Genomic DNA, 144,179 nt, shown 5'->3' with positions numbered 1-144,179 from the left:
TTTTATCTTAATTGATTGAAATGCAAGTTCTTCAAATTAGTATTTCATCTCTGTCTAACGCTGCATGTCTTCTTATTGTCAAATAAATTTCTAAATAGCCTCCTGATAACGATTAAAAATGATTCAAAAACAGCTTTCTGAATAGTTATTGATTGAAATTTATCATGATGTTGTAAAAATTTATTCTACAGAAAAAATATTCAGATAGCATAATCATCAAAGTTATAAAGCCTCTATATTGTAATCTGTACACGGAAGTGAAATGAATTATAAAGTGTTATATATTTTTTTGTTATATAAACAAATCGAATTGAAATAAATTGAGTTTGTCTAAATTCAATTGAAAAATATACAAGGTATCACAAAATTTTGTGAACACATCTGCTCCTTCATTAAAAGAAAAGAACGTGTGGAAAATGTCCACTTTAGTTCGTTGAACTTCCCAACCAACTAGACAGTTTCGTCCGAATCATTCGTAAAGCTTATCGGAAAATTTTATATTTACAATTTATAAACAATTTGACTAATAAAAAGGTTTAATGAAATTATAAACAAAACGGAAAACCTTTTGATCATCAACCACTGTTCGATCTGATTTAATTCCAAAAGGAAGCGATATTTGCATGTGATATATTTACATGTTGGTTTGAATAGTAAACGTATGGAAACTCACACTGCTTTAGTTCATTGAACTTAATATACCTAAATGGATAATTTAGTCTGAATCGTTCATAAAAGCTCGTCACCACTAGATTATTCAGTTATCACCAGTAGGTTATTCAGTACTGAAGTTGTAGTAAGAGAATTAATGAATGTTTCCTGGCGGTTTTAAAATATATACTAAAACATTCCTGTCTACAAGTAATTACACCGATTCCGGCACGCAGTATTGATAGATTACTTGTAAAAATATGTGGTTTAGGCCGCCTTCGACTACAACTTTTTGTAAACTTTTTACTAACTCAATTTCCCGATGGACAATGAAAGCACGTTATTAATATATTACCTAGTTTGAATGTAGATAAAAACCCTTTCCCAGGTGCCCAAAACTAATACAAAACTATTGAATACAAACAATTGGCTGAGTTAATTATTGAAATACCATGTATAGACAGTGTTGATAGGCAATCGTTTGTTTTTTCGTCATGTAAGGAAAAAAAAGATATCCACTCTTACAAACAAAGTAATAAGAGTATCTTTCTTCTCACTTCCTCAGTGAACAAATTATATGCTAAAAACAAACACATTTATAGATACAATAAATGTATGCTTGATACAATACAATACATACATACTACATAATTCCCAATTTGCGACCTCACAGGTAAACAGTGATGTTTACGAAAAAATGTTTCCAACAAAAGTTGTTTATTTTCTATAAGGTACATTTATGACATTTAAAATTATGTTCTATCTCTAATAGTTTATTTAATTGGTCTCAATGTTGTAAAATGCTCATTTATGAACTCGACCTCACTTTTGACGTCCTAAGCACGTTATGAAAATTTCCGCTTGATATATCTTTTCGTTTTTGAGTTATCGTGTCCACAGATGGACAGACAGAAAACCAGAAATTGACTGATTAATCGATTTTATGAACACCTATACCAAAATTTTGTTCGTACCATCACTATTTTTTATATGCATAACAAACTTAGGACTTAACTTCTAGTCAAAAGCTGTTCTCCTTAACCTGAGATACCGGCTCACTATTCGACATATATTCGACACATTCGACATACTATCAAAGTTTTTCTGCCGTTGCCCGCCGTACCCTTTCAAAGGCCGCGTGCTTTTCTATACCTAAAGTCCGTTGGTATACATTAATGAATACTTCTTATCACAGCTCCGGTACTATAAAGAATATTATTTAAAAACTTTATCTAAAAAAAAAAACTTTTTATTATTATAAACAAAACAGAAAAACCTTTTGACCATTGGCCACTGTTCGGTAGGTTTAAATTTCAAAAGGAAATGGTTTTAGACTGTGTGTGATATATACATATATGAGTAGTAATAACGCTTAATTAAATTCTAAACATTTTATTTGTTGTAAAAATATAAATAACATTTTCCAGAACAATAAATTCATGCAAAACATGAATAATAATTAATCAATCATGTGTATTCAAAGTGTATGTGTGCAATACCTATACTTTACGATACTGCGATAGGAGTATGCATGTGATGTAACGAGAGTTAAATCAAATGGTATTATAATCTTTCTAGCACGATTATTAAATGCATAATATTCTAAATCAAAATAGTTTAAACACATTTTATTACAGTTAGGGATAATAATGATAATTACTAAATTTTTTTTTTATCATTTGAGATGATGAATTCTTCTTACTGCGCGAACAGAAAAGTTATTTTTGAAATATTAAGAAAAACGCAAAATATGAACATAGATCTACTGGATCTTGGGTACCCATCATGTAAACCGAAAGAGGTAGAGGCAAATGTAAAAAATGTACCGTATAAAAAAATAAACTGCTTTTATTTGAATTATTTTTTCGTAATCATTATTGTTTTACCGTGAAGCAGCAAATTAAGTCAAAATTTTTGTGTCCATTTTCTCCAAAACTACAAAAGATAGAGAGATGAAAACTTGTAGGAAGGTTCAACTAGTAAACTTTATGAAAAATTTTTTAAAACAAAAAAAAAGTTATTTAGAAACCACCATAGCCACCATAAATTCTTCGGGTTTTTCAACTTTTCTAATTTATTCAAAATAATGCACTAAAATTTGGCATTGTCTGCACGGAGTATTTCAACAATTAGATCAGTAAGTTGTTTGCTTATTTTTTCACTTGTATTATTTGTATTCCATGATCAAAATTTTTTATTTACGATATTCGTCCGTAATTAGGTAGCTATTTGCATTATATATCAGACTAGCAGACATCCACCCTCTTTGCTGGGCAATTCCTCCTTTAAAAACAAAGAATATCACGTTATAGCCCTCACTTATCCTCCCTTTTGTTCACAATTTTATGGATTTTAATTTTTTGCCCATGATACTCGCTGACACTGTCACTTTCTACAGGTCCAATCATTAAATTATCCTGATTTTTATACTTTTTGTATCAAAATTATCCATTCCACTGAGTTTCGTTACATTCAAAACCAAATTTTTTTTTGCTATTTTAATAATTTGAGATAAAACTCAGTATATAAGGTAATTTTGACCCAAAAAGTACAAAAATCAGACATTTGACGACTGGTCGAATAGTTTTTGAGATACGAATTTAAATCGATCCAAATATTGCGATAACTCAGAAACTTTTTGGGTCAAAATTACCCCATCCACCGAGTTTCACACAAGCGGAAAAATTAAAATTCTCTGTAAATATATATAAGCCATATGAAGTTAAAAAAAAAACTATAGTAACATGACAAACATGCATACGTTGATCTATATTTGTCTATAAAATTATTAACATGGGTTTTTCATTTACAAAATTCGCATCCCTTTTTTACCCTCTTAGGGGTAGAATTTTGGGAAATCCTTTCTTATCGGATGCCTGCGTCATACATAGAACACGCTCTCCAAGTTTCAAGTCTCTACGATCAGTGGTTTAGGCTGTGCAATGATCCATCAGTCAATCATTCAGAACAAAGCATTTTATATATATAGATGTGAATAGCTTCTTCGTACACTAGATTCGCCGAAAAACGTTGAAACAAATAGACAAAACCGTATTTTCTTCACCCTCATAACCATAAGGAAAATAAAAAATTCGAGAAATTCAGAATATTCCTAACAAATTGCTACTATTTTCTTGATTTTTTTAAATAGTCCTAAAAATTGTGATCATTATACCTAGAGATTTTTTTAGTTTATTGATTTATCTTAATTGGCAATAGCCGAAGAAAATCAACGATGGAATTCTTGCAAAGTAAGTAATATTATAATATTACTAGTCGAATCATAATACAACTTATTATATATAATTCTCGTTACGGACATATTATGCAACCCGATTACCATATGTTATTTGTAAATATGTTATAGGTACCTACGTATATTGTAGATATAAGAGGTAAATAAAATACGTCATTCAATCTGTGTAGTTAACAACGTCATAAATATTTGGGAATGAGTAATAAAATTAACACACAGGAATAAAATAGGTATAAGTAAGTTAAGGTCTATACCTGTATAAGGTGTAGGTTATACCTATATGAATAGTTTGGTTTGGTTTTAAATATATATATTTTATGACACGCACATAATATATCTTACATCACGGAATACGAAATGCGTCCGCCTTCGATTCGAACAATTTAAAAATAACAAAAACCATACGATGGAGACAAATGTCTCATTTTCGGCGCACTGAAAATCTTTGATCACTTGCAATCTTTATGCCTAAAATTATCCAATGCTAGACTTGTTTTCTGGACATGTTTTCTGCCGACCAAACCGTACATGTTTCAAATTCACCCCAATGTATATTGAGAGATGTTGCATGGGAAATTTTATCATAATTAACTGCCCAAGTTGTAAGCCAAAAATAAATTTATCTGCGTGGCAAGTTTATGGCTCTTCATATATCATAAAATTATGTCCTCCCAAAGAATATTTGCACTGAATTTTCAATATTTTTATGATTTTGGGACGCATATCACAAAAATTCGTCTTAAATGTAGTGTCTTCATAAAATACTATGTTATATACAATGAGTTTCAGAATATGAAATCATTTCTCACAATGTATAATTTAAACCGACCTTTGAATCATGAAAAAACACCACGCAAGAACTGTGTAATATAATTTCAGCGATTAATTTGTATATATACAAACATATTTTAAGACGTGAATCGTTTTAATTATTAATGTAGCATAGCTTGTAGAGTGAGTTAGATGAACTCGAATTCTAACTCGTAGCTACCAAGGGAAAAAGTTTTTTCTTTAATAAAAAATATTTTCCATTTTCCATTCGAAGCAAAATAAAGTCAAACTAACAGAATATTCCAAAAATGAAAAAACAAGCCGTCTTTTCGAATCATTTTGCCGTTAATACACTTCGATCGACACCTCAACGAAGTCGATATCACTTTTTTCGCGCGATATCGATGATTTCCTACACAGGGAAGTTAAAAAACTAAGACTTTACTAGATCTTTATTACTCTTATACATGCTACAAAGATGCAGTTTTTTGTATTCGACGGAAATTTATTTCAACTTTAAGAAACAGTTTTTTAAATAGGGAATTATACGTTTGCATTATCTAGAATTCACCTAATATTCATTTTTCAGGAGTCACCATGCAATTTCAGCGAGTGTATTATCTGTAATTTTTAATTACAAAAATTTGAGCAAAGAATAATAACTATTCATTTTTTATAAATAACTTGTGTCCAACTAAAAATTGTTAGTTTGAATGTTAACTTTTAAAGAGAGGTAAAAATCAAACTTGAATCATTCTGTATAATATATTTAACAAAATAATTTACGTGTTACATTCTTATACTATGGCAAACGGTGGCAAAAGGGATGGGAATAGTTTTTATATACACATTTAACCCTTAACAACTCTCTTATCTATAAAGTTAGTGGTTATTATTATACCTATATAATAATATAATATAAATCAATGTTTTGTCACCCTCTTCACAACCCTTAAATAATAAAATTAAATGTAAGTAGAAAATTATTTTTCCACCCCTCTTTTTTGTGTAAGTAACAAATGTTATTTTCTATAGCATATAATATAATAATTTTTATGCAATCACTCGTATTGTTTTTTCACGACAATTTTCCATTAAATTGTAATTATTTGTAGGCTGTGATTTAGAAAAAAAAAACAAACTCCTTGATTGTGTTAACCCCCAAAAAATACTTATTGTTTTTATACCATGTATATGAAATATATACCAAGGTATACTAACTTTAGTCCCAAGTTTGTAACGCTTAAAAATATTGATGCTATGAACAAAATTTTGGTTTAGGTGTTCATAAAATCACCTAATTAGTCCATTTCCGGTTGTCTGTCTGTCTGTCGTCTGTACGTCTGTCATGACGATTACTAAAAAACGAAAAGAGATATAAAGCTCAAACAACGTGCTGAGGACGTAAAAGTGAGGTCGAGTTCGTAAATGAGCAACATAGCTCAATTAGGTCTTGGGTCTGTAGGACCCATCTTGTAAACCGTTAGAGATACAACAAAAGTTTAAATGTAAAAAATCTTCCTTATATATTAAAAAAATAAACAACTTTTGCTTGAAACATTTTTCCGTAAACATCACTGTTTACCCGTGAGAGCGCATATTATGTGCAAATTGTAGTATTATATGGGTATATCAGTTATATGTGTGTGACATGTATGTATGTGTAATGTGACAGAGTAATAAACACTGTCTATACATGGTACTCAACAATTAACTCAGTCAATTGTTTGTTTTCACTTGTTTTATATTATAATTTTATATAATCAAAAAAATAATTTTAATGTTTGGATAATTTTAATATACCTACGATCCATAGGTAGAAGATTTAGTTATATTGCTACGATCTATACCTAAGATCTATGGCTATTTATTCAAATTGAAGCTATTTTTATAAAAATTTCTAGATATTAAAAAATGCAACTCATTTGCACAAAGATAATTCCGCGTTATGCTGGCAAAAACAAGAAAATTTTAATCTATAACAGCATTTAAAGAAATAAATAACCGAAATTCTCATCCAGGGCCGAATTTAGGACGAGGCCACCGGGGTCATGGCCCCAGGATCCCCACCAATTGAGGGCTCCTGCCAATTCGGATAAAATAGAAAATTATTGGTATGTTTTTCAATTGATCTCAAATTTAATAGAAAATAAGAAAAGTTTTCTAGTGTGGTTGTTAGCAAAGATTAGTCTAGACTATGGATTATTAAATCGTTCCTTCCTGTCATTGACCAACTGATCGTATCGTTAAATGAACGAATTTCAGCGTACGATGACCACAGTTGAACCTTCTCAGTTGGAAGTAAAGGTCAAAAATCTTACACTTTATTACCCTGATGATTTGACTTGAATTTAGCTAATGAATTGATCTCATTGCTTTTGCAAAACAGTACGAAAAGAAAAAGGATGAATCGAATGAAATTTTTCTCTTAAATTTTTCAAAATAATGAGCAATCTACTTTTTGTAATGCATATCGGCTCAAGGCCCTAGCCAACAATAATGAGCACCAAGACCAAAACAGGACGAATTTGACTCTTCTCAAGTACTTAGATTTGTACTTCTCTTTTTTTTACACTTGGACTTGGATTCTCACATAATTAACTGCCTCTATCTTGAAATCTTGGTGTAGTACTTCGATCGTTCCTTTACACATACATAAGACCAAGTGTATTAAATGAAGATGATAGTCAAATATTCCTGGTTCTCATCTTACTCTTCGTTAACAACCAGAATCCTCAAAAGGTCAAACCCACCATAAAATTCTGCAAATTCCAAATTTCCCTATAGAAAAACACATTACAAATAATGTCTTGAAGAGATGTCAATCGACAATTGACATGCTTTTTTCTGTACCGTCTACCTCCCGAGCCAAACATCTGAGTACGACTCTGTCTAGACTAAAATACTAAAAAATGACTTAAGGCTTAAATGCATACGCTCTTTTGAAGGGTGTAGTTACATTTTCAATACATCATAAAGAGAATTGAAAATAATTTGATCGTGAAAACAATAAATTAGGAGTTAGTTGAAAAATTTATTGAATTTTGATTTCAAATACTTAGATACATAGGTAATTATGTATTGTTTTTTATTATAGGTGTCCAGTTCTTGACCTATCAGAGGTAAGAAATCCAACAGTTATTATATTGATTTAAATTGACAATAATGTGAATTTAATAGTATGAATAAGAAAGTGAAATTACAAGTGCCGCGCACGTGCGCTAAAAAATGAAAGAACACATCAAATACTGAATAACAACATTAAGAAACAAAAAACAAAACAAAAAAACATAATAATAGTTACAGAACATGCAACCATTGAAACAGGTGATTTTTCAAATATATCATTTAGAATTAATACTTCTGAAAGTATAGTAAAAAAGTTCATTATTTGGAAAATATTATTTGTAAGTACTCGAATTGTTATCACAAGTCTTTTATTGTCTTCGAAAAAAGTTTTAATTTCGAAATTAAATCTCTATAAAAAAAAGTTTATAATAAAAATTTTGTTCATGTATTTTTAAAACAATCTATGCATTTTCTGACATGAAAACTATATTCCAAAATATAAAATTATTACCAAGTGTGAATTTGATTTATGCACGGAAGATTTTCAACATATTTCCCAAAATTTTGAAAAATATTATTACACAACAACCTCAAACCGTAGATATTCAAAATTTTGTATAAATCAGCCATAATATACTTCTTTGTGTCTAGTTAGTTTAGGTATATTCAGATGAATGGTGGAAGCGCAGGTCAGTGATATGAACATAATTATAAAATATCTGTCACAAGAGTTATTATACCTAACTCTTTGATAAATATACGTCTTTGCAATAATATATCCCTGTCTTTGGCATCGTAACTCGCAAACAGATTAAGGTAGTAATTTTAATGCGTTGCTTTCACATTAAGGAATTAATCGAAATGAATTTTAGCTATAATACAAATCAATTCAAAAGTTTAAACATCTTCAAATTTCATCCTAAAAAGACTTTAAATATTATTTAAGTAAAACATACTTATAAACAAAAACATTCATCAATATTTGTGCACTGTATGGCATCGTAATGATTCTAAATTTTTCTTGAATTCTTGCCTTTTAATTATTTCCCTCTTTTATTTAAAAATTTTATTCTTAGAAGAATTTTTCCATTCTAACTTAATTTACGGAATCCTAAATTTAATGTATCAAAACAAAAATATATATTTGTATGTCTTATAGTTGAAAATGGATAGAAAATTTACTGCATTAAAATAGAAATATAGAAAATGTTTTCCTTGGGATAAATATTGTATACCGAGCCATGCTTGTCATTTTAATAAAATTTAAATTCAAACCCAATATAGCAATAATACCGAAATATGAAAAGCTTGAAGGTAGATTCTAGATTAGGCAAAGATTGGGCCAACACTGTAATTGGGCAAACAAATCTAATGAATTAAGCCATCACAGAAAATATGGTTTTCTTAGCTTTAGAATGTTAAAAGTAAAACGGAAATTTGCTAGAGATAAGAAAAAAATTTCTTTGTATAATACTTGCTTGAAGCAAGTTATGCTTCTTCCTTTCCGATTCAAGGAAATGTTTTTTGAGCTTTTCTGTGATTGCCAGTTTTTGCCTATAAGACTTATAAATCAATTCAAAATTGAATTTAATATGATTAACGAAGACTAATCTCTTTAATTGAATTGAAAAACTATCTAAGGATACTTCTATCTGAAATTAATTTCTTGATGATAATTGGGAAAATTAACAAGATTATCCAGAGATACATAGAATATGAGTACCTATAACATATACAAATCGATAGAGTAAGGGGTTTAATCCCAGTGCTTGAATTCAATTGTTACTTTAACCATTCTTATCTGAAAAACCGCTTTTCTTTATAAACATTTTTTTTAACCAAAGAATATTTAAGAGGAGTCTAAAAAAAATATAAAGTTTCACGCCAATAAAATAATGATTTTACGCCATTGAAAAATGTGTATAGAACCGTCTTAATAAGGTTATTTTTGAATTGTTATTATTGATTTTTTGTATAGTTGGATTTCTTTGTGGTTTACCATAACTCCAAAATTAACACCATAAAATCTAATAGGACTATTATAAATTACCCAGAATTGATAGTCTAAAATAAATCTTCCAAATATTAAATCAACATCCAATTCAACCTTTTTACCCAAAGGAAAAATATTTATTACCTGAGAATTTAAATTGCGTCAACGAGAATGTTTGATGATGGGTTATGTTATGATGAGAGGGAATTTGTTATACACCTTTATGGATAGATGCAAGGACTCCCTGTTGAGTTTTTTAAACATCTTATTTCATAAAAACAGATAAATAAAATAAAATATTACGAGTCTAAGAATTTTAATTAACTTTTAAAAATAACTAAAAAAGGCTAATCAACTTTTTATTTTTAAATATAAAATTTTAAATAAGTTTAAAAAAAAATACTTTAATAAGGGTTTGTTTTAAGGATTTGAATATCAACACTCATTTTATTTTCTTAAATAAATATTATTTAATTAAAAAATATATTAATTATTAAAAAATATATTATCATATAAATTATTTTTTATTTTAATTATGCTGATGTCCATCATTAAATAATATAAAATTTATGAATTTTTATTTAAAAAAAAAATAAAAATATTTCCTTAGGTTAGGATAAAATTAGGTTAACATAATCAAAAAAAAAAATTTTAATCCTTATATTCTTGCATCTTTACACATCTATTGAAATTAAGTAGTTTTAATATATTTTATATCAAAGCTTGATATTATAATGTCTAGCTGAACTAATATTAAGTCCATCCATATGTGGGGATCGAGCCCACGTATGGATGAACTGAATAAATTACTATACCCACTTATTATTACATTATCAGAAAATTTACTTTGCTTACTTAGTCCAATGCACTTACGGGCTGACCCAAAAGGTTTGACACTAGTTTTTTTATTCATTCATCCGATAGGGGGTTGATTGGAGACCTTGAATCTGATTTTGCGTATTCGGGAAATTAGCCCTTTCACCGCCATCTTGGAAAATGACTTACGTTTTGGCCCATATCTTGCGTTCTATTTATTCAAATTTGATGATTTTGATGTTGTTGGACTTGCCTGCATTTTTTCTTCAAACTCATTTATATCAAACTGTATGCTACGATTGATAGAAAAAATTTATTCGCGTACTTCCTGCACCGAAGTAACCGGATTCATTTTTGTATTGCATTTATGTAAACGCCGTTATTCATATTCTCGATCATCTGAACCGCGCAAAACTGACGCCATGGTGCTTAAACTTACTTTTACTTATAGGAGCATTTTACTTATATTTCGCTTTTGAAAAAACGAAAAAGCAAACAGAAAAATCGTTTGGTTTGACAAATTTATATCCTTGCGAATGTGATGAAAGTTTTTGACCTGATACAAAAAATATAACTGGAACATATTTACAACTTAAGTATAGTCTGCAACTGGTAAAATAGCTTTGATCATAATTGACAGCAGGATTAGGAAAAAAATAACAATTAAGAATTGACAGTGTTGATCATATTAAAAATGAAAAATAACTTTACAAGATACTTTTTTCTAAAATTTAATTAAATGCACATTTTAAAATATTCACATGACACATCCGTTTCTATTTAACAATTCAATGAATAATAAAATATTTTATTATTATTAAAAATCAATTGAAATCAGATACATTCAATTATTGAATTACATATCTGATAAATATATAAACATAAGCATATATATATATATATATATATATATATAGGCTGCTACATTTTAAACGACAGAAGTTATCTTACCAGGCGTACAAATATGAAATAAAAATTTGAGCACGAAAATATTACCGATATCAGTTTTTCATCAAATTAATTCTTGCAGGGTTTCAAAATCAAGAAAGATACAACTTCAGAATTATAAATGGAAATTCAAGTTTTAATATTTTGCACACAGATATTACCCAAAATATGAAAATTAAGTTAAATATAATATGCTACAAGATCTGACATTGTTTTCGATGGTTAATTTTTATACGACTGAATTTAGGGTATTGTTATCCTTATTGAACGTACGAATGAAAAACATCTTAAATTTGCAAATGGTTGCGTCACTTAACGCGGGATGTGCGCTAATAACGCAATAAATCTACCTATCAAATTAAAAACTTACATTCTTTACTTATACAAACCAAATCATATTAAAACTACATTAATATAATTAAAGAGAATTGAAAAAAATACACTCGAACCAGGACTCGAACCCGGACTTCTTGGATTCATGTATATTTTTTTCAATTCTCTTTAATTAAGATTACTAGACAAAGAATTTGTCAATAATTAGTTTACGATTGAATGTAACATATTATATATCAAAATTAGTCGAACAGACCATGATGTAAATATTGTGTGCATAATTAAAATGTGAACAACAATAATAAGTAATAATAATAAATAAAGTGGATAAACAAAGTAAAAAAAAAATCATTGAGTTGAAAAAATTGCATTCGTGTCTAGAACTCGAATAGCCTAATTGGTAGGGCGCTTGACATGAATCCAAGAAGTCCGGGTTCGAGTCCTGGTTCGAGTGTATTTTTTTCAATTCTCTTTAATTAAGATTACTAGACAAAGAATTTGTCAATAATTAGTTTACGATTGAATGTAACATATTATATATCAAAATTAGTCGAACAGACCATGATGTAAATATTGTGTGCATAATTAAAATGTGAACAACAATAATAAGTAATACATTAATATACCTTTTTGAATTATTAGGACAATAGACAAAGGGTCTGATAATTACAATTTACATGGTTAAAAGGAGTGAAAAAGATTTTAAAAAAACTGTCTGCTCTCAGATGCCAGACATGCTTCTTCTCGGCCTAACTTCAATAGGAAAAAAACAATTGAAAATCCACTCGTCTTAAAATCAACTTTTTCATGATTTCAATAATTTTATCTCTAAACTGATCTCTAGAAAGATTATGCCGATGCATAATGTTGATGATAAACAATTTTATTGTAAAATTTTTCGAGGTACTTACACAAAAAGTATGCAAATTTGAGTCAAAAAACTTACGACGTATTCACTGATTATTAAGAGTTCGATTTTTTGTTTATTTTTTATCTACACATTACAATTGGTATATAATGTAAAAGATACCACCGCAGCTATCTTTGTTACATTTTAGAATCAGCCTATAAACAAATAAATAAATAAATAATTATTTTTTTTATTAAAAAAAAATATCAAATGTTATTATTGAGAAATAAAATATTAAATAATAATAAGAATAATAATCTAAAAAATGTAAATAAATAAATAAAAATATTAAATAAATATTTAGAAATTAAATAACAAATATTTTTCAATTTCAAAGTATCAAATGTTTGCATATCAGGAATTATTTTATTTTATTTATCAAATATTATGTACCTATGTATATTTTATTTAGAAGTAATACTTATTTGTTGTATTGGTTTTTATTGAATGTCGTACCGATTGTTAATGCTCTGGCAACTTTATTTTTTATTAATGAACAGGGCAAGGCGAAAGTAGAGAGAGCTTAACAAGTGAAAACAAACAATTGACTTGAGATATTTGTTGAAATACCCTTTATAGAAAGTGTTGAAATTTTAGTGCTTGCATAATTTTTTTTATAAATTAGAAAGGCTTAAAAACAAACACAATTATGTCGACATTTCGGATGCCATTTATTTGGTTTTCAAAAGTATTTTCAAGAATTTTTTTTTTGGTTTTTTTTTTTGGTTTTTCGAGAATGTTTCACAAGACCACTGGTTGCGGGATCGAATCCAGGCGGCGGCAGTGTGAACAATTTACAATTAATGGGGGCGGTAGAATTTTTTCACTTTCGTCGTCGCTTGAATAAGAACGAAGTAACCGTTTCCATCCACATCATAAAATTTAATTGTATATATACGGATGTAGTTAAATAAATAAAGATTAACAAATAATGATGTGGGTGGCCTCTGTTATAGGCATATGTCAGAGAAACGGAGGTTAAACTCCATTATTATTAATAGATTCAAATTCAGCGACTCCAAAAGCCCCCAGAATTGTATTTTCTTTTTCATTAACTTCTCGGGAACTCTAAGGGCATAAAAATCGTATTCCCGAAAAAGGAGGTAGGAAAGGGTCGCAAACTTATTTAAAGAGATTTTACTAAATGCATTTATGATAGAAATGATCTGTGCTAGATCAAAATCGGTTCATTTAAAAAAAAAATAGTTAGTCGACTCTGATTTTACATTCGTTTCCATTTACTATATATTCCTATCGCAAAGAGAGGATAAAAGTATAAAAGAAACTTCTTAATCTAAAGAGATTTTAATCTTTAATTAAAAATTGGCCACTTTACTTTTCTGCCATTATTATTTTACAAGTAAAATTAAACGGTGATACAAGTTTTTAAGTTTTCAAATGATGATCTTATGGGAGAAATTCTTTTTATTTATTTATCATTAAAGCGAAACCGGTCAATTTTAATGAGCATAATAATATTTTTGTGATGTAATTAAGAAAAAAGATAACGATATAACACTTCCTTAACGAATTGTAAGTACCAACATGAGTTTCATGACCATATTTGTACATTTTTAACACATTAGATTTTATATTTAATTGAAGTGTCAAAGTACTGCGTCTGTGGTTTGTTCGACTTAGTGGAAATAATTTTAATAAGTTTACACTAAATATGCTTTAAAAAATAGAGTTTTATTTAGAAATATACCGGAGATTCTCTAAAATTCATACATTCAGTTATTATTATCGCTGGTTTTATATTGTTCTTAAATTTGAAATATAATTTTAAGAAACTAAGAAAATACAAAATAATTTATTATAATTATGGAGTGCTCGATATCTGTCAAGTAGATTAATTATTACTGTAAGAATGCGAAAGACACCATTTTTAATATTGAATTTTAAGTTACTAAATTAATTATTTTGTACTTTTTAGCCCACCTAATAAAAGCAGTCAAACAATGTGCTATAGAAGACATAAAGTTTATGTACAAAATTCTGAAAAAATTTGCTTAATACTTATATTATACTTATATTTTAACGAATACAATGTCACTTTTAAAGTTATTTTTCCCTAAATGGGCAAAAATATTAAAAAGGGAAGTCAACAATTATTATTTTCGAGTCGAAAAAACAATATTTAAAATTTTTGGCCGTATGCCTACTTGGGAATGTAAAAATTTCGTGCGGATTTGCTTTTTATAAAAAACTAGATTAAAGAGAATTGAAAAAAATACACTCGAACCAGGACTCGAACCCGGACTTCTTGGATTCATGTCAAGCGCCCTACCAATTAGGCTATTCGAGTTCTAGACACGAATGCAATTTTTTCAACTCAATGAATTTTTTACTTTGTTTATCCACCTTATTTATTATTATTACTTTATTATTGTTGTTCACAAACTAGATGCTTTCAGCTAACGAAATTCTAAAATACAAATGCTGTTTTTATGAAAATCTCAAATACTCGGAAATAATTATAATGGAGACTAAACAGGAACGTAGTTGGTTGTAGGTTAAACTAACATTATGTAGTACATTTTTCTGAATCATCAACGCTACACAATTCCTTCCTGGACCTGTACTGACCATACATTTAGCTGGTTAAGTATGTATTTATAAATACCTAATGTTTTTTTTTTTGTTGAAATTTTTAGAACACAAATTCCAGATTTCCACCCATCTAAGACAAAGAATCTCGATTTACCACTTTGGACCAAAAGCTGAATAAGCCCATGGATATTATGGCATTTTGTTTTTCGTGATTATTTTAAAGTGAACATTTGGTATATTTATATAGTTAATTAAAGTACTATAAACAGACAAACAGATGTAGACAGACATATCTACATAGATTCGGTTGGTTAGACTTACTCTATTAATAAAGTTCAGTGATATTATCTACGTTGAATAATTAACACCTACAACAAAAAAACACTAATAATAAACGTATCATTACTGATTTAACCAATTGGGAATAATTGGATTACGGTTTTGTTATAAAAAACTAAACTAAACTAAAAAACAAACTGTAGGTATTATAATTATTAAACAAACACGATTAATATTATAATGCAGGGGATGTAGGAGCTAGTTGGTTGTGAGTATGTACCAACCGCTGAGCATCTATAGAATAACTAGACGTTATCTGCTCGCTTAGTTAGACAATTATTCATTATTAGCTTTGCTCACTTAACACTCATGACCAATCAAATCAACTACTCTCTCTGTTTCCCTGGAGTAAGTTTTCCTTCTCGAGAAACTTGATGAAACATTACAGATTTATAACAATTTATAACTGAGGCTAGGGATGAGCATCAAGATCAAAACAAGGCTAACTTGACTGCCTTTATCTTACACGCTTAGGCTTGAACTTTGCCCTGTGTCATACACATACTTGATTATTTTTTAACTAACTACTTTTTTCTAACATTTTTGGTGTTGTACTTTGATCTTGCTCTTACACATATGCAAGACCAAACAAGACTTGCAAGACCAAAATCAATGAGAAAAACAAAGATGCTAAACCAATTACATTTAATTCGTTAAACAAAGAAAGTTAAATGCAGACTTGGTTTTGGCCTGAGTCTTGGTCTCGCTCATCACTAACAGGGATGAATGCCGTAAGTTATAACTACTCAGCAGATTCGTGAGTTCTTATTTTCAACCACTAATTTACAATTTCATATACTCCGCAATCAAGCTCCGAAAGAAAAAATTGCTCGCCAGGTTTTTCTTACTCAAAATGAGTATGTGCCCAGAAGTATAAAAGAATTTATACTACAAACTCATCTCAGATAATGAACAAAGGTAGAGAACAGTAAAAGACCTACACAATTATTACATATTTTAAAAATCCTTGTACCGTGTACTACAAAACAATCGTTTAAAAAAAATTTTTTTTTTTTGTTTATTAAGAAGGTAAGTCTAGCTATCGGCATTCCATGTTACTCTCTGATAATGAAGCTTTCTATACGTAAAATAATTTTTCAAATCCGTTAAGTACCCAATACCTACAACTATGTCTTGAAGACAGTGGCCTAGTTCATACCTCCGATAAAAAAGTTCACAACTTTTAAACGACTGAACTGACTTTTGTGAAACTTACAGTTTTAAATGTACGCGTCATGCCCACCCTTCCAATACCCCCCCCCTGAAAGTTTAAGGTAGATAAAAACAATCCTTGCAGCTAGTTGTGTATCGTGTCAAAATTTGAGCTGAAAATCAGAACATTTTAAGTTTTTGAAGCACACCCCTATCAACCCCTACTTGAACCCCTTACAGCCTTTTTTCGCATTAAAAGGGCTGTTCTCAGGATCTAGACTATCTCTGTTCCAAATTTCATTTCAGTTGATTAAGTAGTTTAGTCGTGATTGCGTAACAGGCATACATACAAACAGAGTTACTTTCGCATTTATAATAAAAGCAAGGAAGTAAGGATTAAGAAATGTGCGTTTAAGACTACGTCCGTTGAAACCAAATTACAAGTAAAACGATGTTCATGGATGTCTCAAGCTTTAGACTTCCTAGTCGGAATGTAGACGTTCTCAACAGGCAGCCTTTAGAATAAATGCTACTTGTGGCGTATTGGAGGACCAGCCATCCTTTGTTTTCTTAACCACCCACTTTACATTTATATATCAATTCTTGCTGAGTATAGTGCGCGAAAATAAATATTTAGCATCCATACAAATAATATAAGCTATCTAATAATAGAACGTATGAAGAATTTAGTCTTTATAAAAAAAATAAAATTGTCAGAACATTGTAGTAGATAAACTGATTTTAAAGGCATCCATTTAGTATACATAAATGTCGATTTAATTTTACATTAAATAAATAAGATTAACTGTTTTGATAAAATTAAAACTAGTTTGCAAATTTATTCTTCTTTTTTTATAAGTTAAAATATTATAATTAACAAAGAATGATTTTGAACTTCGATAAAATTCAATACAAATAAATCATAGACGTTTGTTTACTTAAAAAGAAAATCTTTGCTTGAACAGTACTTACTGAAAAAATTAGAAAATTTATTCACAAATAGTTCTATTTCCAAACTCTACTCTAAAGATTTTAATTTATTAATATTTACTCTAATAAAAGAATATTAAACCTTTTGTCACAACGTCGGTAAATAAAATTCATTAGCATATCAGAAAAATCCACTTTCAGAGAAGAAACTAAGAAAGGGACAGGAAATAGGGGATAATCCTGGTGTCGAATTTATCCATAAAAATGTAAAACTAGACTTGATACCATGGCAAAGTTTGAAAGTGATATTAAAATTTATTAAAAAACAAAGAAGCAATCAAAGGTTTCTCATCTCCTTTTAGAAAAACAAAGTTGTATATGTAATCTCTATAGCGATATCCACGTATGCCGTTACTAGTGGGTATCTGAATTCCTTGTTTAATTAGGAATTTTAAACGTTCATATCTTGCATACTTGTTACGATTTTGAAAAACCAACTTTAACGTAAGCCACGTAAGCTTTTGGTGCGTTTACTGGTTCATATTACACATTAGATAATAATATTCTTATAAAAAGGAACAACTTTTTTTTAGAAGTTTTACTATCTTTTCAACAATTTACGAAAAATTTCTTGGTAAAGAGTGGTGTAGTTCCAACAAAAGCAACGAAACGGGTAAACACGAAAGAGCACACATATTTTCAGAAACTCTTGGCTTTTATGAAAAAACAATAAAAACTAGAATAAATAATGAACTATGTTTATTTTGTTTTTGTTGTTTTTAAATGAAACGAAAACTTTTTTAAAATTATGCAATATTTTAGTTTTATACTTTTAAATTCTAACTATAATGACAGACAATTAGTGTTAATAATTGTTATTAATTAAAAAATAGAGTAAGTATTAAAAATAATTAAATTAAATTAATTATTAATTATTAATAATTAAAAGACAAAATGAAAGTAAAACACATGAAAGAAATTGAAAACAATGACACATAAATTTATTATTAAATTTTTTTTTTTTTATAGTTCTTTTAATTTTGCTTTTAAATAATATAAGTAGATATTTTTATTTATTAATAACTTTTGCTTGTTAATCCGGATAAAAATAGCATAGATATTCAGAATAGGGTATTATCGTTAGTCAAAAATAAATTATGAAATTTGAAAAAAGTTAAAATTTATGTAAAAATATACTTAAATATTCTGATTTCGAGTCATAAAAGCACATTTTTTTTAAATATTAAAATTTAAAAATTGTAATTTTTAAACTGTTTACGTGACCTAAAACGCGGGCAAGCGTTGCTGTGATGTCATATCGGTATGAGCCATAGACCATCAATTAGTTCAATGTAGACAGCTGGATATAATACATCCATAGATAATAAGTATTTATATTTATTATAATCAGATGTCTATGAATATCTGTCAAACTTATTTGTGTTATTTCGTGTAATGATACCGATATTACGTCATCAAATTAGATGCCCGCGTTTTTGACAGTTTAAAAAAGGTTTAAAGTTTAATTTTAGTTTTTGACAAGAAAGCGTGTGTATTTTTCCGAAATAAATTTTAGGTAGATTTTTATTAGCAAAATTTACATTTTGAAGTACTTTTTCAAAAATAGTAGAATACCCTATTGTTATTGTATTCATATTTAATAGTTTCGTGCATTGGAATACTTCGTAATTCAAAATTCGAAAAACTCAAATATTTTTTAACTACCCACTAAGTTTGACCGTTCTGGAGGGTTTTTAGCTAAGTTTAAAGAAAATCGGTTCAGTTTGGAGAAAGCTACAAGGAAAAAACCGAATTTATCAGGGATTTTTTAAATTTTGTAACTTTTACTTGTAATTCTTACGGGCAGACTGTAAAGTACCACTTAATTTTTTTTGTTGTCATTATCGCCCTATCTATTGAATCTGATGAATTATATAAATAAGGAAGCATAAGGATGGGGAATCAAATATTCGAGTTATAAGGCACTTTTACCTGGTTTAACGTATATATATTTTATAATTACACCATACCTACATTTAAGTTTGTATCATTCAATGTATTTAAAACAAACTGTAACTGTAATATGAAACAAGTCTTAAAAATAATGAAAGTTAATATAATGTAAAATTATTATTTGTGATATTATATAACTAACTAATAAATAAATATAACTAATAAATAATTGATTTATTGCAAACTAAAAAAACTTTAACAAACAAAAATAAAAATTATTATTATTCAATAATAAATAATTAATTTTTATTATTCCAAAAATAAATTGCACTTACTGATGGTTTCACTTTTTTTTATTTTTGAAAAAAGCCAACACGATTTTAATAAATTATAGACCAAAACTTACAAAAATGTTATAAAAAAAATTTGCTATTCAAAATTTATTACTGAACTGACTGATGCTTTCACCATAACTATCAAATATAATTAATTTTATTATATTTGCCAATGTATTGTAGCCTTAGGGTTAGGTTAAACCTTAATTGTAAATCTATTTTAAACCTTATCTCAGCGATCCTAGATATGGATATCATGGGAGTAACATGAATCCCCCGTCATGTTAAATTTGTGATTAATCACATGTCTAATTTTTCAATTTTCCTAGAAAACCTACCTAACAATTTTCCTACTCAAAAGTAAAGTATATGTTTTTTATTCAGAAAAATAAAAATTAACTACCGCATAAAATAATTTTGATTGCGTGTGAATTCAGACATAAAATAAAAAAGAAAACTTAATGTATTGTATTTTTTTCAACTAGAATATTTTCATCTTCCGGTATTTAAATTTTCCGGTCAAACATACATATTTGTGTTTTGTATATATTTATACATATAAACCTAATAATATTGTAAGATAAGAGGGTATTTACCCTTTGCCATACTTTTAAACATATACTTACAACCCCTAACAAAATCAAATTTATATAACCATAATCGGTCATTAACTAGAGTTTGATTAAAATCAGCAGAGCGAAGTATACTATGAAAATTAAAAGGGAAAACAAAAATAAAATATCTTTTATAGCAAATATATACTTCGAAATTTATCGAAATCATCTCGCTACACAATATTTTAGAGTCTCTTACATTTCTCGCATAAGCCGAGATTTTACCACTTATTACTAGTTTTTTTTAAATATACTTTGAAAAAAATTCATTAGAACTTTTATAGGATTAAAATTTTAAAGTAAGTAGTAAAGATATACAGAGTGGGCTGTTTTAATCGAAAATAGAAAAAAATCGTATTGATATAGTAACTACAATAAAGTATTAAAAAAAATTTGCTCTCAGGAGGCATCTTTTATTCCTTTAATTAGAAAGTTCAGGATAAGCAAAAAGTCTTTAAAGCGCTGTTACTGATAACAGATAGATGATAATGTTCCTAGATGGCGTAGTGAAATGTCATAGACAAATTTAATTTTTTTTAAATATATCTTTATAAATTATAACTCATGTGTTATTCTGATGTATGAGCTATATTATTGTAAAGTTTCATTCAAATCCATTCAGTAGTTATTGCGTGAAAACTTAACAAACAAGCAAACAAACAAATAAACAAACAACCTTTCTTTCACATTTATAATATATAGGGATAATGAGAATAATATTTTTATTCACCTCAGAGCTATAGATTTGTGGACTGTATTAATACCTATGTTAAATTTTCGTTATCTAAATTTGATTTTAGGTGGTTTTTTACTAACTTTTAGTTAATGCGACTTTCATAGTGACGAAAACCCAGGCTTTCAATATTAAGAGTATCTAATACTTTTGACGCCTTTAGTAGCTATATGCCTTTTTACTCAAAAATCTCTCTTTTAAATTGGAAGAAAGAGTTCTAGTGCAAAGAAAAGAACGTTTGTCTTTGAAATTTGATCAAAATTTTTTTTAAATGCACTACAACTTTGCTACAATTTAAGCTAGAAATTGCACTAACATACAGCACCGTAAATTTGATTAATTTAATCTCAATTAATTTTAGCAAATTGATACTTATTATTAACTTTTTTTTATAGTATTTAAGTCAAAAGGTCACAACCGTTGAATAATACCTACACGAATAGAAACTTTTGTTCTGCCAATTAAAAATGAATTTTGTTTTATCTATAATAACATAATTTTTTATCTAATACTAAATTGCTTCAAGGGATATATTTTTAAAAAGATGGATTTATTTCCAAAAATAAAAATTAAGATATTATATATAGTTTTAGATACAAAAAAATTGAACCTTAAAAACGAACAATGTGATATCATAATTAAAGGTATCACCTGTAATTACCTCTTTTTTAAGTACTCAGAAAAAAAAAACCTTTGAGAAAAAATTTATAGTGAAAAAAAGAATATATTGTATTCTTTTTGGATTAATTGCTATATTAAAAAAGAAATACCAAAATATTTAGAAATTTAGGTTTATATTTTTTTGTATAATTAAACTTTTGTATCTGTTTAAAGTATCTACAACAGATACTATTTTATCGCTACTAATATCAAGAGTCATGGTGACGCAGTCGGTAGATCATCTGACTGACAACCAAAAGGTCCCCGGTTCAAATCTCACTGGATGCAAAATTGTAATATCTTCTTTTTTTTCTTTCTTCTCACTTTATATGCTCATTTCAATCGACTCCAAATTCGGTGGTTTGTTGAATTGAGCATTCCTACCATCATGGCTGCCAGCCAATCAGCGGGACCTTCATCAATGGGTGTTGGTGATCAGTGAGCATCGACCGCCATCAGAATCAATCTAGTTAACAACAGCGTTAAAAGTGCACGTGGCTATAATCAACTTGGATTATCCAAGCAATCATCGAATAAATCAATTATATTTTTGTGTTTATTAGTGTAGTTTATCGTTTTGTATTTGTTAATGTATATATTTTGAGTTTATTTCAACGGATTTAATAAAATTGTAGAATTATTTTAATTACTATTTTGTGTCAATAAATTCGTAAACAAAAGTTTTGTGTATCACTCAAAACCACCTCGAAGCCTATCCTCAAATCGAAAGCAATCAAACATTGGTCCTTCGAGCCGGATAAATAGGATTAGGGCGTTGGTTTCATTTCCGGAAAATAATAGAAACTTTTGTTTGTGAAAAACATTGAAGTGAAGTGATCACGTGGTGAAACTTGGACAAATTGTAGTTTGTTTCATTTCGTACTCTACGAAATTTAAATCCTTTTCTGGATCAAGATGGCTTACTTCGAGTAGGTGGTCGACTGGATCAGTCATCACTAGAATATGATATGAAGCATCCGTACATCTTACCCAAGGATTCAACTTTATCACGACTAGTTATTTGGGATGTTCATCTACGGTTATTGCATAGTGGTACACGCAACACATTGGCCACTATACGACAACGCTTTTGGATCCTTGGAGGCCGAGTTTCTGTGAGAAAGGAAATTTTACGGTGCGTTATCTGCTCTCGTTATCGCGGTAAGAGAGCTCAACAACTAATGGGTCAACTTCCGCCTCGCCGAGTTACACCAACGCGTCCTTTTACAAATTCTGGGGTGGATTATGCTGGACCATTCATTATCAAAACTTGGCGTGGAAGGAATGCAAAGAGTTACAAAGGCTATGTTTGTTTATTTATCTGCTCTGCAACATCTGCAATTCATTTGGAATTAGTATCAGACTACTCAGCTGATGCTTTCATAGCTGCCTACAAACGATTCACTGGACGTCGAGGTCTTTGCTCAACACTCACCAGTGATTGTGGTACTACGTTCGTGGGAGCTGATGCGGAACTCAAACGTCTTTTTACTGCATCATCTTCAGAATCAGAAAACCTCCGCAGATTGTTAGCAAACGATGGGACAGATTGGCATTTTAATCCCCCTTCTGCATCTCATTTTGGAGGTCATTTCGAAGCCGGTGTCAAATCGGTTAAGTATCATTTAAAGCGAGTGGTTGGGAATTTATCACTGACTTACGAAGAATTTACTACCGTCCTCTCTCAAATAGAAGCTGTTTTAAATTCAAGACCCCTTTGTCAACTAACAGAAGATCCTGAGGACTTATCAGTTCTAACACCAGGTCACTTTCTTATCGGGGGTCCTTTATCTTCTATTCCTGAACCGAATCTGGAAAACGTTTCTATGCCTAGATTAAGTCGTTGGCAACTTACTCGACAAATTATCGATAGTTTCTGGGTCAAGTGGTCTAGAGAATATCTCCAGCAACAACAAGCGATATATAAGTGGCGATTCCCGTCATTAAATATTGAAATTGGCTCTATAGTTCTCGTGGTTGATGAGAGATATCCACCGTCAAAATGGCCTTTAGGACGAGTAATTCAACTACACACCGGCTTGGACAATTTAGTAAGAGTTGTTACCTTGAAGACCGCTACTACGATCCTCAAACGGCCCATCGTCAAGCTCTGTCCACTTCCAATTCTGAACTCCACATCCCAGGAAGAAACTGAATAGTGCCCTGGTTGGAACATTATATCTTGCTCCAAATATTTTGGCGCAAGGGGGGGAGTATGTTTAAAGTATCTACAACAGATACTATTTTATCGCTACTAATATCAAGAGTCATGGTGACGCAGTCGGTAGATCATCTGACTGACAACCAAAAGGTCCCCGGTTCAAATCTCACTGGATGCAAAATTGTAATATCTTCTTTTTTTTCTTTCTTCTCACTTTATATGCTCATTTCAATCGACTCCAAATTCGGTGGTTTGTTGAATTGAGCATTCCTACCATCATGGCTGCCAGCCAATCAGCGGGACCTTCATCAATGGGTGTTGGTGATCAGTGAGCATCGACCGCCATCAGAATCAATCTAGTTAACAACAGCGTTAAAAGTGCACGTGGCTATAATCAACTTGGATTATCCAAGCAATCATCGAATAAATCAATTATATTTTTGTGTTTATTAGTGTAGTTTATCGTTTTGTATTTGTTAATGTATATATTTTGAGTTTATTTCAACGGATTTAATAAAATTGTAGAATTATTTTAATTACTATTTTGTGTCAATAAATTCGTAAACAAAAGTTTTGTGTATCACTCAAAACCACCTCGAAGCCTATCCTCAAATCGAAAGCAATCAAACAGTATCATTTAACCTTTTTGGTTAAAAATTTATTTTTAATATCTTTATTTTATACTATATAATACAGAACGGTCTACCAAAAAAATTGGATAGAATCATATACTAATTGGATATATTTTATAATTTGTAAAAATGAATTAATAGAACAAAGATACGATTGGAATGACATAATAATTTAACTTTGCATTATTAATCGTAAATCGACTTTTATTTGTATACAAAATTTAGTTAACAAACAAAAAATGATAATTAAATAAGTTAGTGTTGACTGCCATACACAAATTGATAAAATTTGCACAGTATACGTATATGACTTAGTTGGAAAGGAGCTTGGCATTAATCCAAGATATCCTAGTTCGATTTCCTGGAATACGTGTTCAATTCTCTTTACTCATACAACTTCGGTATACACAACATTTAGCCTCAATTTGCATTGAATTTATTTAGATTTTGAGAACCTTTGATGATCATTTTTACGAAAGATCTTTTTTTAATATTCTCGAAATGATTATTTACTTAACTATCTTTACTGAAATTTTAATATGTTTAAATTATGATAACGGGTTTCGTTTATAATGTATTTCATTCAACAAGTTGGGAAGTTTATTTATTCAATAGCCTATCTGTCAATTATAACTTAGGCGCTTAACTTAAACAAAATTTTTCGAAGTGATACAACATAATATATATTCAGTGTAGGTATCTCCTAGTAACTAAAATTTGATGACACGGGAACCTTTAAAGTATCTATATTACACATGAGCGATGTTAAATTTATCCGCTTAAGTGGACAATGAGGAAACCGCAGATTTCTGATAGTTTTTTTTGCGAATACTGGATAAGTAGATTCTGCATAAAAACTTACCGTTTCAATCGACATAACATTCTACTAACCAAGACTAATCGCACCGGAATTCCGCAGTTTGTGATACAAAATATCAACAGTATTTTACTTTCTTTTTATTGTATATAGGCAATTTTATTACAGATATGATATGCAAATTACATAGTGAACAAAATTATATCTTAATAACCAAATCGGTGCGTATCAATTCGGTGCGATACATTTTTAGATCGTGGGTCTATTTCTCGTCATTAGCAAGCACGATAAGCTTTAAGATGAGGCATAAATCATGGAATTTGATAAAGGAATATGGAAGATCTCGCAGACCCACAGAAAAACAGGTTAGAGAAATAATATATAAGATAATATTAAAACGAAACATATTCTATCAGTTATATTCTGTCAGTTCTGTTTCGAAAAGTATTTCGACAGGTTCACGTGGATACCTTGGGGACACTCATATAATATGTTCGCAAACAGAGAGAAGCAGGGGAGATATTGTTTGACATGACGACATGTGACAAGAGAGCCTAAAGAAACGGAACACTCCCAATTGATCAGTTGATATTTATTTTAAATGTTTAATATTATTATATTAATCGGAACAAATTATTTATAGGACAGGGTCTAGTTTTTGTGACGTTATATTTGCTAAGGGGTTGCAGAAAATGTGACGCGTGACAAAGTAAAGCGGGGGTCAAAAATTGCATATCTGGATTTGCTGTTTGAATTTTATATAATTATGGCAAGCATATTTTTTATATATCTTTTTATTTAAAAGTTACGTCTCTTAATTTTCAAAACAATAAAATTGTATATCTTAAATAGTTTCCTTATTTAGATGAAAAGTTTTAGTAAAAAATAATTGTTATTTAATTAAGGCATACCTAAATCGAAATAAATAAGCTCAATTCCAAAATCCTTCTGTTTTACAATAACAAAAAAAATTCACATTATCGAACAAAAAATAAGACTATGGAAAATCACAATTTATTATCTGTTACTCCAAAATTCACTTAAACAAAACACAATCAAAGAATTTTCTTCGCACTCAAAGAATTTATAGAATACAAAAAGCACGACTTCTCAAAACTAAAAATTCAACAAAACATGTTACACATCTGTTATACGATTTCGGAAGAAACTTTTATCGTGTGATATGTTTATTGTTGAAAGAAATGTCTGCATGCACGCACGCCGTTTCTATTGTTGTTACTTTCGCCGGTCAAATATACACAACTGACTATTTGAAATGTTCGTGTAACACTATGTGGACGGAGTTTAGAGTTATAATATTTAGTTGTTACCTTCGTGGATTACCGGTTCGATTCATGTGTATGAGTGTAGTATACTCATGGTATGGAGGATGGAGGCTTTGTTCCTCTTGTAGATTTACTTTCTCATCGGTACTCTTGTACCATCATTTGTGTGTAATAATTAAAGAGACCTGAAGAACTATCAAAGATATTCATCTTTAAAATGTTCAACAAAACTGCTGTTATAGTCACTCAATTAATGTCAATTAAACAAACAAAAAAAAGTGAAATATCAAAACCTAATAAAAAGTGACTCCAACAAAGAAGGATAACAAATAGATGGCTGTAAATTAAATACATGGAATTTTAAGGGTCATAAAATTAGTGTAAATTTAAATCAGCCTTCGATTAACGGTCTTGATCTTTGTTTCGCAAAAACTGTGAGACAAAGATCACATTAAATAGAAACACCAAGACTCAACTACGAAGACCATGCATCCAAATAATAAATAAATAAGTTGGTGATGTGTATTAAGACGAAAAAAACACTTATTTGACTATCTTAGCCACTAAGACTTGTACTTTACCCTTTCTCTTGCGCATTGGTCTAGGTCCTTCTATAATTAACAGCCGCTGTCTTAGCTCCGTAAAATAGCACTCCCAAATGTGAATTTTCATAAAATGTTGATTGGATTCGTTTGTCCATCATTTTTCCACATTTTTTCACCCTCTCATTTTCCTTTTCACACCGTCTAGTTGAAAGTTATGTCATGATTAAAATTTATGACATCATCACGCCATCAGTTTTTCCATCTAAATTTTTTGTTTCTCTAACCTTCCATTTTTAATTTCGAGGAATTTAAAATTTGATATCAGCACCCCCAGATGCCATTCGTTTGGCAACAAAATTTTACTTAAAGAGTCTTGGGTCTTTTGGATTGATGCCAAGCGCCTGAACCAACTATACTTGCTCTAGGCTTAATGTATAATTATTTTAACTAAACAAATTTTTTTTTAAATTTTGTTTGCCCACATTGTCTTATTTACTTATTATTGTTTATGTTATGTTGTATTATTGTTACAAAATTTTGCATACAAATTTTAAAAGTAAAGGTTTTCCGACTACAATCGGCTTTTTAATGATACAATGACGTTAACTATAAAGACAAATAGCTTCTCGAGTTAATCTTAATTAAAGATAATTGAATAGAAAATTTTTCCAGGTTTCTCAAATGTAAATTTTACTCCACAATTTATAAAAATGTGATGGTAAACACATTGCGGGGATTTTTTTTTATATTGGAATGAATTCAAACTAAATTTTAACAATTAACATATATATAACTATTCTGAAATCGATGCGAGTTGGACTTCCTTACGAAGGATTAAGTACCATCATGATATAACACTTTGTAATTGGTATTAAATACATTTTGTGAAAGAAAATCGTGTGTAAATACACACTCTATCAAAATTTCAGCTGTCTACCTATTGGACAAGGAAAGTTTTTTATTAGAATCCCGTTGTTTACCCTTCAAGTACGGAACCTTATAAAACTTTTTATGGAGGAAAATATATATTGCTGGAGTAAAATTTTATATCTGTTCTAACTTTATTTTGACAGGTATTCAAATAAAATTTTTGGGTGAACAAGTGAGGTCATTTTTAAGTATGTCATAGCTTTAAATTAGAGAGTGGGCAAACGAAAATTTTGAGTGGACAAATGATAGACAAACAAATGAAATCAGCATTTTATGAAAATTTGCATTTCGGGGTGCCATTTTCTCGGAGTACTTTGTGTTCCATATTGTTGGTGTAATTGGATTTTTCTCTTGCACATATGCAAGAACAAACAAGACTTGCAAGACTAAGACTAATGGGTAAGATGCTGAAACCCATAATACTGAGTGTATTAAACAAAGATAGTCAATTACAGTCTTGGTTTTGCACATCAGTAAAATTATTAATACCTTTTTATCTTTAGAAGGCAGATAATTATCAATTTCAAGGTGAATAATTTCTCTGCTTTCAAGCGTCTTATTTCTTTCAAAAAAAAAAAAAAAAACAAAAACAAAAACAAAAACAAAACATAACATTTTTTTAGATCGCACTGCTACCTTCTTGAAGTAATTGAGAAGGTAATACATGAAAAAATACAGGAAACTTGCAAATCTCAAAAGGATTGCAAAATAAAGTGCAATTTCAAGAAGAAAAAAAGAAGTGTCAGACCTTTCTAGAGTTCGAATTGTATATAATAAAATTCTCATAGTTACTAGGCTATAATATTATGTTAGTCGTATTCAAGAACCATACTTATTACTCCATCGCGTAATTACATCGACCACAAAAAAAATTATGCCAGAATTTAGTCAGTTTGAGAATCAAGTCTTAAGTAGAAGCAATTCTATGGCAATTTCTTCAATAATAACAATATTTTTCCAAATATAATTTCATCAAGTCACGACCTCTGCCATTAACTAAAATCTTTTTTGTTTGATAGTTCATTCATGCCCATACTGTGCATTTTTTCGATGCTCCGTCTCGGCGTCCCCGAGCTAAGCTACATGACGCAGAATTATTCCGATTTTTTTAATGATTGATGATTTTAATGTTAATGAGGCCCATCTCAAGGGCATCAAATAAAAATGGTTGTGTATGATAGTTTCAATAGTTAAGAAAATATAAGATTGAGGAAAACGCTGAGCGCCAGTGGGAGCTTCTCGCTGGGTATCGAATATTTACAACAATGCCCTGTTTTGAGTAAAACTAAAAATTGTTACGCTTTTCATGAACCAACTGCTCAAATAAGTAGGCAATAACTCCAAATAAAAAATTACTTCTCAAATAATAAAAACCCTAAAAGACACATGAGTGTATTGTCAAATAGTAGACTGTTTAGTATTTTTCTAAAAGGTTAAAAAGTTATCAAAATTATTCTCTTCTTAGAACAGCTATGTCATACAAGTTGCCTGAAAATATAAAATTGTTCCATGAACTACATGGAAGTAGTAATAAACAACTGGTAGAATGGGATATTAATAGTAATATACATATATATATATATATATATATATATATATATATATATATATATATATATATATATATATATATAAGGCTGATTATGAACACCATGCATTCTCTGTATGAACACTAAACAAATATACTTAGAGGCTGTGTGATAAGTTAACTACTTCCGATTGGATTGGAAGTAGTTTCCCAAACTATATAGAAGAGTCGATTCTTAAATGAACTGGTAGGATTAACTCATCAAGGTTACTTGGCTAAACAAATCATATTTCATTTCCCCATGATTTTGTGAAACGACCTTGTCAGCCACCCACGATACTAGACTAAAAAGAAAATATTTGGATGTCGGCATGTCGTAAGATCTGGTGAAAATTCAACATCGATTTTAAGCTGGAAAACATAGACTCTAAATTACGTCCTGTTGTATAAAGTTAAAAAGTTACGCATATAATTAAATTACTATCGTATAATAAATAATATAGAATTCGAACAAACATGGGCTATCAACACCAAAGGTTCGATATCCAAAACTGTATTTTAAAAAATGTAAGCAGCAAATTAATACATGTACACACGTGTTTCTTGAAACTTGATTAATTACATGGGAAAATTGAGTTTCATATGTAAAAAAAGTTTCACATCTCAGCTTAAGCTAAAAGGAGTTATTACCCGTAAAAATTTTGAAATATTTATTATCGTTCGCGCCATTGTGTACGCTCGCTGGTTTAAAAAAGAATAATCTTTCAATTTTCCAATAAGTTTTATCCTCAATCGATTTCTTGTCGTCGACCCACGTCCCGCCCCCGTCATTTGATTTAATACTCATAAAACTAATACAGGTATATCAGAATCAAAGGAAATAGACCCCCCTGCCCTTTGTAAGCTATATTATTAATGTTTGCAAGATTCAAATGCGCGTGGCTCCTGGATAAAAACCGGAAGAGAATAAATAATAAGAAAATTTAATTAGGTAGTATAGAGTCACGTTAAATAGCAGATGGAGCCTCTCATTAAAGATAAAGGAATGGAAGTCAGAGAGGATGTTCTATACCAATGTCTTTCTATATTTGATAACAGCTCTAGTTTGAATGATAGAATAACAAAAAGTTTACCCTTAGGAGTTCAATTTTTTTGAAGATACAGAGCACTAAAATTACAAACGTAATAGAAAAACCCCCATTAAACTCTTTAATATCTTTCTCATCACCCACACATTTTACCAACACCCTCCCCCCAACCTCTTAGGCTCACCCTACCTATTGGTAATTTATATAAATATGAGGTCACTTATTTAAATGTACATACATGTCATGAACTATCGGTATACATAAATACGAGGCCAGTTTCTATTATTTTATGTAAAACGAATGTGTCCGTATGTCCGTCTGGTCTAAATGTCTATCTGTCTATCCGATTATGTGTTTTAAATATTACTTCATATACAGAGTGAGGCAAAAAAATAGAATTCATAGATTTTTGCAAAAGTCTTTTGTCGATTTTAACAGTAATTCCTTCAAAAATATGAGGATAGTAAAGTAACGCTCTCTGGGGTAATAGACTCCCATATAGGAAAAAACAACTGAGAAAAAGTTGGTTCAAACCTGCACGATGACTGTTGAATAACAGGGTCAGCCTGGAAACTATAATTGGTCCAGTCTTACATTAGTGTCGCATGACAACATCGTATCAACGTTCACACAAAGGTCTGGATTATGGGGCGTGAACCAGGCTTGACTAAGCTCCGAATAGTAATAACATCAGATATTGGCCCTTGGCTGATATTCGTCTACACGGTCGATAATATGTTATTTTTTATGTACCTATGTTATGACGTAATGTCTGATTATTACTTGCACTAATCAGTTTTTAGATTTATACGTATTAGGTAGTATACTTATTTAATAAAGGGCTTTACCTCAAGTGGAGTTTGAAATAGTATACGTGCTTACATGTTATCAAAAAATATAATATGAATTATTAACAACAAACTTGGTTAGTAAACCTTGATCAAGATTTGGGCAAACTCAGATTTATTAGCCATAGTCAAGCCTTGGGCAAACCAAGACTTCATTGATTAACCTTAGTTAAACCATGGGTGGACAAGAGCTGCCGAACAAGATTGGTCCAATGTTGTCCCAGCCTCGATTCTATTTCAACATTGGCAGATCTTACATAGGTAGGCATTGGATAGATTTGAGTATAGAAAATATAAGAAAACCCATGTTTTCTTATTGATAACGATTGGTATACTTCCAACACTTTTCCGAAAATTAGGAAACAAAATAATGATTTATATTAACTATTCCAAAAGCATGAAACTTAGAATTTTTTATTTCTAATAAAATTTACCTACAAACTAAATATCTCAGTTTATGTTACATAAAATTTTTAAGAACCCATTCAGTATAACAAACGTTTGTTTTAATTGTTAGGATGGTCAGTTTATAACAGCAACAATTTTTTATTTTCCTTCAAAGACTTTTCCTTTAATAAACATACATATACAAGTGGGTAGGCAACCGTATACACCTAAATGTAATATATAAGTACTATGTCGCCTAGCAACCAATCAAACAACAATCCAAGACATTTTGATTTCGTAGTAGGTATTTAATAGGGCAAGAGGCCACGACGCGACGCTTGACCACTTCATCAGAACGTATCTAGAAAGAATGGGTGGAAAACTGGATCCTCAGAAAAATAAATATTGGATGTTTTTCAGGAAATGAATTAAAAAAGAAAAGGATCAAAATTCACGTACCGATGAAATTGTATAATCCTACCGAATTTTTCTATACGCCAGAAGACGCTGGATACAAGTCCTATTTGATTCGGAAAGGCCATTGATTTTTTTGTTTCTTGTGGCGTAGAAATTTAATCATAGCTAAGGCTCAAAAATAGGAATCTAGAAATGTTCTTGATAATTAGACGCCTAGTTTCTCAGATATAAATTAAAATCGTATCAACCAGATTATTTCAGCTAATTAGGGTCAAAAATCATAAAAATTTAGTTTATTTAACAATTAGACGACTTTTGATTTTGTGTTATTATATTTAAAAAAATTATCGTTCTATATTTGATTGAAAATGTCTTATAAATTACCGACAACAAATATGAAAGGCTAAGTGCAACTTTGTAACAAATTGCAATTCTGTCCTAGTTAAAAATGCTATGATTCATCGAAAAATGCGCGAGCAAACATAAACAGTGGCGTAATCGCCCGACTCCAGACCGATTTTGAGTTTCTAAACTTTCATTGCAACGGGCAGTTGACATTGTGCTCTGGGGGAAACAATTTGTATCACTCTTGCTACGGATATAATTTGTAATCTGGAATCGAAGTATTCAGAATTAAAAAAGGCTGCTTGCCGAATTATTTCAATATTCGAAACAACGTACTTATGTGAATTATTTTATTCCACTTTAAAATTTGTGAAATGAAAACACTGATCAGTATTAACTAACCAGCATCTGAAAGAATTACTGAGAAGTGTTGTCACCAATTAATCACCAAAGAAAGAACTATGAAGAAAAGTAAAATATATGTGTTTAATTTGTATACCATGTATATGAAATACACCAAGGTATACAAAGTTTAGTCCCAAGTTTGTAACGATTAAAAATATTGATACTATGAACAAAATTTTGTTATAGGTTGTCATAAAATCACCTAATTAGTCCATTTCCGGTTGTCTGTCTGTGTCTCCGTCGTATCACGATTACTCAAAAACGAAAAGAGATGTCAAGCTAAAATTTTTATAGAGTGCTGAGGACGTAAAAGGCGAGATCGAGTTCGTAAATGAGCAACATAGGTCAATTGGGTCTTGGGTCCGTAGGTCCCGTCTCCTAAACCGTTAGAGATAGAACAAAACTTTAAATGTAAAAAATGTTTCTTACAAAAAAATAAATAACTTTTGTTTGAAACATTTTTCCGTAAAAATCACCGTTTACCCCTGAGAGCGCAAATGTATTATATGTATTAATATCAGTTATTTATGTGTGTCAAGTATGTGACAGAGTAATCAAAACTGTCTATACACGGTATTTCAACAATTAACTCAGTCAATTGTTTGTTTTCACTTGTTTTATTTATTTTTTACAAAATTTGATCTGAGAAAAATAATTTTATTTTTGGATTTCATTCACAAAGAAAAAATCCAACTTCCAAATACCAAGAAAAATTTATAAGAAAATACCAGCACCCTTTTTTACAACAAAAAATACAATTTGGCTGAAATAAATCCAAAATCACCCAAACTTTTGCTATTTCAACCGCTGTTTTGTTCGGTTTAAAAGAAAAATAAAATCTTATTTACCACCACTTCATATCTTGGCTTCAGACAATTTGGGGACATAAATTTAATTGTAAAAAAGGTTTGATATCACTCCAGGAACTCGAATACCAAGAGCCAGCCGGTCTACAAAGCGATGCCAGATATACGCTCCATTGATTTAACTACTACTAGTTCCTTCATATTAGTAATGTGTCGAATATTCGCATTCCCATATTTTTAACATTCAAAATTCAATAATTTTTTGAGAATGATTTTGACAAAAAAATTAAATTATGTACGGATATGCAATGAAAAAATAACTAATAATATTTATAATTTTACTTATTTATATTTGGATAAAAAAATTATAAATTTACTAGCCTGTACATATGAAAAATATATCAAGTTATACTAATTTTAGTCCCAAGTTTGTAACGCTTAGAAATATTGATGATACGTACAAAATTTTGGTCTAGATATTCATAAAATCACCTAATTATCGCTTTACCATAGGTCCATAGTGTCAGGTGCATAGAATGCAGCCAATTGTGATTTAAATCAAGACGTAATTATTCATTCAATATATATATATATGCGCCGAATGTAGAATGTGATTAATATTTATTTTTATGTTGTTACAAGAATATTATTCAATAAAGAATCAATTATTATTTTAATACGAGTTATTATTAAACACTTAGATGGTGCCGAAATTAAAAATAAATAAGAAAAAAGTAGTGAATTAATAATATTGCCGGTTAAAATAATAAATATAAAAGTGTGCTACAACTTAACCAAAATAAAATAAGTTGGCGCCAGAAAAACCCACGTGTTAACAAAAAAGTTAATGAAAAAGTTGAATTGATCAGATTGACAGCTGACCAAACCTAACCCTATTCTTTTTCCTATTTACTTTTGTTTTATATAGAGTCAAGTTGGTAATTATGTAAATTGATGAATAATCATATTTCTAAGTTGGCAGACGATAAGCACTATTTGATAAGTTCATGTGACAGCTAAAAAGTAAGATTGTAAGACGAAAGGCAAACGTGCTCCGAAATTGTTATTCCGTTTGTCAGAAAGTTTTGTTTAGCGATAGTTTTAACAAAACAAGTAGAGTCAGATTATTCAAAAGGTACCTTTTGAAATCTCGTTCAATAAACGAACATTTTGTCAAAGTTGGACCAAATTGTTTATTTACCCAAAGGACCGAATCCACTCAAAATAACAACAGGTTATGAGCCCAGTGGTGCTGAAAAAGGTTTTCTTTGGATAAAAGTCAGGAAAGCAGCGAGGAAGCTGAGAAAAGCAGTCCAAAACGTCAGAACCGGCAAGGCAGACATAACCTACAAATCAACGACATCGGAGCAGGCATCGCACAGCAACGTACACGCAAGTCGTTTTAAGTCCGAAAATCGCCACGAAAGTTAAAAAAAAAAAAATTCATTTTGTTTATTTAAATATTGTCAGAAGTCAGTCAAATTGTAAGATTTAAAAGCAAAATGAATACATGTTAAGTGAAGATGGTCAGGGAAATGTCAATTTTATTTCATGGCGATTTAAATTGAACCTAGCACTTAAGAACAAAGACCTGTTTGATATTGTGTCAGGAGCTAAGGTCAGACCAGCAGGTGCTGCGACCGAAGCAACCGTTTCAGCTTGGATAAAGAAAGATGTCGAAGCTCAAACGTTAATAGGTTTAAATGTAAACAGTAAAATTGCAAATTGTAAAACAGCCAAAGATATAATAGACAAATTAGTTAGTTTATATGGAACAAAGACTGATGTAACATTAGAAACGTCCCGAATTAAATTCTTCACTTTTGAATTTGATGAAAACAAGTCAGCAGTGGAAAATTGTATGGAACTCATGGACTTGGTAGAAGAATCGTCAACTGAAAATGATCCTGTGAAGGAAAGCTGGGTCATGACGAGAATCCTGTGTGTGTTACCGCCAAAGCTGGCACATTTCAGGACAGCATGGAACAACGTGACTGGAGCTTAGGAACTTAGAAACTCTGATCGAACGTCTGAGGCTCGAGGATGAGCAACTCAAGGAAGCGACGCCAAATGCAGAAGGCAGCACCAGCAACGCTCTCATGGCGCGACGTGATAAACAAGGAAAGTCGTCATACAACAAACAGGAAAAATTAGCGTTCGCATGTTACAAATGCGGGAAGCCAGGTCACATGATCAAGGAGTGCAGAGGAAAACCATGCCAGTAATACATCGAATATTGCAAGAAGAAATACACATGCAACACTTGTAAGCAGAAAGGACATTTCGCCAAGGAATGCCCAAACCGAGAAGAAGGAAACAAACAAGGATACGGGAAACCACCGAGAAAAGTATTTTTCACCACAGCACTCTCGACAGTGGACATCGACATTTGCAAGGACAAGGCGAATTCATGGTATCAGGACTGTGGAGCCAGCCAACACATGACGTCTCATCGAGAATGATTTGTTCAACTTGTTGAGCTGGACGAGCCAATTCCAATTGTGATTGGAGACTCAACCAGGCTAGATGGCGTTGCAGTCGGGAACATCGAGATGGAGGCTTTTGATGGTGAAAAATGGTATCCAGTGACACTTGAAGATGTGATTTACGTGCCAAATCTCAACTTTAATTTATTCTCAGTAAGTCAGATGTTGGACAAGGGACATGTACAGAAAGCAAATGAAAAAGAGTCGACATTTTACGAACAAGATGGCAAGGAAATTGTGGCAATGGCAAAACGCAAAGGAAACCAGTACCAAATGATGCTCAGGAGAGAACAAGGGACAAGTTTGATGGTTCAGTCGATCAAAGTATGGCACGAGAGACTCGCCCATCAAAATGTGAAGTATGTGAGGGATATTTTGAAAAGGAAAGGAATAAAATACGTTGATGACTGGAATGACTATGTGTGCACAGGGTGCTCATATGGTAAACAACATCGGTCCTCACACCCAAACAACCCCAAGACAGCCCAGCAGCCGCTAGACCTAGTGCACGTCGACACCGGCGAAATGAATATACCATCACTTGGAGAAATGAAGTATTGGCTTATGTTCAAGGATGATTTCACGCACTATCGAACATGCTACTTTATGAAGGCGAAAAGTGAGGCCACAGAGAAGATTGAAAGCTACCTGAGACTTGTAGAAAATCAACTAGGGAGAAGAGTGAGGAGTCTGAGATCTGATAATGGCACCGAACTGAAAAATACAAAGACCAGAGAGATGATGGATAAGTTGGGAATCTTCCACACATTTACGAATGTACACACGCCTGAACAGAATGGACGAGTTGAGAGAGAGATGCGAACATTCGTCGAGGCAACGAGGGCAGCACTGTATGCAGATGGAGTGGACGAGAGACTGTGGGCAGAGGCAATGAACCACGCGATCTTCACGATCAACCAGACAGGAACCAGTAATGTACCAGGGAAAAGCCCAGCTGAGTTGTGGTTCGGAAGGAAAATGAAAATTGAGAAGCTACGACCCTTTGGATGCGAATGTTATGTACTGAAGCCAGCACAGAAAAGAGGCAAGATCGACAGAAAATCAGAAAAGGGAATTTTGGTTGGCTACGACATCGCCCTGCTACAGGATTTATCTGAAAGAAAAGAGAGAAATTGTTTGCTCAGACATTGTGATCTTTGACGAGCCAAAGATAAAACTGAGGCAAGGGACACCAAAGGGCACACCGGAGAAGCAGGAAGAAAGCAGCAGTGAGTCAGAAAGAGAAGAAGAGAACTACGAAACTGGAGAAAGTGAAGTAGAGGCAAGTGACAACGAAAAGGAAAAGCAGCCGCCAGAAGAACCAGAAGGAAGAGTTTTGCGAGATCGACGAACTCTGCAATCACCACCGAGACTGAGAGATTGCATACTTGACTTCCGGCGTGGAGGAAAGAGTGCAAAAGTAGCCATGATTGGTGAAACTGAGGACATCCCCATGAGCGAGGCACTCAAGGATGAGAAGTGGAGACAAGCAATACAGGAGGAGTACGACTCACTGACGGAAATGAAAACGTGGGAACTGGTGGACTGTCCAGAAGGAGTCAGGCCGATCACTTGTTGGGTACTGAAAGAGAAAGCGGATGGTAGACTGAAGGCCAGACTTGTAGCTAGAGGGTTTGAGCAGAAGGAAGGAGTGGACTACGCAGAAACATTTAGCCCAGTAGCCCGACATGCATCGATTCGATTACTTTTAGGCCACGCAGCGTCAGAAAAGATGAAACTGGTATCGTTCGATGTGAAGACAGCATTTTTGTATGGAAATCTGGAACAAGTCTTCTACATGAACCAGCTTGAAAGGTTCGACGATGGATCAGGAAAAGTCTGCAAGCTGGACAGGAGTCTTTACGGACTCAAACAAGCTCCAAGGATGTGGAACGAGAGAGTCACCACACACTTTGAGGAGAAAATTGGCCTGATCAGCACCGATGATGATCCGTGCATTTACTATAACAAGGACAAGAGCATTATGCTCTCACTGTTCGTGGATGATGGATTGATAGCTGGCAAGGATGAAAAGGAAATATACAGACTCTTAGGCGAGATCAACAAGGAATTCCAGATCACGTACAGCAAGAAGGCAGAAAACAAGTTAACGTACTTGGGCATGGAAATCAAGATCGGCCAGGACGGTGTATTTGTGAGTCAACTTCGGTACACGGAGAAGATCTTGAAGAAGGTAAAACTCGACCAGTGCAACCCAGCATCCACACCAATTGAGCAAGGAATGGTTACGAAGAAAACCAACTTCAAGGACGACGAGGCATTTCCAGCGAACAACAACTATCGCGAGGCGATAGGGAGTTTGTTGTACTTAACAACAATAACTCGGCCAGACATCAGCTTCGCTGTGAACTACCTTAGTCGATTCTGCAACAAACCGATGAAAAGCCATCAGGCGATGGTGAAACGAGTGTTCCAGTATCTGAGAGGGACAGTGACAGCTGGAATCCACTTCGGAGGAGACAGAGAACTCGTGGCCTACACCGATTCAGACTTTGGAGGAGATTCCGAGACGAGGCAGTCGACGAGTGGAGTATTAGTGATGAGAGGAGGGCCAGTAATCTGGTACTCACAGAAGCAGCGACTGGTGGCAACTTCGACTGCAGAAGCCGAGTACAGAGCAGCGGTGTCAGTGATTGACGATGTGTGCTGGATCAAAAGAATCGCACTGGAACTTGGTATTTTGAAAAGTGATCAGCCGATCACCCTGAAGGTCGATAACATGTCAGCCATTCACATGTTACAGAACGCCCACGAAGGAAAAACGACAAAAGGAAAGAAACAAATTGAGATACCGAGGAAGTACATCCAGCAACACGTCGACAACACTGTGACATTGCAACACGTCGAGAGCAGCAAGCAAATCGCAGACATCCTCACCAAGCCACTCAATATACGTTGTCTTGTTTGGACATTCCAACAATGAAACCTTCTCAACTCAAACGATATGAGGAATTTCTCGCCAATATAATTGAAGAATGTGCCAATGACAGCTTCGAAAGTGCCATAAAAATAGAGAAAGCAGCAACAATTGCAGCAAAAAACAACGAAGAGGTAACAATAACATTCTCTGAAAATTCTATAATTTAACAATTGTTGTGGAATACTCTTTTTAAAAAGTATACAATAATCTAATAAATTTTATATTATTGTAGAATGGCTCAATTCATTAAATCATCATGAGAAAATACAATTACGTCGCACGCCACTTACACGTGAGCATAAAGGACGTTGAGAATAAATTAAAATATTTTTAAAATCCATAATTTGGCTGGCTGGCAGAAACGCGGATCTGGATTCAGTAGGAACAGTTTGTCAGGTACTTATCTACATAATTTTCACTAATCTCTTATTGAATACTACTCATTCTTACAATCATTTCTTCAGGACATGCTTCTTTATTTGGCTACCATTCAGGTCGCTTACTTAGAATCGATACAAAATCAAAATGTTGTTCTCATTGTAAAAACAGCGACTCAAAGAAGAAGCATCGTTGTCAACGAAATTGGACGGGTAGCTCAAAGGGGATGGAACCTGCAATGGCAATCAACTTGATTGCACACAACAATCTCTTGAAGAAACACATGACTCGAGTGTCGGTGTTAATTGCTGATGATGATGCTGCTACTATGAGTAATTTGAGAGAGCACGTGTCCTGGGAAATTAAAAAATGGTCTGACATCAACCATGTAAAGAAGAATGTCACTAGTAATATCTATGCTCTGAAGATGCCAGTAGCTGCCATCAAATATTTTTCAAGACGTCTGACGTTGATTCTTGAGTGCAATAGAAATAATCCTGAAGCCATCAAAGAATTATTATTGTGTGTTGTTGACCATGCTTACGAGAATCATGAGAAATGTGGTTTATGGTGTGGTTTTGTTCAGGATCCTGACCCTATACTTATAAAAATTTACCCGGCAAAAAACCAATGAACGATAACAATCGTAGAAAAAGCATTGAAAATATTTTCAAGAAATTGGCTGAAAATGTCCATCAATTAGCGCCATGTGGGTCAACGCAGCGGAATGAATCCTTCAATCATACTGTGGCAGTGTGTCATCTTAAAAACTTATTCTTTGCATCTACTGCTTCATTCCCTACACGAGTCAGAGTAGCTGCTCTAAAACCTAATGAAGGATCAGCATATGTTACATTAGTAAATCAAAAAGCTGGCTATTCTCCGGGTTTTTACACTGAAAAATATCGCACAGCAAAAGACAAAATTTATAACATTCGTTTGAAACGGCTTTGTGATCCTGATGTTAGGAAAAAAATGAACGAGAGAAAAAAAGAAAGAACACGGAAAGAACAGATCAAGGAAAATCAAGAAGGCATTTCTTATCGCAGTGGGTGTGCCCAATTTGATTTCTCATCAGTTTTACAGGATAGTTATTGGACAGAAGGTTAGTAGTTATTTGAATTCAAATAACTAAATAATAATGTAAATTGCATGACTATCTTTTACAGATTATTCATAATTACACCTAGTAATGAATATTACTTGAAAATTTCAATTATAGCGACAACTTTCGATTTATTTTTCAGAGAATGTGGTATCAGGTGATGAAAAATTGGTTATTTTTGATCTAGGAACCTCAGGTCTTTCAGCTGATCTCAGTGAGATTTGCCAAATCGCTGCAGCAATTGATGAAGGAAATGTTTTTAATAGATACATAGTACCTGCTTTTGGAATGTCAAGGGGTGCTAGTTTTATAACTGGCTTAACAGTTTGTGATAATAAGTTATATTTAAACGACATGCAACTTGAAACAGTTCCAATAAAGGAAGCTCTTCACGATTTCATTATTTCTTAGCCGTTGTTGGTAACCGCAATAAAGTTGTACTGGTAGCGCACAATGGCTTTAGGTATTTTTAAAAATTTTTAGTGTATTCATTAATTTATTTATTAGCTCATCTAAACAGGAACACATGCTTCCATGAAATGGTAAAAATACGGCGCAGTTGACGATTAAAAAAAGTAGAAGACAAAAATTTTTTAATGTCTTTGACAGTAAGACTTGTCAATTTATTTAAAAAATTAAACTTTTGATTTCTATTTTTTTTATTCTGAAATACTTCGCCGAATTTTTCACTATTTCCAACAATTACATTCAACGTAAATGAACGTAAGTTTTTCAATAATAAAAGGATACAACATCCTTTCAAAGAACAATTAATTAAATCATTGAATTTTTGTTATCTTAGATTTGATACTAATATTCTGCTGAACCATTTACAACAACATGGGCTTATGGAGGAATTTCAGGCCCAAGTAAATATGATGTCAGACTCTCTTCCAGCATTAAAAGAATGTCTTCCAGATCGGAAGAAAGAAAAAAAATCATTCTCAATGGAATCATTGTGGCTAATGCTCACAATGCAGTAACTGATGTTACAAATTTGTTAAAAATAATTAGTCAATTAGGCGTGTCTAAATTACTCTTCAAGTACGCTAAGTCTATCCAAGCAATTTTAAAAGCAAAGGTTGATAAAATTGAAGCACAAGCAACAAAAAAAATCTTTGGAAGTTCTCAAAATTTCTAGTTTTATGAAAGGTCGAATTGCATCTGCGAAGATAACATTTGAAATATTACAAAAAATATATAATGATACTGGAGAAGACGGTATTAAATTTTTTTTGAGCGAAAGCGTCAATGGAAAACCACGAGTGACTAAAAATAAAAAAGTCATTCAAAGTATCACGCAAGAACTACATCGTCTAACTACCACCTCGTCTAATACCAATAATATAATTAATGATGAGTGTCGTTTGAGCAGTGAAGACGAAGATAGTTCAGAAGACAGTGGAGAAGATGACGCTAACGAATCTTATGAATTACAAAGCATAGACAGAGAAGACGTCTATGAAGCTAGTGAGCCATACGAATTTCACAGGATAGATGAAGATGTATATGAATATGATGATAATATATAAGACTTTGTCATTTATTTTAATATACTAGAAATAATATACAACTGAATGCCTCTTTAAAGTCAAGTAAGTTGATAAGATTACCGAAAAATATTTTATTTCATGAATAAAACTAATTAAACACTAATTTTTTTGTAGTATAATGATCTTAAAAATAGTAGTACTTAGCCATCCTGCTGATGTTTCAAACATGCCTGTCAATCCAAATGAACCTACTGATTTTTTATGTTATCTAGTATCATATGAAGAAATGATTGGATGTAATAATCCTGATGTGAGTATAGTGATCAGTATTACCCTCTCTCATAAGCTCAATTTATTCATTGTAACGAATTGCAATGTTTTGGTGATATTTGGCACTACTTTGAGATTATAACAAATATCATTTAGAACAGTTTTAATAGGTTTTTTATATCAAATGCTTAATCTTTTATCAAACTATTATCTTCAATAAAAGTCAGTTAAATGATAATACATAATATTGTCATCGGATATTTTTTAGTTATATTCAATAATCAGCTTAGATCGTTAATACATATCATTAAGAAATTCATGCATTAACTATTGTTTTTCTAATTTTTTTTATAGAGCCCGATAGAATGGTTCAACATTTTATGCGTTGGATTAACAATGACACCTCAGGGTCAATGGTAGGTACTGACCCAAGTGTACTCAATATGGGAAGAAGAAATAATTTTATTAATTATGTGCATTAATACGAAATTTTACAAAGGAAACCTGAAAAAATAATTTAAGAAACTGCAATCTATCACTTGTATAAACCACTTATTTTTGATTCTTTCGTAAAACTTAAAATTGATGTAAATTAGTTGTTATGTATAGAATGATATGTTAAAAACAAAATTTGTATTGAATTAAAAATTGAATAAAATAACTTCAAATTTAATATTGGGTATCCATCCTTAAACTTGCATTACTGTACCACAGAAATACACCTAGAGGAAAGTTAGAATCCCCAGTTCAAAAATTGATGAGCAAAAGAACAAAAACATTACTACCAATAAGCGACAAATTGTTGCAACCCAAAGTAATAAAATCGGTCGGGAAAAATTTAAAGCAATATCGAAAAAAGGAGAAAAGATATGCGGATAAAAACAAGCAGCAAGCGCAAGCTTTCAAGCTAGGCGACGAGGTCTTATACAGACACGCGCACAAAGATTGGTTGCCCGCGAAAATAATAGCTGAAACTCCAGAACCCAGATCATATATAATAGAAACACCCGACGGTGTAAAATATAGAAGAAATTTATGGTTCATTCGAAGCAATACAGAAGCTCCTGAAACTAAATCACCCGTCCAGTCTTCAGATCATCCAGTACAAAACAATGAAATAGTACCAACAATAAATCCAGAATCAACAAGGAAGAGGAGAAGCCCAAGGAAAACATATTGTCAAGCCCTCTATCCTCAAACGAGCAAACAACAACAAGAAGCGGTCGAAGCATCAAGCGACCTCAGAGGTTGAACTATTAGATACATAAATTTAAAAATACATTCCTTTTATAATTCATGGAAAAAGGGGGATGTCAGGTGCATAGAATGCAGCCAACTGTGATTTAAATCAAAACGTAATTATTCATTCAATATAATAGGTTGGCTGATAAGTCCCCGGTCTGACACATAGATGGCGTCGCTAGTATTAAATGCATATTATTTTTATATAGTACCAACCTTCAAATGATTCGTGTCAAAATTTGACGTCTGTAAGTCAATTAGTTTGTGAGATAGAGCGTCTTTTGTGAAGCAACTTTTGTTATTGTGAAAAAAATGGAAAAAATGGAATTTCGTGTTTTGATAAAATACTGTTTTCTGAAGGGAAAAAATACAGTGGAAGCAAAAACTTGGCTTGATAATGAGTTTCCGGACTCTGTATTTTTTCCCTTCAGAAAACAGTATTTTATCAAAACACGAAATTCCATTTTTTTCACAATAACAAAAGTTGCTTCACAAAAGACGCTCTATCTCACAAACTAATTGACTTACAGACGTCAAATTTTGACACGAATCATTTGAAGGTTGGTACTATATAAAAATAATATGCATTTAATACTAGCGACGCCATCTATGTGTCAGGCCGGGGACTTATCAGCCAACCTGTTATATATACGCGCCGAATGTAGAATGTGATTAATATTTATTTTTATGTTGTTACAAGAATATTATTCAATAAAGAATCAATTATTATTTTAATACGAGTTATTATTAAACACCTACTCATAGTTCCTCGACCAAGAGGGAAATTTTTACGAAAGACATTCTTTTTCGAAAAATTTTCAAAATTTTTTGCAAAAAAAAAACTGAAGATTTGTGAACCTATTACTCATAACTTCAATTAATATCAACTTTAAAATCGAAAAAAAGAAAATTATAAGCAAATGTGGAAACGACTATTTTTGCTCATTTTTTTAAGTTTTCTCGGCACCTACGTATCCAAATATCCAAATCGAACTTGCGAGACATGAATCGCTAGGTTTTTTTTGAGATCTAGAACTTTCCCATTTAATTTTTTTGCATTGGAGGTCAACTTTTTTTAATCGCAAGAAAACTGTTGCTAATTTTTTCGGTTAACTTAGCCATTGATTAGCCGTAAACAAAAAAAACGCTATGTTTCTTGACTTGTTTTCTTCTATAACAACGTATTTTTTGTTTTCTGATGGCAATTTTGTTTAACATTGAACCTCCGTAGATTAATTGGATTATTAATTTAATCAAACTTCACATGTTTTTCTCCATTATGAGTTCTTTTATGCCAAGATAAATTGTTTTGTTACGTGAATGTTTTATCACAAAGATCACATGAAAATGATTTTCCTTCATTAAGAGTTCCTTTATGGACATTTGGACTGCTTTGGCGAGTATACGTTTTATCATTAACTTCACATGAAAAACGTTTATTTCCATTATTAATTGGTACACAGGTCTTGTTTCAAAATTTTCGTCTGATATTTGTTTTTAAATTAATATATGTTAAATTTAAAAAATTCCATCTGGTATTTCTTCTTTAATTCCTTCATGTTTCAATGTAACTGTTTCAGACTTCACATTAAAATGTTTTTCTCGAAAATGATTTCGTTTATGTCCATTTAAATGATGTTTTAAACTAAATTTTTTATTACAAATTTCACATGAATAAGGCTTTTCTCCGGCGTGAATTAGTTTATGCCGAGTTAAATCACTGTGTGAATTAAATTTTTTATCACAAACTTCACAAGAAAAAGGTTTTTCTCCAGTATGAATTCTTTTATGTCTAATTAAACTCGGTTGCTGATTAAAAGTCTTATTACAAATGTCACATGCTAGAGGTTTTTCTCCAGTATGAATTCGTTTATGAACAACTAAATTGTTATGATTCCCAAATTTTTTATCGCAAAATTCACATGTAAATAGTTTTTCACCAGTATGCGTTCGTTTATGTATCATTAAACTACTTCTATCACTAAAAATTTTTTCACAGGCTTCACATGAAAAAGGTTTGTCTCCAGTGTGAGTTCGATTGTGAATAATTAAATTATGTTTCGCAGTAAATGTTTTATCGCAAATTTCACATGAAAAAATTTCTTTTCCAAAGTGAATGAGCTTATGCTTAATTAAATTTTGTTTTAGAGTAAAAGTTTCACCACAAATTTTACATGAAAAATGTTTCTCTTCGGTATCAGTCCGTTGGTGTTCTAAACCATTTTCATTAAAAATTTCGTTCTTAATTATAAGTTCTGTATTTAATTGTTGTTCAAGCTTAACATTTTCATATTCTGTGAGCGTATCTTTGAAATAAATTTCTTCCTGTTTAATTTCAAATGAATCTTCAAATATTTCATCTTTAATTGATACTTGTTTTATTTTATTGACGGTTCCTTCAGATATTTCCGCTTTAAATTTTAAAAAGTCCATTTTTTCAATTTCTTCAATTACTCTATTCCTATTTCTGTTTAAAATTTATTAAGTGATTTACTTCTAATATAAACATAGCAAATGATTACTTTACATCAGAGGCTATATCATTTACATCATAAATGAAAGGCATTATTTCATTTTTATGATCTGTCATTTTCTTTCCGGTCACTGATGGTTGCGTTCACAGAAACTAAACTAAAAGTTTTTAGCGTTTTTTGAAAAAATGGATGAAGGATGTTTTCTTTGTTTTTTTCTTCAAAAAAATAATCAAAAAAATTATTCAAATTTCATATTTTTCATTCTATTCGATTCGAATGACTTTTTCTTGACAAGAAGTACACCTCAAAAATTATCTAATTTTATAACACTTCCTTCGTAAAAACATAATGGCATAGTAAAGTTTAAAAATAATAACAGATTATCTGAAATATGTTAACTTTATTACTATCTTTTGCAGAGAATGATTAAAAATAACACGTGTATCTATGTTGAGAATACGGAAACAACTGTATCTTTTTTATTTATTATATTACAGTATTATACATATAGTTGGCGACACTTATTATATTACACATATATGGCGCAACATTTTAAATCAATCCAACAAAATATTGGTTTATTTATTATTTTCAACGTAATTTTTGGACAAGACCGTGCAGTTGTATTTAATTTAACAAATATAAAATTTTACTTGTTCTTATTCAAAGATATTTTTACAATAAAATATGTATATTCCGTTGCACACATGAAAAGGGTTTTTTCCCACTGTGCAGATGTTTACGCTGATTTAATAACTTTCTGAAGTATCGTATTTTTCTGAAATTTTTAAATACCAGAAAACCGGTTTATCTTGTATTTTAAATAGTTATCGGACAATGAACAAATAACATTAGGGGGGAAAGTAAATTCGGTACGGGAAAAATTTTCTTTCCCTTACTGTTATTTGTTTCTGTTGAAGTTAATTATTTTTATGGCTTATAGTAAAAGTTTAGTTACAGTTCATTTTTGTATTGTTTAAAATAAACATAGGTCTGTGAGTTAATTTCAATGAGTTTATACAACTAGAGAACGCCAGGACCCAAAAATTGCGATATGATGAATCAGAGAGAATACTGCCAGTGAGTTCCCCTGTTTCTTTGTCTAATATATATGTCATTGGCTACATATTGATTACATTATTGCTATTAAGTAAATAGTTAAAAAACGATTTATGGAATATTATTTAATACATTAAAGGTTATCGGAGTGTAATACATATTGGAGAATATACAAATCAGCATATTAAACACTTTGTTATTTTTTAGAAAAAATAATATAAAACTGCATATAACTTCTTTGTACAAAACAAATATAATAGCAACACAAAATCTCTATGCATCATATGATTATGACATATGACTATGACATGGACACAGGGAAACTCACTCGCAGTCTTCTCTAGCATTCATCATATCGCATTCACTGACTTTGACTTTATCATAGAGATAATACCATAGAATGCAAAGTCGCCTATTATTGTATGTTTATTGAAATATTTGAATACATAACACTATTAAATTATCAATTTGTCCAGTTTTTACATTTCATAATACACTAGTTGTAAAAGTTTATTTTGTAATTTTATGACTAATGTGCTATCGAATGTAAAAACAGGAAAAATTAATAATTTAATCGTGTTAAGTATTCAAATATTTCAATTAACTTGTAGGTAATAATTATGAGTGCAGTAGACCAAAATGATGAAAAAAATTACAAATGCGAATTTTGCAATCAATCTCTGACGCTAGGCAAAATATTAAGAATTGACCCTATTTGTCAATTTGTAGTAGGCTCAGTTTAAAGTTCTGATTTCGGTTAAGTATCTTAAAAAATGTGACCCATCACCCTGTAGACTGTGCAAAATTTCAAATCGATATTCCTATAAGTAACGAAAATATGAGAGTCTTCATCTTAAATGCGACACACTGAATAAGAACGTCCATAAAAACTCTTCTTACTTCATATTTGATAGTGGCTAACGAAATGATTTACAATTTTTTTACACATGTATTGTAATTAAAAAACTGATTTTTTACAAATATTATTGCCTATTTGATATTAAACAAGTGATTTGAAGGCGCACAGCAAGTTTATATCGGTTGTAAGATCAGTAAAGTCGGCATACACATTCGGGTATGTATAGAACTATAAAGAAGAACTAGATCGCTTTAGTCGATTTGTAAGTGACCGCATGAAGTTTAAAAAGAAGGGAAAACGCAACCTGGTGTAAAGATTGACTCGCAAAAAAAAATGAATGCACTAATACAAGATTATTAAAAGTGGTCTCTTACAGCTTAAAATTAACAAGCGTGCTGGAGTGACCCATACCCATGTTCAGGCCTACATGCCTGCACAGGTAGAAAATATTGAATTTCGATTCTTTTTCGGTCGACTGCTCAGGTCGCTACACTTGTGCTTTTGAGATAGGGCGGGGTGTGTATTTCGGGCTTTAGATAGTATAGACAGGGTGCTAATTCTTTCACTTCTGCTTTGTAAGAGACTTAATTTTATTTTTTCATTCGCAAACCTTATGCCAATAGTTTTTTGTGCCTACGGTTATCAACTTTCATACTTCCAATTAGCAGAAAATTTCTAAATCTTAGAAAATTACACTTTTTTACGCTGAATCAAACTTAACCAGTTTCAATTAATTCTATTCGATTCACTCATAAATAATACATCAGAAAAGACCTTATGACCAACAAATCTTCAAAATATGTAGAATCCAAAAAACAACAATTTTTAAATCGATTCAGCTTAAAAAAATACTTAAGAAAAGGTTAATACTAGCATCTTTCTAAAATGGGTTAGAGTAGACCCAAAAAACCTTAATTTTGCTATAATTTTATGAATGCCTGGTTCCTCGATAACATTTTAGCCGCGAGACCCGTTCTATTTGATTCACCGCAAAAAAGTAGATCAGAAGACTTGAAGATTAAAATATTTTCAAAAAGTGTTGATAAAAACCTATAATTTTGATATATTATATAGATTACTGGCTTCTCGAGCACGTTTCAATCTAGGGGCCAATTCCATTCGGTTCAGCATCCCAAAAAACATAAAAATTCATCATTTAGCTCCAGGGACGCAACATGCACATGAGGGATCACTTATATCTGCTCTAGCATGAGCCTTATGAAGTCATTGTCATGGTAACGATTAAATAATTTGTTGTTATTATATTGGTTTTATAACCTGTTTGTTGTCTTTATTTATTAGCTAACATTAAAATAAATGTCTCAAAAACATTTATCTTTTGCCTACAGTGCCTCAAATAGTATTAAAAATTACTGCAAAAACGTTTCTACTGAATATCGTTCACCGCAAAACATATTGAAAACGTTGGATAGTATTCATTCAACTGAAAACGATGATTTTATTATAAAGGTACATTTTCCATTAATTTTCGACAAGTAATCCGTGGGAATCCCTAGAAAGTTGCATAGATTTATCAATAGAAAATAAAGATCTGATTATAAAACCCGGTGTGTGCTTTAACCTCCAATATATATATATATATATAATATATTTCGGGTAATAATAATATAATATTTTTTTTAACTCTATCGCGCTAAATATATAAAGATAGGTAATTTATGGTATTGATATGGATCTGCATTATAATAAATTTTGTTGGTTTTGCGTACTAACAGCACACAAAAATGAACTTATATTTAAAATTACAAATCTCAACAAAAAATGAAATTTTATTTATTTTCGCGATTAAATTGTTCCAAAAATTTAACTTGCTCAATTTAAATTATTTTGAATACTTACTATTCGAGTTTACTTTACTTAGGTTGTTTTTTAATAGGTTATTTTCATTTATTTATTTTAATGCATATAGTTCTAATATTAACGACCATTGATGGTATTTAATGTTGCTGACATTTCGGAAATGCAATGTTGGTAACTGGCGTTTATATATATTGTGCATCAAGATTATTACTCGACAGCTCTCCATCTATATATACAAACATCTGTGATTTTAACTTGTGCAACAGTAGATATTGTAAAAAAATTTTAAATTAAGAATATTCGTTAATTATTTAATTTTCTAATGAAATTGGTGAAACATCAGTATCATAAAAAAAAACAAAAAATTTGTTGTTTTACGGTTAAATAGCGGCTTATTATGATTCTATTTTCAATTTGATTGGGAAAAGTTGCTTCGCCAAGTTGACTGTCAAGTTAGCAAAGCATCAGTTTTCTGTGTTATGGAAACAACGGAAAAAATTTTTTTCCCGATTAATTTACGGTTAAATAGGGGCTTATTATGAGTCTACCAAAAATTATTTTGGTCTATGTAAAGTTGCTTTGCTAAGTTTTCTATCAAGTTAGCAAAGCATCACTTTTCTCCGTTTTGGAAAGAGCGGAAATTTTTTTCCCCGGGTAATTTACGGTTAGCTACTGGATAATTATTGGCGTATTACCAATTTAATCCTGAAAAGTTGCTTTGCTAACTTGACATAGATACATTATTTTTTTTAGGTTTGTAAACAAATAAATACAATTTTTCATTTTATAATACTAATAGGGAGCATCACTGCACGCACCATTATTATATTTTTCGGGTTTCTGATTGAAATTTTGATTGCGTTTTGGCAGATTAGTAAATGTACAATTTTTGGTTTAAGTTATTGAATGTTTAATTATTTTAGCAATTAGAGTTTAATCAAAGTAAACACAATGAATTTGAAATATTAAAATGTATTGAATTTTGGAAATATGTTTATTCAAGAACCGATTTACAACCATTTAAATATAGTGAGAAAGCAACATCAAAAACTTCTTCTAGCAGTACTGAAGTATCAGAACAAACATTGAATACATTGGAATGCGAAAAATTATGTAGAAACAGTTTCTCCTTTATATGAAACTATATATAAGCTAGAATCAAGTAAAATCGTAATTTGCATCATGAATGTGATACGATTGAAAATATTCCGTCGAACTATTTTCGATTACTTCTGTTTTCATTTAAGCTATACAATTTTTATACATTTTTTATATTGTAGGTACTTTTTATTGAAATAAAAACCATTACTTTTGTTACTAAATAATTTTCTGATCGATTTTTACATGTAGGTACTTATATAAAATACCATACAATAAATTTTTATTATTGTCTAACATGAATGAATAGATCAATTCATTACATATCGATGACATTTTAATCTCGTGACATCGAGCAACGGAAAAAGTAGGTAAACTTTACGTAAAGAAAAATCATATTATAGGAAGGTATTTGACGACAATGTGACATCATTTCCAGGTCATTTTAATTACAATATCGTGACAAATAATAACGTAAGAATTATGTAAACCTTACGTAAGGATAAATCATATTTAAGTCAGATATTTGACAAACGTGACGTCACTGTGATATCATTGTTAGGTCATTTTAATTACAATATCGTGACATATAATAACGTAAGAATTATGTAAATCTTACGTAAGGATAAATCATATTTAAGTTTTAATTTGACATAAACGTGACGTCACTGTGATATCATTTTAGGTCATTTTAATTACAATATCGTGACATATAATAACGTAAGAATTATGTGAATCTTACGTAAGGATAAATCATATTTAAGTCAGATATTTGACATGAAGGTGACGTCACTGTGATATCATTGTTAGATCATTATAATGTCAATTAGTTCATATAGATGTCACTTTTCCGTCACGTTTACATCATGCTTATGTCATTTTTAGGTAAAAATCTTACGTCAGGAATGGCGGAAATAATGACTCAAAACCTTATAATTATGTAAAAATATAAGGTTTTTTTTGGTTTTGATCTAGCCTAGCCCATTGGGGAAGTTTATTGATCTAAATTTTTTATGACGTATTTTTTGATGCTGGAACATATGACACTATTTGAAGAGGATCCAAAATGCCCATAATTTTGCTGTAATTTGTGAATTATTGGTTTCTCGACCACATTTCGGCCTCGAAACTTTGAGTTTTCCCTAATATAGTTTGATTCAGCTTTAAAAAAGTATAATTTTCCAAGATTAAGAAATTTTCTGCTAATTTCAAGTATGAAAACTATTCGCATAAGGTTTGCGAATGAGAAAATAAAATTAAGGCCAATGAGAAACGGAAAACGAAGTCATTCGTGCAGTTCACTCGCTTATTTTAGTCAAGGAATACTTTTTTAGAGTCCCCTACAAAGTAGAAGTGAAAGAATTAGCACTCTGTCTATACTATCTAAAGCCCGAAATACACACACCGCCCTATCTCAAAAGCACAAGTATAGTGACCTGCGCAGTCGACCGAAAAATAATCGAAATTCAATATTTTCTACCTGTGCAGGCATGTATGCCTGAGCATGGGTATGGGTCACTCCGGCACGCTTGTACAATTTTAAGGTTAGTTGCTGCTAAGCGTACGATCGACTGGCTGTAAGAGACCTCAAAGTAGTCCTCCATCTTTCATAGAGAAAAATAGATAGTTCTCATAACTGTCTTTTTTTTAATATTGGAGGAGTTACAAGTGATAACATTTTTTTTTAGACTTCTTCATTCTTCCGCAAAAAATTACGATAGGTAAATCTGTAGGATCGGACTTCTCTTTTAATAATCTTGAATTAGTGAATTCATTTTTCTTTGCGAGTCAATCTTTACACCAGGTTGCGTTTTCCTTTCTTTTTAAACTTCATGGCCTCTTACAAATCGACTAAAACGATCTAATTTTGATCTTACAGCCGATATAAACTTGCTGTGGGCCTTTAAATCACTTGTTTAATATCAAGTAGGCAATAATATTTGTAAAAAATCAGTTTGTTAATTAATAGTTTGTCAAAATTTTTCATATTCAAATAAAATAAATAATTAAAAATTACCTTTTAAATAAGTTTCATACAAAAAAAGTACCAAGAAATGTTTTAAAATTGAAAGAAATAATGGATAAAAAATCATTAAAACTACCAGCAATTGGAATAGATTTAGGTAATTTTTTAAGAAAATTTGGGTGTATAATGAGATTTTTTACCAATGGCGAAACATTTGTGAATAGTTAATAACTGGGAAACATTTAAATTTGAAAATAAAAATATTAATTTAAAAAATCAAAAAACCCGACTGCGTTAAATAAGAACTGGATTATGAGTGAAGCATTTGTGAATAGTTGATATAATTGGGAAATAGTTAAAGAAAATAAAAATATTAATTTTAAAAAACATAAAACCCGACTGCGTTAAATAAAAACTGAATAGAAAAAACCAAGTTCAGTAATTTACATAGCGACTTCAATAGTCGGAATCCATTATTGGAAAGATTTGAGTCGGTCTAAATTTTAATGGGTCCCGACTGTTGATGCCGCTATGTTAATTGCTGAACTTGTTTTTTTTTTCAGTTTTTATTTAACGCAGTCGGGTTTTTTGATTTTTTTAATTAATTTTTTTATTTTACACTTTTTACTTAGCATTTTCAAATACCTATTCAATGATATTCCACCTGCCATAGTTCATCGACTTTCATTTTCAGCCTATGTATGTATGTATGTTTGGTCCTTTGTGGAGCTCTAGTGACCAAACGCTGATGAATGAGCTGTTTTAATGATCTTTACGTCAATCGATTTTTTCTTTTCACAATATGGCGTCTGGTGGTCACTCTATTGAATTTCCATTACTGTCGTATCTTCAGAGACCCTCAAAATCGGCCCATGCGCTTGGTCTCTAATGTACCACATAGGAACAAACAAACATTGACAAACATACATACCATACATAAATATATAGACTGATAAACTAAAAAAGAATCGCTAATTAATTTGTACTGTAAACGGCTCATATTTATACTACTATTATCAGATTAAATATTTGTATACTTCAATATACGCGAAAAATATATAATAATATATATCATAAAATAAGAAAATCAAAAAAGAAAGGAAAAGTTGGGATATTTCATTTATTTTTCTAGATGTTAATGAAAATGACCCAATTATCCAATTTTTTCTTACTATATTCTATTTTCTTCAAAAAGTATCATAATATTACGAAAAAATTATATAATTCATGTGAGAAAATTTACTGCACAAGTTGTGAATCAAGTTTTTTATTCTTGTACAAGAATTCTATTGGAAAATTAAGATACTTCCTGTTAAAATACAGAACTCAAAATCGCAGAACGCTAAGACTATGCAGATTTTGCATGCGTGGCAAAGTTACTTATATAGAATTAAAAATGGCAACATAGCTTGACCCAACCACCAATTTATCAAACCAAAATCAATAGCTTCAAATCGAATTTGATCAATTTATGTTGGGTTGAGCTATTGGATTGACTTGTTTTTATAGTTGAATATTGTTGGAAAATGGTGTGGAAATTTGAATTAAAACAAATATTAATTTCACTTTAAAATAAATTTGCTTATTTTAATTCAACGCGAGAGATCCAAAATTACATAAAAACGGTATGAGTGCTAATTAAAGCTAATGCATTATTTTAACAGATAATAAGTCCCCGTATTTTAAAATACATCTGTGGATATACACATGACTCATGATTTTGATTTTTAATTTTGGATAAAGCAAAAACTAGTCGGTGGAAATAAAAAAACTATTAAAATTAATTAAAGAGAATTGAAAAAATCCACTCGAACCCGGTCTTCTTGGATTCATGCCAGGCGCCCTACCAATTGGGCCATTCGAGCTCTAGACGCAGAGTGCATTTTTTTCAATTCATCGAATTTTTATTTTTACTTTGTTTATTTACTTATTTTTTATTATTATTTTTTGTTTGTTTTTTTTTTTTTGTGTTATTTATTTTAATCATGTATACGATATTTATTTACATCTTAGTCTCTCGATTATAATTGATGATTTTAATATGATACATACAGCGTAAACTAAATATTGACAAAAATCTTGTCTAGCAATCTTAGTATGTGTATGTATAAAAAAAGTATTTCGCTAAGTAATTACAACCTTACTTAGCGAAATACTTTTTTTATACATACACATAATAAACTCGACACATTCGATAAATTTAAATTTTTCTAATTCTTTAAATGGTGATTGTATAAATTTGAAAAATCCATGTTCTATAGGTACAACAAATTCAGTGGTTGCAACAATTATAAATAATAAAGCAGAAATTATCACAAACGATTTTGGTAACCGTGTAACACCAAGTGTTGTTGCATTCACTGAAATTGAACGTTTAACTGGCGATGCGGCAAAAAATCAAATGATATTGAATCCATTGAATACCATATTCGATGTAAAACGTATTATTGGACGTAACTTTGATGATCAAACGTTACAATTCGATATGAAAACATGGCCATTTGAAGTGATTGATGATGGAAACAATAATCCGTTGATACGAGTAGAATATAGAAATGAAGTGCGTACATTTTCACCAGAAGAACTAAGTGCTATGATTTTATTAAAAATGAAACAAGTAGCTGAAATGTATCTAGGTAATTATAATGCTTTGATGAAGGCAGTATACGTATATCAGAAGACGTGTGGAGGACGATGAAACTCCTATACATGTTATATGTATCTACAGAAATCTGCAGGGCGTCAGATTCAGAGTGTTCGGGGTGTTATTATTTATTATTATTTTAATATTATTATTATATCAGAAGGCAGCCAGAACGACCTATTCTTGTTGCAGGTCAAAAGTATTTTTGAATATTTTAATTTACGAATTTATTATAGGAATTATAATTTCTAAACTGAAAAGTTTCAAAAAACCAACCGAACTCAACCAAATATAATTCAATCCAATATAACTGGAACACTGCTGTATAAGGGCTATGTGACCATTTAAGAGTTTTGACTGCAGACGACGTATACAAGTTTCAAAAAGAAGGCAAAGAAATATATAAATGCGTGTATTGAAAATTATATTTAAAAAGTAAAAAGATAGAACCTTAGAAGGTCCTACCGAATATTATGAAAATTTTTATCCAGAATGTTACAAACACAAATCAGGGATTTAAGTTCACAAATACGAAATAATGCATGTCTTCTGTAGCATTCTGTTTGGCAAAATATTCAACTAAGAAGAAAAGTTACCGAAAGAACCTTTTGTGCATATAAAATTGAGGTATGCAAGTAGGTGATTTGGCAGGCATAAGCTGCCAAAGGAATTGTAGCGAATTATTATACTTTATAGAACTTATATCACTGTCTACTATGTTCTAATCCACCGAAACGCTTCCAATAAAATTCGTAAAGGGTTCTTTGTTTTTGTAGAATAATCCACATATAAGAAAGGTCAACAATACACTTGCTGAATTTTTTTAGGTTCTGAAGTCCGAGATGCTGTTATAACTGTTCCAGCATATTTTAATGATTCACAACGACAAGCTACCAAAGATGCAGCATTGATAGCAGATTTGAATGTTTTACGTTTATTAAATGAGCCAACTGCAGCAGCATTGGCATATGGAATTCATGACCCTAAAAATCATGGAACAATTACTTCTGGTAGTGAAATGAACATTCTTGTATTTGATTTAGGTGGTGGAACATTTGATGTCTCCATTTTAACGGTTGATATAAGTGGAGGTAAATATCATTTTTTCAGACCATGTACTTACGTTTAACATAGTAACAGAGCAAAAATTTACTCACATAAAATAATATAAATTTCATTTATTGAAAAGTATACGCAATACTATTACATTATATATACTGATTCTTCTAAGTAACCGTTTTGGCAATATTAACAATATCCTTTTTTTCTAAAATTTCAACATCTAGAAAATCATATTATGAAGATTTATCGATATAATCGTTATAAAGTAGTTTATATTTTCTGGGTCAAAATATGTGCTTTTGAAATTTTAACCTTATTTCAGGCTGTTCTTTTGAGTTTTCCCTAATATATTTGTTGCTAAACCTTTCTGGTATTATTATAAACATATCAAAAAAATAATTATTCGAATCGGAATATTTGAAGCTGACTCACTCACTTACCGGTACAAATTCTAAGACACTTCTATACGTACTAGAAAGCTGCGGTTCGGCATTCGACGGGAAATTGCTTGAAACATACGGGGAAAATAGTTATTTTTCTCCAAAATAACGATTTTCCGTTCTATGCTTGCTAGAAAGGTTAGATTTTCACCAATCTAATCTAAGGTGTGGTTAATGAAATTTTTTCAAAGTATATTCTCTATTATTGCGACTTTATTTTGAATCGATTGGTGAAAATCTAATCTTTCTAGCAAGCATGCAACACAACCCAAGTTTGTAAAGTTATTGCCCTCTGTTTCTGTTTTACACATGGAATAACAAAGACGAAAAGTATATCCCTATTACTATTTTTGAGCAAAACTATCTCTTGATGGGGATATTGTATGGACAGCATGAAAAAAAGAAATTAGCCTTGGACAATAACGTTCGCCATGTTTATTTACTTTATATATCCATGTCACTCATCTTATGTTACTGGAACACCAGGATTCTGCGATACCTTAAGTTTTTTTATTGGTTTAGTTTAGGTGTTTGGGCTTTGCAGTGGAACAACTGAATGGTGTCATACAGGCATATGAAACACATATAATTTCCGTTTGTCGGATAAAAAGTTACAATATATTCAATTCATATTCTGTCCATATTTATTAGACACTGTCCAGTGTCTATATTTTGTCTATAAATATCACATCTGGTATCTTAATTCAAGCGAATTTTCTCATATGACTCAGATCTCATATGAAATTTAATTCCTTTTCAAGGTCTACAATTTACAGTTAAGTCCACTGCAGGTGATACCCATTTGGGTGGTGAAGATTTCGATAATCGTCTATTAATACATTTAGCCGACGAATTTCAACGTAAATATGGTAAAGATTTACTATCAAATTCTCGAGCAATAAGACGTTTATCCGTTGCCGTTGAAAAAACTAAACGGATATTATCATCCGTGACAGAGACGTCTATTGAAGTGGATGCCATTATGGATGGGCTTGATTTTTACGTGCGTATATCACGTGTAAAATTTGAAGAAATATGCATGGATTTATTCCAACGTACTATATCAATACTTGAACAAGCATTAAATGATGCACAATTAACACGAAATCAAATTGATGAAATTCTATTGGTTGGGGGCTCAACCAGGATACCCAAAATACAATCATTATTACAAAAATATTTTAATGGGAAAACATTAAATTATTCATTGAATCCTGATGAATCTGTGGCTATTGGTGCATCAATACAGGCTGAAATATTAATGGAAGATAAATTTGCAAATCGAGAATTCGCTAAAAATGTGCAATTAATTGACGTAATACCATTATCCTTAGGTATTTGCTTTCGAATATTTACCTGAATCTGGGAAAAACACCCTTAAATTTGAGTTTACATTTCAGAGGACATAAAAAAACTCAAAAAGCAAATATTTTTTATCTTTTATTAAATATTTGTTTATTTCATACCAACCTTAATCGATAATATTCAGGGGGTTAAAATTGTAGTCAAAATTTTTTTAATAAAACAAGGTAAATTTTTAAAAAGTTTCCACCATTTTATTTCGAAAACGGAATGGAAAATCATAAAACAGGAAAACACATATCGCGTCATTTTAAGGTGGAATGTAAGGTGGTTTTTTAACGAAAGAAGTACTTAAATATTTTTCGACGCAGATTCTTATTCTTTACTTGACTTTAATTTAAAAATAACAAGAAACTGCTACAAAAAATGTGTAGTTTAATTTAAGAGAAAACAAAGTTGACCCCTGTTTGACATTTCTTGATTTTCCATGCCGTTTTCGAAATATAAGGATGGGAACTTTTTAAAAAGTCTTCCTGTAACAAAATGTCATGTTATAAACAAATTTTTCTGCGAAAATTTTTTTGTTTGACTTTTGTTGATATAATTTTTGGTATCTTTGAAACAAATTTTTGCATTATTAACATTTTTGTGGTTATACTTTGCCTACACAGGATTTTCGAACGGAGATAAAATACCATCGGAACTCAATGCTCACTATAAGTCGCATACTTGAACCCATTTTTATAAATTTTTTTTAAACTTCCAAGTTAATTACCTCAATTTTAAAAACTGTTCGAACGTACTTGCTTTATAAAATCAGAGGAGAAAGTTTTCGTAAATATTATAAAAAGGTCAAAAGCACAGGCCCCCAGGATATTTTGGAGGCCATTATATATTCACATTTAAATTCAACAGATCCAATTTATACTCAATAAAATTTATCTGACGCACCTGATGGGCCATCTTTTATTAGTTTTTTTTTCTAACATTGCAAAATGTAGGTATAGAAACTGCTGGGGGTGTATTTACAAAATTATTGGAACGTAATACAAAAATACCAACGTCTAAAACACAAACTTTTACAACTTTCACCGATAATCAACCAGCGGTTACAATACAAGTATATGAAGGAGAAGATGAAATGACATTAAATAATCATTTATTGGGTACATTTAACTTAAATGGGATACAACCAGCAAAAAAAGGAGTACCTTTAATACATGTTACATTTTCAATTGATAATAATGGTATATTAAATGTTCATGTTCAAGATACTAAAACAGGTAATTATTATACACCATCAGCACAATTAACCGCCTACCCTACATTTAAAAACCACTCGTCATTCGTTTATGACTGAGCAAGTTATATCTATTCAATTATATCCAATATCGTTTTACTGTATATGAAAATTTGATACCTTTCTGTACTTTTTGTATAAGTTATACCCAGAGACATATGCTTTGCGTTTGCTAAATGTTAAATTTGAAGGAAGAATTTTAAAAAATTTTGAATTTCTGGAAACCAAAACAAAAATTATGTATTTTACAACTTTTCTAACTTAAACTTAAAAATAAAAAGAATCTTCTCTTAATATAAATGTCTTCGTGTTACCTGCTATGAATACCATGGGCGCCATTTTGAATCTATGAACCAGAGATCATTTTCCATATTATTACTGACTATAGTTTTTACACAATATCACATCAGACATGTAAAATGTGTTCAAACTGGGCCAATCCGAATTCAATCTGCTAAATTGTAATTAAAAAAATCATATCCGAAATTTAGAATTTATTTCGTTTTGGATTTCTATTCCCTTTGATTCCAAATGAATTCGAAAATTTGAATCCGAATTGAATCCGACATTTTTATCCGGATACACTTGATCAGACTGGTTTAGGATGTGGTTTCGAATAAAGAGAGAAGCTAAAATTATGACTCAAAATACAGTCACACTCAAAAATACAGTCAAAGTATGACTCAAAATACAATCAGCTATGGTTAAAATATGATAGATGATATTAGTACCTTAAATTCAAAATGGCAACCAGAGTCTCTCTGACAAATAACATTTATATTAAAAGGGGGTCCTTTTTTGTTTCTCAATTTTAAGATAAAAAATTGCGAAATGCGAAATTTTTTGCCTTCCAAAAATTATAATTTTGTTTAAAATTACCTTAATATACAATTACAACAAATTCAACCTTCAGCAAAGGAAAACATATTACATTTCCAGGCCAAAGTTATGCAAACAATACAGAAAATATCAAATTTTCCTTTCACAAAAACTTCAAGATCAACCTCAAAACGAACCAGATTTTTTTATTTCAAGTACCGAAAGTCCAGTGTCAATATACAAAAATTCAAACTAAAAATTAAGAGAATGAAATGAAATTATTAATTACTCAAAAAATAAAAAGTTTATATTGATTGCCAATTGGTCGTTTGGATAGCAGAGAATAAGATAGTTTCCCTCTATTTCATTTGACTTGCAATTAGTATAATTTCTGACTTGTTTCTCACTTTCTAGGTAATGAAAAATCAGTCTTAATTAAAAATGAGCGCTTAACAAATCAAGAACTTCAACTAATGATGGAAGAATTTGAAAAATTACATGTAGAAGAAATCGAACGTCGGCGAACAATGAACACTAAAAATAAATTAGAAGATTATTTACTTAATTTAAAATTAGCAATATTTCATAACCAAGATACGACAGGACCATCTCATTCACATCTCAATGTGAATAAATTAACCGATGATGATCGATTATTTATCACCAATGAATGTAATCAAGTTTTAGCATGGTTACAGAGTGAAACAGACAATGATCATATTGCATACAGTGTAAAATACCGTGAGTTTAAAGGGAAATTAAAAGATATTATATCAAAAATAGCAATAGACGGTACCAGTTTTATAACGGCTATTGAGTCAGTTACGTCTCGTGTAGATGGTCAACAATTCGATTCACCTGTCGTTGATGGAGAAGTTGTTGATAGAATGCGTAATCGAACTGAATAATAAAAAAACTGCAAATCTTTGTATTAAACTTATTTAAGTTTGTCTTTAATAATAAAAGTTTTTATTCACAACATACAAAATATTATATTGTTGTTATCTTTAAATCGACACATAACTTTTCGCTTACTTTTTAAACTTTAAATTGAGCCTTGCTGTTTACTAGGAATGTCACTTGACAAAAAAACAATTTACCATGATCAAACATGGCAAGAAACCAATTTACATGAACAAAAATTTAGTCCAAAATTTAGGCTTATTTAACTTAACAATTTTTATTATTTTAGTAATTTTATAGTAGAGATAAACTCAGTAGTTTATTACTGTATCAGTAGTTTATGGCTGAATATCGCCTTTTTTTAATCAATTTTGTGAGATTGCAAAAAATATGTGATATGAATGGTACGAACAAAAATCTCCCAAACTAGCATTAAACTGAAATATTTTGTATGGATTACTAAGAGATAAATATAAAGCTTGCATACAACTTAGAAAATACCAGAAATTGTCCATATTTTATATGTAAAATACATTAAAAAATGTAAACAAAATGTATTACATAAAGTGTGTGCCTATAGTCTAACAGACTCTACGTAATGGAGAATATTCATGTTTTTTTTTTTTTTTTATATTTTTAATTCTTTGTTTACACCGTTATAACAAAGTAAAAAATATAAATACTGCTTAAAAATGCTGTATTTATGTGTAAAAAAATATTTAAAATGCATTATAATTTTTAGACATTTAAACGCAGTTTTTTGGCGCTCTCTGTTGATGACGTATAAGTACGTGATCTGTCAATTGGTGACAGTTCAATGTATAATTTATACTTTAAAAAACTAAATTTACAACACAGAATTTACAGTCGTTATCATTAAGTTTTCTAAAAGCAGTAGAATTAATAGAAATTAATGTAATACTTGGTAATACCATACAAAATATAAGTAATTTTGAATTTTTCTCACTGAATTTGTACTTTTATTAATTAATTTTAAGTAATTAAAAAGTAATTAATTACTAAAATAATGGTTTAGTTGAAATGAGCAGCCAATAGTTACGGGAAAAAATATTTGAACCAAATTTAAGTTTCATGAATATTCCCTGTTATACCGCCAATCACTCAAGGAACAGTATAGTCACACCGAAATGTTTCAGTTTAACTGCAGACAAAATAAATGTAAGTAGAGGGATAAACAAGTTTCTAGCCCCTACACATGGAAATTTAACAAGAAAAGTAATCATTCAGGTATGTGAGATTTACTATTATAAATATTTAGTGTAAAGTGGACAATTATTCTCACTAAATTGTAATATTATATTACACATCTAGCGAGAAACAGTAAAAAATGTCTCAGATCTTCGACGCCCAAGGCGAAATCGAGGGTGACAAACATGAGATCTGAGATATTCTTTATTTTTACTCCCTTGATGTGTAATATACTATTTCTCCCCTCTGTTCGGAAAGTGTTAACTTTTCTCCGGGAAACTATTCTGATAAACTCGATAAAACGAGATGTCTAATCTTCCAATACCCCACAAAGTGCAATTCTTAGAACATAAACGACGGTCATCCTATTTTGGCTAAAATCGAACTAAATTATTACTTTCTTTCAAGCGAGTCTATTCCTATAAAAAAGTGCGTTTTCTCTATCATTTTTCTCAAGTTCATGATGACCACCCCTCCCCTGACAAATTACAAACATAAGAGTTTAAAACACCCACCCATGAGAATAAAGATAAAACCAACAGAATTATGAAATATTTCACCACTATAATTATTCCATCAAACTTTTAAGACTAATTAACGATAGAAAAATTTTATTTTTTGATAATGAATTTATTTTAAATGCTACCATAGAATACACAACAAATATAATTGAAACTACAATCACTACTATTTATAATATTGTCTTCATTATATTTAGTGATCTTTTGAAATTTTATACATGAATATTGTACAGTTATATAGGAGTATCTTACCCACAAATATTTGGACAAATATTAGCTATGAGCTCTACACATCAAGATATTATTATTTTTGAAAAAATCATCAAATGTCTTTTTGTCTTCTAGGTCTAGGTATAGCGATTAAGTAAAAAATTTGATGCCACAATAATCGAAACAAAATCATATATTACAAGTGTATTACAAATATATTTCGTAGAAAAAGAAGACTATATTTCACTGATAATTTTAAAATGACTTATTATTATTTTTTAATGATGGATCTAAACTTAAAAGCTGATTTTTGGGTCCCTTAAATGTCTTTTAATTTGTGCTTATGTGCTTTAATTTTTTAGAAGTTTAAAAACTAAAATTAAAATACTTGATACAGCTTTTATACACGTTTTTGATATTTGACGCTCTGAAATATTCACGAAAAAATTTTGGTACACTCTTAAGTTCAATTAAACGCAAAAGTTGAACCATTCTAAGTGATATTACTATAACAGTACATGTAATTCACATATAATGTTATAGCTATAACAGTTAGAATGGTAAAACACGTGCCTTCAGTGTAATGGGTCAGTGGCTCATGATCCCTACAAAAATAGTAAATAGAAAAGTTCAAAGATGTAAAATGTTAATTTTGAAAAACAAACAACTTTTGTTAGAAACATTTTTTCATAAACTTATAGATTTATCACAATTTCAACCTAAAATCTAAATGAAATCCTTTAACTAGTACATATTATATATTATACTTCACATAATTTAATAAATATTAGTATCTCAAGTATTAATAATTAACTCAGTATTCAAGTTGCATAGACAATTATTATTTATAATGAACGTTTAAGATGGATTCATCCAGTTACCGCATGTTAGTCAGTGTAATTGAGAAAATTAAAGCGTTTCCGTTCAAAAAAAGCCCACTAATCTACAAAAAAACTCGACTTTGATTGTGTGTGTAGCAATTTTATTGTAGTTTATAATTATTTTAATACAGTAACTTTTGGTTTTTTATAAGTAACAATACTAAAATTCGTACACACACTACTGATATAAATTTTTGTCGTAAGTTTTTTGTGCATTGGTCTAAAAGAATTTCGTGAAGCTAGGAGTTTGAGAAAATAAAATCGTTATAGATGTGATCGAGATATTACAGAAAATTCAAAAACTATCACATGTGCATCAGGAAATCATTTAGAAAGAATTTGAATTTGTAATCTAGGCTGTATTTTACTGAACAAACACTATTTTCGCAGGATAATAATATTTCAGAAGCCAGTATTTCATCTTATTTTGATGTAAATTTTCCCTCATCTCCAACATTTGCCGAATATTTTTGATACAACCTATACATTTAATTTTTTTACACTTTATACTTTAAAATTTACAATATAGATCAATAGTGGCGTAAATATAAAGGCCATACTTTACAAAAGTTCAGATAGTTTTGATTTAATTTCAGATTTATATTTCAGGGCCTTAAAAGCAAATTTGAATTTTCAACTCTGCGTAATATTGAAATTAGTCCAAACCATCAAATGTCAAAAATCCTCCTTATTACATTCATATTTTTACCAAAATATATCTATTTTGTATAGAAGAAAATTTTCTAAGATTTCAATTTTAAAAACCATTGAAGTATCAATAATACACAAATTTTTTTCTAAATGGCAGTTTATCCGATATGTAAAACAATATAGAAAATATAGATTAACTTTTCTGACCCACAATTATAACATATTTTGTGAAATCAGAACTACTCAACGTTTGTAAAGTAAAGGTACTCCACTATTAGGCTATAGTAAAAAGATTTAAAAGTCCTTGTACCGTAAATTTTAAATCTTGTTACTACATTAGGTAACTTTCAAATAACTTTCATAAATATATTTTCAAAAATCAACAACAACTTTTAAAATTATTTACACGAGACTCTAAAACTTTTTACATAAGGTGTGATAATTGCGTACTATCGAAAACAAAAGTAGTGGTCCGGAAGTGGGAGGCTATAACGAATTAATATGTTTTCTCACGTCGGAAAATATTTTACAATGTGCACCACGTTTGTATGCGATAGTACATATTTGCATATAACATTTATCAATGACAAGTATTTTTAATTAATTTTTAGTCGAAAAATCTCGACTATTACACAATACACGCTATCATTTGTTAATTTTTTCAAGTAAAAAATGATCAGAAATCCAATTATTTCAATATATCAAATTAACACGAGGGCAACCTTTATGCAAAAATATGGGTGGCTACCCTAACATTTCTGGACATTTAAACTCAACAAAAAAGGGACGACCGTCTCGAAATAGTAAGATTTTGAAGTTAGCTGAAAAACAGTCTGATGTTAACTCCTAAGAGTTAAATCCTAAAAATCGTGAATTTGTGGTTTTTTTTTTTTTTTTATAAAAAAATATATTGTTTTTGGTCCTCCTTCAATGTAAAAAGAAATGTTATGAGCCAACCAGTATCATTAAAAAAGATTTTAAAAACTTACATTTTTAAAATATACATCGCCTAATAAATGAAAATATTTTAAGTTTAAGTTTTAAATTTGGAGCGTTTAGAAATATTGATTGTTCAAACAAAACTTTTAATAGCGTATTTTAAACCTAAAAAATTTCGTAGGCGAACAAAATCATTTTTTGGGCAAACAATATTTTCGAAAACAAGTAATTTTTGTTTGAAATGCTTTTTTATAAACCCTTTAACGAAATCCTTAATTACATTTCGAGACATATTCAGGTTTTTTATATAACTTACCAATTTTAATAATTATAGGTCCCAGAATTAATTCTCAATTAAACAAGGTAATTAAACAATTAAATATTTTAGTTGGGATATGTAACTCTTTTTTAACAAGATTAAAATATTATAAATGTGTATTCCAAATACATAAAAATGGCGTTAACAAAATAAATACTTATCTTAATTAAAAAATAAAAAAAATTACCAAATTTTTCATTAGTATCCAAATTGACCTTGAGAAAATTTCTAATCATTAACTCAGAAATGCAGAGAATTGGAGAATAGATACAAAGAGAATTGGAAAATGAACTTGGGTGTACATTGCTTTTGTGTCTTATGCGAAGTAAATTTTACAGCTGCTTTTTTATTTTTAAGCAAAATTTTTCGAAATGGCAGCCCCATAGTACAACTTATACTAAATTCGAACAATATCGTCAATTCTTTAAAAAAAATTAAAACAATTACTTCATCTTTTTACATTCTCCTTAATCTTTGTATCTTTTAAAACACCATAATTTTACATTGAAATCCCCATATATTCAATAAAATAACCGCTCCCCTCTAAATGTGCATAGCCTAATCTGGTTTTTAAACTGAACTAACTTGCATGGAAGGTTTCAAATCATTCTCTTGAAGTGTCATCAATGGAATCATGGCTGAACTTTCGACATTATGATGTTCATCCAAAATTATTGACGCTGAATCGTCATCATGACTTACAGATTGTGATGTGTCTTCTTGTAAAGAATCTGATACTAAACTTACCTTTTCCGTGGTGATTTCAATATTTTTACTGTCCAAAACAATTATTGATCCGTTAGAGTTATTATTTAACGAACTTGTTGACTTTTTCGATGTAATATCATTCAGAACACCATCGGTTAATGTAATTGAATTTCGATTGCCCTTTGTAACACCATCCTTTTGTGTAATAACCTTTTTTGTTGGATTATTATCACCAGAATCCCCTGGCGATAGTGCTACCGTCGAAGACGATGTTACATTAGTTTTATCATTTTGTTTTTGTTCTTTATCTTTGTTTAGTTTTTTACCAAGACCTGAAAATGTTGGTAATTTTGGTAAACTTTTTGGTACAGCATCCTTAATTTGCTTTGATGTTTTGATTTTTTCGGGTGCATTCGCTGTAACCACATCATCTTCGTGTTCTTCCGTTATTGATACTAAATTCTTACCATCGGCGTTCGCTTCATCTTTGTTTTGAATCGGTATATCCTCTATAAAAATAAATTTAGATGAATTTATTTTAAAAAAAATAGATTTCGGTTCAAATCCCTGTTGATGGTTTCTTTTAAAAAGAATTACATAAATATGTCAGTGACGGATCAACAAACTTTTGTTAATATTAATTAATTTTTTACAATATTAATTGCTATTTTTTGAAAAAGTTGTTTTTTATCTAAAATAAAATTGTTTAGAATAAACACCATACTTGAATGATGAAGAAGAAGAGAATTTCCATTTTTTTAAATTTTTTACACGGTCCAAACAATGATAAGATCGAGCAATTTTTCAAAAGTTATTCCATAGGGATTTTGGATTTCAAATTCGAGCCATGATTTCCGTTGAGTCATGTTAATTTATTTTAGCTCCCATAAAGTTTTAATCCGTTACTGCATTGGGGAATTTAAAAATGGGATATGTACCTGAATTTAAAGCAATTAATATTTAAATTTCAAATTCACTTCAAAATATTTTCATTTTACGCGCAAGAATGTGTTCATTTATAATCCAAATCTGTTAAGGAACTATTTTTTGGTTAGGAGTGAAAGAAAATTTAATTTCTTAAAATTAATTAAAATTTATTTTTAAATTAACTTTTACAAGTTTTCACATGTTTTAAAAATTTTGTAATCAATTACGTTGATTTTCTTTTTTTTTAATTTTGGAAGCAACTTTGAAAAACATAAGAAAACTGTGTATGTTTCGGAGCCGTGTAAAATAGATGCAAAAACTATGTAAAAGAAGCTTTTTATTTTCTACTTCACATGCATTATCAGAATAAAAATTTTTCAACAGTAGGAACTAAAGATATACAAGTTATAGATGAGACAACTACCAAGCCTCCTCTTTAATAAGAAGTATATACTCTTATTATTAAAAGACCGGATAATATAGTGTAAAACATGTTAGAATACATAATGTAAATTCTGGATATTCTGTATATCACAGTAAATCTATTCACAAACTCAACTTAAGCGATGTTTTACTTAAAAAAGGATTTAAATTCACTGTTTTAAATTATAAAACTACATATCATCCTTTTTTTTCAGAATATTGAATATGCATACGCGCATCTCTTTCCAATACCTACTATACTGATTTTATTTATCTATACTGCTATAATAAAGAGCGATTAATTTAATATCAAAGTTATCTCATCCTTAACTTGAGAATTCCTAACAGGAACTTACCTGTTCACCAAAAACTATATTCGCTAAAAAGGCCACAAATTTTTATTCTCAAAATTTAGAGGACGTATTTGTTACTTATATCACATAAAACATTTACTTATGAATATATTTAGGCAATTCTTTTTACGTGTCAAATGACAAAATGCAATTTACAAACAATTTTTTCCTAATTATACAAACAATTTTCTATTCAAAAAATCTGATTTTGTGGAATTTACATCCAAACTTCATCAAACGGAAGCCACATTTTATAGAAAGAATATTTCAAAACCTACTTACATCACAATTGGAGGGTTCAATGCAGTAACCGGGCAAATCCAGTTAAATTTTGATAATTGTGCAAAAAAAATGTTAGAAAAAGTATTGGATAATCGCTAGATTTTCGATGAATTTATATCTTTGACAAGACAAAAATAAAATAAAAAATTATAAATTTTTTGCTATATAAAGAATACTAATTTTACCATTTATTAGCTAGACTAATGAAAATTACCTAATTTGTAATTTTTATAGTTTATTAATTTTTACATTAGTTAATATATTTTTATAGTAGTCGCATCAACGAATATTTTTACTCAAAGTTCTGAATAGCAGCTCCGATTTTGATGATTTTTTTTTTCAAAATGATTCTTTCTGTATATTATTTAAAATCAGAAACATTTCAGAGAAGCGAAGTAATCCGGAAGGGGGGAAAGGCAATGTCAAAGCTGATATATCGACGCACAGACTAAATCGCTAATAATAGAAAATTGGAATTTCGAGATGATATTGATTTTATAATGTGGCGTCATTTAAGAAAATATTTTTCAAAATTCATCCCCTAAAAGGGTGAAATAGGGGATGACAGTTTGTATGAAAATCCATACAAACCGTAATTTTTGAGTTCCCTGCTTAACCGATTTAAAAAATTAATTCACCTATAGAATGCTACATTATCAGCAAGTAACATGGGCTATATTTTATTTTCAAAAAAAATTCCGTTTGGAGATCTGCACCAAAAGTAAAAGTCCATTAAATAGTGAAACCAGGATTTTTGAGTTCACTATGTAACCGATTTTAAAAATTCTTTCATCTATAGAATACTGCATTAGGTGATATGACCGTATTTTCTTTTCAAAATAATTAGGGATTCGCATTAAAAGTTAAAATCCATTAATTATTTAATTAGTGAAGGTAAGATAATTGAAGGCTATAACGTGGATAACTGCAAGTTATTTTTTTTTTTTAAACAATATTTGTGCAACTTATATGAAAAAAAATCACGCCTGTGTGATTTTTTTCCACTAAAAATGTATTTGAACTTAATAACAATAAAAATGGATTTTAACTTTTGGTGCGGATTTCTAACTTTTTTGAAAATAAAATATAGCCCATGTTAATTGGTGATAATGTAGAATTCTATAGGTAAAAATTTTTTTAATCGGTTGAGGGGTGAACTCAAAAAAGACGGTTTCACTTTCTAATGAATTTTTATTTTTGGTGTGAAACCCTAATTTTTTTGAAAATAAAATATTGCTCATGTTATTCGCTGATAAGGTAGCATTCTATAGGCGAAGGAATGATTAAAATCGGTTAAGTAGAGAACTCAAAAATGAATATTTATATATATTTTCATACAAGCTTTCATCCCCTATTTCACCCTTTTAGAGGATAAATTTTGAAAAATCCTTTCTGAAATGACACCTACAGTATAAAATCAAAATCCTCTCGAAATTTAAAAATTCTAACATTATCGATCTAGGCTGGGCGTTGATATACCAGTCCGGACATTGCCTTTTTCCCCTCCAGACAATTTCCCCCCTCTGAAAGGTTTCTGATTTTAAACAATATATAAATTGAAACATTTTTTAAAAAAATCATCAAAAACGGAGGTGCTATTTTGGACTCCCTAAGAATGGCTATTTTATAAATTCGATGAAATATAACTTTATCGTTTCAAGAGAATTTTGTTAACTCAATTTATGTAGACAATAGATTCGACCGTTTACTGACTGAGATATCCAATTATTATTGAAAGCTTTAAGATTTAAAGCCAGTCAAAGAAAAAAGTGTTGCGGTAGGGACAGGGGCCGATATGAAGAACAATGCGGGCGATTAATCATATAATACATAGTCTTGCAGTAGTATTTTCTGACAAGCCGTATTATTGATACTACAAAAAATTAGCTAATCAGATAAATTAGGAGCGGTGCTTGATTACTCATTTAGATACATAACTACCTATACAACTACTCACGAATGGCATATTATTAGAAGTGGACAAGGCAGGAGGTCTATTCTTTTCGAAGAGAATCTAAATGAGTTGGATTCCTTTCGAAGAAAATTAAATTAAAGTAGAATCAAGTTTTCTTGCCTCTTAAACAATTTTTTGCTATCCTGCAAATGTTATACTAATTGAAGCTTTGGATGAATTCCAAAGTGTGTAATTTATGAGTCTCAATCGAGATGTGTAGTATCTCACATCGTGAAAGCTAAATAACTCGGTTTTACTGGTAGTAATTCGGGGTAGTTTAATTAATAAAAAGGGCTCATATCGGGTCTCGTAGCTTGATAGGAGATGAATCGTATTAAAGTTCTTAAAGTCCCGCATCGTAAGAAGGAGGTTTAAGAGTATTATATTATCAAACAATAATTTTTAAACTGAAAAATATGAAGCAATAAACAAACAAACAGAAGCTAGAAATAAGCCAATAAATGATTTCGTGATCAACAAAAAAAAGGCAGTGTATAGGCAAAGAAATAAACTTTCAAAAATTTCCTGGAATTAATGAAATACTTGCTGGTCGTCCTGAAACAATATAACTTTGTAATATATCATCGTCATCTTCCGTATGAAATTGTTGACAAAACAACCGTGCATCGGCACTTGAACGATTCATTTGTTTCGATGATTTCGATTTTTCACGAATTTTAACAACACCCCCCGCCGATGGTGATGTAATTAAGGAAGATGTTGATGAATTGCATTGCTGCTGAATTGATAATTTTTTCGATGGTGAATGTTTTGGTGAATTATCACAACTTTTTACATGTCTAGTAGATGGCGATGTTTTGTTTGTTGATGATGGCGTCCGTGACATATCAGGTTCAATGCGATATAATTGTTTTGATTTTTTTTTATTTTTATTATGTTGATAATGATTGTTTAATTTTTTATTGAACATTTCTTTGTGTAAATTGTGTTTAGTACCATCGTGTGTAGAATTTGCCATAAGATTTGCAACCAATTCATCCTCTAAATCATCTATTTTTGAGTTTAAATACAAACCAACAACCATACATGCAGCGTGCATAGATTAGTATTTAATTTTATTACTTTATGATATTCATCTTAACATTAATTAATTTTTAATAATCGAATTCTATTTATTTATATCGAGAGGATCCGTCCACAACATTTGGCTATATCGGTAATGCATCTATCTAATTAAGATTATTATTAGTTAAGTCACATAATCTTTAGGAACAATCTTAATTTATTCGCATATAATAATAAATAAAACCGTTCTTAAATTTTTCTTGTAATAACATTTCAAAGAAGAAATTAGATCAACACTGCACTCTGCAGACATTGCTTGACAATTATATCAACACGTAGTAGTAAGTTTTGTGAAAATTAACAAGTGCAATCAAGATCAGGCGCTCTTTTATCAGTGTTTTGTTTTCTCATTCTCTCCCTATTTCTACTAGTGCTACTAGTGTACTTTCTAAGAGAGGTGAAAATTTGTTTTATTAGAACATTGTACACCCTTCAAAAAATTTTTTTTAGGTTTTGAAGTGCTGCTTTTTTCTTTCTGTTTAAAATTTATGAAAATATTAGCATTAAACTAATTATTTATGTTTTAATATCCTATCCAACCTAAAAGCAGGGGACGGATCCAAGTTACATAATTATTATTTTAAAAGTGGTGTAAAGAGACACATTTCAAAAACTCTCAATTTATTATTCTATCTTTTTTTACTACTTTATTGTTATAATACACTAACCGGTACAGAATTTTGTCCAAATAGAATTATCAAAAAAATTGACATAATTTCAGATATCGGTATATCTATGAAATATGATTTGATCTTGACATTAAACAGCTCAATTGAAAGCACGTCCTTTCCATTTTTGAAAATGTAACTCAAAAGTTATCATCATCCCCTATCATCGTGCGCGGAGGGTTGAAAGAATGAGAAAAAATTTCCATTTTTTCGTTGGTTTAAAAAACCAACGCCGAGTCCAAAATTGTTATTGTCTCTAGAAATTCAGCTATTCAGCGATCATACGATCTTTCTTGAGAGAGTTATTAACTGTTAAAGTGAAAATGACACTTTTGAATTTAAAGTTCTCCACCTTCTTCCGTTATTTTTAGTCTTAGAGAAAAAAGCCGAGTCCCATTTTGTGGGAAGTTTAAGAAACTACATTTCTAATATAAGAAATTTGAGTATTATTTACAATGCTATTTCAGGTTTTTTAGATCACTTTGACACGTCATTCATGCAATTTTTTAATATAGAATGATATGACAAACCAAAATGTGAGACATATTTCATCATTTTTGATTTATAAACACAAAATCCATAGACAAATTATCGAATTATTTATGTTTATACAAAATTTTGTCCCGCTGATGTACTGTCTTTGGCATTTTTTTTAAAACGGAAATTGCAGAAGGGAAAAAGTATAAATACGATTTTCTCTAGAAAAATGCAGGTCAGAGTGTCACAGAAGTCTTTCAGCTATCAAATGATGCCCGGCCCTCCTGTACGATTACTATTCCATAAGATACAGTAATTTAAAGTATCAATCGCTTTGACAGTTAATAAGTAATATCGGTTTTTATGCAAATTAATTTTTTATACTAAAAACAAAGGGAACTTCTCCCTTTTTAGCTGCTCGCAAAACGGTAGGGAAAATAATAGCCTTTGGACTAAATTATCAAAAAATTTAAATATATGCTTTCAATTGAGCTTTTCGATCAAGATTGGAAAATTTTTCGCGGAGATACATATACATATTTTACATTTATTGTTTTTTACAATTCTATTTGGACGAAATTCTGTGCCGGTGAGTGTATTAAATTTATTCCAGTTCCTTTAGAAAGGGCTAAAATAATTATTTAAATAAAAGCTACCAGTTTTAAGTTGTTACATACAATATGTCGAAAATAAGGGCTATAATTTTTGTAAATATTACAGTACGTCCCTTTTATCCTTGGCCACTCTTATTTTAGATTCAGATTCGTATTCTGCCGATTCTGCGCATATTTCGAAAAAATATTCCAATAAAAAATGCTAAATTTTTTCAAAAAATATTTTCTAATATTTTGATCTCATATCAGTTAAGAAATCTTATTGATTTTTAAAGAACTCTTTAAGATGCCTGTTTTAGAGCCCTATATTTTTTGTTTGAAACACCTTTCTGTATGTAACTTACTTTATTAGACATTTATCATTAAAGAGTAACTGAAGACTTATGAGACATGCTGTATGTTTAGTTACCAACCGGCATGCATTACTTTCAGGGAGTCATCCTAATCATAAACATGAATAATTTTAAAACTACCAAAAATGTAAAGGTTCATTGAATCGACAATTGGCACCCACGACAAAGGAGGTCGACATTCCATTGAGCATGGTTGGCTGTATCTTAATAAAAAAAAACTTCTTCTCGTATTATGTGTCTTATTTCAGCAAAAACAATAACTGATTATCTGAGCCCTCTCTAATGGAGGTAATTAGGTTTATTTTGTGGCTACTTATTGAAACTAAAATTCCAAATTCTAATAGACACTAATTACATATTAATTCGAATAGCTAATAAAACGAACTCACCTGGTAATTTTTTAATCCGAAACGATGCATTTGTGATCATTGACTTGGACACTGTTGGTGTATTTGTTGTTGTGCCAATTGCCATACTTATCCCCATTGGACGTTCACCTAAATCATTATAAAAATATTAATTTTTAACTACAAAAATACTCTAATAATAAAATCAAAAAGTGGGGAAACTTTATACACAAAGAATATTCATCCAGAAAATATGTCTAGAATTCGTATAGTCAGATTTGGACGAAATCAGTGAATTTTTTTTTTTTTTGGGATAATTCGTTTCAATTTCGAATTTGTTACTAATTAATAGTGTATACATTTCTAGGCCCATTATGAATGCTTTAGACTGACAATTCCGTATCCCACTTTTCAGCTTTGACTCATACTTTTCAGAAATAATATGTCCAGTGAGTTCAATGTTTAATGTGTCAAATTGAACTTGTAGAAATACTTACTTGTCACACTTAATCGAAGCGAATGTTTAATAGCATTTGCTAATAATTGTACATCTACAAACGATTCGTAGCATGCGCGTTGATGTATGGATTCAATCGATTGATTTGCTAAATACTCTTGCCCATTAAATGCTGCATAATATAACGCATGTAATAACTCTAATAAAAATTGTGATGATAATGGAACACGTGGAGGTTGGCTTCCTGATCGAATATTATTTGAAGATGTGGAATCATTACTACCATATGAGGACCGTTGCGCATGACCCGGGCGATAAAATCCTTGGGTCACTAACCTATTTAAGAATATTTTTAATTTATTAATGACAAAAAAAATTATTTTAAATCATTGACTTGATTGAAAAAAGGGATGGTTTAAGGTATTATTTCTATGAAGCGTCTGACTCGGTATATCACTACTATGGAATCAAATAATCGTTGTCTTAGAAGCTTGGAAGCGTCATTACGTGCGCTACGCCTGGAGCTAAAATGCTAATCTTTGAGTAGAACCGACGCTCTCGTGTTAAATGACTTTGAAAGTCATTCTTCACTTAGAAGGGCCGCACACAACTGACGCTTCAGAAGAAATAAATCAAGTCAAGTACGCGTTGTAATAATTCGTCTCAAAACATTCAGCACATGAATTGATTCGTTTAATCAAAATTATTCATTAAAAAAAAAATTCCCACACCGAAAACTCATTGGATGGAGTTGCTAAGAATTTAGGTAATGTATTAAACTAATATCTATGTACAAATTCTCATCTAAATCGGAGTTATATTTCAATTTTTGAACATCTAAGTGTTTTGAAACGAAAATCCTGAAAATTTCAGGAGGTCAATTTTTTTCCTGATTCAATAACAAAAATGGGGAAAGAAAGCTAGTATGTGTACAATACTTTTCAGTGTAAAATATGTAATTTTTGTAAAAGGTTTTACTCTTAAAAATAAATATTTATCTCATTTTCAAAGGAAGTCAATAACTTTCGAAAATTTAACTTACTTTAAAATAGATTTACACAAATATTCTAATGTAATTTTATGATTAATTCGACTTAAATGCCGATTAAATAGGAACATTAATGCTGTCATAACGTTTAATCGATTTTGTGCATTTAATGCTTCCACCTGTTGTAATGGACCCCAACTCACTAGTTTACTATTGCATTCTTCTAAACGTCTTAGCACATTCGTAGTTAAAAATGATGGTCCTAAACTTATTGGCTAAAAACAAAATATACAAATTAGATCTTTCAAAATTATAACGAGTTACAAAACATACGTAATAAAAATCCGATTAATAATATCGTTTAAAATATTGTCAGTCATCAGATTTAATTGGCATTCGTTACTCAGAATATTGTATCGGAATAAGGTATTGTAAGGTACTAAGGTATACTATACGCAAGGTATACTAAGTTTAGTCCCAAGTTTGTAACGCTTAAAAATATTAATGCTATGAAAAAAATTTTGGTATAGTTGTTTATAAAATCACCTAATTAGTCCATTTTCGGTTGTCTGTCCGTCTGTCTGCCAACACGATAACTCAAAAACGGAAAAAGATATCAAGCTGAACATTTTTACAGCGTACTCAGGACGTAAAAAGTGAGATCAGGTTCGTAAATGAGCAACATAGGTCAATTGGGTCTCGACCTATGGGTCCGTAGGACCCATCTTGTAAACCGTTAGAGATAGAGCAAAAGTTTAAACGTAAAAAATCTTTCTTATCAAAAAATAAACAACTTTTGTTTGAAACATTTTTTGCGTAAACATCAATGTTTACCCGTGAGGACGTAAATTATATAGTATGTATTATATGGGGATATAAGTTACGTATGTGTGACATGTAAGAATGTGTAATGCGATAGAGTAATCACTGTATATGCATGGTATTTCAACAATTAACTCAGTAAATTGTTTGTTTTCACTTGTCTATGTACGATTTTGTGTACGATATCTCGAGAGTATAAAATATTTTATCTTAACTTATAATCATTTATCGTTTCCAAATTCTGTACTTATTCATGCACTTACCTCGTGATAAATTGACGATTGCGCAATACTCGGTAGACGAAATGAAATCACTTTTGGTTGACCATTTTCATCAACAATTTCTAAATTATAGATACCAATTAATAATGTTTCAATCGATCGACATGAGCGCTTATCTCCGTGTGCAACGCATCCTAAATATAAACGTATCAATACTGGAATGAATTGTAAAGTAAACCGTTGTAATTCTACTTCTCGTGTACGATAAAAATCAAATAATTGACTGCAAATTGGATCCACCAGCTAAATATTAAACAAACAAAAAAAAAAATTAATCTTTGATAATTTAGACAATTATACTTTAATGGAGAATATAATTTTTTTTTAATCTATCTATTTTCTCAATTAATATTTTTCAATGCGAGTACATTCATGTTTAACGTCAATTTTTTGTGGAAAAAGATAATTGAAACTACGAGAAGTGATACAGTATACTTTTTATCCGATAAAATATTTACATTTTCATAAAATTAGTCGAGAAATTCATAATATTGGAAGCTATAATTATCGAAAACTTAATCGCCAGATCGATAAAAGCTTAGACTTTTCGTCTTAGAAAATTGTAAACAATTTATTTTGTAAACATAATTTTTATGAGTCAGTGATTTTGGGCACCACATATGCAGTTGTTTTTGTAAATTAAAGCTTACAACTCCTACTAATGGAAAAAGTAGCTTGCCACCTGTCACATTTAATTGATTATTTATGATTTTTTTAAGAAAATTTGCAGAAAATGAGAAATTGTCAAATTACGATTCTGTTTTGTGATAAGCATAATTTTTATAGATAGCCAAAATAAACCTAATATTAACGCAAAACAATAGATTACTAAATAATAAATAAAATAAGTTTATACTACTTCCGATATTGATTATCTTTACATAATTTCGCGACTAATGGACCTTTGGCCTTGACACAATATTTACTGTACTAATATGAATGAAGCTCTTAAAAGGTTTCTTCAAAAGAAAATCTTGATTTTTTTAGAAAGTTGGGCATTTTTATTCTAAAATAATTAAAATAAGAGAATTAAGAGTTTGGTTTTTACGGTGTCACAATTTGATGAACGTCTTGTTACGGATTACCTCAAAAACTAAACATACAAATTTTGGTATTACGATTAGTTATCAATATATTGAAATTTCAAAAATCGAAATTTATAACTGTTGCACTTTCCATCAAGCACAATAATATAAAAAATGTTTTTAGAGTTTTGTTCAGTAATTATCTTAAAATAATTCTTACTTACTTGAGGATATTTATTCCGTTCTTCGAATAATGTAAATATACCTAGCATAACGTCCGTATTATGTTCTTGTTCGGCCGCAAAGGACCTTAATTGTGTGGGATCCAATGATTGATATTCACTTAACCATTCTTGTAGCACTTCTTCAGTCATGATCACGATGATTATGGGACCTGATATTCGCTGATATTTTATTAAATCTATTAATTAATTTACAAATCTAAAATTTAAAACCATTATTTTTTCATTGTACAGAGAGGCTGTATTATTTATATATTACTTTTTAGTTAACCATAATATTTATATATGTGCTCCTTTTTTCTGACAGTAGTTGTCAATTTTGAATCGAACATCTTCGTAAGAAATCGTTACAACCCGCCGTGAATAGGCTTAGGTTTGTTTTAGCCATTGTAAGGTAACTACTGCTAGCTGCTACTAAACGTTGCCGTCGTAATTTGTCAATACGTAAAGAAACTTTTAATACAAATATTATTAATACAAATTTGGTAATAATTTTAATACAAATTTGGTAATATATTTAATACATATATGGTAATTGTCTAGCAAGGACAACTAACTTTGGCTACGCCTCGGACGACTAATGAACATGAGATCTGAAATGTTCTTTACTTTTACTCCCTAGGTATGTAATATACTAATTTCCACTGATAGAACAAACCGTACTCCGTATATTTTGATTTGCCCTTGAGAATAAAAACGAATATTATACAAATCGAGCTACATTTTAGTAGACATTATTCCAATATTTCTTCTTATCAGTGTTATATAAAAATGGCGTCACTAACAAGATTACGACCTAATATTTTACGAAAGTTAATATCACCTAAATTAAATACACTGCGGTTAATATCTACATCAAAGAAATCACAAGATACAGCTGTAGTTACTGAAAAATGTGAAGTTGATGACAGTAAAACAGTGACTAAAAATAAAAATTGGGTTAGTTATGGATTCGATTACAAAAATCAAGAAGAGGATGAAAATGTAACTCATGCTACGTTTTTCTTCTCAGTTACATGCTGTTTAATAATTGGTGGTTTTGTATGGGCATACATGCCTGATATGCAAATGCGTGATTGGGCACAACGCCAAGCATATTTGGAAATTCGGCGTCGTGAAAAACTAGGTTTACCCCATGTTGATCCAAATTTAGTAGATCCAAGTACCATACAATTGCCATCTGATGAAGAACTTGGTGATACTGAAATTATTATTTAAATTAAAATTTCTATTTAAAAAATAGTGATTAAAATATTGTTATAGCTTGATTTGTAAATAAAAAAAACATTTAAATTTAGTGTTTTTATTTTTATTGCCGTCTTCGATGAATATTCGCATTAAATATTGGCCGATACAAAAGTCTTTTAGAACTTCTAGCCTTAATTAACAATTTAAGCCTTGACTTATAATGTATTACTGTAAACCTTTTTAAGCAAATAAATTAAAAACTCAGCATGTCGGAGGAATAACAAAGAATATCCAAAAAAGGAATGTAAGATGTGAGTTTATATCCTGACATCAATGGTCGTGGTTAGAAAATACTTCGTACACCAACCCGTTTTTTTTTTTTCAAAAGCAGACATGGTAAATTTGTATCCCCTTACATTGATAGCTTACCTTTTTCTTTCTGTAAAAGTTAATGGCTACTAAATTTATAAAGAGGGCATTCCCTTAAAAAAGAACGGAGTATTGGCTGATCGCAATCAATTTTTGACTCTTAAATATCTAAGTGTAGTTCATAGATAAAATATAGTAGTGGGCAGTGCAGATGTTATCCCTAACATTTCCGAATTTCTAAGTTAAATCTTACAGAAAAAAGTTTTTCTGTACAGTCTGTCATTATTTGCTTACCCCTTTGTTTCCCACCATATGTGATGCGAATCCACCTCTGCACTACAAGTTGTTCAAAACACGCCCATTCAGTGAAATTGACCGTAGAGAGCTCTAATTCATTGACTTCATTAAAATTTGAAAATTAAGAATAAATGTAAGTGTAAAATAATAGTACACTTGAGATGAATAAACATGTAAGTTCTGAAGAGGATAAATTAAAATCATATAAAATAGTCACGCATCTTGCATTTAGACAATAATGGATTTAGAATTAAACCCGTGAAGTCTGGACCTAGGTCGACAATATTTATTTAAGGACCACCAAATCTAAAACGGTTTAAGTTAAATTCTTGATTTTGTCTATAAAAATCGTTATCAAAACCCATCGATGAACCATCACTATAGTAATTCTGCTATCTATTGAGCAAATAAAACAGATTTTGGAGACAAATGAAACATACATCAAAAATTATATTGAAATTATTTTACAATTGAAATTAACAAAATTTAAAAAACTCGACAAATGCGATTTTTTTCTGTAAGCCCTCTCTAGGATAATAGGATAATATGGTCTTTATATATTACCCCCCTATTAGCCCTCTCCAAACTGAACCAATTTTCTTGAAACTACATTAAATTATCTTTAAAAAAAAACGGAAATCAAAATCTGTCCATCGTTAGACACAAACACATAGATAGCATTTAAACTTTCTCAAAGACACCTCTTTTTGGTCCGGGAGTTAAAAATTATTAAAAATCTCTTTAGAATAATTAGTTTTTTAGAGTCAACCTCCTATTCGAAAAAAATCGCTCAAATTTCTCAAATGACCAATTTTTTTCTTTCCTCGGGCAGTAAAATGACCCAAAAATAAGAAAAAAGTACTTTTAACTATTCGCAAAAAAAAAAATTAACAAAACTAGGCGGCTACACGAATTTGTCGATCCTCCAATTTTTATTTAAATTGTTATTTTTATAGAAACCGCCAAACTTAAAATTAGCGATTAATCACAATAGATATTATTCGAAGGTGTGCGTATAAAAAATAGATACAAATTCATTTTAATTTCCCTTTTACATATTTTTTTATAAATATAAACAGCATAACTTTAAACATGGCACCTATTATCTTTTACTCAAGGAACATGGCATCTTTCTATTAAAAGACAGAGAGCTACACAAAATATACTCGGATTTGCATACCAAAAATATTACTTCATATTTCATTTTTAGAACCTAAAAAACTCCCAAATATTAGCTAACAAACTTTTGTAATTTTGTTTATAATTTAAAAACATTTTTTATAATAAATTTCATTCGAATCTTCAGTGTTTAGTGTTTGTGAATGTTTCTTTTTTAGTGTCAGTTAAATTCCCGCCTTCATTACAGTAAGTTTAGCCGGCGAAATATGCATTTTTTTGTTTGAAAAATTTCAAACTCATATATTTTTCTAGAAAATGGCAAATATACAGTTAGATAAGGATACATTTTTTCGTCGTATGAAAAGAATTTATGCGGCGTGGAAAGTAAGAGAAAATTATAGAAAATTAATTTTTTATTTTTCATATGTACTATCATTTTTCTTCTTTTTTATAGAATGTTGAAAATGGAAATGATGAATCATTTTCTAAAATGGACTGTTTAGTTACGGCAGTCGGAGTTGATGAGGAAATTGTTTATAGTAAATCCGCTGCGTTACAGGTAATTAAAAAACCATGCTTTGTCTAGGTTATCAAATGTCAATATTTTATGATCCGGCCTCAAATAACTCATGAATTACGTTTAAGCGTAATTATGAATATTTTATAACATCAATAGGTGCACCCAATTTCCTAGGTTGTTTCTTGGAGAAATTATATCAAAAATCATGTTTCTATGAAGTGTACGGTTTTTATGCGTACTTACATGGCTAAAATAAATATTACGCATGTACACAGAGGCCAGACTGCCTTATTTCTTTTTATAATAAAGAGTAAAGACATTGTTTATAAGAGTTTTGTTTTTACAAACATTTTTTCCTTCACATTTGTCTTATTAAATGCTACAAAACTTATATCCAATGACACAATATCGAAGAAAATTCAAATTACAAAATTTTGCATCATTGTTTCTTGAAAATATATGTCGGAAACTAACGGAAATGTGATTAGCAATTATATAGAAATATAGATCGAAAACTAACGAAAATTTGATAAGCAATTATAATAAAAAATTTGTTGTACTTTTTAGACATGGCTATTAGGATACGAATTAACAGACACAATAATGGTTTTAACCCATGAAGCTATATACTTTTTGGCTAGTAAAAAGAAAATTGAATTTTTGCGACAAGTAGAAAATGCAAAAGACGAATCAATACCATCTGTAAAATTACTTGTTCGAGATCGAGTGAGTATATTTCGTTTTTATTCAAATTAGTTCAAATAAAAAAATCAGAATGTTTTCAAAAAGTTTGTCTGAGCTTAGTTTGGAATCAGAAAGTTTGATTTAGTCGCTCCAGACATATTCTAATCGTTATGAATGTAAAATATTTATTCCTAAAATTTATCAGAAACGTATATTTTTGAAAATCACAGATTCCTCATAAATTCTGCTATTCGGGTTGAACCAATACTTAACTCATATTGAAATTAAACAATTAATTTTTGAAATAGCATGTATAGACAGTGTTGATTACGCAATCGTTTGGTTTTTTTACGTCATGTAAGCAAAGAAAGATAGTCACTCTTACACACAAAGTAACGTATAAATTGATAATATTTGGATTTTAACGTATAAATTTCAAATTTATACAATACATATATACTTGATACAATACAATACATCTATACGTATTATATAATGCTCTAACCTAATTTGCGCCCTCACCGGTAAACAGTGATGTTTACGAAAAAAAGTATCAAAGAGAATTTTTTTAAATTTTTTTTTTAAGGAACACTTCTTACATTCAAAGTTTTGTTTTTTTCCTAACGGTTTACAAGATGGGTCCTATTGATCCATGATCTTGACTATGGAGTGTAGAGGTAAAGGAGCACAATTTCTGTCTTAAAAAAGTGACCCTCAAATTGCATTAAATTAAGCTGGCGTTGATGTTCCAGTGGACCATGCATACAGCTACTTAGATATACATACAGTTCACTTCAGATCATACACTGCCCTACACGAGCGCCGTTTATTTAATGCTATTTTGTGGACACTTTTTGAATCAAACAGCCATAAGGGAATGTGCTCCTTTACCTTTACACGCCATAACCTTGACCTTAATGTTGCTCATTTACAATCTCAACCTCACCTTTTATGTTCTGAGCAAGCTATGAAAAGTTTAGCTTGATATCTCTTTTCATTTTTGAGTTATTATGATCACGCATGGACGGACAGACAGACTACGGGCAATCGGAAATGGATTAATTAGGTGATTTTATGAACACTTATAGCAAAATTTGATTCGTAGTATCAATATTTTTAAGCGTCACAAACTCGAGACTAAACTTAGTATACCTTAATATATTTCATAAATTATTTGGTCCTAATTTTTTGCATAGTTGTTCGTGATTAAAAAAAAGCTATAATACACAACAATTATTTTTGTAGAATGATAAAGATAAAGAAAATTTTAAAAAAATAATCGCAGCAATTAAACAAAGTAAAAATGGGAAAACATTGGGTGTGTTTTCTAAAGATAATTATCCTGGTGAATTTATGGATGCTTGGCGTGCTGCTATTAAAGAAGAGAATTTTGCCACAGTAGATGTGAGTGCAGCTGCTGCTTATATAATGTGCCCAAAAGATGATGCAGAAATTATTACTATAAAAAAAGCCTGTATGGTCTCAGTCGATGTTTTTACAAAGTATTTAAAAGATCAAATTATGGAAATTATTGATTCAGATAAGGTAAACATATTCATAAATTTTAAATAGAAATATCAGATTTACTTTAAAAGATTTTGAAATATTTAATTCTTATCAGATTTGCTCCCAAAAAAAATTAGATCGCTTACAACGATTTACAAAGTATAGACTGCCTCTTCATTCCTATATTTCTATCGAGTTAATAAAATTGCAAATGTAAGATTCTCAATGATATATCTGCTCAACACCCATCTCCCTTATTATTCAATAGTTTCAATCACAATCTACTTTATTCTTGTTCCCGAATCAGTTCTCTTCAATCCTCTCACAATATATAACTGGAGGCGACATAAGTGTTCGAATCTATGACTTTATATTTTCTAGAAAAGAAGTACGAAAAACTTAAAATTTAATTCGCTGATATTTCACTGTGTTAATTATATTTGTAATTAAAAAACTGTTTTCTTTTTATTATAGAAAGTAAAGCATAACAAATTAGCAGAAGGTGTTGAATCCGCCATTACCGATAAAAAGTATGTAACTGGTGTCGATACAACTCAAATTGATATGTGTTATCCAGCAATTATACAAAGTGGTGGAAATTACAATTTAAAGTTTAGTATTGTGGCCGATAAAAATGTGTTACATTTTGGAGCTATTATTTGTTCACTGGGGGCACGGTACAAGTCGTATTGTTCGAATATCGTTCGAACACTACTCGTAAATCCAACGCAAACGATCCAAGATAATTATAATTATTTATTACAAGCGGAAGAAGAGCTATTGAAGCAACTAACTTCTGGAAATAAACTCAGTGACGTGTACGAATCTGTTATCACATTTACCAAAAAGGAAAAGCCACATTTGTTGGATCATTTAACAAAAAATTTTGGTTTTGCAATGGGTATTGAATTTCGGGAATCATCACTTTTAATTGGCCCAAAAACTACGGCCGTATTAAAAAAAGGAATGGTGTTTAATTTAAACATTGGTCTGTCCAATCTACAAAATAATGAAGCTCAGGATAAAGAGGGTAAAGTTTATGCATTGTTTATCGGGGATACAGTTATGGTAAATGATAATAGTCAACCGGCATCGATTTTAACGGTATCGAAGAAAAAGATAAAAAATATTGGGATATTTTTAAAAGATGAAGATGAAGAGGAGGAAGAGGAAGTTGAGGATACGAAAGCAAAAAGTAAAGAGCCAGAAATATTAGGTATGTTTAAATAAAATATTTCACTAATTTTGCTTTTGTTCAAATTTCAATTGAAGATTTACACTGTTTTGTACACACTTAGTGTAAATGGGATATTCGGCTTAAAGTGAAAATTGTAATACATATACTAAAAATTTAACCCAAAAATGTAATGAGCAAAATTTTGTATGCGTAAATTTTATTATCAGGACTACCTCCCTCGTTTAGAATTTGCATTTTCAAGAATAATTTTCATAACTTAACACATAATACATTATCAAAAAATCAATTCATCGAAACCTTTCATCCGGGTTTTGATGTACATTAGCTGGCTAGCAAAAAGCTATTTCCAAATTAGTATGAATACATTTTTCTCAATATTTAGTATACAATTTCAGAAATTTTTAAACCTAGAGATATTATCAAATGAAAAAAGATGTACAGTTTTGCAAGATAAGCTTAATAAATACATTAATTTATAAAGAATGATGTTTAGAAAAAGTTATAATGACTGTAGTTTTAACGAAATAATCCAGTTAAGTTGTCAATATCAACTGGCAAGTTGGTATTGTGACTCGAAGCTAGATTAATAGTCTACCATAAATTCCACCCATTTTCATGAAAATTAACAGGACTATCTCAAAAATTGTTCTTGCCAAACTGAAAATCGTTCTCTATTTGATCGTCTCTCTAAAATATAAAAAAGCTGAGGTTTTCAATTTAAATTTGAATAAAGTTTTCTACAAGACCAACAACAAATACTCACAACTGTAAATTTAGGGTGGATTGGTGATCCCCAACTCCCAATCTTGTTTTTTCTTTTCAATTATTGTGAGGGAATAGTACATTACACATCTAGGAAAAAAATAGTATACACACCACGGGAGCAAGTAAAGAATGACTCAGATCTCATGTTTGTCACCAATGAACACAATACAACATGACAATGAACATGAGATCTGAGACATTATTTACTTCCTCCCGTGGTGTGTATACTATTTTTTTTCCCCAGAGGTGAGAAAAAATTTGTTCTCCAACCGGGCGGAAAGTGACAACTTTCGTCCCGCTGTGCTAAACGAAATTGTCGCTTTCCACCTTCGCCGAGTAGAAAAATAGTATACATACCACGGAAGCAAGTAAAGAATGTTTTAGATCTCATGCTTGTGACCCTCAGCTTCGCCTCTGGCGAAATTGAACAGATCTGGGTCATTCTTTACTTTTGCTTCTTAGATGTGTAATATACTATTAAATATATTGTTTACGAAAAGTGAATTTCAAAATTGTTAATAAATCTAATGAGTATTTTCGCTACCTTTAAAGTTTAAAATATATTTCGAAAATTTTGAGGAGATAGCAAAACCTAAACTACTTTTAAAAGCAGTCTAATATTTTATGTTGGTCTTTGAGAAGCATGATTATCATAAAAAGTAAAGAATAAAAACATTAATATTCATTTTTTTTCCTTATTTTCTTTTTTTTCTATTTAAATCGATGAAAATTGACAACAAAAGCGAAAGGTAAATCAAATTTTTATATATAATGTTTTCTTAATATTAATTCTGATTGTTTTTCTTTCTTCTTTTTTCCAAGTAACACATAGAGTATTTATAGTTTCCAATAGCATGATGTGTATTTATAATATATAAAAGAATATTTTCATTAGGCCTCATAATTTTCATCATCAGTTTTATTCTGGCTTGTGTTTGAAAAAAATTCTATTAGAATGCTGAGACAAAATGAATAATTAGCTATTTTTCGGAGCTTTATTATACAAATATTTAGTAAAAAAAAAAAATAAATAAACAATGCAATACACTTCTATCCCCGTTTTTATCACAAAAATTAGTAGCCTAACCAAAACTTCAATAATAGTTTTTGGCTAGGCTATGAATAAATTTTTGCATTTTTTTGTTGTTTGTAGACTTTGAACTAAGTTTTGCTTTTTAGCTAATATGCATTCTTTGTTTTTCATTTCAATTTTTAAAGAATTTTATGAAAAAAAAAACCTTTAAAATATTGTAATAGTGTATCTGTTTGTTTTGCATGAAAGTTTTAATTTTAAAACCACCCCCTTTATTATTGCGAGTAGCATAACGAGTCCAGTGTAAAGCTTCATTCATCAAGTAATGAGAATAGGTAACGGTCATTTAATTAGTTAAGTAACTAATTGAGATGCGGTTCTCTGTTAAATTTCTTAATTATCACCAGGGCATAATACAGAAAGAAAAAAAATTAGAGAAAGTTGCTTAGAATACATTAAGATTTAGATGCCTAAGATTAAATTTTTAGCTAGATTAAAGAAACTTGAAATGCGCGAGAAGATTTTAATTTCGGGATATTTTATTCTACAGATCAGGTTTTTTTTGGAGCTAAAATATGTTTCGTAATTTTATCGATATTTCAAAAAATTGAAAATAAATTTTTTATATGTTAGTCACGCGAGATTATTGCAAAATTTTCCTAATCTTAATCGGCGTTGATATACTTTTCATCCTCCTTCGACTATGATCTAGCAATGGCCAAGCCTAATATATATAACGAGTGTATATTTTTTTAGAATGATTTTAAGAAAATAATAAATTAAGGTTGAATTTAAATTTTATATTCATTAAACATAAATACTTTTATTTTCTGATATATGTTGACTCCATAGCCTCGGTACCAAACAATTGAAGTTTTTTTTTCTAAATCAAGCTAATAATGTCCATTCCAAAATGATAATTGATGTTGGTTTAACTTTTACACGAATCTGTCTAGACAGGCAACATCATAAAATACATGCCATACAGCTTTTTACTTTTGTAGGTAAATATGAATAATTTGCAAACGTTGTGCTGATATACAATGTTAACTTAGAAACATCAAAACGAAAGATTTCTTGCATAACGCTGTCCTAAATGTATATGTCTAATAAATCACTCTATACTAAATTATGGTATACCCTAAATTATCTATAGAATCTATAAAATCTTTTAAAAATCAGAAGGTTAACTGAATGTACATGTATAATTTTTACCGTCTTAAAATTAATTTAATATTTTTAAAAAAGGTCGTGGAAAGCGAACAGCTGTAATTGAATCGAAATTACGTACGGAACATTCATCTGAAGAAAAACGTAAAGAACATCAAAAAGAATTAGCCGCACAATTAAATGCTAAAGCAAAAGAACGTTTAGCAAAACAGTCAAGTGGTAAAGAGACAGAAAAAGTACGAAAATCCACAGTATCATACAAAAATATCAATTCAATGCCGCGCGAACCTGAAGTTAAAGAGTTAAAACTTTACGTCGATCGTAAATATGAAACTGTAATCTTACCAATATTTGGTATTCCAGTTCCATATCACATCTCTACAATAAAAAATATATCACAATCTGTGGAAGGTGATTATACATATTTACGTATAAATTTCTTTCATCCTGGTGCAACCATGGGTCGAAATGAGGGTGGAATGTATCCTCAACCAGATGCGACATTCGTTAAAGAAGTCACATATCGTAGCACAAATACTAAAGAACCCGGTGAAATATCTCCACCATCTTCAAACCTAAACACAGCATTTCGTTTAATTAAGGAAGTACAAAAGAAATTTAAAAATCGTGAAGCTGAAGAACGGGAAAAAGAGGATTTAGTTAAACAAGATACTCTAATCTTATCTCAGAACAAGGGTAATCCAAAGTTAAAAGATTTATACATCCGACCCAACATTGTTACAAAACGTATGACTGGCTCTCTTGAATCTCATACAAATGGTTTCCGTTACACATCCGTGCGTGGTGATAAAGTTGATATCCTCTACAATAACATTAAGAACGCCTTCTTCCAGCCATGTGAAGGTGAAATGATAATTTTACTCCATTTCCACTTAAAACATGCTATCATGTTTGGTAAAAAGAAGCATTTGGACGTCCAATTCTACACAGAAGTCGGAGAAATTACCACAGATTTAGGAAAACATCAACACATGCATGATCGCGACGATTTGGCAGCAGAACAATCGGAACGTGAGTTGCGGCATAAATTAACAACAGCATTTAAGAGTTTTTGTGAAAAAGTTGAACAGAAACAAGAAATCGAATTTGATACACCGTTTCGTGAACTTGGTTTTCCTGGAGTACCATTTCGTAGTACAGTTTTATTACAACCTACTAGTGGATGTTTAGTCAATTTAACTGAATGGCCACCTTTTGTAATCACCTTGGAAGATGTTGAATTGGTGCATTTTGAACGTGTACAATTTCACTTGAAAAATTTCGATATGGTGTTCGTTTTTAAGGACTACCACAAAAAGGTCGCCATGGTAAATGCTATACCCATGACTATGCTGGATCATGTCAAAGAATGGCTGAATTCCTGTGACATTCGATACTCTGAGGGTATACAATCGTTAAATTGGACCAAAATTATGAAAACAATTACCGACGATCCTGAAGGATTTTTCGAAAATGATGGTTGGACATTCTTAGACCCAGAGAGTGACGAAGAAAATGGCGCAAACGATGATGATGAAGATGAAGAAGACGATGCTTATGAACCATCAGATTTAGATAGTAATATGGATGAGAGTGATGACGATAGTGAATATTCCGAGGGAGATACAGAGGGCGATTCAGAAGACTCTGAAGAGGAGTTAGGTAGTGATGAAGAATCTGGTAAAGATTGGTCCGATTTGGAACGTGAAGCGGCTGAAGAAGATAGGGAACGCCGAACTTATGAAGAGGAAGGTGGTTATGCTGGAGCTAAATCTAAAACTTCATCAAGTAGTCGACATCGAGGAAGTAGCAGTTCGAATCGACATCATTCATCTTCATCAAATAAACATTCGTCAAGTAATAACAAGCATTCAAGCTCGTCGCATCATAAAAGTAGTAAATCGTCAAGTAATGACAAACATCATAGGTAAGTCGCCAATAATTTACAATCTGCGAAAAAATCCTCGTGAAGAAGTTTTGTCGACCTAACTTTTTTCAATGAACCATTTTTCTGAATTAGCAAAAATTGTTCATTAGGTATGCACTAATAGGACAGGAATGTTTATGACTGATAACCTATGTAAAAGGAATCAATTAATAAATCATACTTGAAATTTCACGTTTTAGTGAAATGAATAATGAATGCAGTCTTGAATCACTCTCATTCGAGTGAGAGACTGTTCGTAGAAATTTCAGCATTAAAAATTGTCTAAAATTGTGGTATTCTTCTTAGATTATATTTTGACTTTTGTTACATATGGCTTTAAAATTGTATCAAGGTTTTTTTTATTATTTAATTTAAGGTTACTTCAAATAATTTACCACATTTTGGAAAATTAAAAAAATAAAATTCAAAACAAATAGATAGATTGATTTTAAAAGATCGTAAGAATCTAAATGTTTACAGTAATATTCAAAATTTTCTTAACTTTAGTAAGGTGGTATTATATGTGTTTCTACGCATTGTGTCACAAAATTAAAAATTTAGAGTTTTTGAGTATAATATTGATTTTATTTCTATTTACAATATTTTTCACCAGGATTTTTCTTCTGTTAAATGCGAATGAGATTGATTTATACATTAAAGAATTCAGTTGCGTAATGTATTTTTCAAATTTTTTGTTTACAGTTCATCAAAACACTCATCTTCAAATAGTAAACATCATTCATCGTCATCATCTAAACATAGTCCATCAAAGAATAATAGTAGCAGTCGTGATAAACATCATAAAAGTTCATCAAGTGATAAAAAACGATCACGTGACCATAGCGACGATAGAAATCACAAAAGTAAAAAATCCAGGTAAATATAATGTACATTTCATAATTGTAATAGTATTTAAATCATTTGAAGTTTATCGCGATTAACTTAATGCAAATAGTTTAGTTGTTTCTTAAAAAATATTCACAGTATTAATGTCGTAAAAAAAAATCCACTGTATATTCTAGTACATTCAGTAAATTTGTAATGTTATATTGAGTACAACTTTGTTTTATACTTTCGCATAGAGTGTTTGAAAAACGCATAGTAAATTCTGAAAATATAGAAAACTATAGGTATTTAAAATATATGTTCCGACGAAAATTGTAGGAGGTTGAATGAAGAATCTTGGGTTTGATCTTAACTTTCGAGGACATATATATGTCAACTAAGGTCGTTGGTCGGTATTGATAGGAAATAGAAAACAAAAAATCTATAAAAGTTGTGGCTAAAAAATAAAAATTAGAAAATTTTTGTTCTCTGATGAAAAACTATTTTTAACAATATTCATTCCTCCATCTCTTACCGTTATCAGAATTGAATGCAAAAGTATCCTTCTGCTGAATCTATTCAATTATGAAAAAAAAATTTTTTTTATTGTTACTTTGTAATTTAAAATATTCTTCTACCTCTTATCAGCTACGAACCAAATTTGATCCGAAAGTAAAGCTTGTAGGTACGAAAGCCAAGTGTTTCAAAAACCAAGTTTCCAATATTTTCGAGAGTTTCTATTCATTTTCTCAATCCACTATTCTTACCTGTACCTCCCATACACGTGTACGGGAGGTACAACCGGAGATTAAAGTTCGTGAATATTAATTATGATGGAATAAAAATTATTTAATAAACGACGACCACTTTCTCTGTTTTCAATGTTAAATGTATACAATAAGTTTAATGAACTTCCTCAAAGCCCATATTTTGCAACCAAACTAATAACTTATCAATACAATTTAAATTTTAATTGTGTATATTAATAATCTTCATCAGCTTAATACATAATGCTCAATTAACGCCCCGTCCCGTTTCCTCGGGGACCATAAATGTTACGTGAGACTTAAAAGTTCCTATTTTTATATAGTTATTCAAATAGACCTACAGAGAAATTTCCCTAAAAATCAGATATACAATAACTGAAAGAAGCACGTTGTTTTAAAGATACAAATTTATAATGACTCATACAAAACAACAAACAAATAATGCTTAGTAGAAAACACTCAAAATATTTACATTAACTGTTTATTTTATTTTCTAGGAGATCATAAAAATTTTCGAAACTGGAAATTAAAGTTCGAGTTTACACCACTCGAAAATACACGAAACTTTTAAATAGGGAACAGCAAAACCTATTGGCGTTTTATTATTATTATTATTAATTATTAATTAGTGATTGAACTAATCGTTAATACAGAATGTCTCAATAAATCCGATATATAAATGAAGAAAAATAATTTACTTTTTAGCAAGTAATATTTTATAAATTGTGAATTGTGACTCTGCAGGTATGAATCTGAAGAAATAGTACATTCCAAGGAAGCCTTCATGAAGTCCTATGGCTAATATTTTATTTCATATTCAACCACCTGTAAATTATATTTCGTACCATAATAAAAGATATTAAAATGTTATTAACTAGAAAGTACGCTTACTTTTCTTTAAAACAACAGTTTTTATTCAGACATTTTTATTATAATAAATACATAGTGTATCAAAAGTCGTTAGCTTTCTCATTTTAAAATTTAAGTATCTTTTTATATTATATAAAAAGTAATTTTAAATAGTGTGTATAGTAACTTTTGATTCACTTTGTATTTTAAATGTTTGTATAATTCATACATCTATATTTAAATGTTTTACTTTTAAATATTTTCACATTACCCTGTGTATCTCTATCTATTATCTATCTCTATGTACATCAATTCCATTATTATTAAAAATAAAATCGATTTTTTTAATTTTATTTTTATTTACTAAATTGCAACCTTTTACACTCTCTTTACTCAACCCAGACTAATTTTAATCCAAAATTTTAATATTGGAAAAGTTATTTTATCATGCGACAAACTGTGGCTTAAAGAAACTACCATAACAGGTTTAAAATAAATTAATAATACTGATTAAATTAATGTATGGTCTAGTCATTTCATAGACCATTTCTATTTTTTGAACATTTATGTCTGCTTATGATTGTCATATTAATTGACTTCATTAGTGATTTTCCCAGTAGCTGTATGCTAATCTATAACTGGAAGTGTAAAAAACAGGCATCCGAATGACAGGTGTTACATACATCTATATTTTATCCCAGTGGAAATGCGGCGCTTTTTAGGCCAAGTCATTCGAAATATATGTATTTATTCTTACGCCAATCGATTTTTCTTAGTCTTCGGACTGTCACTAAAGGCATGGCAGTCATGGAGACTGTCATGCCTTGTGTAAACAAATATCTGTCAAAAATAAGATGTTAGTAGTGTTCTTTTTACACCGAATATTAGAGCGAGTGTATAGTATTTTGTTCGTATGTTCGTTTGTCTTCGTACTTATTTCATGCAATGCCTTTCAGTGCAAAAGGAACATTATCGACGTTATCACTTCTGCCATTTTGTAGACAAATTTTGTCAATTCTCCCGTTTGAGTTAAATCTCCTTGTGAAGTCTCCACGATGGCAGTAATGAAAGATCAATATGGCGACAACCAGACGCCACATTGTGAAAAAGAAATGAGAGTCGACGAACTTTGTTAAGTGGGGTTTCGTTGAATGTTTAAGAACCTGAAAAGACAAAAATCCCACTCCAATAAAAATGTAAATATCTTTAACATGGAGAGAACGTGGAGAATATCTTGAACACGGAATGGAGTAAATATTTTGGGCAATTGAAATAATTTAATTTGAATGTATAAAGCAAGGTAATTTTGATTAATTTTAACAAAATCGTCTTTCAGTTTTTCAATGAAATTCACAGCAAAGTATTTACCTTTTCATCATGTCATATGCGCAAGTGCAGAATTTATTTTTTGAAGTTATACTTCTTTTGGCGCGTTTGGATGAGAGTGAATTTGTGAGCTGCGCGCGCACGAACGACATGATGAAGTTAGCCACAGAATTGAAATAATAAAAAAATATATTTTCAACACTGAATATAGTTACAGTACTGAGTGTTCATACTATACACTACATAGTACTTATATCCCTGAGCCAGTTCAAGTCGATGGTTGTGAAATATAGTATTCATATGAATAATTAATTTTGAATGAAAGAAGTATAACTTCTAACGCGTGTACATAAGTACACACACTCTTTTTTTTCGTACTGACAGCAATAAGTAGGACTAAGATAGAAGATATTTGTTATGCATTTTATCACATTGGTTATAAATCATTTAGTACGAAACAAATGTGAATCGTGATTTTAAAATGAAAAGCCCTATTATTCACATTTTCAAATAGGGAATATTCACGTATTTTTTTTATATTTGTAATTCATTGTTTGCATCGTTATAACAAAGTAAAAAACATAAATACTGCTTAAAAATGCTGTAATTAAGTGTAAAAAAATATTTAAAATACATCATAATTTTGAGATATTTAAACACTGTTTTTTGGCACTTTCTGTTGATGACGTATAAGTACGTGATCTGTCAATTGGTGACAGTTTAATGTATAATTTACACTTAAAAAAATTAATTTACAACATAGAATTTACACTCGTTATCATTAAGTTTTCTAATAAAAACCCGTAGAATAATAGAAATTAATATAATATCATACCAAATGTAAGTAATTAATGCCATAAAGTATGTCAACAAATTTGACAAGCCAGTACAATGATGTCACGTCCGAATTGGTGATCTCAAACCGAATTATATGACGTGAAAATTTATTGTTTAATAATGGCAAATAGATAACAAGGCGAAATCAACCGTTCATTAAAGTACAAACCTTAATTATGGTCTACACTACAAATTTTTAGCGGGGTATTCTTCAATATTAATAAACGTATTGTGTTGTGAGGCGTCGGGGGGGGGGGTCATTTTGAAAAAAATCTTTAATTACATTTGTGTAAGCAACATAAAAATTTTTAATTAATAAAACATTCAACTACTTGACCCAATAATGTCTATAATTAGTTAAATTTAATACCGCCCATAACTTTTTAACAAGGATTTTGGACAAAAGTATACGACTTAAAATTATCCAAAGAATAGCTATATCCATCGAGTCATGGAACAGTCTGTATATATTATTTTATGATGATTTTATGACTGTAATAGTATCAACAAGTAATTTCAATGTTTATACCTTGGCAAAATGGCATGAGATAAAATATTTGCTAACAAAACTCTGCACATATAATGTTTAGTAGTATGCAATTGAGATTCCTACTCCTAAGTATACATCTTTTACAGATTATTCAATATTTGCAAAGTAGCTTTTATTTATTCGGTTAAGTTTTTGTAAATGGCGGGTTAATGCAAATTTCCATTTATTCCATCTAGATTTTTTTAGACGTACTAATGCAATGGGAGCGTCAATAATAGCGTCCTAAAAGGTTATTATCGTCTATATCTAAAATTCAAAAATAGAAAAATTTGATACAAAATTTTAAAATCATACTAAATAGTGTTAAATAAAAAATAAAGTTTTTTAACAAGTAAAGTGTAATAAATTTGTATGTAAACTCTTTTAAATTCTTCACCTTTGATACGAAAAAATAAAAAATAAATAAAAGAACGCGTCGCGCGTCTTATTTTGTTGGCTCCACTGGTCATTAGTTTGGTGCTGTGTTTAACGATTTGGTTATGTCAAGATATTATCACCGGCATTATAATATATATGACATTCAATAAATATTAACAAATATTCAGAAAAGTTATCAATAAAAGTTGTCTATTAAATGTTATAATATTATAATAACATATTTGGTATGTATATATTGTATTATCTTTTATAAATAACTTCATAAATATCGAATTGTATGATTGTATCCATAAACATAGCGCGTCTTTTTTTGAGCCATTGTGCAAGTTGTTTTTTCATTTTGAAATTCTTTGTTTTAAAATTTTAAGTGGATTGCATACTTTCAATAACTTTTATTCAGTTATATTTTTACCATTTTTGAATGAAATATAAATCAAGTTGAAATTTATAAATTTTTTTATTTTTTGGATGATTATCATTTAGTAGGTATAAAATATGGTATACCCCAAATGGATTTGATTATAAAAAATATTTTGTGTAAGTCAGCAAAATTATCAAAAATTTAAAAGCATATTGTTACAAAGATTACGAAAAATAAATAGAAATTGTCAGTAAATTAAATTTTTAAGATGAAAATACTCCTTCCAGTGTAAGTGCCGATTTACTATGTAAGTATAATTTTCGGGCCTTTCGATTTCTTACAAGTAGTAAAAAGTACAGAAATAAGTTATTTTTAATTATGTTGTTTTCAATTAATTTTTTAAATCCAAGTCTATTTATTTACACTTGACGAAAACAACAATAGTGTTTATACTTACTACGATCTGATATATGATTTTAGAATTAGCACCACATTACTAAAATTCAAAATTGTAAGAATTCAGCACATCCTAATACGTCAAAAGAACATGGCTTATTTTTCAAATGAATACATGTTTTACATCTTCATTCTCAAGAACAATTCTCATTATGATGATTGGGGGGAAAGAAGCGAAGAGTTAATTGTTGTACAGAAAATGTATTATCGATATAAGATTTTTTTGTATTGATTAGTTAGTAGTTTCCTCCAAAAGTGAATGTAAGATAATATTTGAGACTATCGTTTTGGAATTTTATGGTGGGTCATATTACAAGTTGCTAAAATTAAATAATATCAAAAGTAAAATTTTTTCGATGTATATATATATTAGTTTTCTATATATCGAACCCCGAAAATTAACGAGAAATACACTAGTAATATCTATTTAGATGACATTATTAATATAATCAATAATCTTGGAACGAAACTAAAAAAATCCTTACTTTTTTGAACATTTCGTTAAAATTGATGAAAGGTAAAGATAAAAGCTATCATTTTAACATATTTCATGAAAAAATGATCTTAATAGAAATAAATTTGTCGTTTTTTTAACTAATTAATATAGATTTCTGAGTGAGTAAAAATGCATAAGTCTAAATATTTAGCTTAGCATCGTAAGAAGTATTACAAATTTTACCTCCTTATAAGGCACTTTAATGGGATGCAGAAACATTTTTTTGGAAAGGGGAGGGGGATTAGTTTTATCAACACAAGTCATAACATTCCGCCTTATACCTCTTTTTGGGTGTCTTTTTTTATCTTGCAAAAATCTTTTCGATTTTGTGTGCCTGTCATATATTTAATACTCTATATTGCTAGCGCCCGTAAGTGGAAGTATCAGACTGAAAGTGAGACAGCAAAAGGCTGTTTCTATCTCTGTCGCAATACTCGACTCATTATCCGCGACTCCGTAATGCAGATATATCAGACCGTGGGACACCACGGGTATTTTTTAAATGATAAATACATACTTGAAACTTGGTGAGTCACTTCCTTTTGGCGAGTCTGCCAAACTTTCATCTACGATTTTTTTTTCGAGAAGCTGCGTTTTCAAATGAGCATGATGAAGTTATATTTGAGTTATCGTTCTGAAAAAACGCAGCTGGAAATTTTTCATACACTATGACCACTCGATGGCATTAATAATTATTAAACAATAAAATATTTTGTCAAAAAACAAAAAAAGGAATACTGCATCGATGAGCTTGTATACCACCTCGAATATCCGTACTTAAGTATTGTTGTTTTTGAATACGTACATGGTTCACTTTTGCTGAATTGTTTAATAGTTATTAAATCGTAGAGAAAAGTTTGGTAGATTATTCAAAAGGAAGCCACTCACGAAGTTTCAAGTATGTATTCATCCCACCAAAAACATAAATGTGAAAAAAGGCGTAGATGTCACAGAATCCCAATAAACTTAATTACGTCAGCCCAAAAAAGTTGTGAAATCCCGTAGAGAAAAAAATTCTTCGAAAAAAATTTATAAAAATGGCATAAATTTATTGAGTAACTTTTCCGTAAAGAAGCATTAAAGTATTACATTAACAAATTTTCGGTGACTTCATACCTACACGCACCTGTATAGGAGAACAAAAGATAATCGTTAACCCCCTACTATCTCCCTCCTCCCCTCTAATGTTATGACGTAATAATTTTTTCACAACTTTTATGAAACATCAAAATTTAAATTTAAACAATCAAAGCATTCTTTAGATTAAAGTCAAGCACCTACTTAACAAAGGCCTAATTTTTTTTACTAAAGTAAGAAAATTATTGGTTTAAATTTCTTGTCAAGTTTCTCCTTAGTACGTATTTATTTAATATTTTACTTCGCAAGTTTTCGGAATATAAAAACGAATCTAAAAATAAAAAACTTGCGAAGTAAAATATTAAATAAATACGTACTAAGGAGAAACTTGACAAGAAATTTAAACCAATAATTTTCTTACTTTAGTAAAAAAAATTAGGCCTTTGTTAAGTAGGTGCTTGACTTTAATCTAAAGAATGCTTTGATTGTTTAAATTTAAATTTTGATGTTTCATAAAAGTTGTGAAAAAATTATTACGTCATAACATTAGAGGGGAGGAGGGAGATAGTAGGGGGTTAACGATTATCTTTTGTTCTCCTATACAGGTGCGTGTAGGTATGAAGTCACCGAAAATTTGTTAATGTAATACTTTAATGCTTCTTTACGGAAAAGTTACTCAATAAATTTATGCCATTTTTATAAATTTTTTTCGAAGAATTTTTTTCTCTACGGGATTTCACAACTTTTTTGGGCTGACGTAATTAAGTTTATTGGGATTCTGTGACATCTACGCCTTTTTTCACATTTATGTTTTTGGTGGGATATCACTTCTTTTTGCAAGGCAATAGTATTTAGTTTGAAAGTGTTTGTAACAATTTAAACTCACCAATATGAATACATTGAATTACTGTTGAATACTGAGCCTCGTACGTCAAGAGAGATGGCGAACAAGATGTCATCAAAATTGTGTTATTGATAAATATTGTAATGAAAATTTCATTTTCATATAACTGATATTGATTATTTTATAATACATTCAATATAATTTACGCAAAATTTGCGTCCTCATGGGTAAACAGTCATGTTTTCGAAAAAATGTTTCATTCAAAAGTTGGTTATTTCTTTTAGGAATATTTTTACATTAAAATTTTTGTTCTATCTATAATGGTTTACAAGATGGGTCCCACAGACTCAGGACTCAATTGACGTTTATTGCTCATTTACGAACTTGACCTCACTTTTTACGTCCTGAGTACGCTATAAAAATTTCATCTTAAAAAATTTCTTTTCGTTTTTGTGTTATCGTGTTGGCAGACAGACGTGCAGACGGACAGACAGATATTATGTAACTGCAAATATTTAGGTCTTTTTTATGGGTAATACGCACAGCTTGATTTCATATAATAGTTCTGCATATGGATTGATCCTGAATATTACAACGGCTCATACAGGGGCGTTATATTTTGTAAGTGCGCATAATTGGGTCTTATATATTGGTAATGCGAACACTTTGATTCCATATAATTGTTCTGCGCATGGGATAATCTGGAATATAACAACTGCACATACATGAACCTTAAATGTGTGCATATTTGGGGCTTATATATTGGAAGTGCGCACAGATTAATCATAAGTTATAGTTCTGCGCATGCATTTATCCTGAATCTTACAACTACGCATACGCTGAATTTATATTTTGTTACTGTGCGTATGTAGGCCTTATATATTGCTAGTTCACGCATGTGGATTACATGAAATAGTACTGCGCATGGTTTGATTCTAAATATTACAACTGTGCTAACGGGAACCCTATATTTTGTAAATGGGCATATTTGGTCCTTAAATATTGAAAATGCGCATAAATTAATCACAAATGATAGTTCTGCGCATGCATTTTACCTGAATCTTAGAACTGCGCATTAGCTTAGTTAATATTTTGCTACTGCGCATATGTAGGCCTTATATAGTGCTAGTGCGCACATGTGGATTACATGTAATAGTACTGCGCATGGGTTGATCCTGAATATTACAACTGCGCATACAGGGACTTTATATTTTCTCAGTGCGAATATTTGGGTATTATATCCGGGAAGTGCTCACAGATTAATCAATAATTATAGCTGTGCGCATGCATTTATCCTGAATCTTGCAACTGCGCATACGCTAAATTTATATTTTGTTACTGCGCACAAGTAGGCCTTAAAAATTGCTAGTGCGCACACGTGGATCACATGTAATAGTACTGCGCATGGGTTGATCCTGAATATTACAACTGCGCATACAGGGACTTTATATTTTGTTAGTGCACATATTTGGGTATTATATCCGAGAAGTGCCCACAGATTAATCAATAATTATAGTTGTGCGCATGCATTTATCCTGAATCTTGCAACTGCGCATACGCTTAATTTATATTTTGTTACTGCGCACATGTAGGCCTTAAAAATTGCTAGTGCGCACACGTGGATTACATGTAATAGTACTGCGCATGGGTTGATCCTGAATATTACAACTGCGCATACAGGGACTTTCAATTTTGTTAGTGCGCATATTTGGGTATTATATCCGGGAAGTGCCCACAGATTAATCAATAATTATAGTTGTGCGCATGCATTTATCCTGAATCTTGCAACTGCGCATACGCTAAATTTATATTTTGTTACTGCGCACATGTAGGCCTTAAAAATTTCTAGTGCGCACACGAGGATTACATGTAATAGTACTGCGCATGGGTTGACCCTCAATTCAAGCAAGTCTCTGTCGAATGTCCAAAATCGCATCTTTCTATAATTTAGAAGTCCCTTAGAATCGGTATAGCTGGATCATTTAAAGATAAATCAATTATAGTGAGAGTGATGGAAAAATAATAACGCCACTAACCTTACCATGTTTTGTTATCAAATCTAAACGTGTATACAAAATTTCAACTCAATCGGTTGAAGATATCTGCTTTAAAATTGAGTAATAAGATTACCCCCCCCCCCATTTAACAAAATATGGCGGAAGCCACGAGAAAATTCGATCAAGTCAACCATAAAAATTCAATGTCATTCAAAGTCAGCGTGCTTACAAAATTTCAACGTAATCGATTGAGGGTGTCGGCTTCAAAATTGGGTTGCAAGATTATTTATTGTTGAACATAACAATACCATTGTTTTTAAGAAAATAAAATTCGTTGTCATTGCAACAATTAGTAGTAAACACTACAAGCCATTTAAGCAAAATGGTTTAAAACTTCTTGTAAAATTATATTTATACTTTTTTTAAATTTAAGGACAAAAATAGTTGGATTTTGCATTAACGAAAAAAACAGGACTGGTTATTTACTTTCTCGAGGGAAAATGATTGTTTTTTCGAAAAAATGTTTCAAACAAAAGTTGTTTATTTTTATGTAAGGAACATTTTTTACATTTAAACTTTTGTTCTATCTCTTACCGTTTTTCCGAAAATTGCAATTTAATTTTTTACTTTATTTGCTTTTCACGGGAAAACAATTACCTTTACAACAAAATTTTTCATACAGAATTGTTTAATTTTATGCAAGGAACATTTTTTGCATTTAAACTTTTGTTCTATCTCTTACAGTTTTCGCTATAAAAGCAAATTAAAATTTTCCTAATTAATGTAACATAATAATTTTAATATGTTTTCTACATGGTACTTTGAATTTCATAGGGTCTTAGTAATAAGATATATTTTATTTAATTTTTATAATATTTTAAGTTGGAAATATTGAAATACACAATTAATTTTTGAATATTTATATAATATTTATTCAAATTTAATCAATATTTAATTAAAATTATATAAATAACAAATTTTTAAGCGTATTTAAGTTTTACCATACAAATTGTATAGGAAAAAAAACTAGCCTTCTGATTGGTTCATATTTTACCATGTATTTTAAATACGGAAAAAATGCACCTTTAATTAGCGAAATTTCCCATTTCCCGTTAAAAATTTTGATATTTGGAAGTTTTTCTGGGGTATGATTTTTCTCTAATTTATTTTAATGAAAACCGCATCTTTCTACCATTTCTCAGTTTTGCTGTGAATTTATATGAGTGAGTAACAAAATTTCGGGGCGTGGCCGTTTTTTGACGCGTTATTGCTCGGAAACGATGAGAGCCGTGAACGTGAGCTTTGATTTACGGCGTCCCAGGGTATATATCTCCTTAAGTTGAAAAGCGCAACATTATAGCTCAAGTAGTTTCTGAGATATAAGGGTGTGAAAAAGGGCTATTTGACGTCCTGTATATATAGTCACAGCAAAAGCATACACATTTCACATATACAGCATACATTACACTTTCAATTTTCGATTTTCCATTTTTTTTAAATTAATCTACGATTCGCACTGCTGTGCTATATGATCATTTAAAACAAAAACTGTAGTATCCCACGGTCTATATGTATAAGCTGTCATATACAAACTGATGGACATGCGCATATTGCCGTTTCACGAGAAGGATAGATGGATATATTTCTGCATCGAAGGGACTTTGCACGGCTTCAGACCTTTTCTATTAAAATAGGAGTATTAAATATATGATGTCTGTATAAAGGACTACGAACTAATCAAAATGAAAAGTGGTTTGAATTAAATTAAATATAAATATGCTAATATTGAAATACTTTGCGATAAGAACAAAAATCATTATGATCTCGACTTACAATAATTTCACCATTAATATTTGGTATCGGTGGAGAATTATGAGTTCTGCTTTATTCACGGGTGTTCTTTTGAGTAGTGGGGTACATTTTTCTAAATCTTGAATGTATATTGATGTTTTCCACGACAACTCGAACAAATACTATTAGTGAGGGCATGTAGTTCTTTTAAAAAATTATAGTTTTAATAGATAGCTAGGGTATATAATTATAGTTTTAATAGATAGATAGCAAAATTTTAACTACGCAAAAATCAAATGAGATATCGAAAAAATTTACATTTTTTTCATCTGGTTCTTCCAACGCCCAATATTCGAGCCTTTAAAAATTGAGATTTTCCAAATAATAAATTAAAATATGTTTGTTGTATCAGGCCTAGTCTATTTAAACAAAGTAATTTTCAAAAATGAACGACAAAATAGACTGTTTTCCCCCAACGATAAATTTTATTTTTAAAATCGATTAAAATTAACCTTAATCCAATTTTCCAAGGTTACTCCTACAAAGACTTATTCAGATCGACTAGAAATATCGACTTTAATTAAAAATAATATCAGCATATATTATGGACTGCAACCAAAAGTTAATTTTTTCTTTTTTGGGTGCAGTATATCGTAAAAAAAACTAAAGCATAATTTATTTGATTCTAGATACAAAAATGTCACGACTTGATAAGTTAAATTTAAGCGGTATACGGAGCTATGGACCTGACGAAAAGGATGAACAAACAATCCAATTCCAATCGCCACTAACACTAATTTTAGGGCAAAATGGTTGTGGAAAAACAACAATTATTGAAGCACTCAAGTTTGCTACCACCGGTGACTTACCACCAGGCTGCCAGCGGGGAGCGGGATTTATATTTGATCCAAAATTATCAAGTCGGTCTGAAAGCAAGGGCCAAGTCAAATTGCATGTAGTTCGATCAAATGGCGATGAAGTATTTGTTTGTAAAGCCCTACAAGCCACTCAGCGTACAAACAAAGTCGAGTACAAACGTATTGATAATACGCTAACTGTAAGAAAACCTGGAGAAGAGGAGAAATCTATAAGTAGTCGTTGCGCAGATATTGATGTTGAAATGTGCGTTGCAATGGGTGTATCAAAAGCTATCTTAAGTAACGTAATATTTTGTCATCAGGAAGATTCTTCATGGCCTTTAGAAGAAGGTAAAAAATTAAAAGAACGTTTTGATGCAATTTTTGATGCTTTGAAGTACAATAAATGTTTGGACGTGATTCGAAAAATGAAAAAAACTCGACAAACGGAAAACAAGATCATTGTGGAAGAAGTCAAAGGCTTGGAATATAAGAAAATGGAAGTCGATAAAAAAAAGAAAAATTTAAAAGATGCCCAAGATAAATTGGAATTAACTATACAAAAAATTACTGAATTGGAAGAAAAGTTAAAACCGATTACGGAACGTTTAGATGAAATTAAACAAATTGAGTCCGATTACGATCAGCGACTTCGAAATTTACAAATGAAAAAACAACGTTTCGAAGAATTAAAAAAAGATATCAAACATATGTCGAACGGATTAAAAATATTAGAACATAGCGATGCGGAGCTTGCAGATACTATTGTGGAATTTGAAAAACTGTTGCTTTTAAAACAAACCGAACTAGATGAATGGGAAGCGAAATTAAAAGAAAAGGTCGATGAGGAGAAAAAATTCTTAAAATCTTTCGGTCAAGAACAAGTTCTTGTTGGGCAGCTACGTAATGAAGAAAAACGTAACGAGAGTCAAAAAACTAAGCGTGATAAATTGTTAGCCCCACTATCGCAACAACTGGAAGTAACTTTAGATCCAATCACTGACTCGGAAAAAGCAGTAGAAATATTTGGCATTATTGAAAGCAAAATTGAAGAACGAAAACAAAAACATGAGGATTTAATCAAAGAACTTGATTTGGAGGATCAACAGCTTCAAACTAATATCGATAAATGTCGTGAAAATAAGATAACGATGGAACAAAGTGTTAAATCCAAAATGCAACAGTTACGTGAAACGAAAGCGGAAGTTCGTAAGAAAAAGCGAGAAGTAGATGAAGCAAATGCTTCTTCTAGCCACTTGGAAATTATCAAAGATAAACTCGAACGCAATTCTAAGGAATATGATAGTTTAACCAATTCATTAGATCCAATGGAACTTGCAAAACAAATCGAGGAAGAAACTAGAAAACGTGATGGTGCAGAAAAAGCACTGGATGCTGTTGATAAAGAAGTTAAAACATTACAAAAATTTAGTAATGTACAAACCGAACTGGACGTAAATCGTGAAAATGTGGTCCGTAACGAAGCTGAAGTACAAAAAATTAAAACAAAACACGAGGAATCGCTTAACAAATTATTCAATAATGAACTCCCCGACGGTAATTTTAAAAGTGCACTTGATAAAATTAAAAAGGAAGGTACTGCGAAAATTCGCGAGCTTAATAATTCAATTAAAAAAGCACAGAAGAAAGTCACGGAATTAGAAAGTGATTTAAAGCATCGTAACGAAAAACAAGTAAGTTTAGAGAAGGAATTAGAAGAAAATATTGCTACGGTTGAAGCACAATGTGAAGGAAAACCTTTTGCTGATGTTTTAAATGACATGAAAAATGAATTGGAAGAATTACAAAAAGACAAAGGAAGTTATTCAAATTCGAAGTATATGTTTACTCGTTTTATCGAAAAACTTGGAGAAGAAGAACCATGTTGTCCGGTTTGTAAGCGGGATTTTAAAGATAAGCAACCTGAATACGTAAAAGAAATTATAAACGATATCACAACCCAAATTGAAGGTTTTCCTACAAAGTTAAAAGAAATTGAAACTGAATTGACAAAGAAACAAAAACAATACAATAAACTAGTCCAACTTGAAACGGTTAACGAAAGAATTGCTTCGATAAAAGATGAACTTTTACCAAAAATTAAGGAGGAAATCAAAGAAATAATTGAAAATTTAGAAAAAGCTAAAGAAGAACTTGAAAATCTTCAACAAACTTTGACTCCCGTACAAGAGAATCACGATTTGGCTCAATCGGTTTCTTCTGACGTTGCTGTCTTGGATAAACATTTAGCTGAGTTGAAAAAAATCAAAACAAAAGTAGGTGATTTAGAAGGTCAAATGAGTACGGCAACAACATCTACACGCACTTTACAAGAAGCCTTAAATGAACAAGAAAATTTAAAATCAGAAATGACTACTGCGCGTCGACAAGTTGACACGTTACAAACACGATTAAACAACTTCAACGAACAAAAACAATATTTATCAGAAACAAAGAATAAACTTGTTCAACAACAGCTTAATATTGAAAAAAATATTCAGGGTATTGTACAAATTCAAGCTCGATTCGCTGAGTTACAAGCCACAGAAAGCAAGTTATCAACGGAAGTGGCTACTTTGGAAGATGAGCTTTTACCCGTCAAAAAAGAATTAGATCACGCCATCGATAAAAAATCGCAAGCTAAAAAGGATAATAAGAAGAAAATTGATAAATCTCAATCTGAAATTCAAACTATTCAGAAACATTTCCATGAAATTAAATCTATTCAACAGACAATCGATGAATTCGAAAAAAAAAATATTACGTCTCAATTGAATGAAGTCATTGAAAAAATTGAAAAATTGAATGAAGAAAAAGAAAATCATGCGAAAGATAAACAAAAATTACAGGCAGAAGTGGATCGTATCAAAAATTTCCTTGTAAGTCAAAAGAATTATCGACGAGAATTGATCGATAATCAAAAGTTACGTGAGAAACAAGCAGAAGAAGCAACTATTAAAACAGAAATGGAAGAATTATCCGCTTCTATGCAAAAAGAAAATTATCAAGCAGCAATTAAAGAAAAACGTAAACTTAACGAAAGCGGGAATCAAATTAAATCCGAGAAAAATCGTAACGAAGGACGAAAGGATGAATTAACAAACAATATAGCTAAGTTAGAAAAGGAATTATCAACCGAAGCAAATCAGCAAGCGGAAACCAAATATAAACATAAATTAATGGAGCTAAAAATCCGGGAACGTGTAGTTGATGATATCGGCAAGTTTATAAATGCATTAGACTTCGCTATGATTGTACATCACAAAGATAAAATGGTACAAATCAACCGTACAATTCGAGAACTTTGGTCGAAAATTTATCGGGGTAATGATTGTGATTATATTGAAATTAAAACGGAACAAACCGTATCATCTGGAAAAGATGGCAGACGTACATTTAATTATCGTGTTGTACAAATTCGTAACGGTGTTGAACTTGACATGCGGGGTCGATGTAGTGCTGGACAAAAAGTTTTGGCATGTCTGATAATACGAATGGCTTTGGCAGAAACCTTTAGTTGTAATTGTGGCATACTAGCCCTGGATGAGCCAACAACGAATTTAGATCGGGCGAATGTGACTAGTTTATGTCGATCATTAGCAGAAATTGTACATGCGCGCAAAGGGCAAAAACATTTTCAATTAATTGTGATCACTCATGATGAACAATTTGTTCAAGAACTAACGTCTGTCGAGCGTTTGGAATCCTATTATAAGGTTGACAAAAATTTGGATGGTAAGTCTGTAGTTTCCCTTATGTCAGCGAATTAATTAGGTCTTAGTGTCTTAACGGTCAGAGGCCAAGAAACATTTCCAATTAAAATTGTGATCTGAGAATACAATTTGAGTGATTTTTTATGGACACCCGAGCGAACATCAAGCTCATCAGGTGATTTTTATTCAATTATTTTTTGTGGGTTACTAAAAAAAGCGATAGAAGGTTGGAATTGTCTAAATCCAATTTGAACTTTAAGATAATGGAGTGAGCCTAGATTTTACTTCCACTGTACAGTCTAAAATTATAAGTTTAAAAATTACTAAATTTAAACTTCATACACGTTGATGGGCAAAAAATGTTCCATAATTTTAAACCTGAATTTCAAATGGATGTAAAAATGACTGAGCTTTTAGCTCGCGTCAAAAATTCACTGAAAGAAATTTGAAATTTTGAATAAAAATGGCATTCAATACAAATTCTAGAGTTCAATTTGGATCACCTTTTAATTTATAAATTGATTGAAAAAATACAACAAAAATTTGCCAAAATAATTTGAAAATTGCATACAAAAGTATTTTTTTAAAGTTCAAACGCCGTCAATTTTTATTATAAAATGTTTACATTTCAAGAAAATATGAATCAGGAAATGGTCTATTGAGTCATAAAAATTTAATTTTATTGAAGTGTAAAGAATTTTTAATTTTTGGAATATAAATTCACAAAATTAATTTTATAAAACGCTTATGATTTGTTTTACCATTAAAAATATTTCGCCATTCCTATGAAAAATCCTTATTGATAAATTACTTTTCTTTCAAAATATCTGTGACTTTTTTTATGTTAAAAGAAAAATAATAATTTTTGTATAGCAATGGGGAAAAATTAACTGATAAGAATTTCTTTTATAATTTTTTAAGATTTTATAGTATTTAGAATACGAAAGTGTCTCTGTTGTCTGCGTTAATAGAATACTTTTACAATCACATACTTTTTTTTATCAAATTCGTTGCCAAAATGATTAAATCAATAACATCTAAAAAATCATACCAATTTATAAAGTTAATGTGTATCGAGCAGTGTAAAGTTAATTATAGAGTGTTAATGTGTATTGGTCATATCGAAGATAAGATGACGGCAATTCAATTCATTTCAATTCAAAAACCAATTAGACTAAAATTATATATTAAAAAGCAGCTCCAGTTGGTTAAATTTTCTTGAATTATTCAGGTAATATTTTTAAAATATATTGTTAAGTATGCCTGTGAGTAAATAATTAACGCTTTGGAAACGAATAAAATTGCGAAAATGTATAAAGCCCCGACTCCGACAAAGGAGACACTTAAAATACGCATATTCTCTTCTGTAGTAAGTCCAATTTAATTTTTTAAGGCCTCAACACACATATTTTAAAATTGGGCCTCAATAGAAGATAATTTTATCGTAAAATATATTTTTAGTATTGATGTAAAAAAAATAATTTCACAATATTTTTTTAAATTTCAAAAATAATCGGATTGTAGAAAAATACTAGTCGTTTTTTCGGGGCAGACTTTTCATATAAGTATTTTTTCTAGAATATAAGTATCGTTTTTGTGTTATGTCTCGTACTAAAAATATATTAGAAATTTTTTTAATAGAAAAATTAAGCCATACTAAAAATGAGGATGAGAATACATAGATTTTTTATGGTTTTATTTTAGTTTTCGAATTATTTGAAAATTGCTCTTTGTTCAAAGGTAGAATGAAATAAGGTTAGTGTAAAAAGGAACGTTTTTATTAGTATGCTCTATCAAGCTCCGTATTATGGCCTTAGTGAGTTGGCCAAAGAACTTTATTTGAGTACGCGATCTGGGAATCCAGCTTAACCATTTTTTAAAGATAGTCATTTTACATCCTCAAAAATTACTTTTTACACAAATGGACACAATCTTCGTAAAGAATGGATATGTATGGAATATTTATATATATCCATATAAATAAGAAATGTAAATAAAGTAATTACTTTATCGAGATTCGTAAAACTACTTTCCTCTCTATACTAACCTTAATAACAAAAATATCTCGGAATTTCGAAGAAAATGTATTTTGAAATAATTCGAAAAAAAAATGGATGATGAAAAAATCATCAAAAGATAAAATATATCTTATATATAATTTAAAAAAATGATTAATCTTAATATTAATGATCTACATTTATAGGTTTCACTGTATTACAGTGCAACCTCGATATAACGAATCTGAAGGGAACCAGTAAATATTCGTTATATCAAGTAATTCGTTAAACTGAGGTTTGTTATATTGAGGTTAAGTTGGTCTAAAATTCGTTATAAAGAGGAAAAAAGTGTCGGAACCTCTCGCGACATGAATTACATACTATGGAGTATACTAACTGTCATATATTGGTGGGACTTTATACGTTATATAAAGGTTTTGAATTGACGAATTTCGTTATATAGAGGTATTTAAATTTTTTATGTAGTTGAAAATTCGTTATATAGAGGCTGTTCGCAAAAAATATTCGTAATGTAGAGGTATATTTTATATTGACTCTTATGGACAATTCAAGGGGATTGCGAAAAATTCGTTAAATCGAGGAATTCGTTATATTGAGGTTCGTTATATTAAGGTTGCACTGTATTAATAATTCAATACAAACAATAATAAATGAATTTAAAGTCATTCATACACAACCTTCATGATTCATGATGTCTTTTGAATGTGTTTGTATAATTATACTGTTAAGTAGTATTTTCGATAATTGCTTTTCATTTATAATAAAGATATTATTGTCGTAAAAAATTATATGCTTTTATTTTTTTAAACCATAATAAGAGTGAGGCACACAGAGAAGGCTCGAATATTATTCGCAGGGGCATTGTTGGTTATGGAATAAATCAAAGACTATAGGATAGACAAGAAGCAGAAGTATAATTATAAGTGACATCTGGAGTCTGAGGCGATCAACTATTAAGTTTGTAGGCCTTTGCGGGTATGGCTATTAAGTTTAACTACTTTGCGGGGGTGACTATTAACTATTAAGTTTGAAAGCCTGACTCGGTAGAGGCGCTGAAACTCGTATACTACGATTTTACATTAGCTCATATGGGCTGCTTCTCCTCTATCCTATGCTCTTTGGAATAAATAAAATAAAATTTATTCAATAAATTAATATTCTTTTTAAATGAACCTTCAAATCGAACTAAAACAAGTGAAAACAAACAATTGATTGAGTTAATTGCTAAAATACCATGTATATACAGTGTTGATTATGCAATCGCTTGTTTATTTTACGTCATGTAAATAAAGAAAGATGAGTACTCTTACACACAAAGTAATAAAAGTATCTATCTTTCCTCTCACTTTCTCAGTGGATATAATAATTAACAACCAAACACATACATAATATATGTAACGTATAAATATACAATAGTACCTGAAAACATACTGTATAATGTTTCTAACCTAATTTGCTCCTTTACGGGTAAACAGTGATGTTTACGAAAAAATGTTTCAAGCAAAAATTGTTTAGTTGTTTGTTCTATCCACAGTCATATATATATAGATACACAAGTCTGTTAGCTCAATATAAAAAGCATTAGGAACATATGTTTCCTTATTGATGTACGCGTTAGTTTCCAAAACTGCTACATAGCAAAGCCACCAGTATAAAATCAAAACCACTGTCATATTATTACTATTAATTTATTTATTAATAATTAATTTTTATTTCAACAAATATTATTTTCAATTAATTAACAAATTATTATTTAATTTAATGAAAATAAATAGAATTTAACACAAAATTAAAACTTGTTTATTTATTTAAAATTTTCTACTAATACCGCCATTTGGATTTGACATATGTGTCGCTGTCTAGTGTTTAATAATGTAACTAAAACATTTTCATTAAGAGACCCATGGTTTTGTCAGAAGTTAAATGACTTGTATATATTATATGACTGTGGTTCTATCTAACGGTTTACAAAATAGGTATTACCTATCCAAGATCCTAGATCCAAGACCTTGTCCATGGAGGTTATAAAGAAGGAGAACGATCGCTACGTGCTAAAGCATTAGCGCACCTGTCCCTGAAAATTTGTAGAAATTATAGTTCATTTTTCAGCCACCAGCCGCGCTGTCGTCGGTAAGTAGTATCTGCGAAGCGAACAGCCCGCTTTTAATAAGACAACTTAGCGATCCCAGCGCCTCACTTATTTTGTCCATATTTTGGGGACAATATTTTCTATCGCGATCGTTCTCCTTCTTTATAACCTCCATGACCTTGATCTATGTTGCTAGTTTACGAACTCGACCTCACTTTTTACATCCTGAACGCACTATAATTTCAGCCTGATATCTCTTTTCGTGTTTATGTTATCGTGTCGACAGACAAACGGACGGATAAACGAAAATGGGCCAATTAGGTGATTTTATGAACACCCGTACCAAAATTTTGTTCGTAGCATCAATATTTTTGAGCGTTACAATCTTGAGACTAAACTTAGTGTACCTTGATATATTTCATATCATATATGTAAATATTATATTGCCAACACCCTATGTATATACCTCCATGTGAGAAACCGGCGAAAAGAAGCGAGACAGAGCAAAAGTACTTTGTACTTCTACTATTGGGTTTTTATTATCGCGCCACGAATACTAATATTGGAGATGAAGTGACACATGCGCAACTTTGATGTTTTCGCTCTGCACTTTGTTGTTTTCGCTCGTACCTCTCACTCTTGGTCCGCTCAAAGTAATGTTTTTACGTGAATTTATTCAAAGGCTTGATGGTTTTCGAGTTATTGGCTAAAAATAGTTTTTTTATGTATACAAAGTTATGAACCTTTTTCATTAAATCCTAGTGCCAATTTAGTTGAGTAAAAAATCATTCGTAAAAAATTAATATAAAAAAAGCTGCATTACTCGATTGCAGATATCAAGCGATTGTTATTTAACTGATGAAATATTAAGAGACTTGGAATTCAAGATTTCAGTATTAAATTCATTAAGATTCAGGCCACATCCTTTACTGTGTCGTTTATTACTTTATTAGCTTATTCGAGTGCGATGAAATAAACAGTTAATGTTCAACAATGATATTGAGGTTATTATATCATGCATATATGAAATATACATAGTATATTAAGTTTAGTCCCAAGTTTGTAACGCTTAAAAATAATGATGCTAGGAAAAAAATTTTGTCATAGGTGTTCATAAAATCACCTAATTAGTCCATTTTCGGTTGTCCGTCCGTCCGTCTGTGGACACGATAACTCAGAAACGAAAAAAGATATCGAGCTGAAATTTTTACAGCGTACTCAGGACGTAAAAAGTGAGGTCAGGTTCGTAAATGAGCATCATAGGTCAATTGGCTCTTGGGTCCGTAGGACCCATCTTGTAAACCGTTAGAGATAGAACAAAAGTTTAAATGTAAAAAATGTTCCTTATCAAAAATTAAACAACTTTTGTTTGAAACATTTTTAAATATGTATGTATGAAATTTTATAATATGTACTATACTTGATTATCAGTTATGTATGTGTCACATGTTTGTATGTGTAATGTGATAAAGAAATCAACACTGACTATGCATGGTATTTCAACAATTAACTCAGTCAATTGTTTTTTTCACTTGTTATTATTAACTTCAAAAATAACTTAAACAAAAGCTGCAGAGTTTGATGGGAAACATCGTGTTCTGATATCAGATTGGGCTTTTAATTAAGATTTTAAATAGTAAGAGATAGAATAAAACTTTAAATTAGAAAGTTGATCCTCATAAAAAAACTAACATTTTTCATCTAAACCATTTTTTCAAAAATCGTCAGCTTTCGGAGGAAATGCGACGTAAAAATATTTCATTATGGCATTTAATCGAAAGAAAACACGCTAAGCAAGGAAAAATGTTTTAGCCAAAATAATTGTCAAGGGTAATAGAGGACATTCGCCTGTGTCCATGACTTTGATCTACGTTTGTCGATAATCTTTAAGCGTATTATCTTTCGATTAAATGCAATAGTTACTTATTTTAAAACGCTTCTCTTCTCCGAAAGCTAACGTTTTCGAAAAAATGTATAAGCAGTTCTATCTCTTACCGTTTAGAATCTAAACTGCCTATTGAAGCAACCCGAAGAACTATAGGTCCATAACCTGATGTCAAAACATGATGTCCCCCGTCAAATTCTCAAATTTTTTTAAAGTTATTTTTTGATTGGTTAACTAAAAAACGAGTTATTAGCGGACGGACGGACGGACAACCGGAAATGGACTAATTAGGTGATTTTATGAACACCTATGACCAAATTTTTTTGCTAGCATCATTATTTTTAAGCGTTACAAACTTGGGACTAAACTTAATATACTATGTATATTTCATATATACATGGTATAAAGATGACGCTCATTTGTTAATTCATTGAATCGCATTTCAAAATAAAGATAGATATATTGCAAATAGGATGGTATGATTGTCCGCGAAATGTCGATAAAAAATGACGTTTTCAGGTTGATATATTTTTAAAAGTAGTCTTAAGCCAATTTTTTTAGTCTAACCATTACAGGCATATTTGTAATCATTTTACATTTCTATTCATAAAAATAAACTTTCATTCAAGAAAAAGATAGGTGATGGTGAACCCTAGTTGGGCTCCTGTACTAGAGTTGATAAGAAAAATGTAAAATATAGTGCGGTCCGATTTTCCAAAATAGATTAACAATAGGTGGGTAAAATTGTATAAAAATGTATTTAATTAAGCAACTAGTGTTTGCATTTCTACTCATCGCTATCCAGTATGACATGCATGAAACTTCCTTTACTTCCACATTTAATAAATATCTTGTATGGTAAAGCTATGGGAAAAGTTAGTAATAAGTATTTTGAAAAAAAAAAATATATTGCAAAGAACGCCTTGAGGTATCGAAAATAAATTTTATCGAATACATTGTTATTTTTTAACTATTCAATATTTTAAATCGAATTCTCCTTAATTTAAATAATATTATTTTATAACATTAAATTAAATACCCGCGCAATTTACAGTCACAATAACAAACACAAGATGTCTACCTTGTTGAAAACAAATGAAGTATTTGATCAAATAATCATTTGTTGACAGCTAGCCCAATATTTTGTCAAAATAACTAGAAAATATAGTTAAAATTTAAAATTGATGACTTAAAATATATCAATTGTATGTACAACTTGATTGCAAAATAATAATTTTATCGTAATGTTTTATAAATATATTAAAAATCATGTTTGTAAGTCTATTTTTCAACTAGGCGTTACTTTATGAGACATTTTTTTTAACCTTTTTAATATTTGTATACACTTGGGAAATAAAAAATAATTGTGCCAAATTTTCTAAGTTTGTTTTGATTTTGGATAGCAAATCATCTTGTTAATATGATTAAATTTTAAGAGTTGTTTTTCTTTTTAAAATGAAGTGTATATCGTTTTCTTGGACAAGGGTGTACCTTATAATCATTTTAGGTATGTACACAAATTTTTTTCGCATGAATTGTAATTTATGTAAATACTTTTGTAAATATATAAAATTTAGAAATTAAGCTGTTTATTTTATTTATTTAAGTTTAGAAAGTAAAATAAATCATTAAATATAAATTTTGGACCTTCGTTGAATAGTGTTAACCGTTTGCCGAGAGTATATGGAGATGAGACAAATATTCCATTATTTCACCATGTAAATATTTTTGAATATTGGTTAGAAATTGCCATATATTATGCTTTTCCATTTTCGTAAAGCGGGAAATTTTTCAGTAATAAACGAAGGATTCATCAATTCAGTGCATATTTGTAATTTGCATTGAACGAGGATCATAGGGTTTCTTCAATATAATCTATCACTATGTGTGAGCAGGCAGTATCATGAAAAACTGAGAATTTAGACTCCAAGATATATTATTGATTTAGTTAAAATCTAGAAAAACTAAAGACAATTCATTTTTATGAATACATTTTAATATCGATAGTGGTACTTTTTTATCATAAATGAAAAACTTGAGTCGGATGGACTTTTAACCAGTGAAGCCCTTTGATTTCCTTCAAATTGATTGTGTTACGATTCAAACTGGAAGGTGATAACAAAGAGGGTTGAAGTTATATTATATTAATTTTCAACTTTTTATTTCATTTTTTGTGTGTGGTGAAATGAGTGCTAATCTTCTAATGCATAACGGAGTATCTAAATTCAATTTGATTTGTTTCACAAACGGTTAAAACACATTTTTGGCGAGAAACAATACTTTTGGTCCAATAATTTCGGAGGCTTATGTTTACACGAAATGTTGATCATTTCCTAGGTAGTTTTAAAAATTACCGTTCCCTCCTCCCGGTATAAAAATCTATGAACAAAGTTTTTATTAGTTGTCGTGAATCTAATGTCGATCCATTGTCATTCATGGCCCTCTGAAGGCAAACTTATTTGCGGCCATTTACGTTTATATTATTCAACGAATATTTCACCACTATAGTTTAACTTTCGTTAATTCACGGCCTGCCCTTTTATCGACGCCCGCATTAAAAAGTTTTTTACGCTGGGTCCGCTGGATTTTGACTTTAATGTGGTGATTCAGCTATTTGTTTGTACTCTGTATAATTAGAGATAAAACTATGATATTTTCAGGTATATTTTCTTTTTAGGGGTTTTAATAAAGAAATGATTTTGTAAATTAGGTATAGTGGGTGCGTTTAGCAGAAAAAAGCGCTAGGAAGTTAGCTTTAACCCGGGAACCTAACCTAATTTAAATATATGTTTGTAAATTATTCATATTAAAAAATTACCAATAATGAATAATATATTGTGTCAGCGCAACTGAAGTTAGCAAACATGTCCTGACCGAAAACTGTACAGTTTGTTTTTCAGCGCTAGTAAGCGCTTTCAAGCGCTTTTTTCTGCCAAACGCACCCATTGTTGCTTGTTTGGATTATGAGACTTTAGTCTCTACATTGACCCTAATCCTATGTTTGACAAACCAATTAAAAGTACAGCTGTTTTGGTGCATTTTTATATAACTTTTTTTAAAACAATAACTTCTAAATAAAAATGGCCTCTTATTTACTTTTTTGGCAGGGGCTATTTATAAAATACGTAAACAGACTAAACAAAGTGACCGAGGAGTATTCCTGAGCGTGGTGTGTCATGGGAGAGGGAAGCTACTAAGAAACTTGGCGTTCAATTATTGTTGTTTTTTTTTTGTAAATTCATATTTATAGAGAGTCTAGTATTTTGTGACGTTATATTTGCAAGGAGGCTGTAGAAAATGTGACGCAGCGTGACAAAGAGAAGGGGGGGGGGGTGGTTTGAAAAAGATTGGAAAGATGAAGATAGGTAAAATTTTTTCTAGTAAAATCTTAAAACAATAAAAACGTGCTCATTTAACTAAACCATAAGAATTGGTTTTTCAAAATATTTGGGTAATTTAAAAAAAAATTGATATCAATACAACTATCAAGAAAATAATAGACAAATAAATCATGCTCCCTCGATTATAGAAGCGGAAATGAATCACCGGAAGTCTATATTTACATTATTACCTGATACATAAGATATTTAAAAATATTTAAAATAATAATCTGTAATAAAAATTATACCTACTCTAGGAAAATAATTGGAAAAACGATAAAGACTATTTTTAGAGATATTTTTATTGTATTTTTCATTTAATTCCCTAGTTAATTTACGGGAATGTTTATTTGTCATTTTTATTAGGGAATAAGTTCACTGTACCATAAATATATTTAAAAACAAATTTGTTTTTTGTACAATATGTGTTCTTTAAAATTAAAATGAACTAGTATGCTGTGTTTCAAAAGTTTGCGTCTTTTTTTCTAGATTAGTTTTTCTAATATCTAAAAAAGACATAATTTGAAGTCTGGATAAATATTAATGGTAATAATTTTCTGTCCCTTCACGATAAGTGAATACCACTTTGAATTTCAAAAAAAGGTGGCTGCCTTATTAAATTTTAGAATTAATATTATTTGTCTAGATTCTAGATAAATGTATATTTTATGTAAGAAATAGTGAACATAAACTGTTGAAGACTAAATTTCTTAAAACTTTTATTCGAAACTTTTCTAGTTTTAAAAATGGCAAATTCAAGAGCAGAAAAATATTAAAATATTACCTTAAACTTGGAAGACTGGGTCTGCGGTTTTGAATTTTCGACTGATATCAATTATCTAAATAGATATAGAAACAACAACAACAACATTTCTTGCAACTTTTGTTTGAAACTTTCCCTTAAATTTTGAATGTTTTAAAATTTACGTAGGTATTTTCAAAAAATGGCTTATTGAAGAGAAGGCAAAGATTCATTCTTTAGAAAAATTTGTGAACTAAACTTTTCGTTTTCGTCTTTCAGAGTAATTATCGAAGTATACGAATATATTATCTGGAAATGTGCCTGGTTCTTACCACGAGCTACAATTTCGTTTACACAGTCTTCGTGACTGATGCTAAAATTCCCAAGTAAATTTCTTAATATTTAAAATTTTGTTTAGTTTTTCATTTCCAAGTTTGTATTGTTTAGGATTAGCAAAATTAAAACTCTGAAAAAAATTAAACTCTGAAAAAAATTAAACTCTGAAAATTTGATGTCCTAAATCAGACATTTTACACCGTTTTTTATTGCGAAATATTTATAGTTGGCCGCTTGACAAGTGAACGGATATTGATGACAGACAGCCTCCAGTAGGGCTGAAGGCTTGATCCGGCCTTGTCTGTTACACATTGTACTTTGACTATATTAATAATAAAAGAAAATATAATAATATGTATTTATGCATATGTATAATAAAACACGAGAAAGTAAACTGGGCAGTTTTTACTTTTGTTAAAACTTATTTATTCTTTGAAATAACGAATTATTAGAGTGAATTTTCTTAATGGTATGCGTTTATTCTTTTGAAAGCAATGCTTAAAAATTGGTGTTCGTTCATTCCTCAAAAAGATAGGAAAGGAATCGATACATGTTACTTATTATAGGCAATCGTTATCATTTCAAGTGAATAGTCAAGTCATTTTGTGAATTCACTATTTAACCGATTTCAAAAATTTTTTGACCTATAGAATGCTACATTGTCAAATAACATTAGATTTTTTTTTCTAAAAAATTAGGGCTTCACATCAAAAAGTTAAAAACCATCAAATGGTGAACAAACGGGGAGACAAGCGAGGATCGGTTATATATAACTGTTATTTATATTTAATTATTAATTATATACACCTAGGCTATATAGTCCCGATAAAAGCGGGTTACTATACAACACTCATGGTATTAAGTTTAGTTTTTTTAGGTAGATGTGCAGAGTGGTAAATTTAGGATCAGTCATCCACCATTTAGCAAAAATATTCCGCTGGAGCAATCCGTTTGCTTCCTTCCTCATTCAAAAGAACAATGTTAATATGTATTAGCGCTGTCGATATGAAAGGTACATCATATTAATTGTAATTCAAGTTGCCTATAAGTAAATAATTATACAACCTTTAAAATAAATGATGGAGTTATTTTAGGAAAAATGAATTAGAAATACGGAGCTATGATTTTGGAAATGAAACAAACAAATGTGCTCAATTTACTTGTAACTTTAATATTTATATATTATTATAAAATGTAATAAGTAAAATGTGTAACTTTAAACGGAACAGCAAGTCACTAGTTTTAATAACACGACACAATTCTTAGAATTTTAGTAAAACTAATATAAACGACTTATCTTTTAGTATTATTGTATATGGTTATTATTTATAAATTTCTATTACAGCTTTATTATTTTGAAAAATCTGATACGAACAGCCCCACAACCTCTATATTGAGACTAAAAGTCCCATTAAAAATCTGTGTGACTAACTAAAGTATTCTAGCTAATGCGGGGTGTCTAGCGGTCCTTGAAAACCTGAAAATGTCACATCCTTCAAAATGTGTATTTTTGTACTTAAAAACAAGTATGCTGATCATGTATCTGTTAAATTATCACCTGTAAATAGTCTTTGCATTCTGTAAACATGCATGGTTTTTTTTATGAGTGTAAATTTAAAATAAATTAGTAAATTATTCATTTTAATTAAAAAAGTATCCTAAAAAAACAATATTTTCAGTCCTGGAAATTCTTGAAATGTCCTTAAATTTTACTTTTCAAATTCGCTAAACATCCTGCTAACGTTTTATAAATGTGAAAGTGACTCCGTCTGTCTGTTACGTTTTTATGCCTAAATCGTTGAATCAATTTTGATGAATTCTGTAAATAGATGGGACCTTAGGAAAGGATATGGAGTACTTTTTGACGCGAAAATAAAAGTTGAAGGGAGTGAAATAGGAGATAAAAGTAGATATAGAAAGAAAGAAGAACCAATAGTTTTCAAGTTAGGGCTAGTTTATTCAAAGTATTATAGCTTATATATCAGAGTAGGACATAGGCTATAATATATTTTAATTTTAATATTTTTTCTGTGTCACAACTCCTCGAAAATAACATTTTTTCTTCTACATAATTTAGAAAGGTGCAGTTTTTTGCTTTTGACGTAAAAATCTGTGACTGTCTTTTCTTGTGATGTGGGTCCATGGCCGCCCTTGGAATTAAGCTAGCGAACTCCGTGGCCAAATGCCGCCTACCTTATTGTCCGAAAGATGGAGGTAAAGTTGATGTTAAGGAGGTGGGCTAAGCGGAGGCAAGTGGTTTAAAAGGTAGCATGTGTCATAGATTTGTCTTTTTTATGTTACATTTTCTATTTTGCAAGTGGTAAATAGAGGGGATAAGTGAAGACAAGGGCGTTCTCTAAATGAATCACTGTTCCACTTAATGAATCATTTAATGAATAAATTAAAATGAATCATTATAGCGGCGGTGCCGCGGGAAATAACTAGTAGGTATATAAAAGAACGATCATATTGTTAATTTTTTTTAAAATTTGTAACATGCTTTCTTAACTTTAAAAATAATTGATTTAAAAAATTTGAATTTGCAAGCTCTTTTTTGGTCTCAAGATATTTGTTCAAATATTGCTTAATAACTGAAAAAAATGAAAATTCGATTTTCTCGTTTTCTATTGTTATAGTATGTATATGGAGGTAAAAATACTGACTTCTTCTATGTCAAGTGTAAAATGTTTACCAATAAAACTGTTATCATACCTACTTGCTTTTTTAGTTTATAAAACTTTATTTTTATCGTCTTTATTGTTGTTAATTTCAAACCAGTGCTTCTTCAAAATGTGATATAATATGAGGCAGGAATGGCATTTCCGCTACAGTGGGTATCTTAAACCATTAAGTACATAGATTGAGCATCGTCTATCTTTCCGAACAGTGAGAAGTCTGCCAAAATCTGAGGTAATTGCTTGGGTCAGCTAGGGACATTTATAAAAAAAATAAACATTAAATATAGGGACATTTATGAAAAACATTCATTGAATGTCAAATTTTCACATCACAAAATATTTTACATAAAATATCGTGATTTCACTGATCTTTTTCGCTTTTTGACTTAAAAAAATATTTATCACGTATCAATTTACATTTTTCTTCCGAACCTACAATGAAAAGTATGACAACATTTTTGTTTCGACATTTCTACATCGCCGGCATGATGAATTTGACCCAAGTAATAACCTCAGATGTTAGTACGATAAAAAATCGTTTGACGCTCAGTCTATGTAACTTACCACTTTTTACAAATTTCAGGGATACTATTTGAGATTATAAATTGGATAACTCAGGAAAGGTAATATCTTTTCCGATAGGTAATCAAAATAATTTAATATACAGTGTAAAAACCTTGTCACTAATATGAAATAACTAGCTCAACCCGTACGGAATTCTGCTCCCGTAGTTACCGTAACCTGTGATTAAAAACAACAAACAAACTTCGTAGAAAAGTTGTGAAAAACAAAACAAAAGTTCTTAAATTAATATTAGGAGAACATGTATTACAAATATTAATTATGCTAGAATATTAAAAGAGCGTCTGTGAAAAGTAACATGTTTCCTTAATAAACTTATTATTTAAATTTATGATACTTTTTCGTTCAAATCATTTGTCTTTCGTGTTTTTTCCTAAGCGGTACATTTTTAGATCATGAGTATATTTTTCGTCAAACCTAGACATAGTAATCTTGAAAATAAGGGGTGAATCATGGAATTTGATAAAGGAATAAAGAAGCTAAGGGTAGGGCAGAAAAAAACTTGCTAGAATAATATATATAAGTAAGATTCAAGGGAGTTCGGGAAAAACAAGTTCAATTTTATAGTTTTACAATGAGAACAAGTATACTTACTTAGGCTGTATTTTCTTTGCATCCTTAATTGTTGATTTTCAATTGTTGTATTATCATCGAAATACCCTGAAATTATTTTCAAATAGAATCTCCCTCTGGCAATTGTATTAAAAAATGTTTGAGAGAAAAGCAGTTTCAATAAGTTTAATTTTGTAGTTAAACGATGTTATCTAGACTACATATTGTGTTTGCCGTTAATTGTCTGTTTTCAATTGTTGTAATACTATCGACGTGATAGTATTTGCCCTATATTTTCCAGTACAGGGCAAAAGGGCACTTGTAAAAAAAGGGTCTGACAAGCCAAAACGAAATTTTGAACACATTTTTATGTTTCGTAGTTAAGACAGTGTATTAACAACTCTTCTAGATTGTTGTTTGATGATTTCTCGTGAATGAAAAGTAATAACGACTTCGGATTTCCTCAATTGTAACGAAATAACATAAAGATGTGTTGAAAACACTGACAAAAGTGGTGTATAGAATTTGAACTGTTGGGGTAACGTGAAAAATAAAACTTTTTTAATAAGAAACTGGAAATTTTGATAATGAGTAAAGTTGTAGAAAAAAATGAAACAGTAGTTTGCAGTGCCCCCTCCCCCTGCCTCATCGTTTTTTCTGTAAAATTAATATTTACAGAAATATTTACTGTAATAATTAAAATTGATGAATTTGTATAATGTAAAAAAAAAAATTATGGATATTAATTTTAGGAATAATGAGAAACTAATTACATCTTCTAGGAAGCTTATGAAGCATAAACAGCTTTGATAGAAATGGGACTAACTTCCTCCTTTCGCATTTAAAAATGTTTGGGCTATAAACATTTTGATTTTGAAATGATCCAATCTGTGATTATATTGTAACAAGAACGCAAGTGATAGATGAAAAGCCTTTATTCTTTTGCTGAAACTGAACATAACAATAAACGTTTTAAAACTACTGGTTTAGATGAGTAAAAATAAGAAAATTCATTTAAAAGAAAATAAAATTTTACAATGAGATGTAACAGGATATTCTTCATTTACGACCAACCGACTGACTGACTCATGTTCGAACAATAAGAATTCTTTTAAAAGACTATAAAAATTTTCCATATAACGTATTTAATTATTTTATACGGGTAAATGCATTCTGTTTTTAGTTTTTAAGATCATTCAATCGTATCTGATGACAATAAACAATTTAGTGCAAGCGAATAGAGATAATGTATAGGTTTTTTTAGAGGTATCTCAAAATGGCCTGAATGAAGTTTATAGTATGTATGTTGACACGAGTTTCTCGAGTGAAAATAGACTAACGCAAAAATAACGCTTGCGAAATAAGAAAATTTGTAAAATTTATATTAGGGCACATCGGTGGATTATTATCGACGGGGCTATGTGAAGTCTTTATTATATACCAGGATATGTGCCGTTTGTTATTCTCAGGCGTAGGACCACTTGAAAGCAGGCCGTAACCACGTACGGATAATGAACGTATTAGCGACTTGCAAGCCCGTAGGTTAGGTTAGGTTAGGTTAGGTTATATTGGTTGTCCACGAAGGACACACTTAGGCTATAGAGCCCATTGTGATACCATATGTGTTTTACCACCTTTACGCTGATAATTTCATTTATCAGCTCCTCAGTTTCAGAGGTTGAGTGCACCTCCTTCATGCATATACCATGCACTACACCATCCCATCACTATTAGTTAAATTAATTTTGTTGTGACGGCGGGAATCGAACGCGCTACCCTAAGCATACCGCGGACGGAATTGGTTACGCCTCAACCAACTGAGCTAATAGGGCGACTGCTAGCCCGTACGTCCAAGAATAAAAATTAACGTTTAGAAAAAACAAATATCCCGCGCGACATGGTCGGTATTGATGATATTGGTATCGTTGGCATACTCGTGTTTATCGATACTTTCGAATTATTCTAGTATTTGATTAGTAGGTATCGATAATAATATTCGATATCACAAATGTATACACACCTAACCTCGCAGTAAGTTTGTTTAAATCACAAAAGTGGACTTAAAAATTGACAATTTATGTGATATAATAATGTCTTTGTACATATCAAAAAGAGAAAGGCTGTAGTTTCAGTCAATCGCTAATTCTTTTGCGTTTGATGTGGAAATACTAAGTAAGTGTCAGTTACAGGTAACTGGCAATAGTGACAATTATGATGTAACAACAATCTTATATTTTCAAGAAAATAAGTGCTGAAATCATATGATGATCAGATTTTGAGCATTTTAACTGGAAAATTCTGATGTTTTCTTAAACAAATGAAATTGGCATTGTACTGAAAAAATTACTTAAATTTTGCGTTAGTTCAGAAAGCTGCCCTACCGTAATATAGTTAAAAAATACATTAAACAAATTTTTTGTTGTAAATTTATAATCTTGACCGCCTTTTCTTACTCTGCCTGCTTGAAAGTGAAAAAATTAGACTTCTAGAACCGACTATTAGACACTATTTATATGTAATTCCTAGTCGCATGTAGCAAATACATCACAATACATATAATCAGGGTCCTAAAAGTTATCGCTGCACGATAACCATATAGTCTGTAGAAATATCTACTTATAAATATTTGTGACTGTCGTACATTCATAAATTTATGTTTCCACAATTCATTATAGTAGGAAGACATTCATAAATTACGTGAGCATTTTGTATTCAATGTAGACCCCCCCCCCTTCAGTGAGATTTGTTGGGGCTCCCTTTCCCTTGCGTGAGATTTTTTTCAATATAAGTTTATATAAAAATTTTTACTGAATGCAAACGTTTATAAGCTGCATTTTTTTCTACTCTCGAAATAAGTAGCCAAGAGATTTTGTGAGATGTGGTGAGATTTTCTTGAGACCCCCCCCGTTCCAATGAGATTCGGTGAGATATTCATGAACCTCTACCCTCCCCCTTTGAGCTCACGTAGTATAATAATCTGCCAATTAAAATGAACAATGGAAGTTTTTTCGTCTGCTACTTCATGGAGATAGGCAGTAGAGGGGTCTTGGAAAATTAAATAAAACATTTAAACTGAATACCTATTTCGCGTGATTAATATGTTAAGTTTTTCTAATCACAATAATTGTTTGAGACCTATAAATGTAAAGATTTCTCACGACCATATAGCAAGGGTTCAATCGATATCATAAAATGAAATACAAAACTAATAATATTTATAATTATTTATTATTTATTTCAGCGAGGTTATCAGTGTTTACGATAAAGGCCTTACTACTATAGATCAAATATTATAACGTGAACGTTCAATGTTCCAATATGGTTGTAATTATTATATAATAATAATAATAATAATAATAATAATGGGGCTTAACCTCCGTTTCTCTGGCGTATACGCCTATAACAGAGGCCACCTACATCATTATTTGTTAATCTTTATTTATTTAATTACAAACATATTTACAATTACATTTTGATGTGGGTGGAGTCGGTTGCTTCGTTCTTATCCAAGCGACGACAATGTGATCAATTCTACCACCCTCATTAATCATAATTGTTCACACTAAAGTCTAAATGGACAAACAGTCTAATACACACGCCTTAGACCGCTCGACCATTTAGGCTCTTAATTATTATATATTTTTTCATCAAAATTATCATTTGTAATGACTAAAATATTTGGTAGCAGAAGTTTGGTTTCAAAAAATTCCGATGAAACTTAATTTTTTTGTTTTGAACGTTAGTGTCTTTTTTTAAAATTCATTGTTCATGCTATAATATTTGAACTGTAATCATTTTTTAATACTATACTAAACATAAAATTAAAATAATAATAAATGAATTATTTAAAAGTATTGTTATAATTCTATATAAAAAAGCTCCTTATTTTAAAAATATCTTGTGTCTCTCTCCATACAGCGTGTTTCATCTATTTGTGTCCTGAATTTTTCATCCTAGAACACCAACCTTAAAATATTATAGTATTCCATCGTGCTTATTTGGCTGACTTGGCAATAGGTCAGTGTTGTCTACACGATGATATGAAATTCAAGCCAGTATGATTGTGTAACATAAGTGTAGGAAGGTACAGGGAGTAAGCCATGGTTTTAAGTGGCGGTTTTTTACTGGCCTGTTGTTTTAAAAACCAAGACAACTTAGTTTACCCGAAACTAGTTTTTTCTGGTTTGCTAAGTGTATGAGATTTTTAACAAGAGGTCTGCAAAATAAGATCATCAAAATCGGTTATGTTGACTTCGGTTATAACACCGAATGGATTATATCGACGAAATGGCAAGATCCCGGCTAGATCCCTATTTAAACACACATACGAATATATCGGCTAGAACGATATATTGGGTATAGTGACCAATATTCGATGAAATTATAAGTCAATACTTTTTCACATTCATACTTTTTTCAAGTACATACTTTTTCAGTGAACTTAAACATCATAATACTATTTTTGACTTTATTTTGAGTCTTATTAACTTTATTTTGGGCCAGTAATATTAATGGGTCCAAAATGATACTAATTCTATTGATACTAATCTCTCTGATAGGCATGCATAATTTCGTCACTTTACAAAAATGATAATAGTTTTAGGATATCTTCTGTCGGAAAATAATGGTTGCCAATAAGAAAAAGTACTTGCAAATTATAGAATAATTTAACAAGGGGCTTGCGAGAACCTCAGCACACCACTGGGCTTGCTGGCTTGAAATATTGACCTCGTGTGGCGGGGAATAAATGTACTGTTATGCAAATTAGGGCGTTTGGATTTTAATAAAATAATTAAAATACTTTGGTGACGGTGGTAATCAATGGCATCAATATATAAAATAAAAGTATACCGCTCATTTCTTAATTTTTTATCATACCAAACAAATATAAATCCACAAATACTGTGGTACATTGTGTGAGCACGTAAATAATGTCTATTTTTGTAGAATGATCCTCTCATAAACAGCCATTACCCCAACATCCACACCACGGAACTTTACCACCTGCGTTTAAAGTGGAATACGTTGATAATTTCCTAGATTTCGTAGTATTTCGAGAACTTTCGCTTGTTAAACTGTTTGTTCGTTCACGTTCAGATAAGCTTGTAAATTCATTAAAACTATCATATTGACGATTATACGAGTCACGACTTCGAATATCATATTTATTTTTATGTAATTTTTCTGTCGAACAACTTTTTCGACGTTTTTTTTCATGATTTTTATGTTTCTTGTCATTAATTTTTGCTCCATCAATTTTTACATGTCTCGATTTATCCATCAAACTTGATGTATTCGATGTAAGTGAAACTTTTCGTTCGAAACTTGGACCTTTACCTGCCATACTTGACGGAGATTCCATTTCACTACTTTCGGGTATTTGGTTCAAATTCTGTTTCGATGAGGATTTCTTTACAAGTAACTCGTTTGTCGGTAATGGTGTATCTAGATGTTTCGAACTCTCCTCTACGTTTTTTTTCTTTGATCCATTAAAATGTATACTTAATTTTCGATGCTTTCGAACTTTCACCGGTGATTTATTTATCGAGACTGGAGGAGCGGATTTTACAGTTTTATCATCACTAGAACTTGTAGTTTTATCTAAATTTGTTTCGTCGATTGTTTTCGAAGTTGCAACAATTTCGGTTGGAAAATTTTCTTTCATTATTTTTGGACTATTTATTTCTTCTGATGCAATTTGTGTCGAAGGTAATTCTATAGGATTGGGTATATTTTTTTTATTAGAATCCGTGTTTAAAGATGTGGATGGAGTTTCATTTGTACAATCCTGGGGCGTCTGAGACGTTGTCTTTGGAAGTTTTTGTGGAACAGCGTATGGAACACAACTTTGACAATTAATATTACTTTGCGAGTCGAATAAGGGCACTTGACACATGTTACAAACCCTTTGAAAACTTTGTATGTTTTCATAAGTGTTACATATTGGAGGCATTATGGCTGGTACAGTCGTGCTCATGTCAGTAACTGCTGGTATATTTAAATTGCACACAGGACCCTCTGTAAAATTACTAAAATTTGGTTGAGCATTTGTTGGTAATGTTTGAGAACGAAATGGAAAGACATTTGTTGGTTGCAACGTTGGACTAATATTTGAAATGTCGGGATTTGATTGTTGTGTTAATTTATATTTTTCAAAACCAATCAAAGGCATTGGGTTTGGGACTAAAACTACGTTAATTTCACTTTTATAAGGTTTTTGTCCATAGAATGATGGTTCAGTCTCAGTAAATTGTGGGGATGATTCAGGCGTTAATGTACTATCAATTTGTACGAAATTATGACATAGATCATTTGACTGTTGCTGTGGTGTACAAAATAGAAATGGATTTGAATTTTGTTCGTATTCTAGGGAATTTGGACTGGTTGATGGTATAGTTTTTTTAGAATAAAGTAAAATATCTTTTGAGATCATATCCATATCTTTTAATAGTTGTTCCAAATTTCCACCACTTTGAAAACTAGTATGATCTTCTGGAATATCTTGGATAATGGGGGAAATGGCCTCATTAACATACACATCTGGGCTAGTTTTTGTGTAGATTAATGGCTCATCTATATTATTTCTCGCTGGAAGTGGTGCAAAAAAATTTGATGGGAATTTTCCATTCTCATTGTTTTCAGGGTACGATTGATCCGGTCCTAGTACAGATGTTTTTTTATTTTGTTCTGGATCGTCAGATGATTTTTCACCAGAATTTTCTTCAGATACTACACTTAAATGATCAAATTCGACATGTAAATTATGATGACGATTTGAAATTTTCTCCGTATTATCGTAATTTTGACTCGATTCTTCGGTTACAACACTTTCAGCTGCAGCACAACTTGGACATGAATCTTCGTCATCAGAATCATCTTCACTGGAACACGTTGTAGAATCTTCACTACCGCCTGAATGTTTTCCATCCGCTGATAATAATTTATTTTCTAGTTTCTCATATTCATTTCGTATAAACCATATTTCCCGTCGAAGTTGTTCATTTTCTCGACGTAATTTTTTGATATCGTTTTGTCCTAAAAATAAGGAAATTTAATTAATTAAAAAACTATGATATGCAACTGTTTAAACAAGAATGTTGTAAACTGTAGTATTATTAAATTATACCATATTATACGGTGCGATTCAAGAGAAATGATAAATAAATATGTAACAGGATGTCTAAACTGTTTTAAAAATTTGCTGCCCTTGGATATTTAGTTATCAATTTCCAGAACTCTACCGATATTTATTTTATACTGTTTCTTTTGAAAATTTCTAAACAAGATGGGAATGAAGTTTGCAGCAATTTTTATACCATGCATATATGAAATATACATAGTATATTAAGTTTAGTCCCAAGTTTGTAACGCTTAAAAATAATGATGCTAGGAAACAAATTTTGTCATAGCTGTTCATAAAATCACCTAATTAGTCCATTTCCGGTTGTCCGTCCGTTCGTCCGTCCGTCCGTCCGTCCGTCTGTGGACACGATAACTCAAAAACGAAAAAAGATATCGAGCTGAAATTTTTACAGCGTACTCAGGACGTAAAAAGTGAGGTCAAGTTCGTAAATGAGCATCATAGGTCAATTGGGTCTTGGATCCGTAGGACTCATCTTGTAAACCGTTAGAGATAGAACAAAAGTTTAAATAAAAAAAATGTTCCTTATAAAAAAATAAAAAACTTTTGTTTGAAACATTTTTTTGTAAACATCACTGTGTACCCACGAGGGCGTTAATTAGGTGCAAATTTTATAGTATGTATTAATATAGGAATATCAGTTGTGTGTGTGTGTGTATTTAAAAGTGAATATCTTTTGTTATTTACGTGACGTCAAAAAAACAAACGATTGCGCATCAACACTGTCTATACATTTTTGTATGTGTTATGTGATAAAGAAATCAACTCTGACTATGCATGGTATTTCAACAATTAACTCAGTCAATTGTTTCTTTTCACTTGTTTTTAAATAATTTGCATATATGTTAATATACATATAGGGTGTCCTATTTTAATTTCCTCAACTTAATTTTTTCATCAAAGTGTATTCGAACAAAATGACAAAAGTAAAATTTGTTCTACTTAGAGGGGTAAATTTTACGAAAAGGACTATTGACCATAATTTTCAGAGCTATGGTAATTTCAAATCATGTTCTTAAATTTTTAGTATTTGATCTTTTTGGGTATAAATAACAATTGAAAAAAATTGATAAAAAAATAGTTCAATTCAATTGGGATTAAATTGAGACACCTAATATTAGGTCACTTTCTTGGTGACATTGGGTCCTTAAGCAGATTTTTCTTCTACCTGTTCACTGTACCCAACGCCTTTATATTATCAACTTGTGAATACAATTTTGAATAAATGATTCAAAAGGAGGGAAAATGTTGCAGAATAGTGTGTCGGAAAAATATTTATGGTAATAATTAAATAGAGGAAAATTGTAATATTGTCAAACATGTGTCAAAACCATTTAAAAGGAGGGAGGAAAGAGACCATTGAACATAACATAAATATTTTGCAATCTGTGTGGTTTGCTTGTAACATGTATAACTGTATATACGTTCCCTCAGGAATAGATGTAGGGAATATATTGTATGTTTGAAGTTAAAACACAAATTGACAACTTGCAACTAATTTAATAGGTCACCAACCAATATAGTAATGATCCCAAAGGATATATTAATATTTTATTTAAAAATATGCAGAGTGGTTCAAAATATAAATAGGCATAAGACCTATTTTCGACAAAATTCACATCTGGTTTATAATACTGTATAGACGTTAAATCATTTTTGATAGCAAATGGATGTTCCAGGCTACGCCATTGTCTCTTTTGCATTTTTATGTATTGAAGTCAACTTTTGAAGATGTTTAATAAACAAATATAAAAATTAAATTTTTTGGAAAGGAAAAGTTTTATTCCGGTTTTTTGCTCATATCTATAAGCAAACAAAATTTCTTCATCGTAAAATTAAACGTTTTTGATTTTTGAATTATTCAATGGTATACAGTTAAAAATCTATGGGAATTATTATTAAATAAACTATAATGAATGCCTTTAAACTCTTATTTAAATAAATTTGGACAAATTTGTAGCAAAATATCTTAAAATAATCTTTAACAAAAATTAATAATGACCACTCTGTAAGGCGCATCAGAGTTTATTCATCCCATTTTAACAAAAAATAGTATTACAGTCAAACCTGAGTAAGAGAGAACTGAATAAGCGAGAAAACTCTACAAATGAGAATATTACTCAGGTCCCGGACTTTGACCTCTCAAAAACATCTACAAGTGAGAAACAAAAACATGTCTAAGTGACAGTTGTTTTTTGCTATTCTGACTTCTATAACTGAGAATCTCTCTTGTCTGTATCTTTCTAAGCGACAATTCAACATTTGCTTTGTATGACAATAAATTATGCTTTACGATGTTTTAAGTTAATTTTTACAACTCTTTATTAACAAGGTTTGACTGTATTTCAAAAAATTTTTATTATCAATCTGATGTAAGCAAAATATAATTTTATTTTGATTTTTTAAAAGGATCAAAAGGGAAAATTTTCTCGAAACCATTCTCGGGTGTCAGTCGCACTTCATTCGCAGATAGAAATATCCAAAATCGAGCCGTCTAAAACTAAACTTTTTTGTGACGTTTCCAGCCAGATTTTATAACTTTTTTAGTGAGTGTAGTTAGCATACACATAAGATTTGTTTTAAGTTAAATATTTTTGGATGTTGAATTATTTATTTTGTTTATTCTCGAACATTCCTTTTGCGTGTTGAACATAAAGCTTAAATAACGTTTTTACTGTTCAAATAACAAACCATTAAATAAAATACACAAATCAAAATATGTACCTACAATTCGTTCTGTTTGAAACAATGCAAATGCGAGGAACATTTGGTGCTCATAAAATATTCTCAACTGACGTGTCTAATCAATTTAAATTTTTTTGTTTCATTGAAATTATTTTAATTCATGGAAAATAATTCAAAAGGACACGTTTATAAGGTGATCCGTTCACGGGATCCGATGTAGGGAAAGATGATTGTGTCAATAGTTCGATAGATTGTGTCAGGCAATCAAATTGGACCAATTTTAATTATCATGAGATTGATAAAATCGAAATATTTATCATAAGGAATAAGAAAGCTATTGGTGTGTCTACGAAGGGCTTAATCCACTTCCTTATTATTTGATCATAACAATTTTTTTCTAAATCATTTTTTATAATTTATTTATTCAGTTGCTTTTTTGGCGGTCAGTCTATTTCTTACTTAAAAAGGTATTTGAAAAATAAGGTACTTCAGTATGGATTAGACTCTAATCCAGGCATGGGCGAGTTATTTTAAGTCGAAGTCACCATTATTATAACTTTATTGTGTGCCATAAACTTTATTGTGTGTCTCTTTATCCAAGTTCGCATTGCTCATAGAGTTGGAAGCGAGACGGGTATGCGACTCTTCTACCTATCTCAGTTTCTCTTATAGTAGTGAGATAGGTAGAAAAAAAAAGTTGTTTCTCTGTCTTACTCGTGTTTTTGGTTGTCACTGGTTAGATTGTCACTGTCTTACTCGTATTTTAGATACAGAAGTCTGAGGGATTTCTCTGAGCCACGTTTGCCCATGCCTGGGTTAAAGAACTGAAAATAGCAGGTATAAAGTTCGCTGAAATATAGTATTATGACGAAAAATATGGTGGTAGCGTTGTAAAACTAAATTGTATTTTTCTTCCCATTGCTTGCGCCATATTTTGATATGTTTCGTCATAGACTTCTCATGTCGAATTTCTTAGTATATTTTCCATGATTCATTATGAAGTTCCCATCTCCTTTATTCAAAATAAGACTTTGTTAAAAAAGGGTTGCTTTTTGAAACAAAATATATTTAGATTAGAAAGGTTTAAGTGAAATAAATGCTTGTACTTAAGAAGTATTTTTCACTTAATTTTAAGCTTAATTAATTTAAATTTAGGTAAATGTGTAAATTAGTTAATTAAGAATTGAAACATCTGTTTTACATATGTATATATAACATACGTGTTGGTGTGCATATCATGGACGCCCCGTCAATAATTTGTAAAAACGTTTTAAATTTCTACGTAAAAGAATTTTTTTAATTAAATTTAACACTTTTCAAATTGACAGAATTTATTTTTTGCTTTGAATTTATTGATTCTATTCATGATTGTTTTATGTTTTTGTGAACGTTTAAAAACATGTTTATTGATAGATATACAGAATATTCTTCGCATCTTTTTCAATTGATTGTTATTTCGAATAACCTTGTTGAACAAACTGTTTAAGTAATTAACTTGAAAAATTTAACAAATGCTTTTTTGGTTACGAAAAATTGTTATGTAAGCATAAGGCGCAAGCAATTGGCTAGTTGCTTGGCGCGTAGTTATAAAGCGAAGCGTTATAATTACATAACATCAAAATATCAAAATAATCAGATTTACTTAATTTATAGTGCCTTGCATATTCTGAGATAAGTACTGACCGTGAAGTTAAAATTTAAAATTAATATAGGTTAAAGTTGTAGGGAACTTTCACTCAACACCTAATAAAAAAATTCACTTCAAATTGTCGTCATGTTCATTCATAATTTAACATAAACTGCATATAAATAATGTACTATAAATCGTTTCGTGTACTATAAATCATTGTACTTTGTACGTTTCTAAATCTGAACCAAAGTTCCAAAAAATTATGGAATTTCATTCTTCAGCAAAATTGCTAAATATGTTGTCTATTGTTGAATTCTGTCTTTTCTAGAATAAGTTAAATAAAGTAAGCCATTCACTTAATGGACCCCAACCGCAATCCTGAATTTCCAGAATGGTCCACACAATGACTTATCGGCTCGTCGAGCAGTTATTACAAAAACTATCATACGTTGTTAGTCAGTCACCACAGTTATATTTTGTGTAGCGGTGTATGTATATCTGACTCTGTAGCTAATACAAACAAAAATAAACAGTCACTTTTAATACTAATGTATGTATATGGCGCATAGTCTGTGATAAATTTCGGTTTACTACACGTTGACAGATTAGTACGCCAACATGTTGGAAAACATGCTCATCCCTAAATTCGAGTGATAGAACGTGTTAGAAAATTAAATTTCTGATAATTGAATATTTACATATAAAACTTTTACGAATATGTTTCGTTTTTTAAAAACTATAAATTATATTCTTTATTCCGTGTTTTCTCAAAGATTTACGCTCATAAGTTTCGGAGCTAAAAGATTTTACAATTATTAAAATAATATGTTCGTACAATGATATTTTTTATTTGATATATCAATTGATACAAACGTTTTTTTAGTTTTTCTAATTTAGTATTTTTCGTATAGTAGATTTGCCGGCAGATGGGCAGGTAGACCCGATTTTGTTTCCATAAGGGTGCCAGTTTTAATTGAATGGAACCCTAAAATGATCTCGATTAACTGTATAAATTTTCTAATTGCGCAATGAACACCTTGTTTGTTGTTATCGTAATATAGAGTCCGTCCTGTAAACGTTTGTGTAAATATTCTATACTCAATTTGTTACAAATCAAAGTTTTGTTGAATAAATAATTTATATTTATTTTAATTAAATCTTGACGATATACAAATGTATCATTTGTTTGTTATTACCTTTCTCCACTTCAGCATTAATGTTAATTGTACGCAGTCTTAATTCTTCATTTTCATAAATCATTCCACGGGATGATTTTCGATCCAATCTGAAAATGAACAAAAAATTAATAATTATTTGAACTTAAGTAGTAACAACGACTATACTTGAGTTGTTTTATCTAGGCCAACTTTTTGAACTTTAAAGTATTTTCGAGCCTAATAGTACAATTTAATTGATTCGAATTTATATTTTTGCTAAATATTAGTTATTTTAAATCAGAATTAAAAGTTCGAACTACTTAAATTAAACTGTGTGCTTTAAAAATGTATTTTGTTTTTTTTAAATGTTGGAATCGATAAAACAACTCAAGTATAGTATTCACAGATAGAAAATAGACAAGCCCCTCAAATCTGCTTTAGGCATACGCAAATTGAACTACTAATATTTAAAATAACCAGAGTTAATTATTTAAAAAAGTAGCAATTAAACTCTGCTCTAGTACTGTTGCAAATCAGCATTTATCACGAAAAATCGATGGGGACCAAACTGATAGTGCTTCACAAATGGTGTTAGGTGCGATTCTAGAACTATTTTGAGTTGATTTTGGACTTAAATGAGTAATTTTTGGCGATAATTACTGACTTAAATTGGTTATAGCCTTGATTTTTGCCCATACTTTCTTTTATCTTAATGTAAATTACGAGTGAAAAACTACATTTTTTAAAATATGTTATTTAATTTTGTTTTTTCTTCATCATTCAGCTCAGATCCGCCCTTAACTGGTATGAATTTGCTTGCTTTTTTAACTTGAAACGAATTTAAAATAGAAGAATAGAACCTGTCTCCTTTGTTTTAGCTTTGCATTCTTCATTGTTGGTATAAACCGCTCAGGATTTATAAATTATAAAAGGAGGCAGATACATGACTATTTAAGGTTTTTATAAATAAAATGGGTCTATGTGTTCCTTGGAATCGAACCAAAAGTTAGACAGAGTTTGTATTTATATTTATTTGATACCATGTAAATATCATGGGAAATAAAAGGAGACAAATTTAACTAAACTAAATAAATAATAATTTAAAAAAACACGCTTTACTTATTGCATTAAAAGTAGATAATAGTTTTAATTGTATTGTAAAATTCAAAGGGTAAAGTTATTAAATTATTGTATTGTCATCGGACCTCGATACGTGTGCAAATTTTCAAGCAAATCGGGAAAAATAGAATTAGGATAAAATTAATTTCTAAGATTTTTTTACATTGTTAGCTAGTTAGTTAGTTAATTACAAGTAAAGCTAATAAAAGCTTATTAAAAAAAACGCAACACTTTTTGTTTCGTTAAATATTATCACAATATTTGCAAGGAGCTATCTTTAGTCCATATGGTCTCTACTAGGGCTCATTTTAAGGATAATGAAATGAACTTGAAGTTGCACTCCAATATACTCTAAGACTCGAAGTGTTGTCATGGCAATTGAAAATTGAAGACTATTTTAAAAGGAAAAAAAGATCAATTATTGTCATGACGTCCTGAAGTGTCCATGTTAGTTATATTAGTGTATATGTAAGTATCATCAGCTAGATTTATTTGCTAGCGGATAAATTTGATCTGTACAAATCACAGTATATATGCTCAACTCTGAATGAATATGGATGCTATAAAGTTTTTATATATTTTTTATGAAAATGATTCGAAACTCGTTATTAAAATTAATTTTATGCGTATGATTCATGCTAATAAATATTTCTTCAATTCTATAACAAAAAATAAAAAAGTTTTGTAAATAATCTTATTTTAAAATTTTACTAAACTATCAATCATCTACTAAAATAATAATTTCATATCATACAGTGATATTTTATTTACAATAATTTTATATTTTCTATACCATACTTTTCAAAAGATTGTATTCTTTCTATTATAATAATTTGGCGTCAAGGTTGTTTTTACAGGATTTATTATATAAACAAAATTTAATGTCCTAAAATGTGTTCTGACTTCTGAAAACTATAAGTTTCTGTTCTTTTGAAATTTAAAAATAAATATTTTTTATGTCTTTTAGACCAAGGTAATAATAATATTTTGTTAAGGATTTTTTTTAGGTCAATTTTAATTATTGCTAAATAATATTTGAACTTGAAACAAATTTTTATTTAAATTTAAAAACAAAAAAAAATATCTAAGTCTAAAAACACAGATGTTTCATACTAAATTCCGATTGCTAACTTAAACATGAAAAATATTTAATTTTCTAAAACGGGAAATAATATTACGATAAATCATTATTTAAAAAAATTAAAGCAGTTAAAAGAGAAAACACGATTTTCTTAACTGTGGAGTAAAAAGTATAAATAAAGTAAATTAATAAAATAAAATAAAAATTCGACGAGTTGAAAAAATTGTACTCAAACAGGTACAAAAAATTGTGCCTAGAGCTCGTATGGCCCAATTTGCTGAGGTGCTTGACATGAATCCGAGAGGTCCGTGTTTGAGTACTGGTGTGAATGTATTTTTTTCAAATCTCTTTAATTAAGATTACTCGACAAGAAATTTGCCTATATATAGTTTGCGTTGTTTGTATCATAATAAAATCGTCAATTATAATCGAGAGACTTTGACGATAAATAAATATTGTATACATGATTAAAGTGAACAACACAAATAATAAATATTAAATATAATGTAAAATTTAACATAAAAAACCCGGTAGCTGCTTGACACATTAGTTATTTACATCAAATATTACATTGAATTTAAAATTTACTTTGTAATTTTGAGGCCGTTCTTCTTTTTTAAGACTCAAAAATATACTATTTAGCAGCACTTCCATCAAATGTTTATTATCATACAATTCTTCCCATTATCTCCACCACCATAATTCAAATTTCTATTGGGTATCTATCGTATTTTTGAATTTCTGTATGATATTAGGTAGATGGTAACATAATATTGTATTGTCAACGGAAATACAAATATACTATACAAGTTTAAACCTCTTCGATCAGTAGGTGAAAATGGGCTAGAAAATTAGTTTGCAATGTCAGTGAGGTACAAATGAAGTAACAAATTTCCGAAGTAAACTTAAAAGAATTAAGCTTTGAGATTTTAATAAATACGCGTTAGATTACTTGATCAGTATAATAGTATCGCTCGATAAACTATAGTTTTTATTTTCAAATTTTCTCGAATTAAATCAGAGTACCATGTAAAATTATGCAAATGTATACTCACTGTCAAAAAAAGTGCCACAGTTAAAACATTCTAAGCGTACTCATCATATGTTATGTTATAATAGTAAACCTTAGAATGTTTTAAAACGAGCATTTTTTGTGACATTGAGTGTACTTTCAGGTGCTCCTGGCAGTTTTTTTAAGATAGCTATCATTACTATTCAAGAGTTTCCAACATTAATTAAAAGTATCAAAATCTCGAAAATTCGAATTAAGAGATCCATCAAATTTCGTTGCATCATGGAATCCTAAACTTAAAAAATCTTTCCCATACGAATGCGTTTTTGTTTGATATCTGCAGCTTTATCATAGCATTCACGGAGGTCTGTGGAACCCCTTCAGACAGAGTGGAAATATCGAAAAGAGTCCGTGACTCATGTTATATTACCGTATAGAAATTAAATAAAATTCTTTTTTCGGGGCGGTTAGTTAGCAACCTAAGTTTAGAATAAAAATCCGTGTATATAAGTTAATGTGACACAAACAATTTCTACGGTGATGAAAATTTGACTATAATAATTTTAATAAAACTTTGCCAAATTTTAAAAATAAACTATTGGTAGATTTTAAAATTTTTGAGAAATAAAATTTCGCAAAAACTCGAACAAAAAAAAGAGGTTAAGAATTCGATTGATGAATAAAAACGGAAATGACGTAATTAAACATTCACTGACATTAGAAATAAAACATTAAAGTGTAATCACCTGCGGTTCGGTTTAATATTAATGTCTTTTCTTCGAGTTCGTAACATTGTTGAGCGTGACATTTTTGCATACAAATTTTAATTCGCACACTTAGAAAAAAAACTAAAAAAAAAAAAAAACTATGCCACTGATTTAATGTTGTTCTTTTGAAACACAGAACATGTTTATAGGTCACAGTGAAAACTTTTAGTACGTTTTAATTATAGAAATCTTATAACGATTAAAATTGTCACGAAAAAACAAAATCTATATTTAAATAATTTTTGATTTTTATTTCGAATTTTTTTTACAAAAACATATTTTTAAACAATTTTTCAAAACAAATCTTGAAATTCTTCCATTTATTTTCGCTTCTCCAGAAGTTGAGTTAAATCCAGAATGTTCAATAGTTAGTTTATTTCTCTTTTCGCTCCTTTTTTTGTGGGTTTAAGTAATTCTTGATCATAACAATCGCTTCAGTAATTAAATAAATTGTGTACGATATCGCTAAAAATGCTAATATCATGTAACCAATTCCCGTTAAAAAATCACAATAATTATCGCAAAATTCACTCCAAACCAAATCAAGTTTCAACATTTTTCTGTTCTAATTTAATTAATTGGGGGACTAACGGAAAAATTTCTTCTACTTATTTCGTTAAATGTAAAACACGTATTAACACAATTAGTTTATAATTTAAACTCCCACCACTTGTGTGTGTCTTAAATGCGGATATTACACAAAATATAAATTAAAAATTTTCATTCAATTTTCGAAGTTTCCAAAAAACAAATATTTTAATAATAATTGTTGTTTTTAATTTTTTTTTTGAAATATCTGTTATTTTAAAAACATTATTTTTTTGTAAAAAAAAAAATAAGTTTATTTTTGAAAAATGTTGTAATTATTTTTAGCTTAATGAAATTTTTCTTTAAAAATTTTAAACATTCTTCTATTAAATCATAGATCAGTATGAAACTGCAATACAATTTTCGAATATCGTCATTGATTATCTTTCAATTTGTGTATATGATGAATAGAAATTTAAATGAAAAAGGTTCTAAAATATATTGTCGTGCTGATAGTCTTGAAAGCTAGATAATTAATAGCTTTTTGATTTACAAAATTATTGTATTTATTGATTACTAGCTAGATACCCGCCCGCTTCACTGGGCTTTAATGTAAAAACTATCGCTTTATAGCCTCCACCTCTCTTGATCTCACATATCCCCCTTCCATAACACCTGAAGGGATTGTTACGCAGCTAAAAGATATGCACCGTTTTCAATTTTTTTAATTGTAAAATAGTCATAATTCATTAAGTATATCAGAAAAGATAGCCATGAATTGTTTGACATTTACTATTTTAACTCATTCGCTAGTTTTTGATTCGTTTTCGTTCTGATCAAAAGCTCTTATGGCCACAAAATTTTTTAACGGATAGTTTTCGAGCTACGGATTATATAATGTATGTGTAGATTTGATCGACCGTAGTTCAAAAACTACCCGTTAAAAAATTTGGTGGCCATGAGAGCTTTTTATTAGAACGATCTGAAGAACATTTTAAGGGTGTTTTAAAATGTTTCATAGAAAGTCATTTTCCTTGTCGTTGTCATATACTAAAACTATAATATATTCGTAGCTTGGATCGGCCTTATCTAGAAAACTACTCGTTATAATCTATCATTATTATCTTTTCGACAGATATCTACTTTCACTCCAAATAATCTGACAGACGTTTCGAATATTTCGATATAGTTACGCCATTTCATGTTAGACTCGTAAAGTGTGGCAACAATCTATATATCTGCATCTTTGTTTATCTTCGCCCAGAGAGATGTTAAAATATATTTACTGAATCAACTTTTAAATAATACTTAAGTTTTGTATATCTTAAAATCTATATTTATCAACTTTTAATACTGAAGTTAACTTGCTTTCTTGCTATGTACTATGTACTTTTACACTTACACCATACTTTTAAACACCACTTTACGTAATCTATAAAAGTTGAACGATTGACGGACGGACTGCGTGACAGATTTAAAATAATTGATTTTATTATTTATTCCAAAAAATTTTCATTTATTTTGATTTGTTTTTTATTTTTTTATAGTATTAGTATAGAGGTATCTAATGCTTTTCACTTGAAAATTAGATGATAAAATTTCAACGGAACACTCTTCAAATAAGTTAGTCATAAAAGGCTTTTCACACGTCGCAATACGTTTAGATCACAAATCATAGAAGATGTTCGATCTGATAATCTGTTAAATTTAAAATCAAATAGTAAATCGAATTTGACCACCATACTTTACGACCTTAAATTGTTATGTGGTTGTAATTTCTTAATTACTCTAAGAGCCATACTACAAATCCCTGCAATCGATAATCGCATTGGTTGTATTATGTGTTTTTATGCTTTAAAATTCCGGCTCTAAAATCCAATGAAAATTGCTACACAAATTTTTTTTAAACAAACCCGAAAATAATATTTTTTTGATGAAAACTGGCTTTTTTATTTGGTTCATTTAATGCAAAAATGGTCTCTTGGGAATCTCTTCGTAAAAGTCACCGTTTCCGTTGTATATATTGCAAAACAAAAAAAATTGTCATTTTAAAGGCTGAAAAAAATGTAATAATGTAATCAATCTTCAAGCTTGCCAAAATTCTGAAATAATCTTTGAACGTATCATCAACAAAATCCCAAAGAGTAATTACTGATTATTTCACTTTAAAGCCTTAATTTTAAATTGTTAAAAATATCTTATTTTAATTGTATATCTGTATTTTACTTGTTAAAGAGAAATATAATAAAAATCTAGTGTCCGATAGAATCTTGGTTTTGGTGGTTTTTTTGATAAATTGAAAGTTTTTTTTTATTGTCTCTAGATCAACTTTTAGAGATATTAAAGACTTTATAAAGTTAAAGCTAAATATTAAAGTTTTAAAATCATTTATATAATTAATTGTAGTTTGTAGCCTATCTTGAACAAAATTTCTTAGAACTTTCAAGCCTTCTGCATCGACCCGAAGTTGTGGCAATAGCCGATTAATTGGCTTCGGCTTCAAATCGACCTTCGGTAGAACATTAACAAATTATAATCTCTTTCTAACACAGGGTTTTTTAGTTTTACGGAAAAAGTTACTCCGTCAACTTTACGTCATAAAATTCCGAGAAAGTAAGGTTCAGTAATTAATAAAAAAATGAAAATCATCCAAAAATAATTTTACCAATCTAGAATTTCTATCTATTGAAAAACTAACATTACCATCACCTACAAATTGTTGATCAGACTATAGCTTTTTTTTTTAAGAAATTAACAAAAAACGAAAACTATTAAAGAGACAAATATTATTATTTAGTATTTTACAGAAAATGTTTAAGAGATAGTTTTAGTTTTTTTTTTTTTTTTTTTTTTTTTGTTAATTTCTGAACATCGCGTTGTCTGACCAACGATTTATATCTTCCCCTAGAAATCTCTCTTCAAATTGGTGAAATTTACTGCCAGTTTATTAACAAAGTAATTTTTGAGTAAGAGAGGTTTAAAGTAACTCTCTTTAAGGAAGAGAGGTTTCGGTTTATTTTCTCAAAAAGTCTTCTTTCTTTCGTAACTCATACGATAGATCTCTTATATTTTGAGACTATATATTAGCCTTCAGTATTGTTGCTCCCATCCTTTTGGGAATTAGATTCATGTCTCGACCTCAAATCCTGCCTAATCGACTCATTAAAAACAAATTTTTTTAACTATCTTACTTCAAATGTAATTGATAAATGCGAGCGTATGTGTTATTTATGTGTAGAAGTTTAGTGGCGTTCACACCAATTTTTTAATTGAATTGTGTCGGTGTAAAGCCGTTTAAATCAATAAACACACGAATATCTGAGAGCTACAAATCTAAAGAATAAAAAATTTTATATACAAATTTAAAAATTATTCAATGTTGAAATTTCAACGGAAATATTCATTCTAAGCATTCATATCCTGTATATATTATATATGTACATTATTGTTATTTTTTATCTAAACGATCGAAGAAACTTGTTTTCCTCATCTGTTCCTGAATGTTATGGTCAATTCCTGTGTATTAATATAATTTTTTTCTTATTTACAGTGTTAATTCCAAGACATTTATCAAAAACCGTAGACGATAATTTTGGTGGCGATGAAACTGAAGATGATTACGAAGAATCAGATTTCGAAGTATCAAATAATCATACTGCAAATAATAGTAAGTTTAAGTATAGTTAGTAAAGTTGAAAACACGTTTGCATCCATTGTATCCATAAGATAAAATTTGCTCGTTGCGTTAATAATGTTAAAAATAAACTATTAAGAAATAATTTTGATTGCCGAAAAACAAAATGAGTCATGGAGGTAAAGAATTGAAAGTACTTTTATACTACAAAAAAGGTACTCTTAGTAGGAATCGTTTACCTCTATGGATTACTAGAAATTTGCAATTTTGTATATCTATCACACACCTTGTAAATCTGTCTATCACACCATAGTCGTCGAAATCAGAGTAGTATTTTTATAAAATGTATATATGAAATGTATACATGGTATACAAAGTTTAGTCCCAAGTTTGTAACGCTTAACGCGTTCTGTCTGTCAACACGATAACTCAAAAACGAAAAGAGATATCAAGTATCTTGTAAAGTTAGAAATAGAAAAGTTTAAATATAAAAAATGTTTCTTATAAGAAAATATACAACTTTTGTTTGAAACATTTTTTCGTAAACATTACTGTTTATTCGCGAGGCTGCAAATTAGGTTAAATATTATGCAGGATGTTTTTTAAGATTACATATGCTTGAAACTCGAAATGTTCCAAGAAAAATTTTTTTGGGTGTGTAGGCGCACATCTTACGCAGGCATTAAACTTGACCTAGGTTTTTAAGCTTAACGAAAAGCTCACTCTACTCCATAACTGGTAATCGATAAATGAACACAGATAAAAGCTGTTATTGATTAAAAAAGTAACATTTTTTTGTTCGCAAAATTTTTCCGCAACCATACAGTTTAAGCAAAACCGACCGACAAGTTTTATCCAAAATTTTTATTTCGTATAATTGTTTCTGCGATATCTAGGTACTCTTCGAAAAAAAATTTCCAATAAATTCAATAAAAGTGTTTCGTTTTTTTATAAAGAGCATTTTTGGTCAAATTGAATGAACATCTAATGTTTGTCAGTCATGAATCAGAGTGAGGTTTTAATTGAACCTGAAAACTTAGATCGAATTCGATACCGGTATAAGATGCGTGCCTTTGAAACTAACATTTTCGTTTAAAGCATTTTCCTTTATTAAATTTATCGAGTTTCAAGCATTTTTTTTGGGTGTGTAGGCGTACATCTTACGCAGGCATTAAACTTGACCTAGGTTTTTAAGCTTAACGAAAAGCTCACTCTACTCCATAACTGGTAATCGATAAATGAACACAGATAAAAGCTGTTATTGATTAAAAAAGTAACATTTTTTTGTTCGCAAAATTTTTCCGCAACCATACAGTTTAAGCAAAACCGACCGACAAGTTTTATCCAAAATTTTTATTTCGTATAATTGTTTCTGCGATATCTAGGTACTCTTCGAAAAAAAATTTCCAATAAATTCAATAAAAGTGTTTCGTTTTTTTATAAAGAGCATTTTTGGTCAAATTGAATGAACATCTAATGTTTGTCAGTCATGAATCAGAGTGAGGTTTTAATTGAACCTGAAAACTTAGATCGAATTCGATACCGTATAAGATGCGTGCCTTTGAAACTAACATTTTCGTTTAAAGCATTTTCCTTTATTAAATTTATCGAGTTTCAAGCATATGTCAGCTTAAAACAGACACCCTATATAGT

At 30.1% G+C, this 144,179-nt stretch overlaps 8 protein-coding genes across 13 annotated transcripts; 6 read left to right on the top strand and 2 right to left on the bottom strand.

Annotated features, from left to right (window-relative positions):
• The first annotated feature begins 40,646 nt into the window (after positions 1 to 40,646).
• On the top strand, positions 40,647 to 42,653 carry LOC123305838. Its single transcript, XM_044887678.1, has 4 exons — positions 40,647 to 41,121; positions 41,264 to 41,459; positions 41,924 to 42,100; positions 42,263 to 42,653. The coding sequence occupies exons 1-4, from the start codon at positions 40,647 to 40,649 to the stop codon at positions 42,651 to 42,653; spliced, it is 1,239 nt and encodes a 412-aa protein (XP_044743613.1).
• LOC123290440 (inhibitor of growth protein 5-like) lies at positions 42,387 to 43,405 on the top strand. The gene is made up of 3 exons (XM_044870615.1): positions 42,387 to 42,716; positions 42,789 to 42,924; positions 43,239 to 43,405. The coding sequence occupies exons 2-3, from the start codon at positions 42,793 to 42,795 to the stop codon at positions 43,302 to 43,304; spliced, it is 198 nt and encodes a 65-aa protein (XP_044726550.1). The 5' UTR covers positions 42,387 to 42,716; positions 42,789 to 42,792; the 3' UTR covers positions 43,305 to 43,405.
• A 10,039-nt stretch (positions 43,406 to 53,444) lies between these two features.
• On the top strand, positions 53,445 to 61,884 carry LOC123299067 (heat shock 70 kDa protein-like). Of its 3 annotated transcripts, none has more exons than XM_044881231.1 (6): positions 53,445 to 53,560; positions 55,665 to 56,039; positions 56,875 to 57,132; positions 58,311 to 58,883; positions 59,853 to 60,134; positions 61,385 to 61,884. In XM_044881231.1, the coding sequence occupies exons 1-6, from the start codon at positions 53,515 to 53,517 to the stop codon at positions 61,876 to 61,878; spliced, it is 2,028 nt and encodes a 675-aa protein (XP_044737166.1). In that variant the 5' UTR covers positions 53,445 to 53,514; the 3' UTR covers positions 61,879 to 61,884. The 3 variants fall into 3 exon arrangements, with proteins under 3 accessions (XP_044737166.1, XP_044737158.1, XP_044737177.1); XM_044881223.1 differs by having other exon boundaries at positions 56,875 to 57,138; XM_044881242.1 differs by lacking the exon at positions 53,445 to 53,560 and adding an exon at positions 55,009 to 55,028 and having other exon boundaries at positions 56,875 to 57,138.
• Positions 61,885 to 66,538: 4,654 nt separating this feature from the next.
• LOC123290694 (hyccin) lies at positions 66,539 to 78,920 on the bottom strand. The gene is made up of 7 exons (XM_044870959.1): positions 78,870 to 78,920; positions 78,593 to 78,809; positions 77,326 to 77,586; positions 76,295 to 76,515; positions 75,293 to 75,588; positions 74,838 to 74,945; positions 66,539 to 67,820 (listed from the first exon to the last, which is right to left on the bottom strand). Exons 2-7 carry the CDS (start codon positions 78,740 to 78,742, stop codon positions 67,174 to 67,176), a joined length of 1,683 nt encoding a protein of 560 aa, XP_044726894.1. The 5' UTR covers positions 78,743 to 78,809; positions 78,870 to 78,920; the 3' UTR covers positions 66,539 to 67,173.
• A 438-nt stretch (positions 78,921 to 79,358) lies between these two features.
• Positions 79,359 to 79,872, top strand: LOC123290695 (NADH dehydrogenase [ubiquinone] 1 beta subcomplex subunit 11, mitochondrial). The gene has a single exon (XM_044870961.1). It carries the CDS (start codon positions 79,382 to 79,384, stop codon positions 79,826 to 79,828), a length of 447 nt encoding a protein of 148 aa, XP_044726896.1. The 5' UTR covers positions 79,359 to 79,381; the 3' UTR covers positions 79,829 to 79,872.
• A 1,667-nt stretch (positions 79,873 to 81,539) lies between these two features.
• Positions 81,540 to 92,851, top strand: LOC123290693 (FACT complex subunit spt16). 3 transcript variants are annotated; one of them, XM_044870956.1, is made up of 10 exons: positions 81,541 to 81,829; positions 81,896 to 81,967; positions 82,038 to 82,142; positions 82,671 to 82,829; positions 84,033 to 84,332; positions 84,768 to 85,509; positions 87,000 to 87,005; positions 88,538 to 90,386; positions 91,089 to 91,262; positions 92,476 to 92,851. In XM_044870956.1, the coding sequence occupies exons 2-10, from the start codon at positions 81,899 to 81,901 to the stop codon at positions 92,483 to 92,485; spliced, it is 3,414 nt and encodes a 1,137-aa protein (XP_044726891.1). In that variant the 5' UTR covers positions 81,541 to 81,829; positions 81,896 to 81,898; the 3' UTR covers positions 92,486 to 92,851. The 3 variants fall into 3 exon arrangements, with proteins under 3 accessions (XP_044726893.1, XP_044726891.1, XP_044726892.1); XM_044870958.1 differs by lacking the exon at positions 87,000 to 87,005 and having other exon boundaries at positions 81,540 to 81,829; XM_044870957.1 differs by lacking the exon at positions 92,476 to 92,851 and having other exon boundaries at positions 91,089 to 91,266.
• A 2,927-nt stretch (positions 92,852 to 95,778) lies between these two features.
• LOC123299130 (DNA repair protein RAD50) lies at positions 95,779 to 108,105 on the top strand. 2 transcript variants are annotated; one of them, XM_044881376.1, is made up of 2 exons: positions 95,779 to 96,142; positions 103,630 to 108,105. In XM_044881376.1, the coding sequence occupies exon 2, from the start codon at positions 103,638 to 103,640 to the stop codon at positions 107,565 to 107,567; it is 3,930 nt and encodes a 1,309-aa protein (XP_044737311.1). In that variant the 5' UTR covers positions 95,779 to 96,142; positions 103,630 to 103,637; the 3' UTR covers positions 107,568 to 108,105. The 2 variants fall into 2 exon arrangements, with proteins under 2 accessions (XP_044737311.1, XP_044737321.1); XM_044881386.1 differs by lacking the exon at positions 95,779 to 96,142 and adding an exon at positions 96,497 to 96,586.
• Positions 108,106 to 125,639: 17,534 nt separating this feature from the next.
• LOC123298184 lies at positions 125,640 to 138,538 on the bottom strand. The gene is made up of 3 exons (XM_044880118.1): positions 138,344 to 138,538; positions 134,425 to 134,513; positions 125,640 to 128,807 (listed from the first exon to the last, which is right to left on the bottom strand). Exons 1-3 carry the CDS (start codon positions 138,403 to 138,405, stop codon positions 126,730 to 126,732), a joined length of 2,229 nt encoding a protein of 742 aa, XP_044736053.1. The 5' UTR covers positions 138,406 to 138,538; the 3' UTR covers positions 125,640 to 126,729.
• Positions 138,539 to 144,179: the final 5,641 nt, after the last annotated feature.

The sequence above is a fragment of the Chrysoperla carnea genome, chromosome 1 (assembly GCF_905475395.1).
Source record: "Chrysoperla carnea chromosome 1, inChrCarn1.1, whole genome shotgun sequence".
In the NCBI taxonomy this organism is placed as follows: domain Eukaryota; kingdom Metazoa; phylum Arthropoda; class Insecta; order Neuroptera; family Chrysopidae; genus Chrysoperla; species Chrysoperla carnea.
The sequence above is the reverse complement of the archived record's forward strand: the minus strand, read 5'-3'. Positions and strand labels throughout refer to the sequence as shown.

Bases quoted from the DNA above. Each gene is read 5' to 3' on its own strand.
- LOC123305838 (XM_044887678.1), top strand. From the start codon at position 40,647: ATGAACGATAACAATCGTAGAAAAAGCATTGAAAATATTTTCAAGAAA. The intron at 41,122-41,263 runs GTTAGTAGTTAT...TTTATTTTTCAG, and splicing joins GGATAGTTATTGGACAGAAG to AGAATGTGGTATCAGGTGAT. The intron at 42,101-42,262 runs GTAACTGATGTT...CAAAATTTCTAG, and splicing joins TGGCTAATGCTCACAATGCA to TTTTATGAAAGGTCGAATTG.
- LOC123290440 (XM_044870615.1), top strand. From the start codon at position 42,793: ATGATCTTAAAAATAGTAGTACTTAGCCATCCTGCTGATGTTTCAAAC. The intron at 42,925-43,238 runs GTGAGTATAGTG...TTTTTTTTATAG, and splicing joins TTGGATGTAATAATCCTGAT to AGCCCGATAGAATGGTTCAA.
- LOC123299067 (XM_044881223.1), top strand. From the start codon at position 53,515: ATGGATAAAAAATCATTAAAACTACCAGCAATTGGAATAGATTTAG. The intron at 58,884-59,852 runs GTATTTGCTTTC...TGCAAAATGTAG, and splicing joins CGTAATACCATTATCCTTAG to GTATAGAAACTGCTGGGGGT. The intron at 60,135-61,384 runs GTAATTATTATA...CTCACTTTCTAG, and splicing joins TGTTCAAGATACTAAAACAG to GTAATGAAAAATCAGTCTTA.
- LOC123290694 (XM_044870959.1), bottom strand. From the start codon at position 78,742: ATGACTGAAGAAGTGCTACAAGAATGGTTAAGTGAATATCAATCATTG. The intron at 77,587-78,592 runs GTAAGTAAGAAT...TTTAATATTTAG, and splicing joins AACGGAATAAATATCCTCAA to CTGGTGGATCCAATTTGCAG. The intron at 67,821-74,837 runs GTGAGTTCGTTT...TTATTTTTATAG, and splicing joins TCGGATTAAAAAATTACCAG to AGGATATACCGATTCAAAAC.
- LOC123290695 (XM_044870961.1), top strand. From the start codon at position 79,382: ATGGCGTCACTAACAAGATTACGACCTAATATTTTACGAAAGTTAATA.
- LOC123290693 (XM_044870956.1), top strand. From the start codon at position 81,899: ATGGCAAATATACAGTTAGATAAGGATACATTTTTTCGTCGTATGAAA. The intron at 81,968-82,037 runs GTAAGAGAAAAT...TCTTTTTTATAG, and splicing joins GAATTTATGCGGCGTGGAAA to AATGTTGAAAATGGAAATGA. The intron at 90,387-91,088 runs GTAAGTCGCCAA...TTTTGTTTACAG, and splicing joins AGTAATGACAAACATCATAG to TTCATCAAAACACTCATCTT.
- LOC123299130 (XM_044881376.1), top strand. From the start codon at position 103,638: ATGTCACGACTTGATAAGTTAAATTTAAGCGGTATACGGAGCTATGGA.
- LOC123298184 (XM_044880118.1), bottom strand. From the start codon at position 138,405: ATGTCACGCTCAACAATGTTACGAACTCGAAGAAAAGACATTAATATT. The intron at 134,514-138,343 runs GTGATTACACTT...GTTCATTTTCAG, and splicing joins AATATTAAACCGAACCGCAG to ATTGGATCGAAAATCATCCC. The intron at 128,808-134,424 runs GTAATAACAAAC...CCTTATTTTTAG, and splicing joins TAATGCTGAAGTGGAGAAAG to GACAAAACGATATCAAAAAA.